Source organism: Petromyzon marinus, chromosome 4 (genome assembly GCF_048934315.1).
Source record: "Petromyzon marinus isolate PM22_M1 ecotype Great Lakes invasive population chromosome 4, UKy_Petmar_22M1.pri1.0, whole genome shotgun sequence".
NCBI lineage: Eukaryota > Metazoa > Chordata > Hyperoartia > Petromyzontiformes > Petromyzontidae > Petromyzon > Petromyzon marinus.
In genome coordinates, this window is record NC_133670.1 from 11,244,569 (window position 1) to 11,375,753 (window position 131,185).

At 45.6% G+C, this 131,185-nt stretch overlaps 5 protein-coding genes and 2 long non-coding RNA genes across 14 annotated transcripts; 3 read left to right on the forward strand and 4 right to left on the reverse strand.

Annotated features, from left to right (window-relative positions):
* Window positions 1-2,283: 2,283 nt before the first annotated feature.
* On the forward strand, window positions 2,284-9,124 carry NAGLU (N-acetyl-alpha-glucosaminidase). The gene is made up of 6 exons (XM_032946266.2): window positions 2,284-3,052; window positions 4,933-5,080; window positions 5,397-5,543; window positions 5,742-5,827; window positions 6,183-6,439; window positions 7,577-9,124. Exons 1-6 carry the CDS (start codon window positions 2,496-2,498, stop codon window positions 8,776-8,778), a joined length of 2,397 nt encoding a protein of 798 aa, XP_032802157.2. The 5' UTR covers window positions 2,284-2,495; the 3' UTR covers window positions 8,779-9,124.
* A 40-nt stretch (window positions 9,125-9,164) lies between these two features.
* Window positions 9,165-11,513, reverse strand: LOC142907114 (uncharacterized). The gene is made up of 3 exons (XR_012930802.1): window positions 11,320-11,513; window positions 9,854-9,985; window positions 9,165-9,300 (listed from the first exon to the last, which is right to left on the reverse strand). It is a non-coding gene; the product is annotated as an uncharacterized LOC142907114 (long non-coding RNA).
* A 6,472-nt stretch (window positions 11,514-17,985) lies between these two features.
* Window positions 17,986-25,303, reverse strand: LOC142907194 (uncharacterized). 2 transcript variants are annotated; one of them, XR_012930869.1, is made up of 2 exons: window positions 25,074-25,303; window positions 17,986-18,775 (listed from the first exon to the last, which is right to left on the reverse strand). It is a non-coding gene; the product is annotated as an uncharacterized LOC142907194 (long non-coding RNA). The 2 variants fall into 2 exon arrangements; XR_012930868.1 differs by lacking the exon at window positions 25,074-25,303 and adding an exon at window positions 22,245-22,517.
* On the forward strand, window positions 24,465-38,156 carry LOC116938729 (mannose-1-phosphate guanylyltransferase catalytic subunit beta-like). Its single transcript, XM_032946264.2, has 9 exons — window positions 24,465-24,717; window positions 27,601-27,806; window positions 28,662-28,754; window positions 30,008-30,090; window positions 32,176-32,294; window positions 32,932-33,029; window positions 35,207-35,275; window positions 36,190-36,248; window positions 37,102-38,156. The coding sequence occupies exons 1-9, from the start codon at window positions 24,480-24,482 to the stop codon at window positions 37,232-37,234; spliced, it is 1,098 nt and encodes a 365-aa protein (XP_032802155.2). The 5' UTR covers window positions 24,465-24,479; the 3' UTR covers window positions 37,235-38,156.
* Window positions 38,157-38,926: 770 nt separating this feature from the next.
* On the reverse strand, window positions 38,927-47,103 carry LOC116938728 (nuclear envelope integral membrane protein 1-like). 4 transcript variants are annotated; one of them, XM_032946260.2, is made up of 9 exons: window positions 46,976-47,103; window positions 43,414-43,514; window positions 42,428-42,638; window positions 41,932-42,004; window positions 41,386-41,479; window positions 40,888-41,002; window positions 40,555-40,780; window positions 40,176-40,355; window positions 38,927-40,024 (listed from the first exon to the last, which is right to left on the reverse strand). In XM_032946260.2, the coding sequence occupies exons 1-9, from the start codon at window positions 47,043-47,045 to the stop codon at window positions 39,838-39,840; spliced, it is 1,257 nt and encodes a 418-aa protein (XP_032802151.1). In that variant the 5' UTR covers window positions 47,046-47,103; the 3' UTR covers window positions 38,927-39,837. The 4 variants fall into 4 exon arrangements, with proteins under 4 accessions (XP_032802151.1, XP_075912516.1, XP_032802154.1 ...); XM_076056401.1 differs by having other exon boundaries at window positions 43,237-43,514; window positions 46,976-46,992; XM_032946263.2 differs by lacking the exon at window positions 40,176-40,355.
* A 9,306-nt stretch (window positions 47,104-56,409) lies between these two features.
* NAB1 (NGFI-A binding protein 1) lies at window positions 56,410-80,478 on the forward strand. Of its 4 annotated transcripts, none has more exons than XM_032946259.2 (11): window positions 56,410-56,599; window positions 69,794-70,085; window positions 70,642-70,776; window positions 72,611-72,901; window positions 73,506-73,904; window positions 74,909-75,042; window positions 75,716-75,848; window positions 75,975-76,094; window positions 77,674-77,848; window positions 78,108-78,314; window positions 78,802-80,478. In XM_032946259.2, exons 2-11 carry the CDS (start codon window positions 69,858-69,860, stop codon window positions 78,930-78,932), a joined length of 1,953 nt encoding a protein of 650 aa, XP_032802150.2. In that variant the 5' UTR covers window positions 56,410-56,599; window positions 69,794-69,857; the 3' UTR covers window positions 78,933-80,478. The 4 variants fall into 4 exon arrangements, with proteins under 4 accessions (XP_032802150.2, XP_075912587.1, XP_032802148.2 ...); XM_076056472.1 differs by lacking the exon at window positions 56,410-56,599 and adding an exon at window positions 56,624-56,950 and having other exon boundaries at window positions 78,808-80,478; XM_032946257.2 differs by lacking the exon at window positions 56,410-56,599 and adding an exon at window positions 56,625-56,950.
* A 2,501-nt stretch (window positions 80,479-82,979) lies between these two features.
* On the reverse strand, window positions 82,980-111,628 carry STAT1 (signal transducer and activator of transcription 1). The gene is made up of 25 exons (XM_032946256.2): window positions 111,452-111,628; window positions 110,885-111,003; window positions 101,645-101,782; window positions 101,383-101,527; window positions 100,048-100,146; window positions 98,662-98,754; window positions 97,710-97,788; window positions 97,469-97,551; window positions 96,867-97,018; window positions 94,689-94,847; window positions 94,113-94,205; window positions 92,447-92,506; window positions 92,309-92,335; window positions 91,706-91,799; window positions 91,544-91,588; window positions 90,742-90,825; window positions 89,689-89,787; window positions 89,204-89,339; window positions 88,844-88,896; window positions 88,534-88,628; window positions 87,868-88,007; window positions 87,415-87,600; window positions 87,087-87,153; window positions 86,694-86,964; window positions 82,980-86,464 (listed from the first exon to the last, which is right to left on the reverse strand). Exons 3-25 carry the CDS (start codon window positions 101,770-101,772, stop codon window positions 86,366-86,368), a joined length of 2,487 nt encoding a protein of 828 aa, XP_032802147.1. The 5' UTR covers window positions 101,773-101,782; window positions 110,885-111,003; window positions 111,452-111,628; the 3' UTR covers window positions 82,980-86,365.
* Between the last annotated feature and the right edge of the window lie 19,557 nt (window positions 111,629-131,185).

Sequence of the window (131,185 nt, forward strand, 5' to 3'; positions counted from 1 at the left end):
ATTTGCTGATTAACTCTATCTTCTGTGGATAATCGGAAGCCATTCCGCAAAGCAGGACTGGAAAAACGAAATGCACTAAACAGAACGCCACGGATAATTGTAGTTTATGTGGACCCAACACATCCCACAGATAATAGGGGCATGGATAATAATAGTTCTATATTGCTTTAATTCATGAAATGTATTGATTTCTTTCCCGACACTTTAATCAAAATATTTTAATTTATGTTTGCAGTAGAGTGGTTTACAGTACCCATTTTCTCTGCTTTTAAAATGAATCCACTTTGGAGGGTGCATTACAATGACGTGATGGAGGTAGCCAATTGGAAATGATATATTTCTTCCAATTAAAAAATACTGTGGACTATCTGTATTATACAATTTGGCTTTTAAAATCTAAAATTTACTGAGATGTATGGTTAGGTGTGTGGTTTTTTAGCACACACCTAACCACGAGGGATTTATAATTAGTCCTGTAATGACAGGTTTATATAGAGTTTTGGTTGAAACACGTTAACACCACACCTTTGGTTGCATAACCTTTAATTTCTCCTAAGTTGCCAGTCTTTTGGTCTTTAAATTAACATTTCCCAGGTGTGTCTTACAAGAGTTGTCCATCGGTGTTCTCCGCCTTGTAAAATATCATTCACAAGAGGAGAAAAAAGGTAAAACGAACACGTTTTTAAAATCATGAAAAGCACTTTACTATTGTCCTCATTAAAATACTGTACCTTATCAAAATGTGCAGGTGGATAACAATGTAGGAAGTACATCTTTAAGGCATGGCAAGTTAATTATAAACTCGTGAGAGGTGGTGTTTCGTACACAGCCGTCAATTTAAAAGGCAAAGTTGGGATTATGTTTGTTCCAAATGTTTAGCATACTTCCCGACATGCAACAAACTTGAAATTTGCCATGTGGGTACTTTCCAGACTGCACACCATGCAAAAATTATTAAAATACACTTTTTTTGGGGGGGGGGGGAGCTCAATAATGCATTTATTTTTTGTACGGCAAGTGAGCTGTGGCGTCAAATCTGTCATGTGACCAGCGCATGTGGAAGCGTAACGCATTGTAGTGTAGTGGTTAGCACGCTGTGTATGTGTCTGTGTTGTTGTGAGCGCTCACAACAACAACGAGCGGAGCGCCGGGTGGCCGAAGCACAGCGGGTTGGCACAGTAGGGGGCACAGGTGGTGCATCAGCCAGTCATCTCAGTTGACCCGTGGCACCTGGGTCTGCCCCGTGACCTGCCAGCGGGCGTTCGACACTTCACGTGGCCTCAGGGTGCACATAGCCTGGCACAAGCGTCGTGGTGACGTCACCGCCACTTAGTGGCGAATGGCGGTTGTTGTGTGTCTGTGTGTGTGTGGAAGCCTAACGCATTGCAGTGTAGTGGTTAGCACGCTGTGTCTGTGTGTGTCTGTGTGTGTGGAAACCTAACGCATTCTAGTGTAGTGGTTAGCACGCTGCGTATGTGTCTGTCTGTGTGTATGTGTCTGTGTGTGTGTCTGTGTCTGGCAAAACAACTCCCTACCTTCTCGCGGTGCCGGACGGGCAACTCTGTCGTGGACAGTCTGGCCTCACTAAAGGCCACCAGGGGGCCTCACTAAAGGCCACCAGGGGCCACACTAAAGGCCACCAGGGGCCTCACTAAAGGCCATCAGGGGGCCTCACTAAAGGCCACCGGGGGCCGCACTAAAGGCCACCGGGGGCCGCACTAAAGGCTACCGGGGGCCTCACTAAAGGCCACCGGGGGCCTCACTAAAAGCCATCGGGGGCCTCACTAAAGGCCACCGGGGGCCTCACTAAAGGCCACCGGGGGCCGCACTAAAGGCCATCAGGGGCCCCACTAAAGGCCACCAGGGGCCGCACTAAAGGCCACCGGGGGCCACAAGTGGCTTGCGGGCCTGGCAATGAAGAACGCTGGGCTGGTTAGTCACAATTTACCACTTTGTCCATGGACCCGTGTGTAACCTAGCCATCACGTGGAGCCTGGCTATGATCTGTTATAATCTGATGACTATTAAATTTAGCCATGCCCCTGGACCCAATTTACATCCCAATCGGACCTTGTTATGCACCAGTGCCCCTGTGTAGCCCGGCCCTACCTTTGGGACATAAATTGATCCCAGCAATGCCCCCAGACCCCCATGTAACACAGCCATGCCCAATAATAAAATCTCTAAATGACGAAACAATCGATCATAAACCAGTACAAGGCCAGGTAAGCATACGTTTCAAATAACACGAAAGTTCACAATGCAGTTATTCGTTAAGTGTTTGGTGGCTTTTTTGCACGACGGTGGCAATAGTGCTCGTTGTACACACGTCTGTGCAATGTTTAAAACCAGCCATGCCCCCAAATGTCAAGTGAGACCACCCCACCCCCAGCCATGCTTTCAGGGCGGTTCTGCGCGCGTGTTTCCTCTCCTCGCTCCGCCCTGAACACGGCGGGTGCGGGGAAGGAGAGGAGAGAGAATCAGAAAGACAACGGATGGGTGATCTTGGCCTCCATCGCCCGTCTCCCTGCGGTTCCCCATGCCTCCCCAGCCCGCGTCCCCGTGCCTCCGCTCGGGGGCCCCCACCGGGCCGAGGCGGGGACCCTGGCACCCGGCCCCGCGTGTCCCTATCGGGGCTCGCTTGGCCTCTCCTCTTCCTCTGCCGGCTCGGGGTCGTGTACGGGGCTCCGGGGGGGCACCCCGGCTCGGGCTCCGGGGTGTCCGGGCTGTCCTCCTCCGCTGAGCCGCGCACTCAGTCCAGGGCGGTGGAGCTGCTGATCGAGCGGCTGCTGCCGGGCCGGTCGGGCGACTTCTCGGTGTCCGTGGACCCGGCCGTGGCCCGCGCGGCGCCCGGCGGGGCCTTCGAGCTGCAGAGCGGCGCCGACGGCCGCCTCGAGGTGCGCGGCAGCAGCGGCGTGGCGGCCGCCTCGGGCCTCTACTTCTTCCTCAAGCGCCACTGCGGCTGTCAGGTGTCGTGGTCCGGGGCGCAGCTTCGCCTGCCGAGGCCCCTGCCCCGGGTGCCGGCCCTTGTGCGTGTGGAGAGCCCCAACAGGCGAGTGGGGGGAGGGGGAGGAGGAGGGAGGACACGGGGACAGCACAGCCACTGACTGACTGGCAGTGACCCTGCCCATCACTCTAACACTGCCCTTCACTCTGACACTGACCCTGCCCTTCACTCTGACCCTGCCCTTCACTCTGACACTGGCCCTGCCCTTCACTCTGACCCTGGCCCTGCCTTTCACTCTGACCCTGCCCTTCACTCTGACCCTGCCCTTCACTCTGACACTGCCCTTCACTCTGACACTGGCCCTGCCCTTCACTCTGACCCTGCCCTTCACTCTGACACTGACCCTGCCCTTCACTCTGACACTGACCCTGCCCTTCACTCTGACACTGCCCTTCACTCTGACACTGCCCTTCACTCTGACACTGACCCTGCCCTTCACTCTGGCCCTGCCCTTCACTCTGACCCTGCCCTTCACTCTGACACTGCCCTTCACTCTGACACTGACCCTGCCCTTCACTCTGGCCCTGCCCTTCATTCTGTCACTGCCCTTCACTCTGACACTGACCCTGCCCTTCACTCTGACACTGACACTGCCCTTCACTCTGGCCCTGCCCTTCACTCTGACACTGCCCTTCACTCTGACACTGGCCCTGCCCTTCACTCTGACACTGACACTGCCCTTCACTCTGACCCTGCCCTTCACTCTGACCCTGACCCTGTCCTTCACTCTGACACTGGTCCTGCCCTTCACTCTGCCACTGTCCCTGCCCTTCACTCTGACCCTGCCCTTCACTATGACACTGACCCTGCCCTTCACTATGACACTGCCCTTCACTCTGACACTGCCCTTCACTCTGACACTGACCCTGCCCTTCACTCTGACCCTGCCCTTCACTATGACACTGACCCTGGCCTTCACTATGACACTGACACTGCCCTTCACTCTGACACTGACCCTGCCCTTCACTCTGACACTGCCCTTCATCGTGACACATCCCAGGGCCCTGACACTGACCTACCCCTTTCGAATCAAAATCTTTATTTATCCTGGAGGAATCCGATGAGCTATGAAGCTATTTTTCACAGATATCTAGTATATTCGGGTCAGCAAGTTACAGCTTCAAACAATACAAACTATCCAAATAGGAGTGCAAAATAGAGAAAAATGTAACCCTGACACACTGATCCTGAAACACCCGCTTAGAGGACAATATAAGACATGGACCTGCATCTAATGATTACACTGACATTCACGTGAAGAAAGTATATATATTCATACATATGTCCGAAAGTATTGATAAAAAAAGGTTTGCTTGTATTGAACCAATGTTTCTTACATTATGCACTCTCAGAAGCCCTTGTGGTTGATGGGAAGTGTTAAAAAAGACTATTTTACGTGGAGGGACAGATATGTGAAGATGTATTTATTTTGTTATATTCTCCACATCTCCGCTAATGATGTGTTCACGGGAAGAGGCGTGTTTGACCAATCCTAAATCTATCCCTATTCAAAGGAACAATGTTAACAGAATATAGCCCTGCCTCTAACCCCAACACTCAAGTGAACATCTAATCCTTTAAACCTAGCCCACCAGCCTACACGGTTATGTGGTGATGGAGAAACAATGCCACATACTACTGACATTAACCCCAATTAAAACACCAAGAGAACATAGTCCTGCATTTAGCCTGACGCTGACATGACCCGGCCGAGTTCGGGGGCAGGTGGATCTGTTTGCCCCAGTCCTCGGATCTAAGGTAGCATCAAAAAGGACATCATGGACCTCAGAATGAGCCACAGGGCACCTCATCTGACATTTTCCCTGGTCCTCCAAATGTCGTTTTTGCAGCCATAGCAACAGGGCATTGGCTGAACCCTGATGTAAATAAACCTGACCCCTAACCCGGGGCTTGTGCACTTTCAGGTTCCGCTATTACCAGAACGTGTGCACCCCAAGCTACTCGGCTGTGTGGTGGAGCTGGAAGCGCTGGCAGCAGGAGATCGACTGGATGGTCCTGAATGGCATCAACCTCCCACTCGCCCTCACCGGACAGGAGGCCATTTGGCAGAAGGTTCTGCTTGCCAGTGTGGAATTCTACTCTGAGAATAAAGACCTTCGAGCTGCACTTTCAGTTGGATTGAGAAATCATTAATTCATGTGACAATGTATCTATTGTATGTACTGTATATACATAACCTTTGTGCAGATTAGTAAATTGTATCTGCGGTTACGTATTTGCACACTCGCTGACCTTCGTCACACCATTTTCAAAGTGCAGAACCTTCCATTGTTCGAGTGCATTTTCACATGCCCTCGTTTTGGTGCCTTGACATTGATGTTCTTCCTCGACGCTCAAACCACCGCTGTTCCCTCGCGTGTGACTCCAGGTCTACCTGGCGCTGGGGCTAACGCAGGCAGAGATCGATGCATTCACGGTGGGCCCTGCCTTTCTGGCCTGGCAGCGCATGGGCAACTTGCACAGCTGGGCAGGACCACTGCCGCAGAGCTGGCACCAAGGACAGCTTGCACTTCAGGTTGTTGCCTCCGGATGTTTCCCCCGTGCATTTTTACGTAACAGAGGCACACAGACGAAGCTGCAATACTTCCTCCCCAGACTCAAACCAACACGCTGTTCGGTTGCCCACGCTTTGAACATTATCGAATCGCGTTAAGCGTGCTCTTGTGATTTTCAGTGAGGCATTGGGGTGCTGTTGCGATGCGGTGTTTTGCAGATGAAGATTGTGAAACGGATGCGCTCATTTGGGATGATGCCCGTCCTCCCCGCGTTTGCTGGCCATGTTCCTGAGGCCATCACTCGGTGAGCGAACGCGCAGGGTCACAAGACTCGAGTTGTGCCTCGTGATGATGTAGAGATGTGTTGTGAAACAAAATGATTTTCTGGATAATGTGGTCCTTTCGACTTTTGTGATGGTTATTTTTTTATTTTAAAATGTCCTTTTTACGCTATCATATGACTGATTTTTGCAATCATGACAACTCGAGGAATAAACTGAAAATTCTGAATGTTTCAACTAGGTCTATGGAGGTTTTATATGTATTGCTATATAACTGCTGTGGAGCAGCAATTTGCATTGTAATGAACAACTTTCAAGGACGATCACTGTGTGGGAGGAGGCCATCATTCATGATGCCATGTCCTATTTTTCTTGTAGGGTGTTTCCAAAGGCCAACGTGACGCGTCTAGGCACGTGGGGCCACTTTGACTGCAACTGCTCCTGCACGTTCCTGCTGAGCCCAGAGGATCCACTTTTCCGCACCATCAGCAGCGCGTTCCTTTCCAGGATCATCGCGACGCTGGGCACAGACCATGTGTACAGTGCCGATACCTTCAACGAAAACACACCCTCCTCCTCGGAGCCCACCTACCTTGGCAGCCTGAGCGCCTCCATTTACAAGTCCATGACAGCCGGTAGGAGTGAGTGGTTCGCACCTGATGCTTTACCCACCATTAATGCCTTATTGTTTCAAACTCGTAAACATGCACTTATTGTAAGCACAAAGTCACAGAGCCTCTCTGCTCAAACGAGCAGTAACCTTGGTGTCATTTAATGTTTTAATTGGTGGCTCTAAATCAGTTGGGCACAGCGGTGGCTAGATGCCATCTTCCTCCCCTGGTATGCAGGAGGCCGTGGGTTCGATCCCGACTCTGACGCCTGTATATTTGGACCTTGCATGGCCTCCACTTGGTCTCGTGGATTTTTCTCAGAGTCCTCCTGGTTTTTCCCTCCACATTCAGAATAAACATGCATTTAGATTATTTGACTGATATAAAGTTCCGCACGATAAGCCACTTCGTTGAGCTATCATTTGTGGCCAGGTCGCCTCTAAAAAAAGAGCTTTACAGCTTAGTGGGCTTTACTGGTAAAATAAAAAAAAACATTTCGTTTTGTTTTAGTTCAGGTTCCTTTCTCTCCAAAAGTGCAACCATCGTTCACTTCCCACAAGGTGGCACTGTACTCGTTTTATAAACCTCAGAGGACTGTGGTAGTGGGTCAAGACGGTCAACACCTGACCGGGATTAACATATTAAATCTTCTGCGAGCCAGTCATGTAGTCTGCCACTACCATTCCACCAGATTATATTACCGCATAAATATTTAAACCCGAATGTCAGTAAATTGTATCAGTTTTCTCATTAAATATTAAGCCCCGAAACAAATTTCATTGCTACAAGTGTACAGCATTTTTATTTATCATTTGAACCTTATGGCAGGACCCCGGGGTCCCGAATAAACAGAAGTCAAAATCGTAATTAATTATTTATTGGCAACTCCGTCCCACCACGCACATAAACACCGCGACCTACCTGGCGTGGATCATTCTGTTGTCATATCGTCCAAGCGCAGTGAGGACGAATGCCCACAAGAAACAAAACTTTGATTAGCGCATCGTGTAGAGCTCGTCGAGAGAAATAGATTGCCGTATTGTTTGCCTTCAACAGACATAAAATGACGTCGCAACGCAGTTTATGCGAGAGCCGGGGGCGTACGTGACCCCGGGGTCCCGCCATAAGGTTAATTTGTATTTCTCTTTTCGCCAAAATCAGTGGACAGCAAAGCAGTGTGGCTGATGCAAGGCTGGCTGTTCTACCACAACCAAGACTTCTGGCAGCCACCCCAAGTTCAGGCTCTGCTTAAGGGCGTCCCTCAAGGCAGTATGTTGGTACTCGACCTTTTCGCGGAAACTTTCCCTGTCTACAAAATGACAAAATCCTTCTATGGCCAGCCGTTCATCTGGTGCATGCTGCACAACTTCGGGGGCAACCACGGTCTATTTGGCAAAGTGGAGAGCGTGAACACGGGACCGGCGGCCGCACGCGCTTTCGAGGGATCCACAATGGTGGGCACCGGACTCGCTCCTGAGGGCATCGAGCAGAACGACGTGGTGTACGAGTTGATGAATGAGAAGGGGTGGAGCGATGAGCCGGTGGACCTCGCGACTTGGGCTGGCGATTACGGCACGCGCAGGTACGGAGTGGCAAACGCGGACGCCGTCGCGGCGTGGAGGCTGCTCTTCCGGAGTGTTTATAACTGCACCACCGATGTTGTGGACCACAACCGGAGCCCGCTCGTGTGGCGACCGTCGCTCAAGCTGAGCACGGCGACGTGGTACAATGCCAGCGACCTCACCCTGGCGTGGGAGCTGCTGCTGAATGCCTCTGAGCAGTTCGACTCGAGTCAGACCTTTCTCTACGACTTGACGGACGTGAGTCGGCAAGCGATGCAGCTGCTGGTGTCTCACTTTTACGAGAGGGTGCGCGCTGCGTTTGCCGCACGTTCTCTCCGCGAGCTGCTTGAGGCGAGTGGCGTCATTGTCGAGGATCTCTTCCCTGACCTGGATGCCCTCCTGGCGAGCGACGGTCACTTCCTGCTGGGTCGCTGGCTGCGCGATGCGGCTGCCATGGCCACGTCGCCCTCAGAGGCCGCCATGTACGACTTCAACGCCCGCAATCAGATCACGCTGTGGGGACCCAAAGGCAACATCCTTGACTATGGCAACAAGCAGTGGGCGGGACTAGTGCAGGACTACTATGCCCCACGCTGGAAGCGCTTTGTCGACATGCTCGTGGAGAGCGTCAGCAGTGGACTGCCCTTCCGCCAGGATGAGTTTAATGCCCAGGCTTTCCTACTGGAGAGCGCCTTTGTGTCCAATGGGAAGAAATACCCCACAGAACCCGTGGGAGACACCTTGAGCATTGCCAGAAAGCTATTTGAGAAGTACAAGAGTTACCTGCATGGCATAGCGTGATGTCTTCTATTTGTATGATAAGTCACTTTGCACTATCTTCATATTGATTGCTTATCATTTCCTGGCATAACCTGTGTGTCATGCACATAATGTGCAGTGGATGTATAGACCCCGAGGGACACTATATGGTTGATGGTTATATTTACACGGTTAATAATGTGGTCTTCAGTGATTTAAACAAAAAAAAACATTCTTACAGATACTGCTTGCACACATGGGTGAACTGCCTTGGGTGTGTACCAGTTGGTACGTGCAAAATTTACCCAATTTCTAAAATAGAGGAAGAAGATGTATAATTGTTTTTTTTATAAATGTTTGAACAGAATATACATATTTTTGAAATAAAGACATGTGTCACTGTTATTTTTCATGGAAAAAACGCGGGCAATGGGAAATGCCTGTTTTATTTCAACAAATTAAACAATAAACATGCACACACACAGATATTCATAAAGATAACATAATGCTTTAAACAAGATCGTTCATCTTGGACATTTGTTTCGGTTTGAAGTAGTTTTTCATCTGAAAAAAAAAACAATTGAAAATGACGTTAAATTAAATGATCACAGGTAGAACAGCAATAGTATGTATGTTGAACTTCTTTCGCACCATACGTCGCCAACCGTGCTAATCGGAGGTGCGGAGACATTGAGGATGCTGGTTTAATAGTTAGCACATCGGGCTTGCAATCCAGAGGTCACGGTTCAATTTCCTTGCACGGCAGTTGAACCAATCTCCACTGCCTCTGTCCATCCATCAGAATAAATGGCTACACAGTTGATCGGCAGGTCGTGTGTCGCGGGATAAAGTGGGTGACTGACCTCTTCCAAGACATCCGGCGAGTGTGGAAGAGTAGGCTAAATACCCCCTGGACAGGTTTTCCATAGCTCCCTCTAGTGGAGCCCTTTCAACGCCAGTGGTGTGAGCAAGTAATTGCAGAACTGCGCCGTTATATATATTGTTGGCCACAGGTGACTCATTCAAAACCAATCATTCTTTGCCGCTTCCCTTTCTCAATGGAAACCTTGGTCCCATCAAATAGACCCAAGGCTTGCCCTGGGTGCCTGGTGCTCACCATATAAGACGACTGCGGGGGGAAGGTGAGGGGTGGGCGTCGAGGCTGCCAGGCAGATGGGAACACCGGTGTGCCACCTGTCTCACCGTCCTTGGCTTGGCCATAAAGAAATGCTTGCATTGTCCGTAGAAACTGCACAGGCATAAAAGACAAAGACAGTTTTAGCCTTATAAAGACCTGAGTTCAAATGCTGTTGGTAACCTACCAAGGCCAGCACTGCACAGGATGAGGTGATATGGTCAGCACTAGCATGGCTGCCTATATCTTCACATTATTGATGCTTTTATATTCCACCATGTATTTATTTAATACTGGAAACCTAGAAGTCCAGGACAGTTTCATGCACAGCTTACCATTTGTTTATTTTCCTTGATTCCAATTTTATCTCAGTCACCAGGATCTTAACTCAGTCTGCTTTAGCAGTATAACATTGCTGCCACAATAGATTTACACACATGAACACACCTATTAGTATGTATCAAAGGAGAAAAATCCTGCTTTTGAGCACGTATTATTGAGAGCATCACAGTCCATGAGGAAATGATGAGACCAGTATAAAACATGAAATCCTGTTGACATCTTAATTTTCCATAAAATATCCGAAGAATGGGTGTTGAGAATAGGTTTTCCCATTTTATCTGGCAACAAAACAGGTGTTAAGTTGTTAAAACACCAAACTGAAACCTTTCACAAGGAATCATGTCTACATTAACCACAATACTTGTGGTCAAAAAGGATACTCTGATAATATATGCATTGTCTTTGAAACTGATTGGTCCAAACCAGAGACAGCTTTCTTTTGAGCCTCGTCTCAAATGGTGTTAGACCAGAGGACGCCAAAAGGCGTAAACGTTAATGGTCCTCCTGAAACAACCGTTACCACACCTCAAAGAAGCATCTGGAATCTGGCAGCATGGATATGGTGCAAGGAGGGTCAGTCGATGCAGATTTTCCACAATGGGTGCTACAAATATAATTCACACTGATTATGTTATCCCTAACTAATATTCACATTTTAGACCGGAGCACTAACCAGCTGAGGGTTCAGCCACACTGACTCCATTCAGCCACCCCGGATTAAGTCAAAATCGCCCTTAAATTTTAGTCGACACATCTCGTGGTTCACCTTTACAGGTTTACCAATCTCAATAGAGTTACATTAAATTACAATAACACACTACATACTTATTTTGATTGTTAAAATGTTGAAATCTGGAATGGAGTTTAAAATATTCCGCCTGTGTCCCACAAAGTCGTAACGATTATGATAACCCCACCAAAGATTATGGGTCAAGTCAGCCACTATCCAAAATTGTGTTCTTCACCGTAAATTATGTGCGTCAAGCGCTCCAAACAATGGCTGTACACCTGACCAGGTAGAAGCTGTGACAAAACACATCAACGCTTGCATGCAACCAATGACTGGTGATACATACTTTAAAATAGTGTTGTTAAGCGATCCATACCATCTCCCTCGCCATGGGGTCCTCCAGGGACTTCCAGTTGACAGACGCTCCGCACGCACACGAGCCGAGCGCCACCAGCAGCAGAAGCACCCGTGTGCTCTTCATCCTGGGGAAGCCTTGCGTGTGGACGAGCAGAGCGGCCACCGACCGAGGGATGGGACGAGGGCTGGGAGGGGGACTTCCCTGCTCGCTGAGCCGACGTTCTTTATATAAGGGAGAATAGGCGCATGCGTGACCAACCCCATTGTGCCCAGCCCGGCTGCAGGTGCCCCTGCACTCAAGAGGCTACGGAGGAAATTTATTTATTATTGATATTTCTGCTACTATTTTATCTGTCCTTTATTGATGTCCCCAGGCTTTTATTGTTACCGTCTTGTGTCTTGTGAGTAGACTCGCAAGCCTGGCTGTTTGTGCTTCTGCCCTCAAGGAGCTCTGGACGGGAATTTATTTTTTTATTGCTGCTTCTACTACTCTTTTATCTGTCCAATATTAATGTCACCAGGCTTTTATTGTCACCCTTTCATGTCCTTGGGTGACTCACAAACTCACATGGTGTTGTATATAGGTTTTAGGTTTTCAGGGTACATTGGATAGAGTTGCCTGGCTAACATTTATGCTCTCAAACCACTAAAAGTTACACTAATTCAGATATATACTCTAACATCCAGCTATGCCGGCAGTACCACATGCCTGTAATCGACCACTGTGGAGGCGGGGGTTGGTGGATCACGCAAACGTTCCCGTGGACGTTGAGGTGTCATACCCTAGCTTGCCAGGAGAAGGCGATACAGCAAAAATGTGGACTCCACCTGTTCAATCTTCATGGGATAGAGTGTTGCCCCCTCACACATATGTATTTTCTCGAGCCAATTCATTTGGCTTGGTACCAGGCAGCAACTCGCCAAGGTTCAGTGTCGGATTACCACCCTGGCAGGCACAGACATTCCACTGTCTGCTGATGTCAATTGCCTGGGAGTTAACTTTGATCCTGCACTGACATTCTCTACACACAACGTCTTGCGAGAAGGTGCTATTACTAAGGACAGCAGCTGCGTACAATGCGCCGTTCATTGACTTGATGCAGCTAAGACACTAGTCCACGCATTCATCACCAGTCATGGGAACGAATTCTGATAGTGTCTTCATCTGCGCCAGTGCCGTCGATCTACGTTCACTCCAGTCTGTCTTGAACTCAGCCGCATGATGACCTGCACTGGCTGCCAATTAAACAAAGGATTGCTTCCAAGATGTGCACATTCGTATACCGCTGTGTACACCAATCCACTCCCCATTGTCTGATGAACATGTGTGTGCCGGTTCACTACATTGTCAATAATCGCCATCTTCGTTCGGCAGCTTATGGTGACCCCGATCATGCAGGACGCCGTGGTGATGAGATGTTAATTACCTCGCCTGGTATACAGGAGGTCGTGGGTTTGATCCCGACCCTGACGATGCCTGAATATTTGGAGTTTGCACTTTCTCCCCGTGGTCACGAGGATTTTTTCTCTGGGTCCTCCGGATTTTCCCTCCACATTTTGAATCAACGTGCATTGTCAAGTATTTGGCTGCTACACATTTCCACGTGATAAGCCACTTCGTTGAGCTATCATTTGCGGCCAGGTCGCTTCTGAAAAGGAGCAATGTGTCTCAGTGGGCCTTACCTGGCAAAATGAAAATAGTTTTAATTCCACGCACTTGTACCTTGCAGCTTCGTGCGCAGCGGTCCATCGGCCTGGAACTCACTGCCACTGCGCGATGTTTGAGACTGTTTACAGACATTTAACCAGTTCAGTAGAAAATGCAAGACAGGGATGTTTAATAGAGCTTACACTCGTGGTAAGCTGGGTTGTAAGCGTTGCGCGTTTATAAATTTATTTAATTACGCCTTCCACATGTCAACACTCAACAATATCAGCGGACCTCTACAATACGTGTATTCAGAAATTAAATACAACTGACTTAAAATAATTATACCTATTAGCCTCTTATCACACGTAGATAAATAATTGTTTGTGGAGATCGCTAGAAACAGAGTAATTAAAAATGTATAAACCATCCACACCGCATGAGCAAGATGCATTAAGGAAATGTTTCTCTAGCAACGAACAAACACCATCAAAGGCATCAATCATATTCTGGGAAAGGCTAATGAATATCAAATGCTGTTATTGCCTAACCTCTGTAAATTATTCTTTACAAAGGCATTTAATCAGTGGAAACTGATTCAGTCATTTCTCATAAATACAGGCCTGAATAAAACTGTTTTTAAACATAAATAAAGGCATACATTTACTTTAAATAGAGAAAATATTATCCATCTCAGATGTGATGATTAGTCGTGATAGCAAACAATGGAATTGAAATACACAACATAAGAAAGAAGGCTGAAAACTGGGGCTGAATATAAATAGGAATAATATCTTATCATTAACACATTTTTTAAACAATCGAAAATATCTGTTCAAGAGAAACACGGAAACATGTAAAATTATGTAACCTTAAGACAGTTATTAATGGAGGTCAGGATTCAAAATCATGGGAAATTGAGGCATACAGGAGCAGATAAGAACGATTTTTTAAAACTTTACTTTTAAACAAAAATTGAACTTTTTTCACACCGTGCATAGCCAACTATGCTATTTGAAGGTGCGGGGGAAGGACAACAAACTAATCGCTTTACATTATATTACCTATGGCACATGTAATAATCAATATGGACATTGGCAAAGAAAATAGAACATAAGTTAGAGACATCATGTTGACTGCTTGGGAAGGACACATCACGAGAAGGGATAGTGGTCGATTTGTTGAGACGAACGTGGAGTGGCAGAAAACACGTCTGCGAGGGCATCCCCCGTTGAGATGAAGTAATTACATCCGCTCATTTCGCAGGTGTTTGACGGATTGATGCATCGCAAGACCATGATAAATAGTGATGATTTGGAGAGGCCTTCATCCAGCAGTGGATTCATGATGACTGATAATCCCGAGCCTCTCCTCGAAGCTGCAATTAATTTGATGTCCTTATTTAACCAAATTGCTTTAGATTGTCAATTGTGCGTTTGAGAATGTGACAATGTTCTTGTGCATACACATTCATATTCAGCCCAAATGTTATTACAATTCCGTCCTCGTCTTATAAATTGCTTGCATATGAGACAAGAGAAGTCCGCAAGGCTAATGAACGCGCAGAGTGCACGTGGGCAGCAGTGAGATGCACCCAGTGTTTCTCACCAGCTCCTGAGTGCGTTTAGGTGTTTTGTAGAACACAACGATTTGTAGTTCTGGGCAGTTGCTGTTGTTTCATATTCGGGACCGTAGGTTCGTGAGTGTGGAGCCGCTTCAAATAAAGTCCTTGAACTTCCTAAAGCAGGACGCACACGCGCGCTGTTTGTGCGGCACTGACGTCAAGAGCTGCAAGTGTGACACAGCTGCTCATTATCCGCAGCCTACGCAGCTTCAAGTCACCTCCGCGTGTCACTCAGTTGTGGTGTTCAATCCAAGCATTCGTGTAAGAGGTATTTGTCATTGGCTTATTTTCCCGGTGACGACTGAAGCAGCAATTAAAACAATCTAAATTAGTTGTTGTTTATACTTCCCAAGCAGGTCCCTCCATTAAAAGTAGTGTTGAGACTCAGTGAGGCTTTCCTGAATAAACATTGTTTTTAAGATTGCGGTCAAGACTCAGGCGACCAAGGGAATGACCAAAGATCAGATGGTCGATTGCTGTTCGGACAGGTCATGGAAATCGCGTGTCTACTGTGCAGCAGCTACGGCATCTGGAAGGGGGACTATAACATCTCACCTGGTATACAGGAGCTTCTTGGATTCCATCCCGACCCTGATGCAGAACTGCATATGTGGAGTTTGCGTGTTCTTGTCGTGGTCGCATGGATATTTCTCCGGGTTTTTCCCTCCACATTTACAAACATGCGTTTTCGAGTGTTTGGCTGCTATACATTTCCACATGATAAGCCACTTCATTGAACTATCATTTGTGACCAGGTCGCTTCTGAAAAAGAGCTATGTAGCTCAGTGGGCCTTACCTGGTTAAAAAAAAAAGTTTAGAATAAAGCGTAAAAGTCAGTCTCCCCACTTAAATAAGTATGGTGGAGCCCGCGGTGAAAATGCCATGTTCCAATGGTGGGAGCCACTCTCTACAATAGTGCAACCGATGCGGCCAACTGTACACAACACGCATTATACATTTGCACAACATTTACATAAGCGACAGACCAAATTGCACAAATGGATGATTCATATTTTGAAGGTGTAACAAGAGCGGTGTAATGAGTGCTATTGTAAGAGACCAAAAAATAACTAGGCACTCGCAAATTGACATTTTGGTAAGTGCGTGGAGCAATTTAATATAATAAAGATATAACGCTATGCTACAATAGTAGTAAATGGCCACAACCTGTTTCGCGCAGTGCTGCAAAGCTCCATAATGCCCTGCCTGCATTAAATGCACCTTCGTCTACGTTGTTAGCGTAACTGCTTACAAGAAAATTTGATGTAATGGTGTGCAATTATTTACAATGAATAGCAATTTAGTCCTTCGCAGGGAGACGGAGGCCTGTAATGAAAGGCAATTATAGAGGTGGGCTGAAGAGGGTCAGAGACATTGCCACAGAGGGACTGGACGACGCAACAAAATGTCAAAAGCAACAATTGAAAGAACATGTGCAACTCAACTTAAACTCTGCCCTTCAGAGTAGCCGACTCTGATAATTTCAAAAAGTTAAAATGTTTCCTTGTCCACATGGGCATTGAGGTGGCATTCATCTCTCGATGTCCCTCCGCCAGTGGTGGAAACCCCACCACTCCGATAGCAGAAGCCAGTCTATTAATCGACTAGCACAGCGGTAATCGTTTAAATAATCCCAGAGGAATGTTGTGCTTGTTTGACCACCAACTGAAATATAAGCTTTAAACCTTGCAATATTGAGTTGAAGGTGCTAACCATAGTGCTCAGCAGCCTGATAAAGTCCTCCACGCTGTGCTGGAATTAGTGCACCGCTAAGTTTGCGATACCTACCATCTTCAGCCCATGTTCATCAGTGCCAAGGTGATATGTATTGATATCCAGGGCTTCCCCTACATTGATTCAACCGAAGATGGGTGGCTGGTGTCAGATGTCAGCATCAGGAAGCACGATGTGGAAAGTAAAAGTACCACCCCGCCAAATTCCGTACTAAACCGAAGACTTCTCACGTCAAACATCCCATGATTTCCATTGACATGTTCTTCTGAAACCTCTCCGTGAAATTAGAGACATGGACGGGGAGCACTTAATTGCGGGCACATGTGTTGTATAAACAATTACTTGCACTAATCACACTTGAGTCACACGAAACCAAAAACTCGGATGTTTTGAAAATCCAAAGCAACTGCTAATAATTTGGAATACGTAAATGTTACGTATAATCTACTGACAACCACAGTATAATAATGTATAGTTTAATGTAGCGTCCATGCACATTGCATCTCAGAATTGCAGAGGAACCACTGACAAAATGGAAGGCAGCCAGGAGGTGAGCTGGCACCAAAAATACCCCAAGCTCTGCAGTCCCCTATTTATTATGGGGTTTCAGACAACGGGCGTTTTATGCATGTCAGTGATTATTTCAGTGATCTGATAAGCGTAGATTAAAAATTCTTCATCACCCAACATACTTTTAAAATTATTCATGTCTGGGTAGGCCTTCTGCATTAGAATCGTCATTCATCAGTCTTCTCGACACAATGCTGTAGGCGCGTTAATAATAATTGGGTTGCTCTTGTGCACAGCTGCAGTGAATCATAATTACACGGGATAATGACAAGGGCTCGTAATCACTCTGCCTCTTTGAGTCACAATCACATTCAGATGTTGGACGTACGGCAGAGTCTTTAAGGATAATTTTTACGGTATTGTGAAATCTTTTGTATTTATCCAAGAAAGCTCACTGAATCTCCTATACAGGGTGCTTAAAAAAAGGTTAACACTTCTGAGAAATTGAAACAATACCACAATAAATGTGCCTCCTGGCTCTGGAGACCACCTGGGGAAGATTCCAGGCATGTGTTGACAATGATGGCGAACAAATGGAGACTCTTTTAAGCTATTAACATACATTTGTTATCATGTTAAAGTGTATCATCCGTTCTTTTTTCCACTAAATACGATAGTCCCATATAAGTGTGAACACGTCTTTTTTTAAGCACCCTGTACTGCACCTTATCCAGCAAGTTCCTGCTGGAGAAATTTAAACAACAATCTTACAGGGGTCCTTCATGTGGACAAAAACTAGAGGACTCTGAGGAAATCAACGCTAAGGAAATGATCACACTCAAACTTTGCACACAGTCTGTACGAAAGCTACTTGCACACACAGGGAGCACGCTGGGCTCCTGCAGGTGAGCATCTTGCACATCAATCTGCATATGCTGCTGAGCTTCAAAAACTGGACATGAGGCACATTGAGCCTGCTGACATCGTCATGGGCAAAGAGTGCATTGATCACCACATAAGCAGTCCAGCAAGTAGGCATCGCCAAAAACATCAATATTGATCAGGGAAGTCGGTCATTACCAACCAATTCATGACAACACGGCACAGTAATGTCTATATTCAGTGGTACATCCAAGATGGAAAACATGTAATACGTAAAAACAACACGCCCAGCGCAACACTTCGTATTTTATTTTAACGGAGATAGGGTAGTTAGATATCTGACAAGAGCACAGGTGGAAGCTGAATTACATTTTCACTTAATATATAAGGTGGGGCGGCGGCGGGGGGGAGGGTTACAACGAGTAAATTACACCCACGGAGGAGTCGTGGTGACGTGCTGTGCAAGACACGGACGCAGCGGACCCAGTCCATTCTCGCGTGTCCTCAATTACCCTCTGTGGCCGTGCCCCTCACGTTTCACCTCGCCGGGTTTGGCTGTGACAGTCCGGGCCCGTCTGCCCAAGACGCCCGACACCGCAGGGCGCGCGTTCGCCTGCGCGGATGACAGCAGATCGGCACCGCGTCCGCGCACCGACGGCGCCTTCGCCTCGCGCGAGCCGTCCACGCGATTGCCGCCGGTGATGAGAACGTTGGAGGGGGGCAAGAACTCCAAGCATCCTTGCATTATTGTTGCTGCTCCATGATCCGTGGGCACGTGCCTTGGGCTGGCACGGGCTGTGAACCGCCTGTGGGTCAGTGCTGCGGCCACCGCGAGCGTCTCTCCGGCACCCCTGAATTTGGACGCACGGGAGTCGGTGCTCTTTTCCTGCCGTTCTCTCTGATCCCGGCTCCTCTCCACATCCACGACCCAGCGACACACGCGGGTGAGGCGTGCGGGAGACAGCGTGCCGTGTACGAGGCCAGATGATGCGCGGGACCTCTGGGGTTGTTTCCTGCCCCCGCCGCCGCTGTTCAAGCTGCTGGTCACCATCTGTCGTCCTGGCTTGTTACCTGAAGCTGCAAGGATTCGACCAAAAGAAAAATCCTCGGATTAATTGTCTCAAGGGTGCAGTGTTCAGGCAGCATGCATACATGGGTGTGCAGTCCAATTCGTTACTCTCGTTGCGGCCAGCAATACGCACACCTTGAATGGCTGTTCACGAATCGAATGTGTGAACTGTGCACCATATAGGCTATGGTAAAACAACCACCTAAAACACGGTCGAGCACAAAAAAAACATCTCGTGATTTTAGAATTACAGTACTAATGTAAGGGCCCACATTACATGATTCCCTATTGAGACCATTAAACAATGATTTCATAAACACCAAGCACTCGGATTGTCTTCTTGCTTATAATATGTCGATGTCTCTGTAGACGTACCGTACACATATACAGATAGCTTTGCAGTTAAGTTCTCACCTCTTTTATCCATTGCTTCACAATCTCCTTTCCAGTGACTTTTTTTAAATTGTGCTACGTTGTTTTCATATGAATCACGTGTAGTTGTTGGATGCCAGTCGGTGGTGACGTCTTGCAGGGTTTTACACAAGCAGATGTCTTAAAAGTGTGAGCTTGTGACCAGGAGAATATGGCACTGGATATAGTTTTGTTGTTGTGCACTTTTTGCCCGTTGCTCTTGGCAAGGGCAGCATTTGCTCAGCCCTCCACTTGACAGATGCAAACAAGCAAGCCCGTTGTGTTAAGCTCCTCGCGAATCAAGCTGCAGTCAGTGGAGCGTACCCAGAGATTTAGAGTATAAACACTTGTTAGGTGCAAAGTGGTACCGTTATCTCCATATATATAAAAGGCAAAGTTGTGAATGTGTGACTGTTCTAAATGTTTAGCGTACTTCCCGACATGCAACAAACTTGAAATTTGCCATGTGGGTACTTTCCAGACTGTACACCATGCAAAAATTAGAAAAATACACTTTGTTTTTTTTTTGGGCGGGGGGAGCTCAATAATGTATATATATTTTTTCTGTCATGTGACCCGCGCATGTGGAAGCGTAACGCATTGTAGTGTAGTGGTTAGCGCGCCGCGCTACGAACCCGGCGACCCGAGTTCGATTCCCGCTCACAGCCACCACCGGTGACGATTATTTGAACCGGTCCTGGGCCTCCCCTAGGTCGACTCAGCCTCAAACGCGTAACCGGTGTGGTGTGTGAACATCGCCATTGGGGAGACAAAGGCGGCCGGGTGTGGTGAATCCAAGTCCCGGGCGAAGCCGGGTAGTTAAGCTTTGTGTAGTATATGACATAGTTAATGTATTCGGAGAAATCGCATATACCAACTAACACATATCAGCTGCCCCTCTTAAATCCATTTATCACTGAAAAATGCTAAGATTTCCCTTGATAATAGACTTTCTATCTCAATGGGCTTTCACCACATTATAAATGATAACCATTATTTTGTGAAGGCTATGGGAATATAAAGATGTTACTTTCACACGTGAACTATGCACTACTGGATGAAGGCCTTGCCAAGCTGTCGTCATTTCTCACAGTGTAGCTCCTGCCCACAAGTTGATTGTATTGCTCCATATTTGTGGGGAACGTCCTCTTCGACGTTTTTTTCTTCCAATTTTACTTCCTTCATTCCTTCCTTCAAGGCACCCTATCAGTGTCATTCTTCATGCTTATTTCCACACTCCATTTTCTTCGTCAATGTCCATGTTGTGATCTATGTGCCACTGCATGTAACATTAACTGATTTAAAAGTACTTAATTAGGCAAATGAGTATATTTCTTTTCTTTGAAAAGAACGCCATCCTTCTCTAGCTTGCCCCTTTATTTTAATAATGTTATATTCTTAGCTCTTTCGGTAAAGTCACGTTGAATGTACCAAGAGGTTTTATATATATTTTATTATTTTATTGTTTCCCTTCAACGTGACTTTACCGAAAGAGCTAAGAATATGAATTACTGCAGTCACGAAAGCTTTAAATCAAAATTTAATAATGTTGTCCTAGTCTGCCTTCAATAACTGCCCTAGGTATAATACTCTGATGTGCATATTAAAAAGGGAGTTAATAGAATGGGCATCAGACAAGGAGACAAATTTTCGACAAAGGTATTCACATCAAAGAGAAAACTTGACTTGTTATTATATATTAATAATATATATAATTTTAAAGAAGGCGGATTTTCTAATCAATGGAAGTGAACTACAGAATATTATTGAATAATTCTAGATTTGAAGTTTTCGTGAGATGCAATGATCCATACTCTTTGGTTCTTTCAGTAAAGTCACGTATAACTAGCTAGTTAACAGGGGTAACTAGCTAGTTACACCTGATGACGGAAGCTTGTGTTGCCTCTGAAACGTTGTGAATTGATTATTTTTTTTTACCTACGTGACTTTACCGAAAGAACCAAAGAGTATTATTGAAAAACTTAATAAATAAGGCTGGATATCTAGGGTCCAGATAAATATGAGAATAACAAAAGTCATCCACAACAAGTTTGCTAAACAATGAAAATACACAACTCCTCTTAACCACGCTGATATGGGGGACCAATGTTATTGGTTCTATTATCCGCTGGGTAATCCGCGATCTTACCCTCTTAGCAGCAGAGTAAAAACTTCACGGATAACCCACAGATAAGAGAATTAATCGCGCAACGCTTCTTATCTGCAATCACGAATATTTGAAAGCATTTTTGCTATGCATGAATGCTTGATGGGCGAAATGATGGTTAATCATGGATAATAGGAAGAAATAGGGCCACGGAAAATAGGAGTTTTCAAGGATCCTACAGCTGCCAGGGAGTCGTGGGTATTAGGGTTGTGGATAAGAAGAGTTCTTAATACGTTGGAGGGACAAACTGAAATTGAGTTGTAATGTACCAAGAGGTGACGTATTTGTGAGTTGATTTAATGTGGTATTACGTTCAGAAAACAAGTCGATTTGAAAAACAAAGTCTCTATTGTTAATAGACATTTAATAGACAATCACGTAAAATAGCAAGGTACAGCCCTGCAATTGCCTCGACTGGAGAGAGCCCTCGAGGAGAACTATATAGGGTGATTTAAAGCTTTCGTGACTGCAGTAATTCATATTCTTAGCTCTTTCGGTAAAGTCACGTTGAAGGGAAACAATAAAATAATAAAATATATATAAAACAATAAAAATTCTCACGACGTTTCGACCATAACACAAACGGTCATCATCAGGTGTGAAAAGCAACGGCAAGAAACATTTGAAAGAAGTGGCTGTTCGCATTTATTTATTTTCAAAACGGTGTTTTTTTTATTTAAAAAACCGTTAGCACCACGGGCAGCGATTTGACAGTTTGTTTAGAAGGACGAATCCCATCTGGCTACCATGAGAGATTCGTTCATGAGGTTATCCACATATACAAGCACAGAGACAATTTCAACCGAGAAGATGGATTCTGGCTTAGCAATCATTGGAAAGATTTGATAAACCATTTCAGGTCTTAATTGATTGTTCACGCTTACAAACAGCATACATACATTTTTCGTCTCCCCCTCCTCTTTTCAGAACATAGATGGACTCGTCCTTCTAAATAAACTGCCAAATCGCTGCCCGTGGTGCTAACGGTTTTTTTTTTAAATAAATACACCGTTTAAAAATAAATAAATAAATGCAAACCGGCACACCTGATGGCGACCGTTTGTGTTATGGTCGAAACGTCGTGAGAATTTTTTTTGTTTTATATATTTTATTATTTTATTTTTTCCCTTCAACGTGGCTTTACCGAAAGAGCTAAGAATATAACTATATAGGGTATTTCTATTTACTCTTGTACACAGGCCAGACTTTTGGAAGAGGTGGGAATACCCATACTTTACCCTACCATGCGCGATCTGCTGATCGGCAAACTGTAGTGAACCCTTTCTACTGATGGATCGAAAGAGGCATAAGGGGGGTGCAGTGTGCTAACCAGTATGACACATGCACATCTCTGTATGCTTGTACAAAAATGCACGTACAAACCAGTTTTCCACTTAGGGACATTGCTCATTAATAATGACGTATACGCATCCAGGATGATAATGACATGAACTCCAAAACTTTCCAGAGGTACTTAGGACATGTTATCAACTAAAACAGCCTGGCTAAATTCCCTGCACAAAGAAGGTAAACGAATTTATTCAGTCAATTGCAGAACAAAACGTTTATCAAGTTTATTACTATTGCCTTTTCAATCCTGATTTCAAATTGCTCTGCTTTGGAGATTAATGTTGTTTGCTTTTAATAACCTGTTTAAAGATGCCTCTGCCTTTAAAACGATGACGAACGTGGTCTTTAAGCCTCACATGTGCCTCATGGTGAATGATGAACATAAACGTAAAAGGGCTCAATACAGAAAATTAGCATTGATTAAAAAAAGATGCAACCTTAACCTACTTATGGCCATTATTTGTTACGTTACTTGAAGTCGCCAATGGTTTGTAGATAACTACTGCAATGTATTTAATATGCTGCCTGCAAATTTACTTCCTGCAAATACAAGTCCCATTCTCCCTGGGACCAATTTGGGCTCAAGTGGAAATTTTTTGCTTCATAAGATTACAAGAAAATGTAACAACATACTGTACTATCCGAAAAGACGTCGCATTTACGTTATTTTTCTTTCATATGGCCAATTGACAGTGAAGTGGCATTCCACATGGCATATGGGAGTAAAAGTCTAACAAAGAGCATCGTTTGTTTTTTGAGAACATAATAGCTAATTTCACCTCCGGCGGAGGACAATTGGGTTAATGGCAAGAAGCAAAGGGCCTGTAACGGGGTCAGTTGCTTGTTTGTAAAAAAAATGTTTTTCCCCATCTTGTTTTCCTTAAGGATATTTGTATGTATATTCTTGGTTCTTTTGGAAAAGTCACGTTGAAGGGAAACAATAAAATATATATAAAACAATAAAATTCTCACAACGTTTCGACTGTAACACAGTCATCATCAGGTGTGAAAACCAACGGCAAGAAACATTTGCACATCAAAGCACTATGTGTTAACTGATATTGTTTTAATTGGTCATTTATTTTTCCAAACATTATATTGTGGAGATTAAAATAATCTCGGCAAAATGTTGTTTGGAACGAAACAACATTTACAGTGGTTACATTTCGTTTGCCATTTTTGTATACGGTTTGAAGGTTATCTCAGAAAAGGGATGCATGTCTTACGTCTCGATAGAATGATTTCGATGAATATTGACGGAGAGTAAACGTTCGTACAAGGGACAGCTGTTGATGTGGTTTTCAAAAACCATTGTGTTTGCGAACTAGTTACGTTTGCAAGAATGTTAGCGACAGAATGCATAGCTGTTGAGTGGCAGAAACTGCCAATACCAGAATAAGGAACGATATTCATACAGCATTTTAGTGATTCACAAAGTCAAGTCTTGTTTTTTTACAAGAAAAAGTAACTAAACGTAGTGTATGCCGGTACAGTATTTGTGTGCATGTTAAACATGCAAATATGTTCGTTCTCTGCGTGCCAATGTCACTTTGGAGAAACGGCCACAACATACAGATAGTTAAAAGGTTATACTAATTTATGTCGCCATCATCAAACTGCAGAATACAGTTCAGACAGTGGGTTCCTATCCTGTTTTCTCTCTCTCTGTGTAACATATCAAAGGAACTGCACGAATTGTGTCGTTTCTTCTCCGATGGTGGTGGTGGGTGGTGGGTCTGTCTCTCTTTCTCGTCATTAAAAAGAGATGCCAATTCATCCCCCAGATGACAACACTGCACTTGCGCCACGTGGCCGGCAGGGGCCACAGCGGAGGTGCCGTGTCCGTCGGAGTCCGACTGGGCCGCGTCTTCTCTTCCAGTTCCGTCTCCGTGCTGTTTGTTTGTGGTGGTGGTTGTTGGCGGTGGTGGTTGGTGGTGGTGGCGGTGGGGACAGAGCAGAAAAACCCGGCGAGGTTCAGCCACCCAAGGGGGTCTTCCGGCGTCACCGCCACGACCACCAACGGTGACTGCGCCGGTCCCCACTTGCCCCGGAGAGCGACTTGGCAATGCACACAGTTCCGGTTCTTGTGTAAACACATTTAATATATACATACACACAGTACAACAACCAGAAGAAGTACCGTCGTCGTTCGACTCGGTGAGATCGCGGCAGGAATTTTTCCTGGCTTTTAAATTCACGCAGTTCACGGATTTGACGGCGATTGCCACGCGCACCGCCCACGTGCTCATCACTGCGGTAGAATCAACAACAACAACGCGTAAACACCGCAAATTGTTCACGTGGGGTGTTTTTTTTTACACAAACTTACGTCCCACTTAGAGGTGTCTACGTTTAATTACAGTACGAGCCCCGATTACCTTTTATCCGGGTTCACGTTTCACGAGACTCGCCACCCGCACGGCCTCGTGCGTCGCGGGGGCGAGATGTTACCACCCTCGCCTGGTACGCAGGAGGTCGTGGGTTTCGATCCTGACCCAGTGATGCCCGATGTATATTCATACCCGTCAACCCATACGGCTTACCGCGTATTCTGTGCGCAGGGAAATTGAGTTTTCAGGTCCATACGGCGGAAAGCCGTTTCAATACGGGGGGGGGGGGGGAATATATATAGTGTTACTCCCTTGTGATGGGACTTTATAGGATGAACGTTGAGATTTATAAGGGAACGGGGTGACCAATAAGGTCTGAATTGGGCCGTAATAAAGTAGCCACTGATAAGGGGTTGACAGGTTTGTATATTTGAAGCTTGCGGTGTCTCATTCCCTTGTGGTCGCGTGGATTTTTCTCCGGGTCCTCCGGTTTTTTTCCTCTACGTTTAGAAATAACAAAATGCGTTTAGAGTATGTTGTTGCTTTAATTTTCCACATGATAAGCCACCTCGTTGAGCTATCATTTGTATCCAGATCGCTTCTGCAAAAGAGCTATGCTGTAAATAGCTCAGTGGGCCTTAGCTGGTAAAATAACAGTAGTATGTGACCCCATGCCCTGGCGCCCGTGCTGACCACCAGCATGACCTTGTGACCCCGTGCCTTGGCGGCACCTGTGAACACCGGCATGGTCTTGTGACCCATGCCCAAGCACCCGTGTTGACCATCACCATGGCCTTGTGACCCTGTGCCCTGGCGTCCGTGCTGACCACCAGCATGGCGGCTGCTGGTGTCCCCTGCCCGTCCTAACATTTTTTATTTTTTTTATTTCGTACGATGGGCAAAGCTTATAATGGGATGTCTTATATGGCGATCCACTCGGTGACTTCCTGAGATGCTAAACTGAGAAATGAAGCACCTCCCACGAAAGGCGGTTTGATGTGATTCGTTCCTCGGTCTGGGACTCATGACCACAGTCGCACTTGGGGTCACATCCCTCCCATATTCCACTTGTAAAGCGATGAGGCTGCATCGCAGCCCGTGGCCTGTTGTGTCGGTGGGGTGCTGCCCACTGTCTTCGAGGGAGGTCGAAGCCAGGGACGTGCTGTTGGGTTCGTGATGCGGTGTGTTGGTTCTTTACGTTTTTAAATTTTTCATTGAAAATGGCGTTTTTGTATGTGCTTAATTGTGAATAGGATTTAGACCAATTTCTGATTCTACAGCACTCCCACTGGCATGCCAGGATAGGGATGTCATCGTCATCACTGTCGTCCGTGATCTATTCACTGCTGGATGAACGTTTATGCATGACAACAGTTATCAAAATAATGACCTTTGTTTACCCAGGACACTCTCACTGAGTCTCTTGAGGATCATTTCAGGTATTGGAGTAGGTGGCGATTGTTGCTTTGTAGATTTCAACTGGGTAATGAGTGAGTGTGATGTAAATGTAGGTAAAAGGTGCAAATATGAGGATATCAGTAAGGCATGGGAGTGAGGAATGACAGAGGTGAGCGTTCAATTGACTGTGACATGGCCAAGTGGTAAATAAGTTTGCCGCTTGCAGTGTGTTTGCGGTTCAAGCTCCCAGCTGTGCTGGACAATGTATTAACACACCGTCTGCTTCACAGTGGACGTCAAAGATCCCTTGAATTTATTCTAAAAAGAATAGGCCATGTGTTTCAGCATGAGGGTCCAAGTTTTAAAAAACTATTCCACAAATTACTGAATTGGGCTAAAACAGAAACATCGCCCTCAACGGCAAAACTGCTGCAGACGATGACTCCTTTATTTTAGCTGTGCACTATAACAATGATGCGAACGCCAAATGTAATGATTTGATTACTCGAATAAAACTTCACAGCCGGTCCATAATTATCAACGGCAGTGTTGATTTCAAATGCAAAACTTATTTTAACTTCATATTTACTGTTTAAAAGGTTGTGTGACCTGACACCATTGTTCCAACATCTATTTTCGAGCATATTCGATTGAAGTGCTATACAATATATTCATGCCTTATCTCTGCGCACCTTACACTTGACCATGGTGGCGTTATTATCTAGTGTCAAATTCACTTTGTAAATGTTCGTTTTTGTGTGTGTTCCATGCGTTGTTCAGTACGATGCCTTGACATTTTTCTCCACGTCCTCGGAGCTTCTTCGGCACGTGGAGGGAAACGGACGTTGGCACGTACCCCGAAAACACATCAAATAGCTATACTGTAGAACGGTGCTGTTTGTTCACTCATTTTGAGAGGGCAGCCACTTTCGCCCCTAAGGACATCAGTGTGAGGGCCACCACGCATTTGAAACCATTGGGTTTGACAGCAGCACGATGGGAGTGTTTTCACATTTGTGTATTGCCAGGGGCCTCACGTCATGAGCCGCACTAAAGGCCACGAGGAGCCGCCAGTGGCCCGTCGGCCTTGCAGTGAAAATCACTGCTGAAGAGCACGATTGCGAAAGCCTACGCAGTAGGTGACCGAGTTCTGACCCCTGGCTAATGGCTTTTGCAGGCATGAGGGCCGTGGTCCTGGCTGCGGGCTACGGCACGAGACTGGAGCGGGACGTCCGCGCAGACGTCACTGGTGTCCACTCCCACTTGCTCGGCTGCCCCAAGCCGCTACTGCCAGTGGGGGCCCTGCCCCTCACCTCCCACTGGATGCGGGCGCTGGGGGAGGCCAACGCACGTGGCCACCATGTCGAGCACGTCTACGTGGTGGTCAGTGCACCCTTCTGTGCCCCCCCCCCCCCCCTGAGCAGGCTGTGGTTTTAATTCTGCCGCTCTTCTGCGTGAATTTCCAGCAGACGTGTAAACAACGTAGCACTGGTGTTCATGCACATTATTAGTGTCGCCATCAACAATTCAACAAATTCGAGCAAAGCAACGACAAAAATTAAAATGCAAGCTGAATAGTTCTTCGTGTGCCGAACATCTGTAATCTTGTATTGCATTGCCTGTGTACATCACACATGCTTAAACTCTTGCATGCTTTCTTTCGCATCAAGTTAATGAACCTACATTATTTCTACTACAGTACTTGATATCTTTGGATGCTTCTGTTGATGTTTGTTGCTTATTGTTTTCCCTAAACGTTAATTGATATTTCAGCTTTTATTTTCTTATCTCGACTTATTGTGTGGCACTTTGTAACTCAAATTCAACTGATTGTACAAATAATACATGATTGTGATTGCGTATTCTCAAGATGCATGCATATCATAGATTGTTGCATAAAGTTGTGATCCTGAATCGTGACAATTCATGGAATCACAATGGGGGAAGAGTGAATCATTGCATGCCTATATATATTTTAAAGCAGTGTTCCTTCTGCAGACCAAAAGGGATAGCCAGAATACTTTTTAAGTTAGTGAGAGCTTTGTGGGTAGCTGACATTTGGAGACAATTGATATATGAACATATTATTAGGTAGACTTTTGAGTATTTTTAGTCGTACATTTACCGTTATCCAGAAAATCATTGTGCACGAACATGGCTTACTATAACCCACATAGTTTCCTGTGGCCTGGAGCTGATGCTGCGATTGTGACGAAAGGCTCTCGTTTGTGTGTGCAGACGAATGAGCTCTTCCATGCTAAGTTTAAGGCATGGGCACAAGATTACGGTCCTTTCGTGACCGTTGTAAATGATGGCACCACTCAAAATGAGGTGAGGATCCCAGTAATTCTGTATTCTTTGGCCCTCATTGAGTCCTTTATGTTCTGCACCTTTAAGTGTAGCAAAATGTTGCAAGTTTATAAGTCACAACTGAAAATCAGTTTCCCTGCAACTCTTTGAAGTGACATCTTTAGCAAGTCCAGTTTTCATTAATCTTATAAAGAGTTCAACCATTTAATAATAATTTTCATTTTTAATGTGAATTTCGTCCTTAGATTAGTCCTTGTTTTGGGATAACTACTCATCTTGCTTATAAGGGGTTTGAAATGGGCGTAGCCCAAATGTCAGCAGCCAATGATAATGTGAGTGGTGGACAGCCCAACCCGACGGTGGTTGGTTTTTCACCAATCAAATGGCTGCCAGGTTAAAATTAGCATGTTAAAGAGAGATTAGCATAAAAAAACCCGCCACTTTTTTCAAATTTTCTTGCTGTGGTTTTCATACCTGATGATGATTGCTTGTCTTGCAGTCGAAACGTCGTGAGAATTTTATTGTTTAATATTTTAATTATTGTATTCTTTCCCTTCTACGTGGCTTTACCAAAAGAACCAAGACTAAGAGATTAGCATGTTAATGGGAGATCACAGAGCCGCAACCGAGGGGTCGGCGCGCGAAGTGACTGTGTTGGTGTGAACCCTGTGGACGCGCAAGTCTGAAATGGGCGTGAAGCACAACTAACATCGGAAGGTGGTTTTAATGGGAACATCACAGCCAATTATAACTTAAACTGGTTGATAACGTCCTTCCAAAAGATTGCTCAGTTTGTACCCATCTTCTCGGTTGAAATTGTGTCTGTGTCTATATATATGGATGGCTTCCTGAACGAATCATTGTTGATAGCCAGTGGGTTTGCAAAGTACCTTCGTCTTAGAGAAATCAATTTCGTGTGAGCCCACCGCATTGAAAAAAATATCAGCCACGGCCGAGGTATTGTTCCTACCGTGTTTCAGATCTGCCTTATGTCCACGAACACGGTCCGAGACATGTCGCTTAGTCTCCCCAATGTAACTACTGCCGCAGACACAGCTTAGTTTGTAGACGCCGGGGTAATGCATGTCAGGGATCACATCCGCATTCTACGATAGCTGGCGCCAAACTGTGCCACACGCCCTCCCTCATGGCCTTATGGGAGCCTCGGTACCGATAAAGTAATTTTATTGGGAAAGGGTTAATATTGTCACTTGCATTGGTATTACAACTTGAACACAATGACAGCTTCATCCTCCTCACTGGTGTGTCCTCAGGAGCGGCTGGGGGCCATCGCTTGCCTCCAGCTGGTTGTTGAGCAGTGTGGCCTGCAAGAAGACCACACCATCGTCATAGGGGGGTGAGCACATGCAGCCGAGCCTCTAAAGCCTGGTGCATTATAGTCGTGTAACGTTCTCTCTGGAAATCATAAGTATCACTCCTGTGTAGCCTTTCGCGGCTGTGCGGTGTAACTCTCCGATGTGTGTGCGTTTTTCGGCATGGCGTCGTACGTTTTGCTCCACCTGCTGGGAGATTCTGCAGGATTTTAATTCCTGAACAGAATCATGGTACAACTCGAAGCCACTTCGAGGAACAATAATAAATATTTTATTCAGAATAACATAACTACGTCCCAGTATCAGGAGAGTCCTATTTTGCTACTTTTTGGTCAGTTTTTTATTGAGTATTCTGGATGTGAGGAAATTTGGTGTACGTAGAAAAAAAAGTATGCACTCAAAAATCCATAGAGCCATCTCGTAGACCTGCAGGTTAAAGTCTACCAGAAAACTACAACAGTATCGTCCATTGCGGCTGCAGATAAATTGATTTGTTCATTTAACAATTACGGTACAGTAACATCACAACTTGAGTACTATGGACAATTACGTGAAAATTGGAATACATTTTATAACTGTACTCAATGTACACGTGACGTTATTGCTCGTTGTGTGCCGGTTGGGTGCATGGGAGCGTGCATCCACGGTTGTGTAGTGGGTTCAACTGAGTCGTAGACGTACTCTTTGGAGGCAACACATTTATTAATACCAACACACGGGGTAACTACCCCTTAACACTCTAACAACCTATCGTGGTAGACCACCAGGCTAACGGCACTAATTACACGGTAACTAGCTACAACGGACCCCAGCTTGGGTCCAGGTCCACGTGTTGGGGACTCTGTAGGACGTAGAACGTAGATTCTTCAGGATGAACAACAGCAGCCGGTCTCTCTCGGGGACCCGGATTATATCCTCTGTGGGGGGGCTGGTCCCGCCCTTAGCCACGACCACGTTCTAGAATCCTCGAGCAGGATCTCGGCCCTGACACGTGACCACCCCACGCCCCCACTTGGGGGCCCTGTGTAGACTTAACCGGTCACGTGTTCTCTGGGGTCAACCAGAGTGCCACGGCCCATAGTAACCCCTTTCCCTGTGGCCGACACTCCCACACCCTCTCCTGTAGTGGTCGGCACTGCATGCCAAGCGTGGTGCCATCCAGCGCTGTCAGTCAGCGTTCACCGAGCCCCTCCAGGGCCGGTACTGCACCCACATATACGTGGTCCCGCGATGTCAATACATCGCACGCCGTGCCTCTCTAGGGCCAGCATTACAGTTACATCCGCAATGTCACTACAGTTGTATTAAAATAGACCCCCAAGTGCCTTGAGTCACATCCCAAAGTGAGTCTGTTCTTGTCCAGCTGAAGCGTGTCTCTTTATGGATGATGTGTGACTACAATACAAATAATGGTGAGACTTCATGACAATTCCAGTACATAACACTGTACTGGTTTTATAATGGATATACTAATTCGGAATTTCCACAGACAGATGAACAATGCCATACTTGATTCGAAGCTTTCGTGACTGCAGGAATTATTAGTCTTTGGTTCTTTCGGTAAAGTCACGGAGAAATAAGTAAAATAATAAAATACGACGTTTCAATTGCAACACAAGTAACCATCCCCAGGAACAAATAAATGAGAAAACAAGCATAGTAAACTTGGAAATATAATGCAATACAACACAGAGAGTCGGCCAACACAAAAGTCAACATCCCACTTGGTTGATTAACGTTCTTCCAAAGATTGCTAAATTTGAGAGAGAGACAAAACATATACACGGAGACACACAGACAAGCAAAGTGTCAGGCGTTAGGCACAGATCACCAAAACTATATGTATGATTGTACTCTAACTGCCTCTATCTTTCACGTAAATATGCCCACTGTTTCTGTACGGTATCTTAATATGCAGTCACGTTCAGATGCTATATAAATCAAAAGGATTGTTTTGGCATGGGGACAGTTCAACTTTACTCTGGTACAATGAAACAGTGTCCCATTTAAATGCTGAGGTGATCAGTGGTGATCAGTGGTGATCAGCGGTGATCAGCGGTGATCAGGCGAGGAATGCAGAGACCATGTGCTGCTTGTCATGTGCGCAGGGACACGCTTTTCTACGAAGACTTCAATCTTTCCGCCGTGATCGACTGCTTCTTTGGTCTGCAGGAGCACAGAGGGCCCGAATGCAGCCTGGTGCTGTCCTACTCCTGTGCGGATCACGGTGTGGCTACTATGCACACAAACACTTATATCGATGGATTGGTATTTTGTTGTGGTATTTTGCATATATATTATATTTTCCTTGATAAATAGGTGAGAAATCATGGAAAATATCCAACTAACAAAGAATATATTTTTCATTTAAGTCAATATCTGTGATTGGATGTGATTTATGGGCTGTCACCTTGTTATCAAATTGTTTATTTATGATGTAATTTGGGAACATTAAGTTGACATTGCAGGATGTTGTTATACATTGAACAAATTCATATCCACTTTACAGTGGAAAATATATTTTAAAAAAATCGTATGTAAGCCAGTTCAGGTGATTTATCATAATTACATTTTAGTAGGAAATCATTGTTAGATTATTGTGTTTGATGAGTGAGATAGGCAAATAGAAATGCTTTGATATATATGTTTTGATATATATACACATCTATATCAAAGCATTACACTTGTCTCTTACCAGCTGCTGTCCTCTAGTGCCTTGTAGTTTTGGATGCGTTGTGTATTGATTTTTATTGCACTTTTGGGAATATGAATGAGCACTGTTGTTGGCACGTCAATGTGTAGAGTGTAGATCTGTGTATACCCAGGGGGTGACGGTGCATGCCTTGTGGCTGCGCTGCGTGCAGAGACCACGAAGTTTGGCATTCTGGAGGTGGACGAGACGCGGAAGGTTACAGCCTTCTTGGAGAAACCCAGCGCTGAGGAAACCAGCTCACGGAGAGCGGTAGGGCGGCAATGTAGACAAAGGCTCCTCTTAGATCATTGGGACCCTTTTTGACGTTATCAATATGATGAAGTCTCCCATAGATATAACTACTGCTCAACCAAAGCTATTAATGCCTTGGATATTTGCATTTCCTTTTTGCTATTCGCCTTAGGCATTATCTGGTCTAAAACTGGTGAGACATGGTCATGAAGGAGGCTGTTTTTGATGTCAGCAAATCAGTTTTAAGAACAATGTGTACATTATCAAAGCATGTTTGTCTGTTTTACCACAAGCATGTGTGGTTAATGCAGACTGGATGCCGTGCAATAGGTGTCTATTTGATGTTTGAACATCTGAACACCTGTGTTATTGCCGAAATGGGTAAAGCCTATTCTTCTTTCATCAAAGGCACCTCTTATTTTCTGGACAAGTTTCTGAAGCAGATGCTGTTAATGCGCATCTGTTAAAGCTAACGTCACACAGAATATGTCTCCCTACTATTTATGTTGGCACAAAGCATGAGGTAATATTTTTTGTTGAGTAAACTAGAGAGAGACCATGACCAGCATTAGATACAAAAATATTTTCTTTGTATTTCAAAGAACCTAAACCAGGTTTACCTTTCGATTTAAAGCTTTCGTGACTGCAATGATTCATCTTCTTTGGTTCTTTCGGTAAAGTCACGTAGAATGAGAATAAAATAATAAATTGATAAAATAAAATAACACAATAATATTCTCACGACGTTTCGGCCACAACACAAGCAGCCTTCATCAGGTGAAGGGGGCGAGACTGTCTGGTAGGACAGCGCAGGTTTACCTTGATCACAGTGCAGTGCGCTAACCACCACGACGCCACTGCTGTCCAGCTGCCTGCTCAGTGCATCATGGGACAAATGGTCACATGTGCATATTCACTCTGAGCACCAGAAAAACATGCCATGGCCCAAGCCAGTGACGCACAATTATGCATGTTCATAAGTTAAATGAAAAAGTTTCCTACTCCTTTTTGGTACAGCACTGGTGGAAATAGGGGGCCATCCATTTAGTAGGTACGCAAAAATCTGTCAAAACTTGACCCCTCCCCCCTTCCTGTACCCACGCGTACTTTTTACACCCCCCCTACCTGCGTACGTACGCTTGACGTACCCCCCCCCCCCCGAATCCTATAGAACGGCCGATATTTTATCCACGCAGAAACGATCGAGGATGAATAATATTAATATACTTTCATAGAAATTTAAATTATTTTAGTCAATGTGGGCTTTGAAAGGAAAAATATCAGGCACTAAACTTCAATGGTGCAGCGTTAAAACTGGTTCACAACCAGCTATCGTTAAGTATGTTGTGACAACACTGCAGGGTTTCTTGCGGAGAACTTTAAACACAAAGTCTGTCAGGTTATTGGCTATGTAGCGACATCAAACAAAGTCATCGCTCACGAGAGTGTTTAAGCAAACAGATAGTCCACCGCCGGACTATCTAACGCATTTGAAGGCCAATGTAGATAAATTATGATCGAGGCTTCAACCCCCCCCCCGTTTACTATGCGTACGTACATTGTCAGTAGACCCCCCCAAATGCAATGCGTATGCATTTGGGTTAACCCCCCCTCCCCCCTCCATGCGTACGTACTAAATGGATGGCCCCGTATTGGACACATCCTCCCACTATCAGCTCTTTAGATTGTTTTCCAGATTTTAGCTGACTACAGCTTGAGTTATATGAATTAACACCCAAACGCCTCGAGGACTGTTCCTGGGTACACTTTTTAATCACCCAGTCGACAAAGGTTTTTAATGCTCGAACATTAAACTGGGCTTGGCTGACACATAACATATCATGGGCAATTGTGTGTCTTGGCAAATGTTTAGTTCATCTCGGAGTAATTTAATCGTTATAAATTGCAATTTAACGATGAATTAATTCTTTGATATTGATTGGTGAGCTCATGATGTGTTCATCAAATCGAGTAAGATGTGATGTTTTTAGATTTGTATGTTGTATGGAGCCTATAGTGGCCGCTAAATTCACCACATTGTAAAATCGAATGAAAACATGAATCGCAACCCTGAATCATGACAATTAATCAAATCGCTAGAGGTGAATTGTTGCACCACCAGGTTACATACAGATATGCATACATTATTTTAATCTTGTGAGCTAACCCAGAGATGCTCGAATTTTGTGTTGCAGTGTCCGTGTTTTTATGTTTATTCTAAACATGCCCTGCCATTGTTGAAAGACTTCCTGCATGAGAGGAAGGTGAGCAGTACAAATTGTATATGATGGATTTGCTCAAAAATATTCACCGTCTCACCTTATTCCACAATCTATTTCTGTCAATAGTTTTTTTTTCTCTCCATCTCCACTGCAAATTTCACTAATCCCCACCGTGAAAAAAAAATCATAACTTTGGTGAAAATTATTGCCGTGGCCAAAACCTGAACACAAAAGTCCAGCCAGCCATGTGCTTCCTCACAAAAAAAACCCCTTGAGGCAGAGAGGCTCATGCAATCCATTGATATCTGAATGCACAGTACTTGTAGGTGCTTGTAAATTGGTTTGTCAAAATAGTGTTGCCAATTATCTATTTTTCTCTTGCACGTATTATGCGCTGTATGAATTTTCATGTGGCTCACGCTATTGCTTATCCATTTCCACACATGTGATAGTAGCCTTGTAGTTAGAAGCCCAAAGATCTGTTCTGTTGCTCTATCGTGGCCCATATTTAAGCAATATGAGCACCGATGGCCTAAAGCAGCGAAGTTATTTATCAAGTGGTCACGCATGCCTGTAATCCATTATTGTGGAGGCAATGTTTGGTGGACCACACTAATCTTGTGAAACTCCCTTCACACAGGCAATGAGTTGCCATACCCTTGCTTTCCAAGAGAAATGGTAGAGCAATTGTGAACTCCACCTTGCTCGATCTGTATAAGATAGTTGCCCCTTCACACAGCTGGATTTTATCTGGGTGCTCTAGTATCCTCCCATATGTAAACGCTAATTAATTTGCCAATAATGCCTAAACATATAGGGGATCGCAGAATTTGGTACCAGCTAACCACCAGGCTGCCTTTCCCATGTGGTTCCTCTTGACGAGTCATTCTCTCTCTGCGAGAGTATACGCATACTGTGCATTACAAGTTAAAATTATCATTACGATTACCTTTTAGGATGCTCCTCTGGAGGCACGTGATGCTCCTGGAAACTTCCTGGCGTGGCTGTATCCAAGGTGTGTGCGTCCTGTCAACTTCCATTCCCTGCTACCTCTCAACCGATGCCATACCTGATATCTCCATAGAAAACACTTTGCTATTTTGGAGACACGTAGGTAAAAAATGTAAAAAAATTAAATCACGTTTCGGGCGCAACAGAAGCATCCTTCTTCATGAAGGACCCTTGTGTTGCACCCGAAACGTCGTGATTTAATTTATTTGTTTTAATGTTTTACCTACGTGACTTTACCGAAAAAACCAAAGAGTATGAATCCTTGCAGTCACGAAAACTTCAAATCTAGAACTATTTTGGAGACTCGAGATTCAGGAATCTGTTGATTGCCGAGTTAAGGATGAACATAGATGAGAAATTTGCAGGTCCATTAAGCATTGTTACGATACAGTTGTGGAAATTATAACTATTTAGCTTTATATTCTTGGTTCTTTTGGTAAAGTCACGTAGAAGAAAATTTGAAAAAAAAATTTTGCTATGGTTTTCACACCTGATGATTGCTTGTGTTGCAGTCGAAACGTCGTGATAATTTTATTGTTTTATATTTTTATTATTTTATTACGTGACCTTACCGAAAGAACCAAGAATATGAATCCCTGCAGTCACGAAAGCTTTAAATCAAAATTTATTTAGCTTTCATTTAGACCCATTTTATGAAAGGCACGCCACGCTACATTAGCATCCTATCAATGGATGATGATGTTCAAAGTTGCCCGATTGCCAACCCAGAAGCATGCTGAACACGCGTTACGTGACAAAATATCCACACGTGACAAATCATCCGTTCAACTACAGCTGCCAAGGATTGATTCTCTTTCCTCCCTCCCTCCCACCCCTCCTCTGGCCTGGGACCCTAGGAAACCGGTGTACGCGTTTGAGGTGTCGGGGAGGTTTGACGTGGGCGGACTGCAGTCCTACCTGGCTTGTCACAAGCACTTTGTAGACAGGGACGTTTCTTTCAGCAGCGCACAGGCAGATGCTGCCACCTAGCCGCGATGGGTCAGAGCACGGCACGCAGCAAGGAGTAGCACTCAACGTGTGGTGGGCTCTCTCCAGTCATTTAAAGGGAAAATACGTAATGAGCGTTATCGAAATGGAAATACTTGAGCGTCTTTAATTTGTACAATAAAACACGAATGCGACAAGCCAACTCCACTTAGTCTTTGAAAAGAAAACAGAGGATGAAAGGCTTGCCCCTCTGCAGTGCATTTAACCTAATAGCTGTTATGGAAGGTATTTTTAAACTCAAACATTTGTCAGTATGCATTAATGTTAAAAAAGCCGTGACGGACACTATTTTCATGCATTACATATTGCTGTTAAAAGTGTAGATGCGTTAACTCCGCACTGTTCGATAACCTGCATTGCCACCAGGTATAAAAGGGGCAGCATTACCTCTGGGTGCATAACGGTTGGGGTCAGACGAGGTGAAGTGGACCGTAGCCACGGTTTGGTAAGAACCAATCAGCCAGTTCCACGTGGGAATGTGTGATTGGTTATACCTGGCCACGAACGAGTATAAAAAGGGTGACCCAACAGAGCTCGGGGAGTTCTCTCCCTACAGGAAGACCAAAGCCCGGGCTGAAGACTAGCTAGGACCCTGGACTAGCCTCCCAGCCCTTCTGAGGGCTAAGGCTCGGCGTTTCCAGCGGTCAGGTCCCACCGGGCCAGCGATGGGTCAGATAGCTTCCCCTAGGTCCCAGCCGGAGGACTCTAGAATAGCGGTAGACGTGTGAGTCCCGCCAAGTCCGGAGGCTGTACCTCCTTAAGCTAGGATAGCGGTAGACGTGCAAGTCCCGCCAAGTCCGGAGACTGTACCTCCTTAGGGTATCGGGTGAGGGAAACCGGATACCCCTGTTTGTCAAGGACTGTATAAGGAAATAATTACAATAAACAGTGTGCCTCCTAAGAAGTTTATTCGTCTTTATAAACACTACAAAAGCATTCCTGTCATCCAAAAAAAGATGCTAATTCGATGTTTCTGCTTGAATAGACAACCTAACGCAGGCTTGTCACATATGCGTGTTTGCAAAAACAATTCAGTGGTTACACTTAATAATACAACCATTACCAATTATAAACTATTTTTGTCGTACCGTAAACAAGTTTATAAACAGCACACGTTTGCATTACACCGAAATCTTCACTGTCACGTGGAGGAATCAAACCACGTAGTTTAGAGGAAGTTTATTTCCGTTAACACCAACGCGCAGTCGTCCCGAGTGAGGCCAGACGTTTTCTGAAGCCCTTATAAAGCTAGTCCCCCCACCCCTCCCAACTTCCATAATCATCTCAGCCACTTCTTGCCCTTCAACAAATCCAACGCGAATTGGTCTTTAACCGACCCTCATCTCTTAAAATTTCCCGGGCCGAGTTTCGAACGGTTCCACTAATTGGCACCTCCCACTCCCAACCCACCAATGTAGTGAGCACTGGTGATACAATCGCACTAGCAGATGGTTATGGATGATATTGGTCGCAAAAGCCTACGTGTTAAAACTCGGAGATGGTTGTTGGATGTGCCGGCCGTTGCATCTTGACAGCTGGCCAATGGGCTGTGACCATACCCGTTGCAACGGCTGTCAGTTTATTATGTAGAGACCCTTACAAAAGATAAGATCAAGATGATAATTTCCTGACAGGGTATATTAACCCGCAGTTAGAAGAAAACATTCCAAAACCTTCCCAATTTAATTAACTTTAATAACGAAGCAAAGCAGTAAAAATTGTATAAAACTAATAAAAATCTCACATTTCACAGGTCGCGATTATACATTTACAACTCGACTCAGTAGGAAAAATAAAACTGCAAGCGGCCAACAAATGTGTTCCCCTATGTACATGCTTGGAGAAGTATTTGTAATGTTGCCTCAAATGAGGTCAGGTGAATTACACTCGTCATCAAGATGACAAAACAGAGCATATTTAAAGGCACGTTTCTAAACTATGCAAGCTTTACAAGGCACCACATTGTTAATGAATACGAGGGAGTACTGCAATTCAAACCTGCCGATAATCTTGTTAGAGCTCACCAAAACCAAGTGCAAGTGTGACCAGCAGTGCAAGTATTTTGGGAAATCCACCACAATACAATATGTACATTTATACCAAGAGCATACAATTGTGCTGCATATTTAACGTTGTACAAGTACATTTAGTTTGCTCTTACAGATTTAGAATTGTAAAGTGTTACCAGCAGAACAGTATTATCTCAATACAGAAAGGTATAATATGTGGACATTCCTTCACCTGGGATAGTGGAAGCTCATCTGTCTCACTATAGAAAAATACTTTTAGCAATACCAAAATGCTTAATCTTGAATTGATGGTTTAACTTAGGTGTGCAGCATGCATTCTCAGAATTTATATGGCTAAATCCATGTCATAATTGGTTTAACAATCACACATCAAGCATCCACACTGAATGGTCGTACGTGAGAAACACGCCACGAATAAAACAGACGACTTGAATATACCAGATTTTTTGGCATCTCATAGATCGAAAATGTTAACACGGCATCTAAAAAAGGCAATATATACATACGCCAAGAAGAACCCATTAAAATCTAACACATAAAACATTTCTGCAAGATTCAATCTTGGTTTGGTTGTCGGGCTGAGTGGTTGAGGTGGTTGGAGATGGCTTCCTCTTCACCCTCATCTTCATTGAATGAGTTGTACCACTCATCTTCTAATTCCCATGGATGGCTGTACTGCTGACTGTGCAGTGACATTTCCTGTGGGCTGAGATGTGGGGAGCCCTCCACGAAATCTGCAAACCTGAAGTACAAAAAGTATAGTTATTTTGCTGAGAGAATCTGCGATATAAAAGATACATGGGTTTATATCAAACACCGATTGGAAAATGGCCAAGCTTTTCCTGCAATGCTGTGCCACTGGTTGTGATTTATGTAGGGGAGTGACTCTTTACCGTCTTGGCGAGTTGAGCTGCGTGACAGCCTTCCAAGCATGGAAGTCAGGGCTGTGGCAAAGCTCGCGGAGATTTTCCAGGGCTCTTCGAGTCTCCACCTCACCCTGCTGTTGATACTCTTCCTCCGTCAGCAGACGCACCTCAGGGGGATGCTTAAAAGGTGTCTTATACCCAACTTTTCTGTAATTTGGCCAAACAGTTGTCCCCATGATAAAACGGAGAAGACAAGCTTAGAAAACCCAAGGCAAATGTGAAGATAAACTAAGAACATTTACAAATTATCTTTTCATCAGTGCGTTATGATTACATAGATGTTATAATTTACCACGTTTCTGTCCACAATGGGAAACCTTTATTGATGCATATTATAATTTCTCACCTGCACACCCATGTCACAGCACTCACTGGGTAGTGAAGCAGGCGCATGGCAATGGCAACCAGCACCATAGCAAAAGAGATTGTGGAGATCTGCGTGCCGTTGTAAATGAACAAAAGGGCCAGCAGCTGCAGTGTCCAAGTCATGATGTGCAGGCTCCGCTCGTTGGTCACAGGTCCCAGCCGGTAGCAGACAGCAAAGCTCACAAAGCCCACTGTAGCCAGGTAGCCTGCATTCACATGTTACAAGCATGGCCCTTATCCAAATGCAAGTTATTCTCACAAGAGTGGGGTTTGATCAAGAAACTTGAGGACTATATTTCATAAGTGTACTTACCAGCAACATACATCTTGTGATCAGCAAGCAACTCTCCCAGGTGGCGGTAAGTCCACTGCATTGCAAAAAGAGCAGCGGACCATCCTCCCACCATTATAGCGTAAACACTCGACCTCTGTAATGGCAACAAGCCAGCAATTCATCTTTATGTTTATATAAGTTACTGCCTTTCAAGCACTAATTCACTTGCATAACAATCAGTGAGAGCATACGTCCGCCTTGGTACTGTCAAAACGATAATTCACCCCAAGCACTGTTACAAAATGTGCGAAGACAATATTTTATGCATCTCGAGACAATGCAAGAACAATTTATATTAACTGTGATGTGGGAGAATTGACGTAAATTTCAAAATGGCATCGTGTATAATCTACACTCCATGCAATTTTAGGACCACAAAGCACTTTTTGTAAATTATGGCATACAAATAATTGAGCTGTGTGCGCTCTATGCACCCAGTGGCTGTCACGTGACGTGTATGTTCTTCCAACAACAAACCTTGGGAAGAAAGCGGCCAACAACAAAGATGATGATGAGCAGTGATGCCACAATCCCCAACAGCACACCCGATGAGTAAAAGAATGTCGCACTCCTGCAAGTACATGACGAACAGCTGTGAGATGACCCAACCGTGGCCACTAAGCTGCTACACTCCTACAGCTGTAAAGCCTCCAATTTGTGTTTTACAGTTCCTAACAAAAAATCTTGACGTCTTAAAATGGACTGTTAAGCTTGACAACCAACTGAAAACTTTGATTTAAAGTTAACATTATTTCAAAATATTTAAAATGTGTGGCAAAAACCTAGCAAAATTTTGTGATCCTTTAGCACCAGTATCAGTACATGACTGGATTCGTTGGTTGTAAATGTTGTGTGCTGTAGCAACAATGGTGTTTTTTTTCTTGCTCTTAAACTACCAGGAATATTTAATTGCAAAAGAAGCACGCTCAAAGTGATATTATCCAATGCTGCATAAGTCAAACATTGGCTATAATATACATTGGTTAACAAGGAACACCAAGCATTGAGCATTAAGATGCATACCTACTAAGATTTTCAGCATAGAAGAAAAGAATCATTCCAAAGAGGAGAATGCCAATTAACCTCCAACTAAATGCTGAAAAAACAAAAACATACACATTGTAAGAGCAATGGAATTTACAATAAAATGTACAACACAATAAAAATCCTAAAACTCATTTTTGACCAGCATGGTGAAATGATATGAAATAACCCCATGACACATGCTATGGAAATATTAACAGTTGGAAGTAATTGTATGTTTCATAATGCAAATTCAAAGCATTTAAATAATGCAGGTCACAAACACACTACAGGCATAATTCACGAGTTTGTAACAAATGCCAATATTTTTTTCTAAATAATTGCCATTTCCCCCCCCCCCCCCCATTATCTGTAAACTGGGTGACTGATCCACCAAAAAGCGTAAGGAAAATGAGTTTGTGCAACACATGAATCAGACCCATATTACTCTAAAGCATATTGTATTAGATACTCTCCCTAAAGAAGTGTCACATACCGGTACGGATGACTTTGACTTCATAGTTGCCGCTCGTCTCCACGCAGAAGCAGGTCTGGTTGGCGAGGTTGAAGTAGTGGTAGACATCTCGGGAACCACTGCTCACCCGTCTCCACATCCAGCTATGCCAGCTGCTCACCTGCTGCTGAATCTCCGTGGCATTGTGCCCCATCAGCAACTTCACGTCACCATTCTTTCCCTTCACCTCCACCTGGGAAGTGGAATGGGCTCACAACTCCACACTACTGCTGTCATGGAACCTATATAGCTGGTTAAAATATTGAACCTCTGAAATATGGGAAAATTAAATTTGAAAATTATGCCTGAAGATTATTTCTCGATTTACTGGGATGTGCCTGGAGGTTTAACTGCAATTGAATAACACTTTAAATGAGTTACACTTGTGCTTTTTGGACATTTTAACCATGCCTTTTCAAGCCAAATGGTTATTCAAGGTACAGTATTATAAATATAAAGCTTATTTTTCACGAAGAGCTCATTGTGACCAAAAGTCTGTATTTAAGGAAGACCTGGTAATCGACTGCAATGTATCTAATGTAACCTGCTGACATTTGATCAGCCCTTTTTCTAAGCATAATACTCTTCCCCATTCACTCTTCCCAACGCTAACACAAAATACGCCAAGCCCTTGCTTAATGCGTGTTCATGCAACGCACTTTCGCTATAACGCGGTTCTTCTATTGGGGGAACACTTTACGCACAACGCAGAACGTGCCCATTACAACACGGGTTCTGAGTGGTTGACGACTGCGTGGCTGAGCGGTATTATACAGTACATTGCGGCGTACCATCATCTCAGTTGTCCTGCCATGGGATGACTGCAGGCAGATTTTCTAGTGCAAATGTGATTCAGTAGAGTAAATCCTCGCTTTATACGTTTTTGCTTAACGCGGCACTTTTGGGAAACATTTTTACGGCATTAAACGAGCAATTACTGTAAGACCAAAAAGTGATGATTGTCTTACATGTATCGTCAACCAAATATCTTTTAGTTGTAACTTAGCCGGTGTGAAGCAAAACGTCTGGGTTTTATTGTGCTCTTCAACGGAGCCAATCTTCAAAATGCCTGCAAGGATACACACAGCACATCATCACCACAGGCACACCAATGTTCAAATATTCAATGTTGGTTCAAGTCATTCCTGGATTTTTGCTTGCCGAAGTGTTTTCATTCCAGGAACATGGCAGCTCAAATATGACTCAACATAAGTCTCCATCCACAGTGCAGAACTTCCCGAGCCAATGCACAATTGCCTGAAGAATGTCTCTGCTCAAATAATGTCAGGAAACAACCTATTTGGATGTATGGGAGAAACTCCAAACCTTCGATGTTCAACTTGGCTGTGGTGGCATAGGCTGTATAGGGTCAAGCATTGTCTTGGAGAAAAACTATTTTTCTGGACAGTAGGCCAAGATGTTTCTTATTTTATTGCGATGCACACATCCTGAAGGTAAAAATAGTAGACAATCCTGATTTGAAGCTTTCGTGACTGCAGGAATCCACTCTTTGGTTCTTTCGGTAAAGTCACGTAGGTAGAAAATAAATCGACGTTTCGGGCGCAACACAAGCGTCCGTCATCAGGTGCTTTCCTACGTGACTTTACCAAAAGAACCAAAGAGTATAGTAGACAATGTTAATAATGGTGCCCTTGGCTGAATAATAAATATTAATATTGTACTGTAATCATCGTGTCAGAATTAATTGGGTGGTAAAGATCCTGTTTCCATTCCATACTGAAATGCTTTAATTTTGGTGTGCGATTATGAATCTAGGTCTCGTCACAGGTGATAATGCGTTCCGGGAATGTTTGGCTCCCTGCGATTTCCATCTTTGAGAATCTGAGCACTTGAGTGGGCAACGATTCCAATCATATCTCAAACTGAAGACGTGTCCTGATAGGTTTTAAGCAAAGAAACACTTCTTTCTATGTTGCTTTGGGCATGCAGGCACTTTTACATGGGTGGAAAATGTGCTGTGGATGGAGAATACGTTGAGAAACAGGTACCATTGCCGTCATGAATTCTGGATAAAAAAATATATTTTCTGTGAGAAAAATTACAAGCATGACTTTAACCACTCTGTATAGAGATTTTATTACGCAAGGTAGGCATACAATCTTACATATGCTATTGTACTCTACAACTCTATGGCTGTATAGTTTTTAGGCTGATCGCTAGCATTAGTTGTGGGTCAAGTGTCTTAGGTCACTCCTGGATAAGGACCAAATGCACATTAGTCAATGGCAGCTTGTTGTCTGCAGCTAAAACACAACATGTCAGTAGTTTCCTCACTCTGTGGTTCTTTCGGTATAAAGTCACGTAGGTAGAAATAAAATAAAACAAATCACGACGTTAGTAGTATCCTCAGTTTACTCTTCAGAGTTAAGCTTGAATTTTGCCTGTGAAAACCTAAGATTGTACAGTATTTAGAATACACTTTTATGGATACATATCGGATAAAATTAGGAACATCAATATAGATTTGAAGTTTTCATGACTGCAGGGATCCATACTCTGGTTCTTTCGGTAAAGTCACGTAGGTACAAAATATTTTACGTACCAGAGATGTATGAATGACAAACTTGTATTGATGTATATACTTAGCTCTTTCGGTAAAGTCACGTTGAAGGGAAACAATAAAATAATATATTTTAATATATAGAGCTAAGAATATGAATTACTGCAGTCACGAAAGCTTTAAATCAAAATTGTATTGATGTACACAAGTCCTTTTTTTTATTTGAAGCTTTCGTGACTGCAGGAATCCATACTCTCTGGTTCTTTCGGTACGTGACTTTACCGAAAGAACCAGAGAGTACAAGTCCTTTTTTGTCAATCCACTGCTGCATCAGAGCTTCCTCTCGCCGTGGGTCATGGGGGGGTTATTTGACGATACTCCCACGCTGGTGCGTGCGGGCTCGTGAAGACGGGGAGCATGGGACAGTGATAATGAATGTTGCCGTACAGGTTCCTCTGCAGATCTGACGATATCCGGCGCATGCTGGTTGATTTGGTGATATGATAAATAAGGTAATCAGTAGGAAATAATTTAAATGCGATGCTCTATAGAAATATAGTTAGCAGAGCTTAGACAATGACTACTGTTGCCATCTCTTGGGTACAAAATATTCATCGAGACATCATTGGAAGTGCAATATATCAAGACCAAAAGAGGGGAGAAGCATGTGTAAATATAGTTCACGTATATCCTCGTCTATTTATATTTTAATACAAGAGCCCCCCCCCCCCTATATCGGTTTGTCTTTAACTTATTGTAATTATACTCTTACACATCTAAAAAAATCGGTCCGAGACAATCTACACGACTGGCAATGTAATGTTTAAGTGATGTTTGCGTTGTATTTGCTTCATTGTTCTACTTAGATTTGTTTAGCTTTTTTTCATTTTGGTGACCATGGTTACTCTTGCAAATAAGATGATCCAGGGATATTTTGAGTTCTACACCCGCTTAATCAAAATACACACGAACATTGTCTGCCGTAGTTGTGCATTATATATGCCACTGACAAAAACCACGACTATCAATATCTTGGGGAAGCCAACGTGCTCAGGGAAAGCGTTAAGAAAGTTCAGGTGAACTGAACAATGTCATCTTTGGCAGGCCATGGCGAGCATCGAGACGCGAGAGGAAGACACAAGCCGACATTCGTCCACCTTCACAATCGATAACAGCATCGATATTTCGAAACAAAACGCTGCACAATTACGTTGAAAGCAAAACGATACGTGGGTGGAGTAACAAGCATACGAGGCCTATAACTGCTTTGCCGACGTCCTGCTTGTGAGTCACTTTTGACTCACAAACTTTACACAACTCGCCCGATCGCGCACCGGCCTTGGGGGGGCACCCGATTCAAGAGCCGAATGGCTCACAGGGCTATACCAAAATAAATGAAAAACAAACGTGAACACTACCCGCACCACCGTGTGCGAACGACACGGGGCACACACACACGTGTGTGTGCGCGCGCAAACATTCGCTAACGCAGCACATGACGGGGCACCTTCTCCTCCACTTGCTTAGCGGCGGAGATGCCCGTGGTTGGTGTACACTCGGGCGGGCGATCGCTGTTGCTCACGCCGTTAAAGGACAACGTAAAGAGGGGGGCAACGTAAAGAGGGGCCAACGTACAGAGGGGACAACGTAAATAGGGGGCAACGTAAATAGGGGGCTACGTAAATAGGGGGCAACGTAAAGAGGGGACAACGTAAAGAGGGGGCAACGTAAAGTGGGGACAACGTAAAGAGGGGACAACGTAAAGAGGGGGCAACGTAAAGAGGGGGCAAGGTAAAGAGGGGGACAACGTAAAGAGGGGACGACGACGACTTCTCCCTCGCAGTTGTAAAAGGCGCGAACGTTTAACGCCAGCATCTCACGGCCATTGATGCCCCCGGCTCTCGGCGCCGACTGTAAAGTTGTAACTCGACGCATGAACAAACACCAGCAACAAGAGTGGAGAGAGCGAGAGAGAGAGCGAGATAAGAGTGACAACGAGAAGCGCGTACGGGGTTCGTCCGGGGCTGCAGAGACGCGGAGGAAGAGGAGGAAGATCAGCAGCAGGGCGCACTGCGCCATGACGACGGCGAGGATCGATCCTCTCGTGCGATACGCGGCGACTCGATTCCGCAATCCATTTTACATTTATAGCAATCGAGAATCGAGTCGCGATTTGCGTTCGCCGAGGTTAATCGAGTCGACTAACATCACGAATTCGATTCGCAAGCACGACTGCAGATGCTTAAGAAGGGCCATTGCCCGAAACGTTGCCTATTGTATGTGTACACACCCCTCCCTTTTTGAGGCAGTGGTACTGACACATTTGTTGAGTTTACTGCGTATTATTTTATGTTTTGAATAAACCTTTCAAAAAATATTACGTTTATAGAGAATGTAATGGGGGTTACAACACATCTGGACCACCATGAAAAGTCACCATTAATAATATTGAGCTGTATATATAATTTTTATTATAACCGAGAGCCCCCCCTGTTATCAATGCCCAATGTTACCATTGTCCCCGTACACAGTATTCCACACATTTAATCTTCAAAGCTGAAACATAATTGAGTAAACAAATCTTCAGGTATTGGTGGCCTGGCTAAGACGAAATAAGTAATATTTTTTAAAAAAAACTTTTTTTAAACACGCTTTTATGAAATGTACTAGTAATGGAAGAACTCCACGACTCCAGGGAGTGGCCCCGAAGCTTGCCACAACGTTAGGGGACCGTGGCCAATTACAGCCAACGTCAGTTGAGGTTGGACAATGAGACCCAAGCCGAAACATAACATATAAAAAAATGTTTAGAAATGTTTTTATTTTTTATGATAGAATATAGTATTGTCATCAGTATGACATAAGTATACCAAGTTTGCAGTCGATACCACATTGGGAAGTGGGCTGAAATTGAGTTACAAGATTTGAGGATACAAAGACGACGACAACAACAACAGAGTGAGTTAAATGAAAGCGTGTAAAAAACCCAAACATTTGTGAACCAGTAGCCGGTTGCCATGATAAGCAGTACCAGTTGATCTTTGGCAACGGCCACTTGTTAATTATTTACAATTAGAAGTGAAAACGTGAAACACCACCTCCTGGCTTGGTCATGAATTGGCAGTATAGCAAGTGGATTATTTTCCATCTGTACGAGGATTGAGAGTTGTTGCTGCCCATTCGCATGCGTGGGGTTTTTACTCAACGCATCCTCCCACATATATAAGAACTAATTCATGGAGTTGGCCAAACATCCAAATATAGGCCCACAGAGCTTGGGTAATTGCTTGGCGCCGGTTCTAGCTGCCTTCCCACTCCCCTGTGGTTTTCCGCGCTTCTGAATCCAATGAATACTGTGCATTAGGGGCCGTCCATAAATGACGTCACGATATTTTGGATGATTTTTGACCCCCCCCCCTTCGTCACACGACGTCACAAAATGTCAGACCCCCCCTCAAATATGACGTCACAAAGCTCTGCCCCCCCCCCCCAAATGCTTCAAATAGCGTATTTAATGTTGCGCTGCACTCTGATGTTGTAGGAGAAAACATTTATTTAAAAAATCTATTTAATTAAGTAGAACGTGTTGTTTATATTTATTTAAAATTGCGCATTTTGATGTGACGTCACATTTCTCAACCCCCCCCCCCCCTTCGTCACACATCGTCACAAATGTCTGACCCCCCCCCCCCCCAGGTGCGTGACGTCATTTATGGACGGCCCCTTACGCATGTGGGTATATTATGATATTTAAAATACCGAACACTGTACTATATAGTCATCTAATGGATAAAAGGCGTCCTCTGGTCTAACACCGTTTTGAGACTCGGCTCAAAAAAAAGCTGTCTCTGGTGTGGACCAATCAGTTTCAAAGACAATGCATATATTATCAGAGTTTGTTTTTTGTTTGCATTCTGACCACAAGTATTGTGGTTAATGCAGACATGATTCCCAGTTTGGTGTTTTAACATCTTAACACAGCTGTTTTGTTGACAGAAAAAAGGGGAAAACCTCTTCTCATATTTGGTACTGACAAAATGAGGTCCCACGATGGTTGCGGTACATACATTTTGATTCATCTTTATTTAATCAGTCAATTCCTGTAGCTCATTAACATTGGTTGTTACAATGGGTAAATGTCATCAGCAAACCTGAGATAGGTTAACGCGTTAACTATTTACGTTCATGCTTTTGTAAAACTGAAATAAAGTCAATACTTTAGTTGTAATAATATATTTTTAAATGTGCAGGTAATACATGAGCGGGACCATAAGGGATGGCGATAATATGGGTGGCTTTTGTTCAGCGGTGGATAGATGTGATATTGTGATGAATGTATGAGCAAACCGAAGCACACGCGCACCAGCACGCCACCCACGCATATGCGTCACAACACGCACACGACTCACACGAACCACGCACCTCTATTCCACACACTCACACATACTTCCCACGCAGTCACACACACACAGTGACACACGTCCTATACAAACCACAAAGACCCGCCGTGTCCCCTTCCCCCGTATAGCCTCTAACAGAGTGTTGAGTAAAGTGCTGTCAGTGAGCGTCTATGAAGGCCAGCACAGGACACGAAGCGGTGGGTGGCCATGATCACGCCCGGTTGACTCTGTCTCCCTCTAGTGGCGATGTTTACACACTGCACAAGGTACGCATTTGGGGCTGAGTTGACCTAGGGGAGGCCCAGGACCTCTTCAGATAAATATAATTGACACTGGCGTTGGCCGTGAGCGGGGATAGAACTCGGGTCTCCGGGCTCATTGGGCAGTGCGCTAACCACCACTCTACCTACGGCACCCTTTTTGCCGGTATCAAAATGATGAACAAAGAATGGGCTTTACTTTTTCACCACTCTACGGCTCCCCAAACAATAACAACAACCGACCTTCACCACTAAGTGGCGGTAACGTCACCCCCGGTGCCTTTGCCAACCGAAGTGCACCACACATCTACACCGTCATACGCACACAGTAACGCGCGCACACTTCAAATCAACACAGTCACGCACACACACACACGCACGTCCGACACACAGTCACAGACACAGTTCCGACAGACCAATACCAACAGTTACACACACGGCCTGAACACGCGCACAGCTTTTTTCAACGCCACTTGAGTGACTGTGACGTCACCCCCTAGCTTGTGCCAGGCAGAGCACATGGCATCCGTGCAGGACCTCTGATTAGAACGGTTGGCTACGTACGGTGCGAAAGAAGTTCCACATACATAGAGGAAAGCCCCTGCCTGAAACCAACTTGGAGTTTCGCGAGTTTCGTCTAGGTGTACAGGACAAGATTCTTTCTCAACTCATTGAGGAAAAAGATGCCCTGGTAGTTGTTACAATCACTGTCATCCTTCCAATCCTACTAAACTCATAATGTTGACCAGGTAGTTGTAATGATGTCATGTAAGACACCGTAAGGTCTGCTGTAGCATACAGACAGCGTGTGCATCATGTGCTGAGGACAGCATGTGGTGCATCTTTGACTTCTGATCAATGAACCATCAGAAACAGGCGCGTGGACTGACAAGTTAAAGGTCTAATGATTGGCTGTCGGAAAGTATTGGAGGTGAAAATACCACGGACGGAGAAGCAGCTTAATGCTGATATCTTCCCTTCCCTATGATTGTCTCGATATGAAATAATAAATGCTCTATATACTCACACACATTTGTTTTACACACACACAACGTCATACAAAGTAACCGGTTAATAAAACGTAATAACGAGACGTTCATGCTATCTCTGAGATCGAGAAAATAAAATTGTAACGTTTTGGCAGACTCTCTTATTTTATTTTCTCAGATATTCCATACACACGCCCAGACTCCTTACCCATATGGGAACACACACCCATGCTACACTGCCAGCATACACACTTCCCACCCACACACCACATCCGTGTCCCGCCTACACACACGCACCTTTACCCCCTTCTTAGCAACAACAACAACCGCCATTCGCCACTAAGTGGCGGTGACGTCACCACGACGCTTGTGCCAGGCCAGGTGCACCTTGAGGCCACGTGAAGTGTCGAACGCCCGCTGGCAAGAGGTCACGGGGCAGACCCAGGTGCCACGGGTCGACTGACTGAGATGACTGGCTGATGCACCACCTGTGCCCCCTACTGTGCCAACTTGCTGTGCTTTAGCCACCCGGCGCTCCGCTCGTTGTTGTGAGCGTCGCTCTTCCGCCCTCCGTTGTTGTTGGAGGGCGACTGCCTCCAACTGCCCAGTAGCGTCCTTCACGAGCCTCCTCCACAGAGGCCGATCTTAACACCGCTGGTACCAGTCATCGGCAAGTCCACTCAGCCCCACGTCCTCCTGCACCACATCACTCCATCTCTTCTCTAGCCCGTGCCGCGCCCGTTTAGCCCCCTCGATCCGGCCGAACAAAAGCTGTTTAGGGATGCGGTGGCTGGGCATGCGGGCTACAGTACATGACTCAGCCAACGCAGCCTTGCCTGCCGGAGGAGTCCATCGATGGGACTTTGTCCACATCTTTCAAGGATTTGTGAGCTCCTCACACAATCCAGCCTGGTTAAACCCAGGATGGATCATAGACAGGCCAACCCCTGACTCACACCACCTCAACACACACACACACCCACAACAGTCTCACCCACACATTCTCCCACCCGACACACACATCTATGTCCGATACACATTATATGCATGTCTTATACATACCACATACCCTAAACACACCAACTCACAAAGACACCCAAAAACTTTCCCTCGACATACAGACCACAAATACATGAGTTAACTATTGATTATTTTACCAGGAAAGGCTAACTGAGATATGTAGCTATTTATCAGAAGCGACCTGGCCGCGAATGATAGCTCAATTAAGTGGCTTATCATTTGGAAATGTATATGTAGAGGGAAAAACCGGAGGACCCCAAGAAAAATCAACACGTTCACGGGGAGAGAGACACGCAAACTACAAATATACAAGCATCAGGGTCGGAATCGAGATCGAACCCATGACTTTCTGTATACCAGGCGAGGTAGTTAACATCTCGCCACCGCGTTACCCCCATACGCGTCCCTCCAACTCTCTCAACGAAAAAAAGACCCCCGTGTAGCCACGTAGGGCTGCAGTGTGGCCCAGTGGTAATACTTGTGTCTCACAGAAATAATTACATAATGGGTTCAATTCCTGGCTCGCGTGCCTTTGTGAGTGACGTTTGTATATTCTCCAGATGTTCTCCATGAATTACCTGTAGCTTCTCCAGTTTTCTCACATAACTAAAAACATGTTTGCACACAACACCGGTTACTCATGTATTATGGCCGTCCACTTATACACACACATACAAGCACCCACTTTTCTCCTATACACAGATACTCATTAGCTCTCCTTTCCCACGTGTTCTATCCTCCACCCTTCCAACCGTATAGACACATATATCTTTCCTCTCAAAGCAAACATTCAGTCACTCAAACCCACGCCTCTTCGCTTCCACAAATACACTTCGACACCACACACACACACACAGTCTCCTCCCCTCCACACACACAACCTGCCCTATCTTTCCCAAGACAAATATCGCTCGTATAATCTTAACAGACTGTTGGGGGCAAGTGCTGTTAGCGAGCACCTATGATGGGGTGGGTGGCCAGCACCACGCCCGGCCGCCTTTGTCTCTCCGGAGGCGATGTTTACACACCAGGTAAGGTACTCATTTGAGGCTGAGTCGACCTAGGGGAGGCCCAGCACCGGTTCAGATATTCGTGACTGGTGTCGGCCGTGAACGAGAATCGACCTGGGGGCCCCCAGGTTCGTAGCGTAGAGCGCTAACCACTGCGCCACCGCTCCCCTGCACGCACACCCTCCCCTGCAAGGACACACGCTGCCCTCCAACTTCCCCACACGGGCACACCCAGCAAACCTTTTAAACTCTCCCCACTCACAACCATTCCCCCTGGACACACTCCCCACACGCACACCCTCCCACTTCTCCCACACAATCACCCTCACCTTCTACACAAACACTCTTCAACCCTCCCCCACAGACACACACACACGCCTACCCTCTCACTTCCCACACAAAGACAAAGATCCCCCGTGTAGCCTTAACTAACTGTTGGGGCAAGTGCTGTTAGCGAGCAACTATGAAGGCCGGCACGGCGCACGAGGGGGTGGGTGTCCAGCACCACGCCAGACCACCTTTGTCTCCCGAGTCGCGATGTTTACACGCAGCACCAGGAACTCATTTCAGGCTGAGTCGACCGAGGGGAGGCCCAGCATCGGTTATAATATTCGCCACTGTTATTGGTCGTGAGTGAGAATCGAACTCGGTCACCGGGTTCATAGCACAACGCGCTAACCGCTGCAATTCCCACACACATAATGTACACTCAAACCATACACACACATTAACTCTAACCATCTATAAAAACACGCATACACTCCAACCCTTCACACACACATACACTCCAACCATCCACACACACATACACTCCAACCCTCCACACACACATATACTCCAAACTTTCACACACACATACACTCCAACCTTTCGCATATACTCCAAGTTTTCACACACATACACTTCAACTTACTTCACACATACACTCCAACCATCCACATACACGTCAACCTTCCACACATAAACACTCCAACACTCCACACACATATACTCTAACCATCCACACACACATACACTCCAACCCTTCGCACACACTCATACACTCCAACAACAACATCCGCCATTCGCCACGAAGTGGCGGTGACGTCACCACGACGCTTGTGCCAGGCTATGTGCACGTTGCGGCCACGTGAAGTGTCGAACGCCCGCTGGCAGGAGGTCACGGGGCAGACCCAGGTGCCACAGGTCGACTCACTGAGATGACTGGCTGATGCACCACCTGTGCCCCTACTTTGCCAACTTGCTGTGCTTTAGCCACCCGGCGCTCTGCTTGTTGTTGTGATCGTCGCTCCTGTGCCCTCCGTTGTTGTTGGAGGGCGACTGCCTCCAGCTGTCCAGTAGTGTCCTTCACGAGCCTTCTCCACAGAGGTCGATCTTGACACCGCTGGTACCAGTCATCGGCAAGTCCACTTAGCTCCACGTCCTCCTGTACATCACTCCATCTCTTCTTCAGCCCGTGCTGTGCCCGTTTTGCCCCCTCTATTTGGCCGAACAAAAGCTGTTTAGGTATGCGGTGGCTGGGCATGAGGGCTACATGACCCAGCCAACGAAGCCTTGCCTGCCGGAGGAGCTCAACGATGGGACTTTGTCCAGATCTTTCAAGAATTTGTGAGCTCCTCCCACAATCCAGCCTGGTTAAACCCAGGATGGATCGTAGGCAGGCCAGCCTAAATGTTTCTAACCGGCGAAGATGTTCCATTAGGGGGGTCCACGTTTTGCAAGCGTAGAGAAGGGAGGGAATGACCGTGGCTGAGCAGACCTGAAGCTTCGTGCGGAGCGGCAGATCAGGTAGCTTCCACACAGCGTTATGCAGCCGATGAAAATACAATGCCGCTCGACTGATTCGGAGACCTCTGCTGTTAAACAGGAGCCGGCCATGAGCACACTGCCCAGGTATGGGAAACTCTCCACTCTCTCCACAACAGCCCGATCACCAATTGGAAGTTGTGGGGGTGTAGTGTCCGATTGTACAAAATACCCAGGCAGGTGCTTAGTTTTGGTGGAGCTGATGATAAGGCCCCACCTCTTCGTGGCAAGCTCCAGGTTCAGCAACGCCTCCAACTTCTCCTCTGAGTGAGCAGCAATTACCAGATCATCGGTATACATAACGTGGTTGACCAATAGGGAGCCATCCTTTGACCGTACCCGGGCATTGATCAGCCTCCCATTGTATCTGTACCAGATGGAAATTCCTCCGGTACAGCCATCGAAGGCTTCACAAACTACGTGGTCTAAAAATATGTTGAATAATGTGGGAGCCAGAGGACATCCCTGTCGCACCCCAAGGTGAACAGGGAATGACTCCGACTCCCGGCCAAGTAGTTTTACCTGGGCCCGCTCATTATCATGAAGGTCCTTAATGATCGTGAGTAGAGGGTCAGGGACTCCGAAAGCACCAAGAATAACCTAGAGCCCAGGCCTACTGATGGAATCATAGGCCTTGACTAGGTCAATAAATCTTGACTTAAAGCTTTTGTGACTGCAGGAATTGATATTCTTTGGGTCTTTCGGTAATCTACGTGACTTTATCGAAAGACCCAAAGAATATCAGGTCAATAAAGCAGAGATGTAGGTTTTGTTGGAATTCCCTACACCTCTGCTGTAGCAGACGGACAGAAAATATGGCATCTGTGCAGGACCGCCCTTTCCTGAAACCACATTGGGGCTCCGCAAGCCTCTCCTCAGCTTGCCTGGCAAGGTGATTGAATAATCCTTTGGTTGAATAATCCTTTCCAGGACTTTTCCCGGTACACTGAGGAGTGAGATGCCCCTGTAGTTGTTACAGTCTGTGCGGTCCCCCTTCCTAGAGAGGGGGACCACCAGGGCATCCTTCCAATCCTGCGTAACCCAGCCAGTGGTCCAAACTGTTGTAATGATGTCATGTAGGGTCAGTCTGTGCACAAACGCCACACTCCCTCACCATGTCGCTTGGAAGATCATCTCTGCCCGGTGCCTTTCCTGGTCTCAGACTCTGGATCGCCAGAGTCTGAGACCAACCCCCCGCCCCCACACACTCACACACACCAACCGTCCACACACCGACATACACACCAACCCTTCACACACCCACATATTCTCCAACTCTCCACACACACACTCCAACCTTCCACACACATACACAAACAATCCAACCTTTCACACACACTCCAACCTTTCACACACACATACACTCCAACTTTTCACACACATTCCCACCTTCCACACACACATACACTCCAACTTTTTACACACACATACACTCCAATCTTTCACATACACTCCAACCTTTCACACACACATACACTCCAACCCTGCACACACACATACACTCCAACCCTCCACACACACTCCAACCCTCCACTCACACATACACTCCAACCCTCCACACAAACACATACACTCCAACCCTCCACACACACTCATTCCAACCCATCACACACACACACTCCAACCCATCACACATACACTCCAACCCTCCACACACACATACACTCCAACCCTCCACACACACACACACTCCAACCCATCACACATACACTCCAACCCTCCACACACACACATTCCAACTCATCACACACACATACACTCCAACCCATCACACATACACTCCAACCCTCCACACACACACATTCCAACTCATCACACACACACACATACACTCCAACCCATCACACATACACTCCAACCCTCCACACACACACATACACTCCAACCCATCCCATCACACATACACTCCAACCCTCCACACACACACATACACTCCAACCCTCCACACACACACATACACTCCAACCCATCACACATACACTCCAACCCATCCCATCACACATACACTCCAACCCTCCACACATACACTCCAACCTTCCACCCACACGCAGAAACCGACGCGCCACACACGCACACCCCCCGCACTGCACCCGCGTGACGACGGAGGAAGGGATGGAGAAGGAGGAGGAGCCGCTCACTCTGGGAGAAGTGAGGAGGAGGCGGGTGGTTGTGTGTGTGGGAGGAGGGTGGTTGTGTGTGTGGGGGGGGTTCCACTTCCCACAGGCAGCCCCAGCATTAGCATCAGCAGCAGCTTCACGCGCAGCGTCTCCTCGCCTCGCCAAGCTCCCCTGCGTTGCACGCGAGGTTGTAGGGCTCAGAGCGCGATTCTTCTTCTTCTTGTTGTTGCTGCAGCTGCGGCGACAAGAGTCCGCTTTATCCACCGTAAAAAAAAAACGCTGCGTTGCACTGCGGCGGTAATAGAGCGACGGGGTGGTTTTTGGTTTGTTAGTCCGAGACAGAAGAGGAGCAGCGACGACATCGGGTCGAGGCGGACACGAGGTACGTGCGAGGATGGGGGGGGATGATGTTGTTGGGACAGCGGTGGTCGGCGGAGAGGAGATCGAGAGACCGGGGGTGACCACAGTGCACGTAAGACGAGGCCGGGGAGACGGGAGAGAGACCTGGGGAAGCCAGGCCCACAGGGCAGACAGAGACGAATAGACGACCCAAGTGGCCAGGAGAGAGAGCGAGAGAAGAGGGGAACAAGAGACCAGGGGGACGGGAGGCAGAAACACAAAAGGGGAGCTGGGATCTAATCGGCTCATGGGCCAGCAATTGTTCAAGTCGTGTATCTTGTCGATGAGTCGTTCCTCCTGTAGCTGCACACGCGCTTGTTTGTAATCTCAGTGCTTGCTGTGGTTGATGGTTGTGGTGATGGTGGTGATGATGTAACCGAGCTTTTGACCCCTTTTGGTTGATGTTGTTTGAGTTAAGCGGTGATACGGTGTAAGTCTGAGTGAGGTAGGGGCCGCGTGGGGTGAGGGTTGAGGCCGTGGGGTGAGGCCCTGTGGGGTGAGGGTTGAGGCCGCGTGGGGTGAGGGTTGATGCTGTGTGGGGTGAGGCCCTGTGGGGTGAGGGTTGAGGCCGTGTGGGGTGAGGGTTGATGCTGTGTGGGGTGAGGCCCTGTGGGGTGAGGGTTGAGGCCGTGTGGGGTGAGGGTTGAGGCCGTGTGGGGTGAGGGTTGAGGCCGCGTGGGGTGAGGGCCCTGTGGGGTGAGGGTTGAGGCCGTGGGGGGTGAGGGTTGAGGCCGTGGGGGGTGAGGGTTGATGCCGTGTGGGGTGAGGGTTGAGGCCGTGTGGGGTGAGGGTTGAGGCCGTGTGGGGTGAGGGTTGAGGCCGTGTGGGGTGTGGGGTGAGGCCGTGTGGGGTGAGGGTTGATGGCGTGTGGGGTGAGGGTTGATGCTGTGTGGGGTGAGGCTGTGTGGGGTGAGGGTTGATGCTGTGTGGGGTGAGGGTTGATGCTGTGTGGGGTGAGGCTGTGTGGGGTGAGGGTTGATGCTGTGTGGGGTGAGGCTGTGTGGGGTGAGGGTTGATGCTGTGTGGGGTGAGGGTTGATGCTGTGTGGGGTGAGGGTTGATGCTGTGTGGGGTGAGGGTTGATGCTGTGTGGGGTGAGGGTTGATGCTGTGTGGGGTGAGGGTTGATGCTGTGTGGGGTGAGGGTTGATGCTGTGTGGGGTGAGGGTTGATGCTGTGTGGGGTGAGGGTTGATGCTGTGTGGGGTGAGGGTTGATGCTGTGTGGGGTGAGTGTTTAACCTGACACCGATGTTCCGTTCCGCATACCCGCGTGGCGCATCTCTGCTGTGCTTCTGGCTACTTATCTCCGCGAAGTTTTCCGTCGTCAATTCGAATTTCCCTCGCTTGTTTTGTGACACTCGGACCGCAGCCTTTAATGTCACTTCGCTCCGGCATCGTGGCGTGACACGACGGCCACAAGGCAACTGGCCATCATCATCATCAGCAGCAGGCCATCATCATGATCAGCAGCAGGCCATCATCATGATCAGCAGCAGGGCACGGGGAGACCGACAGCTTCTCCAGCACAGCATATTGATACACAAGGCAAAACAAAGTTGTTGTTCGCCAGTATAAATGAAAGGAAAGCATGGGGTGGTGGGTGTGTGTGAGAGGGGTTGCCTTTTGTCTCCAAAGTGCGGAGGTGTACACACCGCACAAAGTCCTGTAAAAAAATTGTTTTTTAAAAAAACTTCTTTCACACCGTACGTGCTCAGTCGGAGGTGCGACTTAAGTTCTCGCGTGAGACCCGAGTCGCGATATGGAGGAGGCCCCGGACGGGTTCACAGAACCCCCCACCGCTTGATGTCAGACCGCGGCCGGAAATCGATCCCCGTGACGCACCCCGGTGGGTGCACCGACAACGACGCAAGAGGCACAGAACAGGGGGGGAGGGGGGGCCGCTTTCTATCCGCGCTGTGGCTTCACCCAGGCCGCCTGTGCTGCGTGCGTGGGGAGGCTGCAGTCGCCGGCCCTCCCCGGCGTGTTTCCCCGTGAGCGAGCGAGCCTGCAGCCCCCCCCCCCCACACACACACACAGGACGCACCCCCACGCCTCTGACGTTCACGCGCAGCTGGTGCCGATAATGGCCACGTGGGCGGGCAGCAGCAGCAGCATCAGCAGCACGAGAGGAACAGGGCACCTTAGGTTTGTGCGTGTGCGTGCGGTGCAATGAGGGGCTGCGGCGGACAGCGCTGTCACTGCAGCACATCCACCGGCCCGCACACCGCAACAAGACGACATCGGCAGGAGTTGTCATTTGCCGCCCGACTGGTAGGTAGCCCTCGTCGCCTCGTGGTTCATGAAGACTCGCCGGTTGATGGGGCTTTAGAGACGCATTCACGCCAGCCGCTTGTGCGCGGATGCTCACAGCTGTACAATGGGAAAGGTGGAGAGGGAAAAGACGCCTTTTGTTTGTCTGGCGTGGTGGTGTGCTCAGAGGCACGTTGCAGAGAAGCGGAGGTTACACCTTTGTGTGTGTGTGATAGCCATGCGCATGATATCGTATTTTATTTTGCATAGCGTGCCTTTTAATTTGGTTGACTAAAGCTTTCGGTCACACTCCCACCGTTACTACCTTAACCAAGTTTTGTTACAGTACTGGACAGTATAGTGGCTGTAGCCAAACTAATCGTAAAACCCACGACCTATTGCTGCTGCCGCCTTACTAATTTCTAAGACTTGGAAGGCACCACTCGTGTTAATTGACACAAGCATAGAAGGATATTGTCATTATCTTTTACCTATGCATTAAAGTCACGTGCAACAATCCATCTAGCGCCTGCACACGAGTATATTTCATTGCTCCATCTCTGCAGTTGGGGTCCTCTGTGTGTTCTCTCCTTTGGCTGCCACTCACTCCATCTCGACCACTGGCAATCGTCCCTCGTCTCGATATGATGTCTCTAACTTGCATATGTTCTCCGATCCATGAGTTTCTCTTTTTGTCTCTCAATGTAATTCCAAGCATGCATATCGCCCTGCTTCTTGGCACATTTCTCAGCCTTTGTTACTTTTGATTGCTAATGTCCATGTTTTTAAACCATATGGCATTTTCAGGAAACGGACGCTTAAAAAAAACCCCACTCTTATATTATCAAACTGTTTTTAACACTTCGAGCGCATACTTTGATACACTTCTTGTTACACTGTATGTTTTCAGTTGTACTCAAAAGTTTGGGAAATTTCGAGCAGGACAGCAACTTGAGATGGTATTTTTTTGCCCTGGCTTGTGTTAAATCTGTGTTGACAGGAACAAGTGTGCCTTTATATACGTAACAATTGACTTGCAAATTCTGTGACCACACTACATATACTATACAATACAATTTGGCTTTATTTAGGTTCTGAATGGGACCGCATCTCAAGACACCGTACAAAAGTACGACAGGTGATTTATAAAATTACAATGTCCAAATAATGTTGCACTGCACTTTGAAATAATGTTACGAAAATAACTTTTCTGTAGTTACTATAATATAGTTTTAAAAAATGTGTTGTAAGCTTAAAGTAGCAACTAATATTCATTTGTAGGTTTTACAATACTGTACTGATTACATCGATTACTATAGTGTGGTCTTAATTCTTTTTCAAATTTCTCAAATCTGATGAACAGAGAAGTTGCTTTATTTAGCCCATTATTGGTCAGACGATTCGTTAGTAAAAGATACGTGCGTAGTAGAAGTTTTCAAAATTAGTATATTGTGATGAATGCACATTCGAGTGTGCCACAGATTGGCATGTATTCTGTGTGGGTGGCAGTTGTGCATGCACGCACTCGTGCGTGCGTGGGTGTACAATTGAATGAATGCAGCAAATTAAAATGAGAACTCTTATACTTTTTGTAAAGGACCTGGCTGGCTGCCTTTTGGTCCAGATGGGGACGAGGCAGCAGCAGCAGGGCCAGAGTGGGCGAGTGAAGGAGCTCGTGACACGTGGAAAGAGGCAGGAAGCTGGGTTTAGTTCTCAATCCTCCTGCAGCAAGGCTGTCACTCTTGAGTGTCGTGTGTAGCATGTGTACGTACTCTAGTCGATAGTATGTCAAGAAATATGTGATGTAAATGAGACCATCGTTATTATGATCATCACACTTGTTTACCCAGGAAAGCCTTACTTGAGTCTCAAAGGTCCTGTCAAGTGTTTGCAGTAGGGGGCGATTTGCTATATGTAATCCCAATTGAGTACTTGTAGATACATTTTCATCATTGGGATATTTAGTTATATATGTTGGACTTCTTTCGCACCATCCTTGCTAATCGGAGGTGTGGGAGGACAAACTAAACGCAAAAAAACTGTTCTAAAAAATACCAGTTATAGTGTGTTTTTTTTGCCTCTGGGCGGAATAGAATCCAGGAGCTTCTCGCTGTGAGGCACCACAGGTGTTACCACTGTGCCACAATTATTCGAGTTAATATTCAGTACATTGGGCCAGAACAAGTGGCACGGTGCTGTGAGCTTTGCGTCAATGTGCTGAGAGAGATAGAGAGATGGGGTTGGTGGAGTGTACTGTCAGAGAGAGAGAGAGGGGTTGGTGGTGTGTACTGTGAGAGAGAGGGGTTGGTGGTGTGTACTGTCAGAGAGAGGGGTTGGTGGTGTGTACTGTGAGAGAGAGAGAGGGGTTGGTGGTGTGTACTGTGAGAGAGAGGGGTTGGTGGTGTGTGCTGTGAGAGAGAGGTTGGTGGTGTGTACTGTGAGAGAGAGGTTGGTGGTGTGTACTGTGAGAGAGAGGGGTTGGTGGTGTGTACTGTGAGAGAGAGGGGTTGGTGGTGTTTACTGTGAGAGATAGAGAGGTTGGTGGTGTGTGCTGAGAGAGATAGAGAGAGGGGGTTGGTGGTGTGTACTGTCAGAGAGAGAGAGGGGTTGGTGGTGTGTACTGTGAGAGAGAGGGGTTGGTGGTGTGTACTGTCAGAGAGAGAGAGGGGTTGGTGGTGTGTACTGTCAGAGAGGGGTTGGTGGTGTGTACTGTCAGAGAGAGGTTGGTGGTGTGTGCTGTGAGAGAGAGAGGTTGGTATTGTGTGCTGTGAGAGAGAGAGAGGTTGGTGGTGTGTGCTGTGGGAGAGAGGTTGGTGTTGTGTGCTGAGAGAGAGGTTGGTGGTGTGTGCTGAGAGAGAGAGGGGTTGGTGGTGTGTACTGTGAGAGAGAGAGGTTGGTGGTGTGTACTGTGGGAGAGAGGTTGGTGTTGTGTGCTGAGAGAGAGAGGGGTTGGTGGTGTGTACTGTGAGAGAGAGGTTGGTGGTGTGTGCTGAGAGAGAGAGAGAGGTTGGTGGTGTGTACTGTGAGAGAGAGAGGTTGGTGTTGTGTGCTGTGAGAGAGAGGGGTTGGTGGTGTGTACTGTGAGAGAGAGGTTGGTGGTGTGTACTGTGAGAGAGAGGGGTTGGTGGTGTGTACTGTGAGAGAGAGAGAGGTTGGTGGTGTGTGCTGTGAGAGAGAGAGGTTGGTGGTGTGTGCTGTGAGAGAGGGGTTGGTGGTGTGTGCTGTGAGAGATGGGTTGGTGGTGTGTGCTGTGAGAGAGGGGTTGGTGGTGTGTGCTGTGAGAGAGAGGGGTTGGTGGTGTGTGAGAGAGAGAGAGAGGGGTTGGTGGTGTGTGCTGTGAGAGAGAGGTTGGTGGTGTGTGCTGTGAGAGAGAGGGGTTGGTGGTGTGTGAGAGAGAGAGAGGGGTTGGTGGTGTGTGCTGTGAGAGAGAGAGGGGTTGGTGGTGTGTGCTGTGAGAGAGAGAGGGGTTGGTGGTGTGTGCTGTGAGAGAGAGAGAGGGTGGTGTGTGCTGTGAGAGAGAGAGAGGTTGGTGGTGTGTACAGTGAGAGAGAGGGGTTGGTGGTGTGTACTGTGAGAGAGGGGTTGGTGGTGTGTGCTGTGAGAGAGAGAGGGGTTGGTGGTGTGTGCTGTGAGAGAGAGAGGGGTTGGTGGTGTGTGCTGTGAGAGAGAGAGGGGTTGGTGGTGTGTGCTGTGAGAGAGAGAGGTTGATGGTGTGTGCTGTGAGAGAGAGAGAGGTTGGTGGTGTGTACAGTGAGAGAGAGGGGTTGGTGGTGTGTACAGTGAGAGAGAGGGGTTGGTGGTGTGTACTGTGAGAGAGGGGTTGGTGGTGTGTGCTGTGAGAGAGAGAGGTTGGTGGTGTGTGCTGTGAGAGAGGGGTTGGTGGTGTGTGCTGTGAGAGAGAGGGGTGGGTGGTGTGTACTGTGAGAGAGAGAGGTGGGTGGTGTGTACTGTGAGAGAGAGGTTGGTGGTGTGTGCTGTGAGAGAGAGAGAGAGAGGGGTTGGTGGTGTGTGCTGTGAGAGAGAGAGAGGTGGGTGGTGTGTACTGTGAGAGAGGGGTTGGTGGTGTGTGCTGTGAGAGAGAGGTTGGTGGTGTGTGCTGTGAGAGAGAGGGGTTGGTGGTGTGTGCTGTGAGAGAGAGGGGTTGGTGGTGTGTACTGTGAGAGAGAGAGAGAGAGGTTGGTGGTGTGTGCTGTGAGAGAGAGGGGTTGGTGGTGTGTGCTGAGAGAGAGAGAGGTTGGTGTTGTGTGCTGTGAGAGAGAGGTTGGTGGTGTGTGCTGTGAGAGAGAGGTTGGTGGTGTGTGCTGTGAGAGAGAGAGGTGGGTGGTGTGTGCTGTGAGAGAGAGGTTGGTGGTGTGTACTGTGAGAGAGAGGGGTTGGTGGTAAGTGCTGTGAGAGAGAGGGGTTGGTGGTGTGTGCTGTGAGAGAGAGGTTGGTGGTGTGTACTGTGAGAGAGAGGGGTTGGTGGTAAGTGCTGTGAGAGAGAGGGGTTGGTGGTGTGTGCTGTGAGAGAGAGAGAGGTTGGTGGTGTGTGCTGTGAGAGAGAGGTGGGTGGTGTGTGGTAGTGATGGTGTGTGCTGTGAGAGAGAGGGGTTGGTGGTGTGTGCTGTGAGAGAGAGGGGTTGGTGGTGTGTGCTGTGAGAGAGAGGTTGGTGGTGTGTGCTGTGAGAGAGAGGGGTTGGTGGTGTGTGCTGTGAGAGAGAGAGGTTGGTATTGTGTGCTGTGAGAGAGAGAGAGGTTGGTGGTGTGTGCTGTGAGAGAGAGGGGTTGGTGGTGTGTGCTGTGAGAGAGAGGGGTTGGTGGTGTGTACTGTCAGAGAGGGGTTGGTGGTGTGTACTGTCAGAGAGAGGTTGGTGGTGTGTGCTGTGAGAGAGAGAGGTTGGTATTGTGTGCTGTGAGAGAGAGAGAGGTTGGTGGTGTGTGCTGTGGGAGAGAGGTTGGTGTTGTGTGCTGAGAGAGAGGTTGGTGGTGTGTGCTGAGAGAGAGAGGGGTTGGTGGTGTGTACTGTGAGAGAGAGAGGTTGGTGGTGTGTACTGTGGGAGAGAGGTTGGTGTTGTGTGCTGAGAGAGAGAGGGGTTGGTGGTGTGTACTGTGAGAGAGAGGTTGGTGGTGTGTGCTGAGAGAGAGAGAGAGGTTGGTGGTGTGTACTGTGAGAGAGAGAGGTTGGTGTTGTGTGCTGTGAGAGAGAGGGGTTGGTGGTGTGTACTGTGAGAGAGAGGTTGGTGGTGTGTACTGTGAGAGAGAGGGGTTGGTGGTGTGTACTGTGAGAGAGAGAGAGGTTGGTGGTGTGTGCTGTGAGAGAGAGAGGTTGGTGGTGTGTGCTGTGAGAGAGGGGTTGGTGGTGTGTGCTGTGAGAGATGGGTTGGTGGTGTGTGCTGTGAGAGAGGGGTTGGTGGTGTGTGCTGTGAGAGAGAGGGGTTGGTGGTGTGTGAGAGAGAGAGAGAGGGGTTGGTGGTGTGTGCTGTGAGAGAGAGGTTGGTGGTGTGTGCTGTGAGAGAGAGGGGTTGGTGGTGTGTGAGAGAGAGAGAGGGGTTGGTGGTGTGTGCTGTGAGAGAGAGAGGGGTTGGTGGTGTGTGCTGTGAGAGAGAGAGGGGTTGGTGGTGTGTGCTGTGAGAGAGAGAGAGGGTGGTGTGTGCTGTGAGAGAGAGAGAGGTTGGTGGTGTGTACAGTGAGAGAGAGGGGTTGGTGGTGTGTACTGTGAGAGAGGGGTTGGTGGTGTGTGCTGTGAGAGAGAGAGGGGTTGGTGGTGTGTGCTGTGAGAGAGAGAGGGGTTGGTGGTGTGTGCTGTGAGAGAGAGAGGGGTTGGTGGTGTGTGCTGTGAGAGAGAGAGGTTGATGGTGTGTGCTGTGAGAGAGAGAGAGGTTGGTGGTGTGTACAGTGAGAGAGAGGGGTTGGTGGTGTGTACAGTGAGAGAGAGGGGTTGGTGGTGTGTACTGTGAGAGAGGGGTTGGTGGTGTGTGCTGTGAGAGAGAGAGGTTGGTGGTGTGTGCTGTGAGAGAGGGGTTGGTGGTGTGTGCTGTGAGAGAGAGGGGTGGGTGGTGTGTACTGTGAGAGAGAGAGGTGGGTGGTGTGTACTGTGAGAGAGAGGTTGGTGGTGTGTGCTGTGAGAGAGAGAGAGAGAGGGGTTGGTGGTGTGCTGTGAGAGAGAGAGAGGTGGGTGGTGTGTACTGTGAGAGAGGGGTTGGTGGTGTGTGCTGTGAGAGAGAGGTTGGTGGTGTGTGCTGTGAGAGAGAGGGGTTGGTGGTGTGTGCTGTGAGAGAGAGGGGTTGGTGGTGTGTACTGTGAGAGAGAGAGAGAGAGAGGTTGGTGGTGTGTGCTGTGAGAGAGAGGGGTTGGTGGTGTGTGCTGAGAGAGAGAGAGGTTGGTGTTGTGTGCTGTGAGAGAGAGGTTGGTGGTGTGTGCTGTGAGAGAGAGGTTGGTGGTGTGTGCTGTGAGAGAGAGAGGTGGGTGGTGTGTGCTGTGAGAGAGAGGTTGGTGGTGTGTACTGTGAGAGAGAGGGGTTGGTGGTAAGTGCTGTGAGAGAGAGGGGTTGGTGGTGTGTGCTGTGAGAGAGAGGTTGGTGGTGTGTACTGTGAGAGAGAGGGGTTGGTGGTAAGTGCTGTGAGAGAGAGGGGTTGGTGGTGTGTGCTGTGAGAGAGAGAGAGGTTGGTGGTGTGTGCTGTGAGAGAGAGGTGGGTGGTGTGTGGTAGTGATGGTGTGTGCTGTGAGAGAGAGGGGTTGGTGGTGTGTGCTGTGAGAGAGAGGGGTTGGTGGTGTGTGCTGTGAGAGAGAGGTTGGTGGTGTGTGCTGTGAGAGAGAGGGGTTGGTGGTGTGTGCTGTGAGAGAGAGGGGTTGGTGGTGTGTACTGTGAGAGAGAGAGAGGTTGGTGGTGTGTGCTGTGAGAGAGAGGTTGGTGGTGTGTGCTGTGAGAGAGAGAGAGGTTGGTGGTGTGTGCTGTGAGAGAGAGAGGTGGGTGGTGTGTACTGTGAGAGAGGGGTTGGTGGTGTGTGCTGTGAGAGAGAGAGGTGGGTGGTGTGTGCTGTGAGAGAGAGGTTGGTGGTGTGTACTGTGAGAGAGAGGGGTTGGTGGTAAGTGCTGTGAGAGAGAGGGGTTGGTGGTGTGTGCTGTGAGAGAGGTTGGTGGTGTGTGCTGTGAGAGAGAGGTGGGTGGTGTGTGGTAGTGATGGTGTGTGCTGTGAGAGAGAGGGGTTGGTGGTGTGTGCTGTGAGAGAGGGGTTGGTGGTGTGTGCTGTGAGAGAGACAAGGGTTGGTGGTGTGTGCTGTGAGAGAGAGAGAGGTGGGTGGTGTGTGCTGTGAGAGAGAGGTGGGTGGTGTGTGGTAGTGATGGTGTGTGCTGTGAGAGAGAGGGGTTGGTGGTGTGTGGTGGTGATGGTGTGTGCTGTGAGAGAGAAGGGTTGGTGGTGTGTGGTGGTGATGGTGTGTGCCGTGAAGAGAAGGTTTGGTGGTAGTGCTGTGAGAGAGGGGGAGGGGTTGATGTTGTGTATGGTGGTGGTGGTGGTAGTGGGGAGTGTTATCGGTGACGTGCGCCACGGGACGGGTGAATGGGGTTTGAGAGACGGAACGTTCGCGCGTGGTCAGAGGAAGTGGAGGCGGCTGCGTGGGAGGAGAAGGAGGAGTTGCCGTGCCAGGCGCAGCTGTGTGGGAGGAGAATGCGCGCAATCGGAGAGCGATGAGGGACGGGGGTGGTGTGGAAAGAACACTGACCATGGGAAGAAGAGGGCTTGTGTGGGTGGGCGCGCGGGCGGTCGGATGTCTTTGTGAACATTTGTGCGTAGTGGGTGTGTGCGTGGGCGGGTGGCGTCAGCTAAAACCCCAAAGGGGAATGTGTAGTGTATATATAAAAAAAACCTTTTCAAATTAGCTCTGCCTTTCACGAAGACTATTTTCATACATTGAAAATTAATTTCCACACATTAAAATAAAGCGGACGTGCCATGTTCCCACAAACACTTATACATTTCATACAAATTTTCTTGTATTTTTTTTGCATTTCTGATGGATATATTTTCTAATGGAGCATTGATTCGACATTTGCATCTTAATAACACAATGAAGTCCATACAGCATCACTTAGCTTGCTTAGGGCATGGGGCAGTAACACAGATTGTTACACCTGTGTAGTTGATGAACAGGAATTATCTCCAGATTGTGTTTATTTAAGTGGATTCAAAATCGAGATATTATAATTCGAACGCAGAGGCATGGCATAAAACTAATGCAAAAACAACTTACCCACTTAAAGACTATGGCACATTTATTCTGCATGACAAAGTTTGATTAAAGCAAATCTTTTAAAGGTTTAGATATAATAAATTTGTTTGCTGCTAATTTCAAGAAGTCATATCGCGGCCGGTTTACGTGCTGAACGCGGGCACGTGTCCGAATATTCACAGAAGCCTCCACGCTTCCCCACAGGACAATGGGGCTTAATTTTCTTCACATACCGTAGGATAAAGACAACGAATCCCCCGTGTAGCCTTAACAGACTGTTAGGGCAAGTGCTGTTAGCGCGCACCTATGAAGGCCGGGACGGCACACGAGGGGCTGGATGACCAGCACGAAGGCCGGCCGCCTTTGTATCCCGAGTGGCGATGTTTGCACACCGCACCAGATACTCATTTGAGGCTGAGTCGAACGGTTCAAATAATCGTCACTGGTGTTGGTGGCCATGAGCAGGAATCGAACTCGGATAGCCAGGTTCGTAGCGTAACGTAGCGCTAACTGCTACACTTACGCTCCCCCTATATTTTGCTTCACATATCGCAGGACTCTCTTCTACCAGCCACTGTCTGTACCACTGAATCTTGGTGAGCCTTGTATCTCACATTGCTAGTGATCGTGTTAGGTACATTCACAGCCCTTTCTGTCAGTCCACTGCTGAATGAAGGTCTCCCCACACCTTGCGGGCCATTCGGGATATTTCACCAAACTTCACGCTGATCAGTGGGGAGGGGGGGGAGTGCAGAACTGCTGATGCTGTACTGCCCTCTGCTGCCCACAGTGCCTATGGCATGTCTCTTGCACATTGTGGTGGTCGCCCATCCTTGCGCTATCCAGGCTCATCACTGCTTGCCTTCTGGGATCTGATAGGATGATGGGGGGTTATTCTGAGTGATTTGTCAAAGACGAGTGCTCAATTCGGTTGTATTGCCTCCCTAAACCATGTAGTCTCCGCACTCAAACAGGATTCCAGCATCTACGCTGGATACAAAGATAACATCATCACAGGGTGGGGAGCTCTATTTTGTAAATTAAATCAAAAACACGTGGCAAGAAATAAAGTTTCGCTCACTGACTGATATAGGGTAGCCCCATGTGGCGATGTCCAAATTTTGCAACCTGTATTTAATGATGATGAGCATTATTATTTACCCTGGAGATCAGGGGCGGAGCCAGGATTTCAGGCCGGGGTGACATTCAACAAATGTTAATTTCAAGAATGATTTAGAGAGTCAGGCTGTTGAACTAGGCGCCATCGGTTGGCGACACACTCTGACAATGCAGTTGCACGGAGTCCACCAGACCGAGTGTCGTACACTTATACGCAGAATGTGACCCCTGTCACCCCCCCCTGGCTCCGCCCCTGCTGGAGATCCTCACTGAGTCAAGACACTGCTTCAGGAAGGTCCTGCAATTAGACGTTTGACTAACTGCATGAATAAGCATTCGATATGCAGGATGAATCACTTTCATACGAGGGAATAGCACTCAAAGCTCTGCACAGAGTCCAATGCTGTACCATCTCTTGGCCGCCTCTCGGTGCACCTGCAATATGCCGGCAGTCTCCTATCAGAATCCTAACCAGGCGGCTCGACGCTGCTTAGTTTAATGGGATCTGATGAGACCGGCCAGAGTTTCAGGGGGGAGCCTTGCTTATAGCCTGCCACACGGGAAACATGGATCCCCGTTGCTCTTACAAGGGCTTGTCAGTTAGCCATGCATTAGACCAGTGTTATTTTAGTCAACATTCTTTAGTTTAGCAATAGTCGTAGTCTAGCCGACAACAATCTTTGCAATGTTAGTTCAGTCTCAGTCTGTGGGTTAATTTTTTTTCATTTGTGCATTGGGATCTACGATTAAATGTGCCTTACAAATGTAATTCATGATCATTCTCTTAGTCTCGTTGATACAAGCAGTCAAAACATTGTCCACTCTTATTTATACATTTGGTTTAATGTGCGGGGCACACAATCCCATCCTCCTCTCCCCCCCCCCCTCCCCCCATAATATTTGGACATTCAATCAGTGAAGTCGGTCATCCTATTTTATCTACATATACCCATTTACCGTTTGTTTGTGTTCCGCAGTACACTGCAGTCTCTAATAATGTTACTAAAGTATGTCGGTCTGCGTCTTCATCAGACTCATTCGCTTCATCGCATCAAATCAGCGATGCCAAGGTGGGCTACCTTAGCCATCGTCAAACTTGACGACTTTCATCCACTCATCGTAACCTTTGGCTGAATAGAAAAACTACCACTGCGTACCGACATTTCCATCTCCTAACTTGATGAAGGAAATGAATACCGCACGCATGACATGAGTGCCGTTGTCTGTCACCACCCCCCCCCCCCCCTGCAGGCTGTCGCACGGCGGCGGTGCGGTGACGACGGACGGCCTGGTTGTGGGGACGGCTCGGGGCACCATGGCGGTGGTGATGAAGCCCAGCACGTTGGGCGAGCTGCAGCTGTTCCGCGTGCTGCAGCGTGCCAACCTTCTGTCGTACTACGAGCCCTTCGTGGCGCAGGGGGGCGACGACGTGGCGCAGCTGTGCGAGGCGAGCGAGGAGGAGTTCCTGGAGATCATGGCACTCGTGGGCATGGCCAGCAAGCCCCTGCACGTGCGCCGCCTGCAGAAGGCGCTGCAGGAGTGGGTCAGTTCCACCGGTAGTTGCGATACCCTCACTCCCGCCAGCGGCACTTGCCACCAGTGTTGCCAACCTGGCGAGTTTGTTTGGTAGATTTAGAGATGTTCTCTGGGGTTTCCAAGGTGATAAAATGTTGTCAAAGTGACGAGTGACAAATACCGTGACTTTCTCAGACTTAAGCAGATTTAGGAGAGATTCCAGCTCTGTATTAATGACCATGTATGAGTTTACTTTGTTTAAAAGTTAGTAAAGCTGTCTTGATGGTTTTGACAACTTTTAGAGGTCTACCTTGCGACACTTAGCGACCCGAGTATTTATTTTGTGACTTTCCACTTCAACGAGCTACCTACACTGCTCAACCACACTCCCCGCCAGGTTTATGTACATTACGCTCACCACCGTTCGACCATTCCACCCGGCCTGTGCGTAACAGTGGCCGTGCGTAACCGTGGCCGTGCGTAACAGTGGCTGTGCGTAACAGTGGCTGTGCGTAACAGTGGCTGTGCGTAACAGTGGCTGTGCGTAACTAACAGTGGCTGTGCGCGTGATTTTGGTGACGCAGGTGAGCAACCCCGGGGGGTTCAGCCAACCGGTCACCAAGCTCCCGGCGGCGAGCATCCCGCTCACGCGTGTTCCGGAGCTGTCGGCTTCTGCTGTGGCGCGCCCCAACCCGGCGAGCAACGCCCTCGAGGCGCAGGTGAGCAGACGGTGACCGCGTCGTGCCACTCCAGCACGGCGAAGTTCTGCCGTCGTTAACTGCTGTCGGGCAATTGCAAAACGTTTGCCGTGTTTTGGGTGAATCGATGAAGGGATGTGGCCTCGCAAACGCGGGAAGCTAACCGCGGTGCATGTCCGGCGTGACGAGGTGAAAACAAGTAATGAGGATATGGATTTGCGTTTGGGGGACGTTAAATATTTCGGCAACTTCCAGTGCCTTGCAGCTCATCTCAACCATTGCAATGCCCTGCGACGGTCTAGCCAAGGGGTACCGGCGCCCCATTTGCAGGTGTTCCTGTGCGGCACGAGGTGTACGCAGCATTGGCCTACATGGTTTTAGTTTTCCCACAAATAATTTCTGTGTGCACGCAATTTATGTGAATGCAATGCAAATGATGTGCTGTGTTTTTGTTATGCTAATGAATAAAATCAATAATAGATGGATGAACCTCTTATTCCAATGGGTGATAGTTGAAGCTTGGGTTGGTGAAGGTGGGGGGTTTGCATAAAATGCCCTCTGCCCACGACGCATCTTGCAACGCCTGTCTTGTGTACACAGTGGTCACGCATCCAGGCTGCTCTATCCAGCTGAACCCTGCTTGGTTTCAGAGGTCTGTCAATACATTTCATAAATGGGTAAATTATTGATTCTCGCACACATTCAGTTGATTGCACATTTTGTGGTGAGTGTGAGAATCGATTTTAATTGATGGCTCTGTTGTTACGTGTCTATTGTGTATGGAGGGCAGCGATGCCGGTTGTGTCAGTGGATCACACGAGTAAAAACAGGACATGTCTACTATGAATGTAGTAGACAGTAGAGCCAATACTTTGGTTCTCAAGCTGCATCGACAGGGCTGGTAGAAAACGTATACAGGGATAAGAGACAAGTTGAAGTGAAAAATACATTAACTCGGGTAACTGTCAAAAAGCCCCCATAATATTGAGCCATTATCATACAAAGACGTATATTTGAAAAAGGACGTGCATATCATTGATCCAAAAGGGTTATATCTTTCCATTCATTTTGCTTCATTTATAAATTCCATTTCCATATGAACGTATAAAATACGTTTTAGCAAGCATCGTAAACATGCGTAGGATGACTTGTCATTGCTTCTCCCTCCAGAGATGATGAGCGTGAATGTAGAAGACGTATTACGCTTTGCAGGGTATAATTTTAGCCATTTTCGGAAAGAGCCACTTCGCGAACATTCATTTCCTGCTTTTGTTGCCCATTAGGCCATGCGATTGTGGCTGGGTGTGATTGGCAGTGTTGGCTGAGTGTGTGCTGTGCTGCACTATTTATAAGCTTTGGTTATTGTGTGCTGCCTTACTCATCCGTTAAAGCTGGAGTGCTGGGAGCTTAATTGCAATGTCATCGCAAAGGCTTCACTGCCGACGAGGGTTGACGATGTGATGAGACATCCTCAGCACGTCAGCCTGGTGGAGGAGTCTATTAATTTCAGTAACTGCACTTTATTTCTCTCAATTATCCTAATTTAATTTCAACATTTGAAGCAGAGTAACCAGAACATTCAAAGTAATTGCGTAGATTGTGCCAACCCAAAAACTTTATCCAGACATTTATCCAGATGAGTAAGGAAACTTAAATACTGTACATCATGCATCTGTGTAGAGTAGCTGTTGGCTGGTGCAGTCTCATTTAGTCTAGTTGTGAGGCGCAAGGGTTACAAATGCGCCACCCCTGCCGCCCCCAAAAAACTGACTTAGAAACGGGGAGAGCTGATGCGTGTCCACATTGAGCTCTCCTGACCCGTGCTGCATCTGTGGTCCCCGCCCTTCCTCCCCAGGTGCGCTTGGCCCAGAGTCTCGTGTGCTGCTCCTCCAAGATCGGCCGCCCTGGCGGCATGGACGCCGCGACCGCGACCGCCGGCTCCCACGCCGCGCCGCACGGCCCCTCCCTGGCTCACACGTCGGCACAGGCTCGCATCCACCCGGCGCCCGTCCACCCGGCGCCCGTCCACCCGGCGCCCGTCCACCCGGCGCCCACGCACGGCCAGCACCAGGTGGCCAGGGCCGTGATGCTGCCAAGCGCCCCGGCCGTCGAAAGGCCCTCGCCTCCCCTGGTGACCGCGCGCGAGGTTCGTGAGGGACCGCCCGGTGGTGAGGGGCTTCTGTGTAGAGTCGGGAGGAGGGGGCGGAAGGGACCTGTCTCCGTGCAGTGACACACTCGGCTTGGTCACTGAGTAGAAGTAATGGCATTAGTGCTGTGGTATTCGGGGCAGCCTCATTGGGTATCGATACTCTTCCTCAGGAGGTGCCCTTAAGTAATTTCACTGTGCGAGAGAAAACAAGTTCTCATCGGGAACTCTCGCGGTTAAGAGAGAATCATGCAAAATTTTGAGTCGAAGAACGATTTTCCCCACTGCCACAATCTCACCTCGATAGATTGAAGTTTCTTACTCATAAATTCTGCAACATCTACCAATCCTTCATCCAAAGCAATAAATTAAGAGGCACACACCACCACGCTTGGCTGATTACCATCTTCGCCAGATAACAAATTCAGCTTTTTTTCAGATTTTAGTTCACGTGTCAATCAGACTGACTTTTAGTGCCTGTCACCTCCGCATAAGCATTCTTCTTGCATGTTTCACACCCGGGGGGGGCGGTCTGCGCTGCCTTGAGTAAACCTACCGTGTGCCAGTCTCCGCCCTCACGCGCGCTGCTCTCGCGTGTCCCCAGCGGGAAGCGCAGCCCCCGGCGCCGCTGGCCGTGCAGCAGAGGCTCTCCCCGGCCGACTCGGGTTGCCGCTCGGCTGACGAAGGCCCCGGCTCGCCGCCATCGTCGCCGCCACGGGACCTGGAGCCCGGCGCGTGCCTCGACGACGCCTCCGTTCAGAGCATCGGGGAGTCGGCGCGGAGGCTGCTGAGCTCCGCGTCGACGCCCGCACCGCCGCGGCCGAGCCCCGAGGAGCTCAGGGAGCTGCTGCGCGGCAACCGCAAGCAGGGTCGCTCGCTGGCGCACATCCTCGACCTGCACGAGAGCGACCGCCGCCGCATGGACGAGATCCGGAGGTACAGCGCCATCTACGGCCGCTACGACTCCAAGCGGAAGGATGGCCGGCAGCTCACCTTGCACGAGGTGGGTGCTCGCTTGTTGCTGTTGTCCGGTTCCTCTTCCCGCTCCACCTCCATTTTTTTATTAAAAATAATCTTTACGTGTTTGTCAACCCGTTTATACAATTCTGTAGGATCCAACAAAGGAACCGCTTGATTTACCACACGCTTAAACATGGACTGCGCTTAATCATGTCAGAACTGCACATGGGAGGTGCTACCTCCTCTCATGAGTGAGGAATTGAGTATTTGCCTAATTGTGCCTGCAGTGAAGTGCAATCCATCACTCAAAGTATCGATCATTACCAAATAATTTAATTTAAAGGAGGCACATGTGCAAAAATATCTGGTGACCATAGATGTCATCGAATGGCTTTCCAAATTCAACACAGTCATAAATAAATGCGTGCATTGCTTTTAAAACACCATATGAATGAAATAATGAAAGAAAAGTATCTTTATGTATGTCCTACCCAGCACCCTGCATACAATTAAACATTGTGTAAGTGTACATTACAATACAGGAGAGGCTGCAGAAGGGAAGGGGACGACCATCCATACACAATGCAGTTACAATCGTAATAATAATAATCGGTGGTTTCCTTCATGATTATGCTTTGGATATGGAAGGCAACAAGAGTACCAAGAGAAAATCATGCATACGGGTGACTAATCTAAAAAATATATATATCCATGCAGATAATTCAACAACCTACCAGTTGTACAGTAGTGTGACATCCACTGGCCACCTTATAACCTACCGGATTGGAAGCATCACAGGACATAATGATCTTTGTACGATCCAACAACCCCCACATATAAAGCTTTGGATTACACTTGGGGTACAGGGCGCTCGGCATCTCCTGCACCATGTGATCCCGGTGACACTTGAGCGGGCGTGGAAGATGCGCCGGCGTCGGCGTTGTTCGCCATACCGTCCAGCTTGGTGGGGGGGGGGGGTGGGTGGGCAGCCAAGCAGGGGGGATCGAGTTCCATGCCATGGGGTCGGTATTCGTGCGCTGCTCGCAGATGACGGTGAACGAGGCGGCGGCCCAGCTGTGCGCGCGCGACCTGACCCTGCTGATTCGGCGCGACGAGCTCTTCCCGCTCGCGCGCCAGGTGGTGCGCGAGTCCGGCTACCACTACAGCCGCAAGTACTCAAAGTACGTTCGACGCACGCGACCCACGCCCCCTCGCCGCCTTCCTCTGAATGTTCCTGAATCGATGGACTGGACGCCACGCGCCTTGTTTTTCTTGACTCGTTTGTGATACTCATCGGAGTTCCTTGTACGCCCCATCCTGTGTTACATCTGTCAGGTACCACTTTGGAGTTGGTCTGGCAACACACGTAGTGGTCTTTAGGGGTAGCGATATCTCTGCAGAAAAAAAATGTTGTATGATCTTAGCAACGTCAGTGATTTTGGTTGCTCGGTTATATATTAGGTCGCTTAAATCTCCTGCCTCTTTTCCCTTGAAGGACTTTTGGATGAGCAAAGACCATCAGGCAATAATGTCAATTGAGAATATAATTGTTCGCTCTGTAAAAAGGAAATGAGGTTTAAAATGATAATAATGCACGTGAGACACTGTATGTAGAAACTGGTTTAGCGACTGAAATTATGCACCCCCAGAAGGCATTGTTGCTGATGGGTATTTTAAGAAAATGCTTTTATTTTTTTGGAGAGATGTAATGCGGAGAGACGTAATGTATCCTTATTCACGTTGTAATTTACAGTCGTCACAATGATACTACATTTTTTTAAGAACAATGCGAGAAGGGGAGTTTGCTTTTTCGTTTGGAACTGAGACACCATTCGCTCGCTTGTACGTTCACAGATCTAAGTACATGGAGAGTGCGTTTTCGCTTGTGGCAAAGAGACCCCGACTGGAGGGGGGAGGACTCTTCAGCCGTGACGACACCCCGAACCCCCGCACGGTGCAGGCTGAGCTCGCCAAGCTCAAGAGACAGGTGCGTGCACAGTGTGGGGACACAGGCACGCGCGCCGAGCGACACGGGTGCAGTGGAGTGAGACCGAGCGAGCGAGTGGCACTTTCGGGGTCATGGTGTAACTTGCCGTGCGTGTGCGTGCCCCAGGATCGCCTGTTTGAGATTGAGGACCGACTGCGCACGTTACGACAGGGCCAGGACACCCTGCAGGATCAGCTGGTGGAGGCCAAGAGCACGGGGGCTACTGCGTCCATGACTCAGCTGCAGGTTTGCTCGCACACCCAACAACGCCGATTTCATTCCGATGCTGCTGACGTTAATGTTCCTCGGACCTTTGCCCCTGCATGGCCTCGTGCATCAGATCTGGATTGTTCTAGGCGTCTGACATTCCGACCCACATGCTGGGAGCTTCTTAGTGACTGCAGACGCTTACATTTTTGAACGAGCTGGCACGACCATTGTAAGATAAAGGGCATTTTTACTTTTGACACTGTTCTCTCTCATAGTGGTTGTATTGGTTCTCGCTGCTCTTTGAAATATGCACTCAACAAGGATGGCGGCGTAATTTTTCCACGATGTTTCAGGGATGTTCAGTAGGCGTGGAACAATCCTTAAATCCGTCGCTTAATATTTATTACGAAATTCACGATAAAAACATCGAACCACCTGTCTGAAAATTTATATCTCAGGACTTGTGTTGTATTAATGGGTTCACATCACCCCTGCAGCCACTAGAGGTGCTGTCTGACACTGCAACGTTAAAATAAGCATTTATTCATGAATCGAATTGCCACAATCGTGAATGGGTGCAATTTGCCGAATCACTTCGGAGGTGAATATTTACACTCCAAATTGTCCAATTAGTCCAATTATCATGGCCAGATCGACCGGAGTCTGAAGTCAAGATGAGTGAAGCAGGGACAATGGAGCCTGGAGTGAAGCCTGCCTGTTTCAGAGCCCCCCGATTAGATCTTGTTACAGATCTCTTTTATATTGGGTTTGAAGTCCAGGCATATTACCTGCCATGAGTTTGTTGTCCTTACCCCGCACCTATGATGGTTGGCTACGTAGAGTACGAAATACATTTTAAAAATACTCACAAACATACTGTGCCAAGACACAAGCGTGGCCTGTTCGACAAGCTTGTGATGGCGGTTGCCACCTCTTGCGGACCCAAAAATCGGATCTATCATGGGTTAAAGAATATCTGACCATACCGGAAGTGGGGGGAGAACTACATGCACATTAGGGCTGAACGATTTGGGAAAAAGATCTAATTGCGATTTTTCTGACAGATATTGCGATATGATTTGCGATTACATTTTTTTAAGTCAAGCTTCAGTTCAATATTCACTGTGTAATAGATTTAAAACAAGCATTACCACATGAAACCACCAAAATATGAACTGCTCAATATATTCTAATGCAAGGATGAGAACTTAAAAGATATGCATTGCTTCCAACATGTATTTGTTAAAATGTTTTAATTGAAATAGAACAATCAAACATAGAACAATTGTTAAGTTATATAAATAAAGTTATAATATAAAAAATAAAACAATTTCAATAAGTAAGTAGTAGGACTTTTCAAATCGTAAACAATCGCAGCCTTTGCGATTTGCTAATTGCGTTGTTTCAAATTGCGATTTCGATTTGAAATCGATTAATCGTTCAGCCCTAATGTATATGCATTGTATCCAGTTTCGTATTATGCAACTTACAAAAACTTGGGCTTTTAATGTCCCGGGAAGGCTTGGAGATTTTCCAGGATGGCTACCTCAAGAAGAGGGCGATCTGGGAAAATCAGGGACAGGTAGCAACCACAGCTATGACGTGTCCCCACTAGGTGCGGCTGGAACTGATACAGGCCGAGCAGCACGCGCTGAGTCAGGAGCAGGCCGAGCTGCTGCGGCGACAGAGGCGCTCGGATCGCTATTTCTACAGCAAGCAGCAGCGCGGGGAGCAGGGCACCCCGGAGGATGGTGCCGACGACTCTGACTCGAGTGGCGACGATGCCGCAGGTACGACCCATGCCCCCCCCTCCCGCCCCCTCGTCAAGGGAAAGAGTGTTTTGTGTCATTATTATTTCATCATTATGATCGTTTACCCAGGAAAGCCTCACAGAATCTCACAACTCTGTCAGAATAGTCTTGCCAAGTTTTCGCAATAGCGCAGCGGTGGTGGAGGGCGGGGGGCAGAGAGATGACCGCTTTGTGTAATCTCAATCGAGTGATTCGATGACACCTGCAGAGAATTGTAACCGAGGCTGTGCGTGCCCAGATGCATGGGAGGATGGCGCCTCGGACTCGAGTATGGCCGGCGCGCCTGGGTCCGGGGAGCTTCCCGGGAACTACCGCCCGAGTCCGCTGGTGCGGCAGCAGCTGGTGCAGCGCATGCTGATGGACGAGGGGCTGCGCTTGGCCCGGCAGCACGCCATACTCGCACCCGCGGACGTGCCGCACGTCAAGGCCGAGCCGGCCTGGTCTGGTGAGCCCTGCTGCTGCTCGAGTGCAGCCAGATGTCACCGTGCACTGTGCGTTTTGTTGTACTGCGATAGTCGTTGCAACGAGTTGACTTTGCCTCCGATTTCTATAATGCGGTCTACACGTTTTGCCGACTCCTCTCATTTGTGCTACATGCCCTTGCTTTACTGTGGATTGGAATACTTTCCTTTCATGCACAAACTCGGCCTTGTGAATGCTTGTCTTTTGTGTATCATTTCATCCTCATATAATCTTGATTTAAGAAGCTTGTTATTGCTCCCCTGTGTTTTCAGTGCATTTCTCTGTTCCTGTCTGCCTTGCTGTAGACTGCTGTTCAACTAAAAGTAAACGCATTTATTTTTAAATGATCATCAATTATGTTCAGTCTTTTTCATGAACAAGCTACCACACCATACAATGGTGTATATGACTGAAGGTTTTGCTTTTTCAGGGTGATTGTCCATTGACTCGTTGGCTTTGTGCTTGTGCAGATGCAGAGGATGGAGCAAACGAAGACAAAACAAGTGCAACTGAATCCGTGAACCAGGAAGAGAGGGTCGATGACAGTAGCCCCTCCAATGACAGGGGAAATGGGCAGGTTGAACCTAAACTGGAGTCCTAAAGGGCATTATTTGGGTATAACAAATCTGCAGCTGTTGCGTTGAAATCAGATAATATTTTGTGGTCTTTTTATTTTATTTATGAAACTAGAAAACTATTTTTTAACCCCGACATTGGTGGTGTTACACCAGATGTGCTTGCTACAACGTGGGCGTATGGACCTCACTCTTCAGCACGGCACATCTCCCTATTTATTTGTGCGGCTCTCCTGCAAATCGGTTGCGATTGTTGTGTATCACTTTCTTTTGGCAGTTAAACATTAAATGTGGTTTCTTAATGCAATTAATAAAAAAAGCCTACGATAACCCATGCAACCAGGTAATTGCATCAGCGAATGTTTCCATCGCGTAACAGGCATGCAATCCTGTATCTTCGCTGCTTTTAGTCCTGTACACTGTGTGGTAAGGCACTGGGGCCAGAGGTGGCATGAGGACCTGTGTATGGGGGGAAACATATTAGGTCTCTGCATAATACCACACTATATTTTACAATATATACTAAGACAGACACCCCCAATTTTAGCATTTTCAGGCTTTTGGGGCAAATTCTGTTTGCGAGCGCCAATGAAGGTTGTAATGGTGCATAAACCATCCCTGGCCGCCTTGGTCTCCCCAGTGCTGATGTTCATACACTGCACCAGATGTTCATGTTTAGGAGCTGAGTCTACTTAAGGGAGGCCCTGCTCCAGTTCAGATATATGCCACTTGATGTTGACTGGAAGTGGGAATCTAACTCGGGCGGCCAGGTTCAAAGTGAAGTGCGCTGACCACTACGTCACTGAATCCCCACAGTGCGTGTGTAAATATACACCCTACTTATGCTCAAATGCCTTCTTGCTTTCCATATTTGTGGATTTGTATGTAAAGGAATCTCAACATGCCAAAACAAAGGTACAGCGATTCTACTTTTAAATGTTTTATTTATTGTTGTCTGTGTTGATGTGGATCGTGCAGAGTGAATGTATTGTGCAACATAGTGAAACGTACTCGGATTGTAAATGTTGTGGATTTGCTCTCCAACACACCGGTGTGCTGTACTAGTAACGAATTGGCATGTTCTGTTCATGTGACAAACCTTATTAATTGGCTGTGTCGGATGGTGGCGGGTTTAATGACACGTTTATATTTACGCGATCTAACCCAAAAAAACCTGTATTATGGATGCCCATACTATATTAAAGTCTTATATATGCACACAGTAGACAGTTGTGTAGTTATTTGTGTAAACCAATAACTCTTACGTTATCTCAAATACAATGTAACATTTTTAATTTTACTATTGTTCCAGGAGTGTTTTTTGTTGCTGTGTAATGTTTATACATTGTAGCTATTTGGGCTTGCGACGGCTTGGGAAGGCCTCATCCAGCAGTGGATTGAATATGGCTGCTAATGATAGTGTGTGCTTAGAAATACTTGTGATGGTATTGAAATTCATGTGCTTGTGGTTTGTAAAAGCACATGTGCATTGAGAGTTGTGTTTATTATTACGTAATTGTTTTTTTTAATGTGTATATTCAGCAATAAAGAAAAGTTAATTGATTTTTTTAATTGCTTAATGATTGTGAATTATTCAGTCGCCTGCCCCCGCATTGCTAACATTGACAATAAATCACACTACGGTACATTCTCTACAATTTTACAGCGAGAGGGCCCAATTGACAACTTGAGGAATAGGAATACTTTGCCCAATTATGTGAAAATGGAGGCTCCCCTGGGCAATCAAGTGAATCAATTTTCACACAAACTGTGAGAGAAGCCTTTATCCAGATGACACGGAATGAGGTGCGGTGTTTTAAGGGTCACAATTCAAAAGCTGAACTAGGTTTATTTAAAGCAATATGTTTTACACTTTCAATGTATTACATAAAATCACAACTAGCATTGACAGCAGTCGCTCCACAGAAATTACAGACACCACACCGATGCTCTGTGCTAACTTTTATTCTCGGCGTAAACCCCGCACTACCTTGGGTGGGATATTTTGCTAGAAGAGCCTAACCTACTGCTGCCTCAGTCCCCAGATTCTCAAACGCCTTACCACGTGCCTCGGAGCAGCACTGGCTGGCATCACACGGACGCTGCGAGCGGCCTCAAGAAGGCAAGACGGCACGGTCTTGGCGGCGCCTATTTGTGATTTACAGGCCCGTTCATTTATTACACGCTCACCCTTGTTCATCCGGATTGACGCCCGACTGGCGAATACACACCCTGCGTGTATTCGGTATGGGGGTCCCGAGGGTGGTCGTGGCGCTGCGATCCCCCCGATCTCTCATGGTCTGCCCTTGTCGCTTAAGATTCCAAACCCAGCCCCGTCCCGATGTCGTGAATGACTCATTGCGGCTGGCCCGGTGAACCTTTTTTTGCGCCCATACAATATGAAGCCAACCTCAGGGGGGGGGGGGGGGCACCGTAATGTAACCTTGCCCCCCCTGCGAGGATCGGCCAAATCTTCCTGGCACCGGGAAACCGTGGGACTTTTCCTCCCAGGGATCCTTCGGATTAAAACGCGTTTGTGCCAGGAAATACCCCCGCTAGGACCCTACCACGTGTGTGCATTTCGTGTGTGTGAGTACCTGGTGCGGTGTGTAAACATTGCCACTAGGGAGACAAAGGCGGTCGGGCGTGGTGCTGGCCACCCACTCCCTGGTGTACCGTTACCGGCCTTCATAGGTGCTCGCTAACAGCACTTTCCCCTACAGTCTGTTAAGGCTATATGGGGGATCTTTATCTTTGTGGGGGCCAGGGGGGGTGGAGTTGCAGAGTTGCTTCGAGGCCGTGGCACCAAAATAGCAGTTATACAAATTACTTGCGAATTCCTTTCCCAGATAGATTTTCAGTGATACATGCAGATTGGAAGTAGGTGTTTGGGAAATATGGCACTGTGTATAATCTCCACACGCCCAGTATGGAGTTTTTTGGCACAAATTCAACATACTCTATATTCAAAACTTAGCAATAAACTGGTCACATGTGGTTAATGTTGTAGGTGTTCCGGTAGTTTATTGACATCATTGTTTGGTTTCCCATTACATATGTACCAGATGATATTGCCAGATTTGTACCGTAATTGTTTATGCCAACACCTTTAATTTGTTGGCAACCAGACGTTTAGAGAAAGGAAACCTTGCCAGTTGGATTTGTCAGGTGTTTACATAGTTGCACGGGAACTGCAGATTTATGTCACAAAAATGTAAACGTTTGTCGCTCATTATATTGAAGATATGTTTAAACATAAGCCATCTCTCGTACCAGGCCTATTGTTATACAGTATGGTATTACCAAACAGTACTTTGGGTGTGGTGTACATTGCCCAAATAGCTTTAATTGTGCACGTGGTCTTCACAATGTCATTTCCCGTGAGCGTTAAGCCCAAAGTCTTGAGCAGATACCGTGGGCAAGATGTTAGTTAAGAATAAAATACTTTAACAAAGGTCCTCGAAGTAGTCTTACTCATTTTAATTTAAAGCACTTTTTATGTTCATTTGTTGAACATTTCAGCATCTTCCATTCCAGGAAAACAATGGGCACTGTATGACCACTGCATATTTTAAGAAAATAAAATATTGTGCACTCTTGCCAGGGTTAATGTCTGACGAGAGCAGCACTCAACCTACGACCAATGCGTGCACCGGTGCAGTCGAGCGATAGCCATATCAGATTCCTCGGTTTTTGCATTTAACGTATTGTCCACTGTCAACCAATGATAGCAACACCAAATTCCAGAACGTCCTTCGAAACTGTTTAACTCCCTTAAACGAGGTTAACTTGTGACAACATTTATTGTATGACGATATCCATGTTGAACTATGGACAAACTATGTACAGATGATCAAACCTTTTGGAAAGTGCATTACACATGAGCGCGTGCTCATTTCATTCGTTAACTTGTCAGCCAGCTGGCCAGGATTGGGCAAAGATGTTCACTTTTCATACAGGAAACCGGAGAGCACAGGCTTAGGTATTTGTTGAAAATGACGTATACATTAAATACCTCATACTCTCAGAGATCAATCTAATTTGTAGAATATATTACACCAGTACTACAAGAGTTAATTTCATTTTTTTAATTAAATGAAATAAAAGCACAAAAGCTGAGTTGCTTACAGCAACAAAACAAATCAAGCCACATAAAAGCAGTGCAAAGGGTGGTTTACTTGAAAGGCCGTGTCTGTTTTGGTTGTCTTGTGAATGCGCGTCAGAAATTCTCCAACCACTTCTCATTTTAACCCGAATCCAATCATCTGTGAACATGCATCCTTGAAATACAACCCAGGGCAATCATAACCACCATGCATGGTTATAGTTGTGGCCACTTATCTGCCATCCGCAAGCATGGGAATTATGTTGAATGAGAACTAGAAAAACAGAATTGTAAATGTGCTACTCAGTGCAGTAACATGAAGAGTACACACGTGGCAGTTCAATGCTCATGTACACACTTTAGTACAATTAATATTTAAAAGAGACCTTAGATTTATACAATTCTACAGTGAATAACCGTGTTGCTGTTGCGATTGACGGGAAGCCCACCTGGAAGTAATCGTATTTTAAAAAAAAGTTGAGAAAAAATGGCAACTTAAAAAAAATCAAATTGGCCCAAAATGACACCAAATCTGTTATTTACCAGCTTAATGGCAATTTATATATAATTACAAATAACTCTGATTAGACAACTCATGCTTAAAGTAAAAGGCAGCAATGGATAAAAAATTGGATAACGCCGCAACTGAAGCCCAAAGGCCTTAACATTTAACTCACGAAAATACAATACATGTAAATACCAATGGGCACTGTAGTTTATCCGCAATGAGATGTAGATTATCGATAGCGTATGACATTCATTTTATAACCACAGCCCTTTTGTCCGTGCTCTGTTGGTTACATGCTTTCACCACACCGTGTCTTTCATGGGTTCCTTATTTTTACTATACTTCACTGCAATGGTCAGTGAGGGTAGTCGAAGAGAGGGACCGAGGACCAGTTCAGATATCGTTGTTAGGTTTGCCGGTCTACCCCCATTACATGACATGACACCTGTGTGTGTGTGTGTGGGAATACTGAAATATCTATTTTTTTTGGAGGTAACAGACAATTTTGGATACAGATGTTTTGTTTATATATAGTATGAAATAAACAGCATGCAGGACGGCAGGACGGAGTTGCACAAGCCCTAATAAAGACAATATACGTTACATCAAAGCAAATATATTACTGTCACATCCAGTGATACCTATAGCAAACCACTATAGTTATTGCCGTGGATGGCATTATCATAACCCGGTTACATTGAGGAATATGTAGTCAATACACGTGTTTAAGCTGTAAGTACATTGTCTGAACAATCCTGTTACTGCCGTACTGCGTCCATATAGCACACTGGGTGTTCCAATCCTTGCTTACATTCTAATCTTTAAAGCATTTAAGATGCACTCCAAGCAAGTTTTTTTCTTTACTGCTGGTAAATACATTCAAAATATAGTTGCAATATATATGGTAATCTGAACAATACATGCTTTGTCTAATCTACATGGACATGACAAAAAGACACGTCAAAAACGTTAAAAGTTTAAGAAAAACAAGATTTGTGAATCCACAAATAATCTTATACAGAGTAGAATCGATTACATTGCGATACAAAGACACGTCTTACAATATCTATGGCTTTTATCTACACATTTTTTTTATATCACCTTTAATGACTTCTTCTGAGACCGTTTTGTCCTGCCAGGCAGAACTAATGTTACACAGCTTGTGGATAGGCACCTATACAATCCCATCTTGAGCTTCATTTCACCGCACAGCTGGTTACGGGATTTCTCCCCCCCCCCCCCCCACCAAAGGAACGGGAAGTTTAGGGATTGCTCCACTTATCATTATTCCTAAATAAAAACCAGGGAACTGCTTATACTTGCAGGACACACAAACATTTCTTAGTTTATACAATAGGCTACTCAAACCATTGCTCGTTTGCTTACACTGCATAAAGGCGTTACTCCTTCACCGATTGTGAAGTTAAAAGCAGTGAATGTTTTTTTATTAACTCTAGTCATTACAGAAAATCGCAAAGTACCTTTACTGTAAAATTAACTCAACATTTCTTAGGAAATCTCAATTTCTTACGATGTGGCAAACCCCTCTCCCCCCCCCCCCCCCATTGCAAACAGCATCATAGGCACGTAGAAGCCATGCAGGGTTGTCACACCAGCCACCTTTGTCCCCATCCTGAAGCAGACATTAACAGGTTCAATACAGGTCAAGGGAGTAAAAGTAAAACAATCTTTTTTTTTAAAAAGCTAATATAAAACCACGTACTGTACAATATGGGGGCAAATGAAAATAATCTTTGAGGCACATTCAAATAATACTTTTAGGAACTCACAGCTTGGAAAATAAAAGGTGGAAGGAAGAAAGTAAGCGATTGTTTTACCCAAGTATTTCCAAAATATTCCTTGATCCAGAAAACCTTATTATCAAAGCATGATGGTTCTGCTTGCAGTGTTTGGATAATTCCAAAATAGAGTGTTTCCATGCCTGGAAGAAAACAATAACCTGGAAAACCCCACCAAAGTTACAATTAGAGCTTACATTAAAAAACCCCATCCAAAGCACTTGCTGCAATACCTTATTACCCTGCAGGTTTGGTATCTATCTCATGAACATGATGATCCATGTGGCATACACCCACCCCACCTACATTATCGTGGTTTTGGACAAACTTACATGACCGAATTTCTATATTGACAAATTCTAGCGAGTAAAAAAAAAAATCAAACAAAAAATCCTAAAGTGTACTTAAAAAATATATTTTTTAAAAAGCAAAAAAAGTGTAACTTCCAGTCACCTCTGTCAGCGTTTACATTCTAACCTTGGACAGTAATCTATGCTCATACTGGAATCAATTGCAAATTATTAAAAGAGCAACACCTTCCTAGCTTAATAGGTTTCCTACTTCAATTGAAAACTCAGGTTAATTAGCAAGAATGCCATAAGGATTACCCATGTACAGGTCAAAAATTGAATCAGCACTCTGACCCAGCAGTGTGGAGGGCTCCACATATCCTGAAGGAGACACCTGCTTCTTACTGCCACAAGCCTCGCATCATGTGAGGCTTCTGGGTTTGACTGAACATGGGCTCGCTCCAGTCTAGCTGCTGTCACATGGTCACTAACTCCGTCCATTGCCACCTCGGAGACAAAATGTGGATCTGAAACTGAAGGGAATTAATTATCTGTCTGTGGTAGTGCAATGATGTGAGGGTGAGTGTTGAAAGAGGGTAGTCGTTAAGCAATGAGTAGGTTATTGGGCATGCATAAATCATAAATGAATAGAATATGCCTAATAGCCAGATCTGTCCTCACACTTCATCATTCTCTGCTCAAACTTCTCCTCCCCATCCAGGTCTTCCTTTCTTCCAGAGGCAACTTGTGTTGTGGCTCAGTTGTTCTGGTACATGTGCGATGCCGGGAACGTTGAGCACGCCTGTCCGTAGAACTGGCTGTACAACGATTGGCCCTGCATGCTGCTCGAGTAACCCTGCAGCCGACAGTCATGAGAGTGCACACATGGCTTAGCTCACACCGAGGGCATAACTGTAGTAAAAATGGACAAAAGTGTACACGCACATTTCAGTTTACACGTAAAACATACAAAAATATATTCAAAAATATTTGTAGCTGCATTATTTGTAACCTCACGCAATGAGCTGTTTTGCTTGCAAGGCATGCGTGTTTAGCCAATATGGTGGAGACTCCGTGGTACTCACAATGCCACTGTTAGGCAATTCGGCATGCCCACTGTTGATCTCATACTCGGGCGAAGACATGGTGAAGACTTCATGCGGATGCGCCAGCTGCCCTGAGTGTGGCGACATCACTTGACCTGGATGCTGGGGGGTCATGTGAACTGAGTGAGGGGAAGGTATGTGTGCAGAGTGAGGCGAACCTATACAGCTCGAGTGTGGAGAAGTCGCGTGATTTTGTGGCTGAGAGATCATGTTGCTTGAGGACGGAGGGGAGCTGTTTGGCTGCGTTGACCTGGCGGATGGAGACGAAACAAACGTCAAACGTCTCGATTCAACAAGAAATGCAAACCGTGAATTTCAATAAGCTTAATGTTTATCTGCAGCAGGTGTACAGCTGGTGCTGGCAACACTTACACAGATATGAACTGGGTTTTGATGTAACCAGGTTCCTTTGGGCCGATTTCCATTGGCTCAGGAGGAACTGCTCTCACAGATCAGGGAATCCAAATCATGAATGAATGCACCGACTTCACCTCTGTTCACCGCAACTCAGCATTACAACAGCAGAAGCTGATGCAGCTTCACTCAGTGACATCACCAAAAGGGACCGACACGAATATAGAGAAGCATACGTAAGCATATACGGTGCACAGAAGCAGTTAGTTGGCAAGATGGCTGCTGCGCATGCAGCCGTTCATGAAGGTAAGCATCTTTCACAGGCGCATGTGCCCGTGCCTCTTACCTGTTGGTGGAGCGTAGTACTTCCCAAATGCTTGGTCCTTGGGCACGTCCGGGTACAGGTACTGGAGTGGGTTTGTGGGAATATTTTGCTCAGCCATCACCTTGTACGTGCGAATGATGTCAGGAAACGACACCGCAGACAGCTGCTGCTTGGTGTAGGGCTCTACCGAGTTGATGGGCTTTTCGCCTGCACGCAAACGCATTCCCGTCCAGCAAATGAAAGGGAACTTGTATCACTCGCATTGTTAAGCCATTACAGTTTCATCAATTCTGTATTCTTCACGTTACTGTGCACAAAAACGGCACTGGGTGTGGGTGCTTAAATCTTCTGAGTGGATATGCAACGGTTTTTCTGTCATGCCATCTTGCGGGACCGTTCCCTGATACGTGATATTACGTCGAGTGTTATGACAGTTCCAGGTGTAAATGTTCTTGTCACATGGCAGGAAGCTACCGTCTCTGCTCTGCTCCACCCAGGTGAAGGTGATGCCACCGTCTTTGCTGCTCTCGCTGAAACGTAGCAGGAAGGTGCCCGGGGACTTCTGCTTCAGCAGCTGGCGCTCCCTATCCTTGCTGATGAAGCCCATGATGCAGCTGTGACAGCAGGTGCCAGGAAAAGGTCACGCGTCCAACAGACAAAGAGGAAAATCACAACCAAGCACTTACAAATTATATGAAGGAGCCTTTGTTAACATTCTGATATCCAATAAGGAATGCCTGATATGTGGTGGAATAAAGGACAAATAGCTGATATATTATATTCTTGGTTCTTTTGGAACCAAGAATATGAATCCCTGCAGTCACGAAAGCTTTAAATCAAAGCCGATATATTCGTTGACTCTGGCTACTTCCTTATCTGAAATACTGAAAAAATGAGTTTATTTACAAATTAAGTGTCGGGTGTGTAGATGTGCCATTCTGTAGTGACAATGCAACTTTACTCTAAATTATAACCCATTTTTTTTTTAAGAATCTGTACATGTCGGTCACTCTTTCCATTTGTCAGAAACAGCGAATAACACTGCCAGTGACACTTCCCAAATAAAGACATTCTTAATAGAATACAGGAATTAATAGCCTAGGTATGTCAGGTGGGATGGTGGGATGAGGCCGAACCCACCCGTCATTCCACAGCGTAATGAGATGCTTTTTCACGAGCTCCAGGATGCCATCCAACCACAGCCAGAACGAGAAAGGCTTGTCTGGCAGATTCTCCTGCAGACATGCGAGAAAATATGTAGTCACATGTGTGCATTACCCAATGTTAAAAATAAACTGCAAGAGAATTGCTTGACTGAAGGGTAGGAAATGTTTATTTCAACTGGAAAAGAAAATGGACGACGCAGCCAATGCACAGCATAATTGTGAATACGCTCAGATGGTGACTTAACACGGTGCCAGAGACACCCAGGAGCAGGTGGTGAACATACCTTGCAGAACTTGGCCCAAGGAATGTGGCACTCGCAGTAGTTGACACGTGGGCCTGCCAACAAGCAAAGGGGCACATTAGCTATCCCCCAAAGGTAACCAAACGCATTATCGACTAAGGACTTTCATATAGTGCAGTTGTGTGTGAACGGTGTGATGGTGGCGAGAGGCACAACCATACATAGCTGTGTTTTACGCATCAATGTGAGTTTGTGCGTATTATGTGTAATGAACATTTGTGAAATATGCAGATCACACGTGAGAGTGAGCCTCCCCAGAACACTGCACTGCATTCGAGCTGCGAGGTTGCTCTGAATGTTGCACGCGATGTGCGCGTTGACTCTCTGTGTGCGTCTTCTGACCGAGCAGTTTCTCTGCCAGAGTTGTCAGCTGCTCTGCGTTGAGCCCTCGTTTCGTACAGGATGAGAACTGCCAACTCAGCACCTCGGAGAGTTGGCTCCACATCGCAGGTGGGGGGCTCGTGAAGAAGCTCACGTTCTGCAGAAGCACGCACACATTTACGTGAATACGCATACATCCAAATATACACGTGCACACAGGTGCCTATGTTTGTGTGCTTCTCCGAGTAATAAGTTGTTCATACATAGAGTATGGAGGCATATCGTTACAAACAATAGCAGGATATAAGATTAAGTAAACGATTTAGGTATTTTAAAAGTTGATGATTAAATAGCCGAAACACATTAATCATGAAATACAATTTTAAAACACGTGAGTGCATTTGTCGAGTACATTCAAAACATATGTGATGCAAACTTGTTGACCTGCAATTATTCCCAAAATTCACCACAGCAGTACTTCGGCATACTTTTGCACTTGCTCTCACCTTGGGGTCATTGGTGAGCATGTTGTACCAGAGGACGGACGCCCATCCCGAAGGCAGCTGGCTCACATTAGAGATGACCACCACTGGCAGTGAGCATGTCTACGAAGACAAAGATCCCCCCGCATAGCCTGAACAGACTGCAGGGACAAGTGCTGCTCATGAGCACTTATGAAGGTCGGTAAGGCACACAAAGGGGGTGGGTGGCCAGCACCACAACGGTTGCTTGTCTCCCTCGTGGCGAAGTATTTACGCATCGCACTGGGTACTCATTTGTATGTATGGTGAACTTCTTTCACACCGTAAGTAGCCAACTGTGCTAATCAGAGGCTGAATCGACCTCGAGAATCCCCAAGACCAGTTCAGTTAATCGTCACTGGTGTTGGCCGTGAGCGAGAATCGAACTCGGGTCACTGGGTTCGAAGCGCGGCACACTAACCACTACACTACCAAGTCTACAGCCACTACACACACACTTTTTGCGTGGGACACCAATCCTCACTTTTGCTCTGCTGACAGCCAACAAAAAGTCTGAGCTCACAGATCCTAACACACTGAAATATGCTTTACAAGTTGAAGTTTCCAGACATTTCACCGCTGGCTTTTTTCCACTTGGTTTACCTTAAAATGAAATGTTGCCTCATTATAAACGGGTGTTTTTCAAAATGTGGTGTCTTCCACACATGACCTCGTTTCATAACTCGAGGCCAGGCTTGCTTCTGCCCCCATTGCAACAGTTCACACATGGAAAAAGTATGAATGGATTTTTATTAAAGTTGGGAAAAGAGCGGTCGTGAAGGATGAATTTATACTCTTTGGTTCTATTCAGTAAAGTCACGTAGGTAAAAAATAAAACAACAAAAATCACGACGTTTCGGCCACCGAATAGAACCAAAGAGTATGGATCCTTGCAGTCACGAAAGCTTCAAATCTAGAAAGGATGAATTTCTCCACGAGTACTGCAGCTCAGATTTGGTTCAACAATGTTGTTTAAAGTCTTTTGACACCACACTCGTGCCCTATTAGTGTGCAAAGGCAAAACCAAGGGGTAGCTACCTCCAGCTCGATCTTAAGACCCTGGTGGAACGTCTGTGTCTCAAAGGTGAATGTGTGCAGCTCTTCAGTAACGATCAGAGGAGCCTGTGAGATGGACAGACCGACAGATATACAAACCAACAGACAAGTAGGGATTATTAAGATCCACAAGCTATCAAAGGGTTAGTGCATCATTAATCATTCTCGTCATAGTCGTATCTAATATCGTTGTTTTAAATGTCCGGCTGATATTCCATTTAAATCATTTATAGGAACAAAAATTGGCTTTATATAACGTATAAATGCTAATGTATGTTAAGATTCTGTACAACATTGCAGGCATGCAGATTATGGGGCACAAAAGATGCTTTTAGTCTAGAACTGATGGTAGTAATCTCCATTGGGGTGACAGGCCAGGGGATGTCATGAAGAAATGGTGAGGAGGTAGCAGGACAGGAAGCCAGAGAAGCAGAGCCAGACACGAGAACTCATTTCCTGATTGTTTCAACCTTTTCTGAAAAAGAGGAGTTGTTCCCATTTGAAAATGGATGGATTAGTAGAGGAAACCGGGTTCTGGGGATGCAGGAGGAAATTAATCGTGATGAAATGCATTTAGGGTTTCCGGAATTTTGTAAGGCATTGTAAGAAATTATACATCCCTCGCTCAGTGCGCACGCTGCGAAAAGGGAACCAAAAAAAAATCAATAATATTAATGTGCCCCGCACACAAGGCTTCATCTTCCCCATAAACGAGGCGTACAATCGCCATCATCTGTGTTAACCTGAGCGCAATGAAGCGACTACCACCTACACTAAATTTCACCTCATTGGTGCGACCACCAGCCGAAGACTTCTGTTCCTTCAGCTGCTGCGGATCACAAGCGAAATAATTTAATTAGAACAGTTTGCAACCTTTACAGTCTCATTGGGGCAAGTGCCCGCCTGTGTGTATATTAAGTGCCTCCCACTCAGCCCCCCCCCATACCAGGTGTCGGAATTCCACAGACAGGCTGCCATTGTTGGACTCCTCCATATTCATCACTTTGGTGTTTGTGCCGAGGATGTTAAACTTCCGGCAGCTGTGAAAGAGGTTCAGGGTGGTGACCAGAGGAAGTTAGAACGAAACAAAAAGTGAAAATGTATTCCCAAAAAAGAGGGTGCCTTCATGAATTTTAGGCGTATTTCAAGTGAATGTCCCAAGCAAATTTACTTAAAATGTTTGACAGTTTTACTCTTAATGTACAAGGATATTTACAGTCATCAATAATGTCAAATTGTATAGCCTTTGCTTCAACACTGCTGTCCACTTATGTTGCAAAAATCACCAAGACGATGTTCAAGTCAGCCCAACAAATGTTATTTTATTCATGCTTGTTCATACAGGAAATCTGTACTGAGTCTCAAAACTCTTTTTCGGGATGGTCCTGCCAATATGAAGACTGGTAACAAATAAATGAAGACCGCATGAATAGTTTCCATGAATCTTGTGCGGCAAGCGTCATAAATTGAGCATGCACTTCCAGTCACACAAGTTGACAGTTCGGCAATAGCAAGCGCACCCAGAAACACTCATCCTCACTGCTCTTACCCTTTAATCGGAGGCCTGTCCACGTCCCTGCAATAGCAAAACAAAACCCGTTACACTCTTATTTTCACGTTAAAAGACAAGATTATGCAAGGTAGCGTAGACAGCCGGCAGTACGAGAAGACTGCCCGCGAGCGGTACCTGTCGATGACGGCCTTCACCTTGAGCTGGTAGTTGAGCTCCACAAGCTTGACCAGCAACCTGCAACACAGCCGCTGCTCAAAACTCTCCCTAAAATATAACCTTCTCCAAGAACGGAGGAGCATGTTTGTAATTCAATGCCCAGCAGGTGTGGTAGGCCGACCATGTAGATTTCTGTATCTGCTGTGATACACCCAACCTGCTGGGTTGCAATGTGGCCAAAGCGTGGCAGTATAGCAAGTGGGGGTGTGAAACATCCATGGAGATTTTAGTGTTATCCCTTTTGTATGTATGCTGAACTTCTTTCGCACTGTACGTAGCCCAACCATGCTAATCGGAGGTGCGGTGGAAGGAAAAAAAAACTAAACAAAAAGACATTCTAAAGAAATTAGTTTTCAATCTAGATTTAAAAGTGAATAGCTCCGGTGGCTTCATAATATCAGATGGAAGAGCATTCCAGAAGGCCGCAGAAGCACATTTGAAAGCACTCGGTGCAGTGACCGTCTTTGTTCGATGGCTCGTCAAAAGTCACTGTGAGAATGACCGTAGTTCGTGCGATGGTCTATGCTCCTTGACAAGACCAGCAAGGTATTGTGGTTCAACTGTGGCAAGCACATAGGTTATCTCTAGGTGCTCTGGTTTATTTGTACATGGGGAAGACACGAACGAAGAAACGGAATAATATGGTTTCCCCCTTTTTTTCTGGCAACAAAATTGAAACCTTTTTACAAGGATTCATGTCTGCATTAACAACAATACCTGCAGTCAAAATGCAAACAAAAAACATACTATGATAAAATAATAAATTGATAAAATAACACAATAATATTCTCACGATGTTTCGGCCACAACACAAGCGGCCTTCATCAGGTGAAGGGACGAGACTGTCTGGAGGACAGCGCTGGAGTGCTGTCCTTCAGACAGTCAATTTATTATTTTATTCTCATTCTACGTGACTTTACCGAAAGAACCAAAGAAGATGAATCCTTGCAGTCACGAAAGCTTTAAATCGAAATTTATACTATGATAATATATGCATTGTCCTTGAAACTGATTGGTCCACATCAAGGGACAGCTTTCTTTTGAGCCTCGACCCAATTGGTGCTCGACCAGATGACGAGCATCAATTGACGTCATCTGGTCGAGCACCAATTGGGTCGAGGCTCAAAAGAAAGTCGTCCCTTGGTGTGGACCAATCAGTCTCAAGGACAATGCATATATTATCATAGTATGTTTTTTGTTTGCATTTTGACTGCAGGTATTGTGGTTAATGCAGACGTGAATCCTTGTAAAAAGGTTTCAGTTTTGTTGCCAGAAAAAAGGGGAAACACCCTATTATTACATTTTTGTACTGGCAAAGGAGGTCTAATGATGAAGAAACGGAACTTTCCATAAAAAGGCCAAACACTCAATGAGGCTTTCCTACATAACAAACCATTATCGCTTCTAAGCAATTTTAAATCATGCACACAGTAAGTAGCACAGCTCTCTCTTACAGAATAAGATAAAATGCGTTACTCTCCTATCGTAATTTGTATGAACTCATTGAAATGTTAATTAACATTGGGTTTTCTTTTTACACTGTTGCTCAAATGGGTGCGAGTTACCACAGTGATGAGGAGTGGGGCGAGTCCCAACACTACGGATATAGTGTGCAGGGGCTCACCGCAGCTTCACGGTGAACTGCACTCCTGTCTTGAGCACAAGTGGCCGCTGTGGGTGAGTCGGCATGCACGGCTGGCGCTCCACCACAAAAGAGCTGCACACATTCCATTGACAAGGCGGAGTGCACCTTCAACATGAACAGTCGACACCAACGTGGTCACCAATAAAGCCTGACAGCATGCCCTCGTGCCTTGCCCGCAAATTCTCTCCCTGGTGACAGACTATGGCAAACGCTTTTATCTGACAGAGGTGCAGTCTCGGTGCTTGAGCCAGGTGCCACAGATGGAAAGATGCCCTTGACTGGTAGGGCCCGTATTAAGGCATTACCGAGTCTTCCTAACGTTAAAGTAACAGTTGCAGTGTACCCGGTGCTTGTTTTTGGGGCGGCCCCTATGAAGAATGGCATCATACTTTCTATCCCCATCGCCTATTCAGCCCACTCTGAGACTCGAAACCGTACTGTGTACCAGGGCCCCTTGATGCCTCAATCCAACCATGAGGTCTGTCAATCGTCTCATCTACTGCGCTGTGCCTTCATTCCAATCTGCCTGCCCAGGCTTCCGTCCCGAGTACGCACCTCTTGACGAGCGTGATGAAGAGTTCGTTGGTCTTCTCTTCCAGCACGGGCCGCATGGCGGGGATGGGGTCTCCGCTGTAAGACACCTTCTGCTGCAGCTCGTCCAGCTTTTTGAGGTGCTGCCGCACCTGCAGCAGGCCCTCTGACAGGGAGGTACACCTGGTGGGTGGGCAGAAGAGGATCGGGAGCATGGTATCTTGACAGCTGCAGCGCAAACCCATTTACATATATCAGAAATCAGTATACCGAATTTCATACCCTTTGACTTAGACAAGTGGAAGTGGCAAAGGTGTAAAATTACATACCCGATATCTGCAGGTAAGGCTGTATTAAAATATTTATGGAAGATAATTATATTCATATCAATATCAGAGAGCACAACTGCCCAGTTAATTTGAAAGAGCTAAGTATAAAGAACACATTTTCACCTACCACCTTTACTGAAACAAAAAGAAGAGTAACTCAAAGAGGTTGACATTTTTCCAATGTATTAGTTTGGAATGTAGTACTTAAAAAATATTGAAAGAAATACATTTTTAAGATGTGTTTTTACATGTTATATGTCTTTGGTATTCTAATTCAGGTATTAAACAATTCATCAATATACACATTATTTTGCATATCTGTTTTGCATAAACAAAATATTTATGCTATGTAACCACATTGTTCAACTGGAGAAAAGCTACCTCGTTGGGCATTTCCCTCATTAAAACGAAGGTTAAAGTTTCTTATCCCAAGCTGCAATGAGAAAATAAATGTATATGCTTTTTTCAGACATTGGCCGTGGCTATTTCACCAGTCTGCGGTAAAAGATGGCTATCATGACGGGGCGCGATCTCCCCACGCCAGCCGCTTAGTCACGTGGAAATGTTTGTGCGCCACGGAACATTTGGGGTGGCCGCCGTTCGGGGCTGGCCCCAGCGCAGCAGCGTCATGGCACGTATTACGTGGCAAGCGACCGCCCACACACAGCACGCAGCAGGGCACTATCGCTGCTCGCCCCTGCAAACGCGGTCGTGCCTCCTGAGCCAAAACAGCATATCCCCCTACCTTGGTGGCGAGCCGTTACAAACCACTACGTTTCTAAACAACAGCCTCCGCCGCCGGAAGCACAGACTTCGAACCCACTCGCTTACACGTTTGTCAATGTCATGGAAATTGTGATAAATAACAATGTGACATTTCATACAGTGCTCAAAAGAAAAATACCAAGGTTACTGGGTTGTTTATTTGATCGTAATTATCACGCTTGTTTGCCCACGAAAGCCTCAGGAAGTCAAAAGTCTTGTTAGGAGGAACCTGCCAAGTTTTTGCACAAATTAAGTAATTTGCAGATAACTTTTCAGCACTGGGATATTTGGGCCATACCGGTTTTTTAAATTAAATGTTTTGACAAAACAATGTTTTTACCCAAGCCCTAATCAACAAAATGCCATTTACACAGTACTAGTTACAAGTTAAGCAGCTTAGATAAAACCAAACACAAACTGACAAGGATTGTAATTACATGCATATGGAAAATGTATGAATATGAACTGCTGCATCTTGTAGTTAAATCATAATTTATTTATGGTAGGATACCAAATATAAAACCATGAAGACCTCTACACAATTAAAATATTCATCATAACATGTAACATCATTCATTGTAGGTCTCCACCAAAGTGATGCAGTAAATTAATTAAAACCCATCCATGAGAGCAGTGTCAATGGAAGCATCTCTCTTCATAAGAAGGATAAATATAACTGGATTGAAAAACACATGTGTGTCTATATATATGAACACATGTGTGTCTATATATGAACACATGTGTGTCTATATATTTATGAACACGTGTGTATATAAATGTGGGGAGAGGCAGTGTAGCAGTTAGCATGCTGCCCGATGAACTTGGCGACCCGAGTTCGATTCCCGCTCACGACCAATACCAGTGACGGTTATCTGAACTGGTCTTGGGCCTCCCCTAGGTCGCCTCAGCCTCAAGTGAGTACCTGGTGCAGTTTGTAACCTTGCCACTGCGGAGACAAAGGCAGCACGGCATGGTGCTGGCCACCCATCCCCTCGTGTGCGTTCAATAGGTGTTCGCTAATAGCACTTGCACCAAAAGTCTGAAGGCTTTATGGGGGTTCTTTGTTGTGTTCAAACACAGTTCCGAGGGAGTGGGTATAGATGCTAACCAGCTCTGCAATTGATCCAGGCAGGTGTTGGGAGGACCGCCAATGCAGGCGATCTGCTGGCGTTGTTTCCACTCCTTCAGTTCATCGTTGAGCACGGCAATGTGCAGCGACTCCATGAGGCCCAGCAGCTCGCCCGTGCTCTTCAGGAAACGCTGTGTGTAGCCACAAAAAGGGCAAGCGTTGTGAACAGCCGCCCGTAAACTCGCGCAGCAAAGCTGTTTACCAACGTTATCAACACTCTGCTGTCACAGAACCCCCATGCTTCCTCAGTAAACTCCAGGAAGCCTTTGATAAACAGCCAAATGGGTTTTTGTGGGCGTAAGGGGTAGTGCGCCACTAACATCGTTAAAACGCAACACTTTCACCCAACTGTTGTTAAAATAAACACCCAATGGACACACGATAAGTAGCTGGAGCAAAGGTGTTTACTTGTGGACTCACAGGCCTGTAAGCTCTCTGGGGAAGAATCAAATCACACTGCCTAAATTTTCTGGTTTGATTCGGAGCTGGTAGTACGGTACACAGCTGTGACATGCTTTCCGACGGGTGGCTGTACCACCATGTGTGAGCAGTACAAGACGGTGCCCATGCCGAGTTCGCACCTGTCTGCGCTGGTCCAGATCCACCAAGATCTGCTGCAGCTGCTTCATTTCCTGATTGCGGTGTCCGTTGACGTCCATGGTCTCTGCGCGTACACAACATAGCCACCACTGTCAGCACACACGTGTGTGGGCATCGCACTAAGTGCATGGATGTCCTAAGTATCTGAATCAGTGCAAGCCATTTGTGCAGGAGGGTAAGGGCAATGTTTGTACATGAGATACGGCATGATAAGAGGCCCACCTCCATTTTGCATGGTCTTAAACTTGAAATCAAAGTCATCCTGAAAGTCCTCAAGATTCTTGATCTCCTGCTCCATAGTCTATCAAACACAAATATGCACACCGAGACCGGCAGTGGTGAGCATGCATGTCCGGTTAAAATTATCAGGGGACCATTCAGAAAACATGGATAACACTTTGTGGTGGTCAACAGTCATTGTATGGAGACACTAGTTACTGCGATAAGAATGTGGAATTTTAATCTATGACTTAGGGCCATCAACGAAGATGACCACTCATTTGAGTATAAGGATATTGCTTTTTTCGTATGAAAAAATAAGAACAGGTTTTACCCTTTCTGGCAATAAAACAGGTTTATATTTGGTGTTCAAACAACAAATATAAACCTTTTGCAAGGAATATTGTCTGCATTAACCACACGTACTTGTGGTGAACATGCAAACAAACATGCTCTAATATATGCATTTTCCTTGAAACTGATTGGCCTACACCAGAGACAGCCTTCTTTAGGGCCTAGTCAGACCTGAGAATGCCAAAAGTGAACAGAACAAAGATAATGCCACTATCAGAGCATTTATGGCTCGGGGTTAGCAGCTACAAAATGGGACCTTTTTGCCAGTATCACAGTATACAAAAATAAGAATAGGTTTTACCCTTTCTGGGTAAAACTGGTGTTTGAACCTCTTAACACCAATTTTATTGCCATTAAGGGTAAAACCTATTCTTATTTTTTTATCCTTTGATACTGGCAAAAAGGTCCCACTAAAAAAAAATTGGTTTGTTTAAGTAAATAGATTTAACTAAACACGTAATATAGACAAATGGGTTATTGTAATTGGCACACGTGTGTACAATGTCATTTTAAGTTTCAGATGCATCATTGTTTTATTTGACTAGCACACTCCACGGCGTTCGGGGGCGCACATAAGCAAAGTGCCAAATGCCTGGCTTACCTGCACACGCTTGCGCATCTCGTTCATGTTGCTCTCGAGGTGCTTCACCTTGCTGGGAATTTCCATATGTTCATGTCTCACCATGCCACCCATCTGACATGTCATATGGACAAGAGATCAGGGGGTTATGCTCTTTGGTTCTTTTGGTAAAGTCACGTAGGCATAAACAATAAAATAAGTTAGTGATTAAATGCAAATTACATTTATTTTATTATTTCTACCTACGTGACTTTACCGAAAGAAGCAAAGAGTATGGATCCCTGCAGTCACGAAAACTTCAAATCAGGGGTTATGTTTCAAGCGTGATCGATAAAGAACGAATGATACAACTTGCACTCTAACAAAGTCCACGGTGTTGTTAATGTACCAATTTTATTAAATGCTTTAATTATAAAAAGGGCGTTTAGCTTTTAGGGCACAGTGGAACATTGTAATAGCTACGTAGTCTTCACAAATAAATAACAAATGAGGTATGTCAATACAACTAAATATATATAGCAGGCTGTGAGTACTGCATGACCAAATAGGCCTGCAAAAGACCAATGTATGGATCTCCAAATGTCGATGCACAAATTGTCACCCAGTTACCAGATAAAGTTCAAGGGACAGAGCATTATTTGGCATAACCTGAAGTGGTAAAACTTTAGTGCCATCGATGATGTCATCACACACGCATTCAAAAAAATATCTAATTATTTTATTGTTTCCCTTCAACGTGACTTTACCGAAAGAACCAAGAATATGAATCACTGCAGTCACGAAAGCTTTAAATCAAAATTTATTTGCCTTCGTTATGAATGTAAAGAAATTGGTACCACTATCATTTTCCTACCTCTGGTTAGTACTGAAAAGTGAGATATTTGGTCTAGGCCAAATTTACTAATTTGTGCTTGAAGTAGCTACAAATTCAACCTGTTGTTGTGTAACCCCTAACTCTTTCTGTTGCTACTAAAAATACAAATCCAAAACCTGTACTAAACAAACAGATTTAATCACATTCTTGGTTCTTTCGGTAAAGTTATGTAGAAGGGAAACAATAAAAAAATAAAACAATAAAATTCTCACAACGTTTCGACTGCAACACAAGCAATCATCATCAGGTGTGAAGACCACATCAATAAAATTTGAAAAAAGTGGCGTTTTTTTTTCAAATTTTCTTGCTGTGGTTTTCACACCTGATGATGATTGCTTGTGTTGCAGTCGAAACGTCGTGAGAATTTTATTGTTTTATATTTTTATTTTTTTATTGTTTCCCTTCTACGTGGTGACTTTACCAAAAGAACCAGGAATATGAATTCCTGCAGTCACGAAAGCTTTAAATCAAAATTTAATCACGGCTGGTACAAATGAGGTATGCGTCCTGCACGTCAGTGTTTCTGGCCATACTTGCTCAATGTTGCGGGCACTGCTCAAGATCTTCAACTCCTCTGCCAGGCAATTGGAGATGATAAGAGCCATCTGGAGTGGGTCTTCCAAATAGTGCGCCTATGGGGTTATAAAGAGGGAGAATGAGATAGCTTTAGTCTGCAGAAGCATATTATTTATGAACATTAAAATGCCTGTCCTACCTGGTTGTAGGTATGCATTTTCATCGGTTTTAGACGATGAACGCATAAACATAAAATAAGAAAAAATATTGAAGGATCTCAGATTTGCTGTTGATTTAGTCATTATAACAACCAATGGACATTAACTTATTTCAGAAATGAATAAAGAAAGCTATAAACTGGGCTCAATATAAATATGAGCAAAACAAAAGTCATATACAACAAGTTTGATGAACAATTGAAGCAATCTGTTGGGAGGAACACCTGATAAAACATCAGTGTATATCTTATTAACAGTAGATCAGGGTCAAATTGATAAAATAAAGAGGCGGATGAGACCAGGTTGGGCTGCCGTTGGAAAACTGAACTTAATAATGCAAATAAACCTAATGTGCCTAGAAAAATAAGTTATTAATCAGTGCGAATCAGCTGCTATGGCATGTGCATCAGAAACATGGACATTTACAAAGAAAATGGAACAAAAGCTAACAATTGTGCAAAGAATCGTAAAAAGGTGCATGCTTTGAATTACAATGAGAGACGAAAAAAATAACACGGGAATCAGATAACATATGCAAGTTATCACATTGACTTAAAAAAAGTCATCGAGGCCGAGCAGGACACATTGTTAGAAGGGATGAAGGCTGACCGTCAAGACTAATGATGGAGTGACAGCCAAAAGAGGGAACGCACCCATTGAGGATGTCCACCATGGCGTTGGAACGAGACATCTCGAGTACAGGACCCTGGACACATTTTTGCATCTCACAAGTGTGAGAGATGGTGAAGTTTGGTGAGGCCTTCATCCACTGTTGGTAATTGTGGTAAGAATGGTTTTGGTAAATACATTATTCAAATAAATGCTTTGCCGAGGAGCACAATTATGCATTATAGGTAAGTTGACGCACCCTGACATTTCCACTGAGCCTTGCCATTCAATATTGCACAGTAAAAAACACAAACTACTCTCAGTAAATGTAACAGGGCTATGGGTGGACAAGCCCTTTTATGCATGTCTCCCCCCTGACTTCACCCCGCTGCAATCCTCGTGGTCTTAATATTCTAGTCAATGCTTAACACCAAATCCATAGAAGGTTCAAAAGCCCTACCTTAATTCCCTCCATGCCCCGAATAAGTGTACATACATCATTGTCCAGAATTGTACTCCACCTACCTGCAGATTCTGCTTAATTTTGCGCAAATTGTGCTGCAATAGGAAGTTGTTCTCCTGCGTGAAGCGGCTGTACTGGTCGTCCAGTTGAGTGAGCAGGTTGTGGAACAGCAGTGTGGCCTGGGAAACATTGTTGGATGCATGGTTCCTGCGCACAGCATAAAAGGAATTAGGAGTCACTTTTACAGAATCAATATTCCACACCCAGGCACCAAGTTAATCATGCATGTACATTTACATGTCACTGGTGTGAGTGTTCACCCACCAGTCGTGGCTCTCAATCCAGTGAGCGAGGAACTGGCGGACTTCCATGGGGAAGCTGTCATTGTATAGCTCATCCACTTGCTCCAGAAACTTGGTGTCCAGCTGCTGCAGCTGTGCCCACTGCGCCATCCTTGCTCCACTAGGCATGCATCCACGCAAACAGACAACCTATTTTAATCTCACAAGCAGGGCTAATGTGCCACTATTCTAGCTGGCATAGCACATGTGGAGGAGTGGTGGTGAGCACATCATAGACCAGGAGACACACAATGAGGGCACGTCCACATTAGAACTAACAGAAAAAAATGTGGAATTAAACCTAAATCACTGGATCTCGAGTGCAGTTGTACATCAGTCATATACGTTCTCATATCCAAAGATAGAGCCATAAATGGGCTTGATGGTAATGAAACAATAAAATATCCCAAAGGTGCAGCTTCAATTGAGTTTCTGGAGTCTGAACCAAAGTAAATATCATGCATCTCTGAAGTTACTAAGATGTTAATTCAACCTCATAATTTAGGTAAAAGCAAACAATGCCCTTGTTCCATTTATTTACCTTGATTGTATGACCATTGTGAGATTGGTACTTATATGTATGCACTTTAGTTTGTAGTTCTTTGATAATTAGTTCAAGCACAATACACACTTGTAACAATGTTTACAGTATGCGTGCCTATGATACAATAAGTAGATGGACATCTGTGATGAAGCCATAGGAGTTCAGTCAGGGCTTCAGTCAGCCACAAATATACCCTTTTTAGTTCCTGGCATGTGTAACACATTTAAGCTAAAACGATAAACATTACAAAAACACATGACATGTGAGATGTTTCTTCCTAGTAGTCGATAGGATGGTGACCACATACAATGTTTTGAACATTATGATGAGTTTTACAAGGGACCATTTGCTATACACTAAGCCAGGGTTTCCCAAACTCGAGTCCTCAAGATCCACCAAGCTACATCTTTCCACATTTAGAAATGTACTCCCCATTCAAATACAAATTTATATGTTCCACGCTGCATAAGCCCGATGACTGTTAAACACGTCCCACGTGATGCGCTAAGTAATTAATGACGTCTGCGTTAATACAGCCGATTCACATTAATATTGAGATCTCAGTGTGTGTGCACCAAATTCCATATGATGCAGACAGCGTTAATTGCTTATCGCGTCACGTGGGATGTGTTTAATAATTATTAGGCGCGTGCAGTGTGGAACAACTTAAGATGTCTTTTAATGGGAAGTAAATTGGTAAATATGGAAAGACATAGTGTGGTGGGTTGCGAGGACTGGAGTTTGGGAAATCCTGCACGAGGTCAACTCGATATCTGGGCCGCACAGCCTTTGAAAATGTATTTTTATCTTTAAATCAGTCTACTATTCAGTGCATGCTTTTGAAAATATAAATTCATCCAAGGCTGGCTTATTTAATAAAATGCTACAGCTAAACATTCATCTGTAAAATCCCATCAGCTAATATATTACAATTATTTCTTCTGAGAAATAAAAAAAATCCCTTGTGTGCATTTTTATGAGTGATTTGAAGGCTCATACTCATGAAATTCATCATGTCTAATGATACTGTATATTATATATATTAAATTTTTAGTCGGGGTGTTAAAAACGAAAAAATGAAATCCAAAATTATGTTTTTGTCTCTAAATTTTCCAAAATGAAACCATAAAAATATTAACCAAAATCAAGACCCAAAAGCCACCGATATATTTTACTTTTTTGTGATCACCCAGAGGTAATCAGCATCCCATGGACATTAACAATCACTATTTTTTTTATATCGTGCTCTTCATACTGTGGTATCTCAAGGGCACTTTACACGTGATAAGCAACTTGCAATCACATCTTAAACGTTCGAAGGGCACCCTGCTTGGCAGCTCTCCCTGTGAGGCACAAGGGGACGAGGCACCTGAAATGTAAGTAGACATTAGTCTTTGAGTAGCCGGGGGGCAATTACTATGTGCAATCCCAATTGAGTCATATTTAAGTAATTTTTCCAATTTGGCAAATTTGGACAATGACGCCAGCAGACAATGGCTTACTCATTTCGAATGTCAGGAGATAAGTGACATTCACTGTGAAGGAGAAGACACATTTTACAGTTATGCACCCACAGTAATAACCAAGGTGGCCTGCCATATTCAAACCACCAACCTCTGCAACAAGCGGCAAATACGCTACCGCTGGACCAAGTAATTCCCAATTATTGTGCGGTTATCAACCAAGCTGCGATTTCCAGCTGTACTATATGCAAGATTATTGCAGAATATTAGGAATATAAATCAGTTACATGTGTGCACATGACTGACACTTATGAGTGTTTCTTTACACTTGCCCATGTGTTTATTGCTCAAGTTGAAAAACGTTCATTCCTATAATTTATATACGTCTCAGCCAACGTTCACTTTTTGACAATAATTTATACAAAGTTGGATTTAACCATGAGTGGGGTCTCGTACTCCAAGACAACTGTCAGTTTTAGTGATGCAATGATCCCATCTACAAGAATTCGAGTATCACATACATTCCATGTACAATGAAGTTTGTCTTGCCTGAAAAAAAATGGTTTAACTCTATAGAGGCATGGAATTTTAATAAATTTCCCGTCTCCCGAATATCCTTTTCCTCTTGCGACACACATAGGATATGGCTGGAAAAAAGAGGGATCCAATATATACGAAATTATATTCTCGGAAGCGAGTGCTCATCTTTTGTAAGCGAGGCTGCCAGAAACTACCTTGTTTACTTTCAAACTTGTGTAAGACATACAATTTCAAAGTGTTCATACAAAATGCATAGAAAAGACACAGTAAGCACATGGTCAACTGTGTAGAATTTGACTGGTCCCATTCAGCATCGTAACATGCTGAAAATTATTTGTTAGGATGATAATCTTGTGATATGCATGGTGTTGAGTGAAAGATTTGAATACTAAAAACACTTAAAAGTCACTTGGACATGTGAAAGGTATGTAAGCACATGGGTGATTTTGCACTGATCTTCATGGCAATGCTGGCACATTGTGACCAAAGCACTGTATTGTGTAAATAGCAGGCTAACCAAGACCATCTCTGAAAAGGCAGGGCTTTTTGGAATGTTAAAACTTGGGATGCCATCAAGGTTCTCGAAAATGTGTAGCAATGTAAGTAATGTACAGTGGTTTGTAGACCATCCAATGCATAACCTGTGGGCAAAACACAACTTAAACAATATGGAGTGACAAAATGGCAAAGGCAAAATATGAGCAGCAACACCACGAATGTAGCAATTTTTCAAGACACATTATGAACAAGGGCGAAATGGAGGCGCGCTGGTTCGATGCACCGTGACTAAAACGAGTGGTATCTGAACTGGCTCCACCAACCCACAGTGACGAGAATGGTGAAGTATGGTGTAAAAAAACCCACGAGGGACACGGCATGAGGAAGCCTTTATCAGCAGTGGATTTGCAAAAGGTTGTCGATTATCATTATTCATTGTTAACACGACAGCACAATTCTTGAGCCAAACTTATAAATAACAGTTTTTTAAATCTCAAAACATAAAAATTTGGTCCTTGACTGTTTCTTTGGGCAAAATGTTAAAATGCAAATGAGCTTCGCACAAGTATCCCATAGAAGTGGGTAACGTTAAAATGTAAATTGAAGCAACAAGCAATCCCCAGTTGTCCAGAATATAGTTAGTCCACTCAGAGAGCTGCTAATGCCACTTGCTACACCATTTAAGGGAGATCAACTCGTACCAGCCATATGCATTTGCAAATTTACTTTAAATACTTTGCACCTTCGCACTCATTATACACAAAATGCTTAACACAAATGAACCTCAATATCTTGCTGATCTCGTCAAGGAGCATAGACCATCACACAAACTCTGGTCACCCTCGCAGTGGCTTTTGGCTAACCATTGAACAAAGATGGTCACTGTATCGCGTGCTTTCAGATGCGCTTCTGTGGCCGTCTGGAACGCTCTTTCTGCAGATATTATAAGGAAGCCACTTGAGCTATGCACTTTTAAATCAAGAATTAATTTCTTATAAAACTGATTTGTATTTAGTTTGTTATCCTTTCCCTGCACCTCTGATTAGCAAGGTTGGCTACATGCAGTGCGAAAGAAGTTCAACATACAAACACTGACCTTTCAGATGGATAAACACTCGTTCACTCCCACACAAACTCTATTCTCACACACCAGGGCAGCCAAACTCATGCTTTCTTACACAACATTCATAATTGCCCTTCAGATCTGAAGCTGATATCAATCTCCACCCCACACACACACACATATACACACCTACATTTGCCAAACCCACTCTACACATAATGACAACCTTATGCTGCTAATAAATTAATGTATGTACTCTGCATGCACAATCAGTTTGGATGTTTCGATCCTGCAGACTCAACGTTTAAAAAACAGCTGTCAAATGTCTGATTGCTGGGCTACGTTAATTTTTCTATTTTATCTACTAGGTAAAGCCCAAATGAGCTATACGTTTTTTTCAGAGGTGATCTGGCCACACAAGATTTCACGTTAAAGTGGCTTATCATCGAAGGTTGGAATATGTAGAAGCAGCCAAATAATCTAAACGCACATTCATAATTGTGGAGGGCAAAACCGGAGGACCAGGGGAAAATGTTCACGTGACCATGGGTAGAACCTACAAACTCCAAATACAGTATACTTGTGTCTCGGTCGGGATCGAAACACAAGTATACTGTATATCTCCAAACTCTGGAGACCATAAAAAGAATTGCTGAAGTGAAACCATTTTACAGTGTATGTATTTACTGTTATTGTATACCCGAAGGTCGATACAATAAAGGCACTAATGACGAAGAGCACTGAGTGATCCTCCAGCCTTAAATGGTCCCCCACGAAACACGTGAATCTTTCAAATGTTCAAACCACACAAAACCCAAAAATTCCTCTAACATTGACATACGAGCTAATTGACACTAAAACCGGCACGCCATTGTCACCTTACGTTGATCAAATGTAGCACTTATTTCAGTACAGTTTTCTTGACTGACACTGTGACTATGAGACAAAAGCATTAATCAATTGTATCTCCAACTTAGGGAAAAAATTCAATATAAGTGGCACTCTCCAACTGATTTACTGTAGCTCCAGTACGGGTCTGTTTCCCATTAAAATTTTTGATCGTAAACAAAACCTCCCCTAGAACATAGTACAATACCGAGCACGTAACAACAATAGCAGTGTGAAATACATATCCATAACCAAGTAAACATTAAATTGCACTAAAGCATGTGTCACGATGACTGGAACAGCTTGTCTCGTCTTGCAACAATACAAACATTTCCTCCGTTGGCTGCCATGCTAAAAAAAAGGCCTCGGCTAATGTGTGTCAGAGTTCATAAGGTTAAGATTCTTGGAGCCAACTTCTCTTGCATAATCGATTAATAATTAAATAAATATGGCATGCAATGCCATTCACGCGAAACATAAACAAGGCCATAATTTGCACGTTTACCCTTATCAAACACGAGATTTGTGGGAGGGATTATATTTCCAATATATGTAATACATTCAAACTCGCATATCTGTAATTTTTAACCGAAAACACACATTGCAATGATGTACCATCTGTTGGCCTTTCACCAAACCATCCAGAATACATCCAACCTCATCTCAGAGGCTAAGCAGGCGGAGCCTGTACAGTGTTTGGATGGGTGACCACCATCAACCAAAACAGGTGTCACAGGCAACTACGGGGCAACAGTGTCAGCAAATGGCAGGTCAGGAAAATCTATCGTTATCCTATACGATGCTCAAATGTCTTTGCTCCCAACGTTCACCAACCCGTATTGGCAAGCATGGCAAGGTATGGTCAAATAAGCCTCACGCTGTGAAGAGGCCCTCATCCAGCATTTGGATTACCCAAACATGTACATATGGACAGCCCACTCACAGAGCGGCTAATGCAGATGTGTACACATATCATCTCTACATACTAATATGAACTGAGCACATTAACTGTGTAATATAAATTGCCTGATTTACTAAAACGGCTTAGATCGACAATACACGAATTCATAGTTAAATAATTTTGGAAATTCAATAGCTCACAATGTAAACTTTGCATGTTTAACCCATGACAATCAACACTTTACAACAACACATGCTGTCCAGCTGACCGGCCACACGGCACCACTATTCCTAGATTTAACCAATAACCCAAGGGTTATGTTTGAGGCAAACATGTTCTACAACTTCCTGTAAAGTCATTTAGTAGAGTATACAGGAATAGTTTTGCGACTTATTATAAGCTGCCGTGGTGTCATTATTAGCACTCTAAATTTGCGATCTGGTGACCAACCCATTCAACAACACTTTGGCCTCCATTCACCCAGAAGCATAAATTAACACACCAAAAGTTAGTCGATCGGCAGGACACGTGTGGTGGGGTAAAGTGTGGGTAACCGCACCTCTTTCAAGACGTTCAGAAAGCATGGACTATTCAGACAAACTAGCCACTAAAGGGCCATTATTTAAGTGGAGACCCTTCGGCCAGCAGAGGTGAAACAAAGAATTTGCAGGGCTGCAACTTTATTTCACTACTGTATACAGCATCCTCTCTTAAGTATCTTGTATAAGCACAAGAGCAACTGAGGACATCTGGAATACCTATGACGATCAATTTTCTCCCAAAAATAATAACCTCCCTGAAAGAACGGACATCAACAATGGGACATTACAGTACTGTATGTAAATAACTATTGTGAATTGGATTCTGATGTATAAGACTCAATGCATTTTGATCACATTTGCAGGGAAGTTAGGAATAATTAAAACATTTAGAGAACTTTAAGAAGTGATGTGCATTAAGGGGTTGAGAAAGTGCTCAACAATAACCGACCACTTCGTGAATTCAAGACCATAACAAATGCATTTTACACCTAGACCAGCGAATGATTATGCGGCGGTCTAAGGTAGAGGCGGGGTCTGTGGTCTCAGAATTATTTGAAGACTTCTCCTTGATGCACTCATTTCAGCGCACGATCAAAATCTTTAGTAATGCTGTAACAGGAACTGCGGGTAATGATGAATGATCTTGGCGGTTGCTGGTCAGAATGTTTACCACGATGGCATACAGAAGCAAAATTGGGCAAACTGTACATTGTGGTTATTCGTTCATAATTTAAGTATTATCCTGCACAACATTCAGCATTGAACGTAACTTTTTGAATAATGCACGAGATAAGTCCAGCTCAACTTATCTTGTACACTAATTGGGAAGCGATTCAATCATATCCAAAGATATGGATACGTTATTGGTCAGATAGAAGTACAATTGTATTACGACCTGGCCTAAAACAGTAAGGGAAACTGAAATGTGCTAATTATAGAACTATGATATATTTTTTTAGGCTGGAGGCCATGACTCATTGGCTACAACAATGTTTTGCATTAACAGCATGTGGAATAATGTAGATAATTCCCCGAATAAGGGAGACGTGAAAACTGTCACCATGATCAGCATAAGCCATGCTCTACCTTACAGGTGGACAAAGGCCAACGTCGTTGCCAACACTCGTGGTCCAATGATGCCAAACTGCATCTCGCTCTTACGGATCTCATCGCTCCAACTTCACAGTGGACATCCTCGAGGGCAGTAGCTCTAAACCTGGGATGCACGCACCCCGGGGTGCGTGATGCCATTTCTGGGGATGCGAGACTTGGCCAGGTGTTTTTATAAGGAAAAATCATCGAAACACAAATTAAGCACGGACATGCAAGTACAACTACTTTTGATTTAAAGCTTTCGTGACTGCAGTAATTCATATTCTTAGCTCTTTCGGTAAAGTCACGTTGAAGGGAAACAATAAAATGTATATAAAACAATAAAAATTATCACGAAATTAATGCAAACCGACACACCTGATGACGACCGTTTGTGTTATGGTCGAAACGTCGTGAGAATTTTTATTGTATTATATATTGTATTATTTTATTGTTTCCCTTCAACGTGACTTTACCGAAAGAGCTAAGAATACAACTACTTTGTTTCAAAACCCATGTACTTATTTTCATGATATATATTTTAAGCATTGAGAACCAAAGCGGTGCAAGGCTGTAGTAAAGGTTAAGAACCATTGCTCTCGAGCGTGTTCCTACTTCTGACAGCCATACATGAACTTGTATTGTTCTTCAACGTGCATGGTATCATGGACAGTAAGTACACATTTCGATTTAAAGCTTTCGTGACTGCAAGGATTCATCTTCTTTGGTTCTTTCGGTAAAGTCACGTAGAATGAGAATAAAATAATAAATTAATAAAATAACGCAATAAAATTCTCACGACGTTTCGGCCACAACACAAGTGGCCTTCATCAGGTGAAGGGACGAGACTGTCTCAAGGACAGCGCTGGAGCTTGGCTGTGTTCGCTCCAGCGCTTTCCTCGAGACAGTCTGGTCCCTTCACCTGATGAAGGCCACTTGTGTTGTGGCCGAAACGTCGTGAGAATTGTATTGTTATTTTATTAATTTATTATTTTATTCTCATTCTACGTGACTTTACCGAAAGAACCAAAGAAGTACACAGTTGTGTAAAGCAACTTATGTAATGTACTTGATTACAAAACAGTACTTTGGTTGTACATTCTTATATCGTCAGTTTAATAAAATTGAACTGTCTCCACGCAAACAACTCGGCCTGCTCGCCAGCCACTATAGCAGAGGAGTTAAACAGTTATATTCGTTCTCCAAGGTCAACCGTGCACTTGTCTACGGCTTCAAACTCTTTGAAGGCTCTCAGAAAGCACAATGGGTTGTCTACAGGCTGAACAGTCTTAGATCCTACAAGTGTTCATGGACACATCCACAGTTCACATCCTGCCCAGAGGTCAAACTTAGTCCCACCTCTCCCAATCATCACGGCTATTATCTTCACGCCAGCATCATAAACGTCACTAGTTTCACCACCACCATCTCAATCATCACTATCATCTTCACCAAGAACAGAATCATCATCCTCATATTAATCACCTTAATTTTTACGGTCGTCACCATTTTAATAGTCACTATTCTCTAATTATCCTGGAAAAATCCGATGAGCTACAAAACTCTTTTTCATGCCCCCCCCACCCCAAACCCATAGTCTGCATTATCGTCGTCATTTACTGTCAACATCATAGTCACCATCGTCCATCCATGGTCAGCAAAATCAACATTATGTTTGAGACTACGCTTCACCTGGTGTAATAATCAGCAGGGCCCTCAGCAGGCACCACCAGCTGCGACCCGCGTCTTGAGGCGTGCTGCGATGCTCCCCGCGGGAACGTGGAGGCTTCACCCGCAAGCACAAACGGGAGCTGCGCACCTCAAACAGAAAAGTGGGACTTCAACTTTTTTTTGTACGCGGTCAAGCGACGGTGGTGGTGGTGGAAGGCGGTGGGGTTGAGAAAGGTCAACTCCTGGCGTGAACACGGAGCCGTGCCTCAGGCCAGCAGGCAGGCAAGCAAGCAGCCCGTCTCCCCCCTCCTGTGTCAGCGCACGTCTCTCGCTCTCCACAAGTCACTTCCCAACCCGCATCAATAAAATAAAGAAGTCGCACAGGGCCTCGGCTTAAGCAAGCGCCGTGCGCAGAGAGGGCAGGGGGAGGGCCTCCGAGCGTTTGTTTACCGCGTAGAGGCGTCTGGCTACGGGGGGGGGGAAGGGGGGAAGGGGGGTGGCGGACACGCGACCCAAGCCCATGTCACCTACATCGACCCTTGTACCCTCGAGTATCTATCCGCGGCCGCAAACCGTCGCCGAACATACCGTTGTTGCGTCTCCTACTGCAGGCGAGAGCGAGTGTGAGTGAGAGGGGGGCTCCCCCCACACTTGACTCCGGACGATTCCGGCACTCGGCCGCGGTCGAGCGTGACGCCGCCTTCACCAGCGCCCCCCTCCTACCACCGCTGTCACGAACACGTGTGTGTGTGTGTGCGCATGCGCAGTGGCGCGCTAGTGTTTGTACGCGAGCCCCCATCCCACCACCCCCGCGAGCCCCCCACCCCCCACCACCACCGAGAGCCCCTCCCACGACCACAATCACGACGCCGTCGACCAATCAGCGCGCCGCTCTCGTAGCTTGACGGCGAATGGCACGAGGGAGTTGGGGCGGTTGTGGGGGGGTGGTGAGGGGTGAAATGGGGTTCTCGTATAATCCAATGGGAACAGCGAACTCGCTGCCTGTAAAGCTTCGCGAACCAATAGGAGAGCCTTGCTGTTTGTGTGGAAGGAGGAGGGGGGGGGGACCCACGTGACTTCCCAGAAAGGACGAGGATGTCCAGCGCGGGGATTTCCCGGCAACGGAAGCGCGATCCGCGGGGGACCTCGCCCTCCCCCTCCCCTGTTCCCTCCCCCCTCCCCTGTTCCCTCCCCCCCTCCCCTGTTCCCTCCCCCCCTCCCCTGTTCCCTCCCGCTCTCCCCTGTTCCCTCCCCTGTTCCCTCCCCCCTCCCCTGTTCCCTCCCGCTCTCCCCTGTTCCCTCCCCTGTTCCCTCCCCTGTTCCCTCCCCTGTTCCCTCCCCCCTCCCCTGTTCCCTCCTCCCCTGTTCCCTCCTCCCCTGTTCCCTCCCCCCCTCCCCTGTTCCCTCCCCCCCTCCCCTGTTCCCTCCCCCCCTCCCCTGTTCCCTCCCCCTCCCCTGTTCCCTTCACCCCCTCCCCTGTTCCCTCCCCTGTTCCCTCCCCCCTCCCCTGTTCCCTTCACCCCCTCCCCTGTTCCCTTCACCCCCTCCCCTGTTCCCTCCCCTGTTCCCTCCCCCCTCCCCTGTTCCCTCCCCCTCCGCCCACCCCTCCCCCGCTCCTCCCCGCGCGTGAGAGGTTTTTGTGTGGCGGTGACGTCATGGCCGTAGTGGTCAGTGCCAGCCGTCTCACTGATTACAGTGAGGGAAAAAAAAGTAATTGATCCCCTGCTGATTTTGTACGTTTGCCCACTGACAAAGAAATGATCAGTCTATAATTGTAATCGTAGGTTTATTTTAACAGTGAGAGACAGAATAACAACAAAAAAATCCAGAAAAACGCATGTCAAAAATGTTATAAACTGATTTGCATTTTAATGAGGGAAATAAGTATTTGACCCCCTCTCAATCAGAAAGATTTCTGGCTCCCAGGTGTCTTTTATACAGGTAACGAGCTGAGATTAGGAGCACACTCTTAAAGGGAGTGCTCCTAATCTCAGCTTGTTACCTGTATAAAAGACACCTGTCCACAGAAGCAATCAATCAATCAATCAGATTCGAAACTCTCCACCATGGCCAAGACCAAAGAGCTCTCCAAGGATGTCAGGGACAAGATTGTAGACCTACACAAGGCTGGAATGGGCTACAAGACCATTGCCAAGCAGCTTGGTGAGAAGGTGACAACAGTTGGTGCGATTATCCGCAAATGGAAGAAACACAAATGAACTGTCAATCTCCTTCGGCCTGGGGCTCCATGCAAGATCTCACCTCGTGGAGTTGCAATGATCATGAGAACAGTGAGGAATCAGCCCAGAACTACACGGGAGGATCTTGTCAATGATCTCAAGGCAGCTGGGACCATAGTCACCAAGAAAACAAGAAAGCACATATACATGCCCGTCTGAAGTTTGCCAATGAACATCTGAATGATTCAGAGGACAACTGGGTGAAAGTGTTGTGGTCAGATGAGACCAAAATGGAGCTCTTTGGAATCAGCTCAACTCGCCGTGTTTGGAGGAGAAATGCTGCCTATGACCCCAAGAACACCATCCCCACCGTCAAACATGGAGGTTGAAACATTATGCTTTGGGGGTGTTTTTCTGTTAAGGGGACAGGACAACTTTACCGCATCAAAGGGACGATGGACAGGGCCATGTACCGTCAAATCTTGGGTAAGAGCCTCCTTCTCTCAGCCAGGGCATTGAAAATGGGTTGTGGATGGGTATTCCAGCATGACAATGACCCAAAACACACGGCCAAGGCAACAAAAGAGCACATTAAGGTCCTGGAGTGGCCTCGTCAGTCTCCAGACCTTAATCCCATCGAAAATCTGTGGAGCTGAAGGTTCGAGTTGCCAAACGTCAGCCTCGAAACCTTAATGACTTGGAGAAGATCTGCAAAGAGGAGTGGGACAAAATCCCTCCTGAGATGTGTGCAAACCTGGTGGCCAACTACAAGAAACGTCTGACCTCTGTGATTGCCAACAAGGGTTTTTCCACCAAGTACTAAGTCATGTTTTGCAGAGGGGTCAAATACTTATTTCCCTCATTAAAATGCAAATCAATTTATAACATTTTGACATGCGTTTTTCTGGATTTTTTGTTGTTATTCTGTCTCTCACTGTTCAAATAAACCTACCACTAAAATTATAGACTGATCATTTTTTTTGTCAGTGGGCAAACGTACAAAATTAGCAGGGGATCAAATACTTTTTTCCCTCACTGTAGGTCCAAAGTAAGTTTAGGTGCTTGGGGGTTATTCATCCAGCAGTGGAAAGGTCAAGGTTGTACGTTTAAATTCCTTCGCACCCTACAAAGCCAACCGCGCTAATCTGAGGTTGATGATGATGGTTAAGAGGTCTGAGATTGCGACTGTCATCATTGGCCTTGTACACATTTCATAAACTGTCGTGGAGAATTTGTTTTTATTTGCAACTCTATTATACGCAACTGTGATTATCCATGAGAGCAATAGGGTCTGTGGAAACTCCAGTTACCGTCGGCCCTATTTTATCATCTGCCGTCATCAATGAATTTCCAAAAGTTCATTGCAGAACGGCCATTCAATTTTCGCGGATAAGTGGAGCTACACACTAAATAGTTCCTACTACTCGTGGCTTATCTGCACTTTTTATGTAAAAAAATAGATAGTCCCACACGGAGACGTGAAGACACCCACGGAGACACGCACACAAGAGACGCGGGGGCATCCACAGGGACACGGAGAGATACAGATCCAGAGCTCGCAGACAGACACGGAAACACACAAAGACATGGAGACACACTTATACACAGTCCATACAAAGACACCGACACATACAGACGGAGACATAGATAGGGAATTACGGATTATGGTTAAGCACAATAATGGATTGGCAACCAAGCAATTGAACGCATCCGAGAGGAGATTGAAAGATGAAATCAGCTCATACTGGATTAATTATTGCATCACAAGATCATGAGAGGTAGCTGCAGCTTGGGAAGGCCTTCGTCCAGCAGTGGATTGATCATGGTGGTTAACGCAATGTGTTACATCCCCGTCGACCAGCGTTCCATTCCCGGTTGTAGATAATACTATATCAGTGGTTATTATCTGAAACAGTCCTGAGCCTGCCCGAGGTCGACTAAAATGACGCAGTAAAGATGGATCAACAACATTGGGTCAACGTTAGTACATCGGTTGCAGCCACATGCCAACGTTGGCCCAACGTTGCATGTTTACTGGGGCAGTACCTGGTGCGTTTTCTTTCTTAAACATAATCACTGGGGAGACAAGGACGCCGGACGTGGTGCTAGTCACATCGACATCTAATGCATCACGCTCGCCTTATTACAACGGAATACATTCGTCAATGACACTGCATTTAAATGAAACAAAATATATCATATGCGAAGTTTCCTGCAATGACCATTCTTCGTCGCAAATGGACTACGACGGGAACAGGAGGAGGAAGATACATTTTGTGATTGTGCCAGCACAAACACGCGACGCTTCATATACAGTGAGGGGAAAAGTAAGTTTAGCACCTAAACTTACTTTGGACCTACAGTGAGGGAAAAAAAGGTATTTGATCCCCTGCTGATTTTGTACGTTTGCCCACTGACAAAGAAATGATCAGTCTATAATTGTAATCGTAGGTTTATTTTAACAGTGAGAGACAGAATAACAACAAAAAAATCCAGAAAAACGCATGTCAAAAATGTTATAAACTGATTTGCATTTTAATGAGGGAAATAAGTATTTGACCCCCTCTCAATCAGAAAGATTTCTGGCTCCCAGGTGTCTTTTATACAGGTAACGAGCTGAGATTAGGAGCACACTCTTAAAGGGAGTGCTCCTAATCTCAGCTTGTTACCTGTATAAAAGACACCTGTCCACAGAAGCAATCAATCAATCAATCAGATTCGAAACTCTCCACCATGGCCAAGACCAAAGAGCTCTCCAAGGATGTCAGGGACAAGATTGTAGACCTACACAAGGCTGGAATGGGCTACAAGACCATTGCCAAGCAGCTTGGTGAGAAGGTGACAACAGTTGGTGCGATTATCCGCAAATGGAAGAAACACAAATGAACTGTCAATCTCCTTCGGCCTGGGGCTCCATGCAAGATCTCACCTCGTGGAGTTGCAATGATCATGAGAACAGTGAGGAATCAGCCCAGAACTACACGGGAGGATCTTGTCAATGATCTCAAGGCAGCTGGGACCATAGTCACCAAGAAAACAAGAAAGCACATATACATGCCCGTCTGAAGTTTGCCAATGAACATCTGAATGATTCAGAGGACAACTGGGTGAAAGTGTTGTGGTCAGATGAGACCAAAATGGAGCTCTTTGGAATCAGCTCAACTCGCCGTGTTTGGAGGAGAAATGCTGCCTATGACCCCAAGAACACCATCCCCACCGTCAAACATGGAGGTTGAAACATTATGCTTTGGGGGTGTTTTTCTGTTAAGGGGACAGGACAACTTTACCGCATCAAAGGGACGATGGACAGGGCCATGTACCGTCAAATCTTGGGTAAGAGCCTCCTTCTCTCAGCCAGGGCATTGAAAATGGGTTGTGGATGGGTATTCCAGCATGACAATGACCCAAAACACACGGCCAAGGCAACAAAAGAGCACATTAAGGTCCTGGAGTGGCCTCGTCAGTCTCCAGACCTTAATCCCATCGAAAATCTGTGGAGCTGAAGGTTCGAGTTGCCAAACGTCAGCCTCGAAACCTTAATGACTTGGAGAAGATCTGCAAAGAGGAGTGGGACAAAATCCCTCCTGAGATGTGTGCAAACCTGGTGGCCAACTACAAGAAACGTCTGACCTCTGTGATTGCCAACAAGGGTTTTTCCACCAAGTACTAAGTCATGTTTTGCAGAGGGGTCAAATACTTATTTCCCTCATTAAAATGCAAATCAATTTATAACATTTTGACATGCGTTTTTCTGGATTTTTTGTTGTTATTCTGTCTCTCACTGTTCAAATAAACCTACCACTAAAATTATAGACTGATCATTTTTTTTGTCAGTGGGCAAACGTACAAAATTAGCAGGGGATCAAATACTTTTTTCCCTCACTGTAGGTCCAAAGTAAGTTTAGGTGCTTGGGGGTTATTCATCCAGCAGTGGAAAGGTCAAGGTTGTACGTTTAAATTCCTTCGCACCCTACAAAGCCAACCGCGCTAATCTGAGGTTGATGATGATGGTTAAGAGGTCTGAGATTGCGACTGTCATCATTGGCCTTGTACACATTTCATAAACTGTCGTGGAGAATTTGTTTTTATTTGCAACTCTATTATACGCAACTGTGATTATCCATGAGAGCAATAGGGTCTGTGGAAACTCCAGTTACCGTCGGCCCTATTTTATCATCTGCCGTCATCAATGAATTTCCAAAAGTTCATTGCAGAACGGCCATTCAATTTTCGCGGATAAGTGGAGCTACACACTAAATAGTTCCTACTACTCGTGGCTTATCTGCACTTTTTATGTAAAAAAATAGATAGTCCCACACGGAGACGTGAAGACACCCACGGAGACACGCACACAAGAGACGCGGGGGCATCCACAGGGACACGGAGAGATACAGATCCAGAGCTCGCAGACAGACACGGAAACACACAAAGACATGGAGACACACTTATACACAGTCCATACAAAGACACCGACACATACAGACGGAGACATAGATAGGGAATTACGGATTATGGTTAAGCACAATAATGGATTGGCAACCAAGCAATTGAACGCATCCGAGAGGAGATTGAAAGATGAAATCAGCTCATACTGGATTAATTATTGCATCACAAGATCATGAGAGGTAGCTGCAGCTTGGGAAGGCCTTCGTCCAGCAGTGGATTGATCATGGTGGTTAACGCAATGTGTTACATCCCCGTCGACCAGCGTTCCATTCCCGGTTGTAGATAATACTATATCAGTGGTTATTATCTGAAACAGTCCTGAGCCTGCCCGAGGTCGACTAAAATGACGCAGTAAAGATGGATCAACAACATTGGGTCAACGTTAGTACATCGGTTGCAGCCACATGCCAACGTTGGCCCAACGTTGCATGTTTACTGGGGCAGTACCTGGTGCGTTTTCTTTCTTAAACATAATCACTGGGGAGACAAGGACGCCGGACGTGGTGCTAGTCACATCGACATCTAATGCATCACGCTCGCCTTATTACAACGGAATACATTCGTCAATGACACTGCATTTAAATGAAACAAAATATATCATATGCGAAGTTTCCTGCAATGACCATTCTTCGTCGCAAATGGACTACGACGGGAACAGGAGGAGGAAGATACATTTTGTGATTGTGCCAGCACAAACACGCGACGCTTCATATACAGTGAGGGGAAAAGTAAGTTTAGCACCTAAACTTACTTTGGACCTACAGTGAGGGAAAAAAAGGTATTTGATCCCCTGTTGATTTTGTACGTTTGCCCACTGACAAAGAAATGATCAGTCTATAATTGTAATGGTAGGTTTATTTTAACAGTGAGAGACAGAATGACAACAAAAAAATCCAGAAAAACGCATGTCAAAATTTTTATTAATTGATTTGCATTTGAATGAGGGAAATAAGTATTTGACCCCTCTGCAAAATATGACTTAGTACTTGGTAGCAAAACCCTTGTTGGCAATCACAGAGGTCAGACGTTTCTTGTAGTTGGCCACCAGGTTTGCACACATCTCAGGAGGGATTTTGTCCCACTCCTCTTTGCAGATCTTCTCCAAGTTATTAAGGTTTCGAGGCTGACGTTTGGCAACTCGAACCTTCAGCTCCCTCCACAGATTTTCTAGGGGATTAAGGTCTGGAGACTGGCTAGGCCACTCCAGGACCTTAATGTGCTTCTTCTTGAGCCACCCCTTTGTTGCCTTGGCCGTGTGTTTTGGATCATTGTCATGCTGGAATACCCATCCACGACCCATTTTCAATGCCCTGGCTGAGGGAAGGAGGTTCTCACCCAAGATTTGACGGTACATGGCCCCGTCCATCGTCCCTTTGATGCGGTGAAGTTGTCCTGTCCACTTAGCAGAAAAACACCCCCAAAGCATAATGTTTCCACCTCCATGTTTGACGGTGGGGATGGTGTTCTTGGGGTCATAGGCAGCATTCCTCCTCCTCCAAACACGGCGAGTTGAGTTGATGCCAAAGAGCTCAATTTTGGTCTCATCTGACTACAACACTTTCACCGAGTTGTCCTCTGAATCATTCAGATGTTCATTGGCAAACTTCAGACGGGCATGTCTATGTGCTTTCTTGAGCAGGGGGACCTTGCGGGCGCTGCAGGATTTTAGTCCTTCACAGCGTAGTGTGTTACCAATTGTTTTCTTGGTGACTATGGTCCCAGCTGCCTTGAGATTATTGACAAGATCCTCCCGTGTAGTTCTGGGCTGATTCTTCACCGTTCTCATGATCATTGCAACTCCACGAGGTGATATCTTGCATGGAGCCCCAGGCCGAGGGAGATTGACAGTTCTTTTGTATTTCTTCTATTTGCGAATAATCGCATCAACTGTTGTCACCTTCTCACCAAGCTGCTTGGCAATGGTCTCGTAGCCCATTTCAGCCTTTTGTAGGTCTACAATCTTGTCCCTGACATCCTTGGAGAGCTCTTTGGTCTTGGCGATGGTGGAGAGTTGTGAATCTGATTGATTGATTGCTTCTGTGGACAGGTGTCTCTTATACAGGTAACAAGCTGAGATTAGGAGCACTCCCTTTAAGAGTGTGCTCCTAATCTCAGCTCGTTACCTGTATAAAAGATACCTGGGAGCCAGACATCTTTCTGATTGAGAGGGGGTCAAATACTTATTTCCCTCATTAAAATGCAAATCAATTTATAACATTTTGGACATGCGTTTTTCTGGATTTTGTTGTTGTTATTCTGTCTCTCACTGTTCAAATAAACCTACCATTAAAATTATAGACTGATCATTTCTTTGTCAGTGGGCAAACGTAAAAAATCAGCAGGGGATCAAATACGTTTTTCCCTCACTGTACCGCACATTCCACGGGTTCCAGTAGACTTCGAAACATCCACAAACAAAATCTTATATTGGTGGAGTGTAACATCGTCCCAATAACCCGCAGGATATCTGCGGGTTTTGACCTCCCCTTATCCCGAAATTCACTGCGGACAAAATAATATCAACTCTTAATTATCTGCACTTCTGGAGGCCTCCCCCATGCTGCTCCGACATCCCCCCTTGCAAACTGCGTCTGGACTTGCAGGGATTCCGTTAACAGTAGGGGGCCATGCGGGGGTGCTGCTGCCTGCGTTAGAAGTTACGTGCCGGCAGGGAAGGGAGCTGCGCATGGGATGTCTTGAATGTTCCATTTTATTTCACACACAACGCATGTTAGCGTAATGAACAATGTCCGATTTCTGTTTAATAAATTGCTGTACTTTGGTGACTCATGTCACTGCACTCTTGCAAACGAGGCTACCCTGGTCTCTTCAGTTGTCACCTGGTTAAACACAATAAACTCGAACCTTGGAACACAAGACATCATTCTTGTACAATGAACATGACTCGACAAGGATTCGCTCTTTGGTGTCAATTTCTTGAGGTCAAATTGCATGCAGAGTATTGTGCTGTATTTTGTACTATATTATAAGACATATTTTTTTCTGGCTGGGTGGGGGGCCCGAGGAGGTGGGCAATTTGGGGAAACACGCGGGGGCGGCCTGGGGGTTTTCACGCAGGAGAGGTGGGGAGGGGGGCACCCAGGAGTGCGGAGGTGGGGACGTTTGTGAGAGTGGCAGAACGGTCGTTCAATGACGGGTACCTTTATATTATACTGAATGTAAATATACTACAGCAAATTATATTTTTAAAGAAAAGTTTTGCTGGCTGGCTGTTGGGAGGGACGGATGGATGGAAGGTCACTCACGTCCAAAGGACGAGCGGGTTGCTTGTAAAATGTAAAATGTGATGTGAGAGGTACGAAATCCAGCAAGGGAAATCCATGACAATCTATCGAGACTTGGCGTCGCTGCTGTATATATAGCAAGCACAAATATTGATTTATTTTACCCCATCAAGTATTCGATAACGGTGTGTGATTACCATGATACCTGGAATCTAGAATAACAGTGCATTCGACTAAAATGTGTGTTCTGCAAATGTAAATTAGAGTATATGACTAACAAAGTGGTGGGTACATATATAGCTCACTTGGTAAGCTGTTGCATCTGCTGTGTGTTGGTGAGCTATGCTGCTCCTTGTGTGTAAATACTCTCCGACCTGAGGATATCACGAGCATGCAATAACACCATTGAGTGAGAAGTGACTGCAGGACTTGGCAACTTACGTCAGTATATATAGGAATACGAACCAAGTAACCAACATGTTAGAGTACTAAATAGAGTACAGCACTGTCATGTATTCACATACTGCACAGTATGTGTACAGTTTAGGTTTGTTTACTCACTTTAACATGCACCATTAACATGTTTAGGTTTTTAAAATTGTGAATAAAATTGTGTTTTGGGGATTTTGTAAGGACGAAAACCTTGTTTACAAACCATGCAGCCTACCACAGAACGATGTGTTTTTTTTACAATATAGTAGTTAATTTATTATTGTTATTCACGCCTACACTGTGGTTGTACTAATACCACAAATGGCAAGCGTGGACGGTGTTATACTTTAAATCAGGCTAACTGTGTGTGATGTGTGCACAGTGGGAGAGATTAGCTGCCCACACAGTATTTGCCCCACACATAGGGCATCTTGCCATCAAGCACGTGTAACGCCACACTTGATGACGTCATGAATCCCACACGGACATCCACGTCATCGACCCCACACCCCCCCTCGGGCTTCAATTTGGAGGGCAGGCAGGCGGGCGCGTGCTCTAAAGTTCATGAAATATGGAGGGATCAATTATAGAGCCATACTAAAAGATTGAGGATCACTGAACTACATGACATAATTGAAGCACTTTACAAAGAAGAGTGCAAAGTGGGACAAAGATCAGTGCCGGATTAAGCTAGTGCGGGACCTGCAGCATATTTTATAAAGAGGCCTTAAAAAAACACACACACTTAAATATTAAAACACAATTTTTATACGAGCAGAGTAAAGTAATTGTATTTTTTTCATTTGCGATACAGCAAGATAATACGACAAATCGCTAACCTTAAACCCCCATTCGTTCATAAGCATTGAAGGCAGTATAGTACTATAGTAATAGAGCACTTGCAAAATCACTGAACCGGAATTGATAGCTTGAAAACATTTAGTGCGGGGTCCTTTAAAAGTGCGGGGCCCGTGCATATGCTACTTTTTCGACTAGGATAATCCGGCACTGACAAAGATACATATTGGCAAAACAAAAAGTTATGTTCAGGTTTGCTGAAGAAAAGGAAATTATAGTTTGGGGACAATTATTATTCTTGGGATACATCCCAGCAGACGTGGCAAGATCTGAAATTGCCACCATCCTTTAAAATGCTAAGAAACCCATTAGTAACATCAGCAAAGACGAGCGCTCTGAACTCGCCAAATTGAAAAGAGAGAGGACATAGTCATCCTCTCAGCCGACAAGGGCAATGCTACTGTCATCATGGATAAAACCACATACAATAACAAAATCCAAGACCTTCTTAATGATGGCAGTTACACCAAAATTATCAAAGATCCTACCAACCGCCTGGCTACAAAAACCAACAATATCATTAACAATTCGACTTCTCTAATCGAACCGTTCAAGCGGCTCTCCTTAAAACCTTCTGCTGCTAGACCACCCAGATTCTATGGTCTTCCAAAAATCCATAAAGAAGGTACTCCACTTCGGCCCATCGTTTCCACTATCAACTCACCTACCTATAAACTGGGCCGATTTCGAATTGAGACCTTGCTTCCATTCACGGGCAAGACTACCTCAGCAGTACATAACTCAGCTGACTTGGTCTCTCTAATCAAGGGTATCTCACTGTCTCCAGATGATTTGCTTGTCAGCTTTGATGTAGTCTCTCTGTTCACCAAGGTTCCTGTACCTGACACCTTAGCAATAATTGAATAATTGGTCCAACATGGACGGAATCCTGATGTACCAACTTTGGTTAGGCACTGCCTTACCAACACTTACTTCACCTGGAATGGTACTTTCTACAAACAAAATGAAGGTACCCTCATGGGTTCCCCCTTATCACCAGTGATAGCGAATGTTTTCATGGAGAAATTTGAAACAGATGCCATCCAAACATCCACCCTATGTCCTTCCTTGTGGAAGAGATATGTAGATGACATTTTCGCCATTTGGCCACATGGCCTGCCAGCATTGAACCAATTTCTCAACCACATCAATTCCATACACCCATCCATCAAATTCACCATGGAAGTGGAGAAGGATGGTAAGCTACCATTCCTGGATGTTCTGTTTGAGAAGAGGCTTGACGGCTCGTTGGGACACTCTGTCCACAGGAAAGCCACCCACACAGATTCCTATCTAAAACCTGATTCCCACTACCATCCGGCCCAGAAGAATTCCCTCATCAAAACACTATACCATAGGGCCCACTGCATCTTCAACCAACACAACCTAGCCAGTGAACTGGAACACGTACACCAAGCCCTCAAGATGAATGGGTACTCGGACCGCATTATTCGCAAAGCTGTTTCTCCAACCATGGAGAAACAATCTCCTGAGAAACCAATCAAAACCATCACGCTACCATACATAGCAGGTGTTGCCAAAAAGATTTACAAAATCTTAAACAAACACAAGATCCAGGTCCGATCCAATACAGTACACAAAATCCGTGATCTAATCCCATCTGTGAAGGAGGTCATTCCTGACATGCAATACCCTGGAGTCTACAAACTGAGTTGTACCTGAGGTAGCAGTTACATCGGGGAAACGAAACGACATGTCTCGGACCGTGTTTGCAAACACAAGGCAGATCTGAAACACGGCAGAACCAATACCTCTGCCGTGGCTGACCATTGTTATAACGCTGTGGGCTCGCATGATATTGTTTTTTCCGAGACCAAGGTACTCTGCAAACCTTCGGGCAACTATCAAAGGTTTGTTAATGAAGCCATCCAGATATATAAACATAGACATAACTTCAACCGAGAAGATGGATACAAATTGAAAAATCATCGGAAGGATGTTATTTACCAGGTAATTACTTAACTGGTTGTGGTTGTTTGCATCATACCTGCCGGTTTACTAGTACATTTTTATCTGTTTCCCCCAAGGGTCCACACTCAGCTTCCCACTTCTAGCCCCGCCCACTTCCCCCCGAGCCTCACGTCCTCTTCCCCTAGCGCTCATGCGGCCCTCCCCCTACCCCCCCCTCTCTCTCCCCCCTTGCCCCTCCCCCCTTTCTCACCTATATAACCTCTTGCCACGGCAGCTCTCTCGCCTACTTCAGCATTTTCTTGTTGCGGTTGTTCCACCTGATGAGGATTGCTTGTATTGCGATCAAAACGTCATGATTTGTTTTATTTATTTTTATCTACATGACTTTACCGAAAGAACCAAAGAGTATGGATGCCTGCAGTCACGAAAGCTTCAAATCAAATTTGTTCAGCAACTTGTTGATTTTATAATTTTTAAGTGACGAATCAACTTATAACAGCATAAAAATAATGAGTGTAGGTTTAAAAGCATTTACGACACACAAAAACGTGCGTGCATCACCAATATAGATTGTTGTTTACCCCTACATTCAGAAACACTCGTATAGAGTGGCTGCTAGAAATTTCCACGTGATAATCCATTTCGTTGAGCTATCACTTGTGGCCAGGTCGTTTATGAAAAAGAGCTATATAGCTCGGTGGCCTTTACCTGGTAAAATAAACAAAGTTTAGTTTAAATTTTATTTTGAATAACTGAAGTACTGTGCTCATCTTGTCCCGATCAACATTACTACATTTAGAAATGTAATCAACTGACAGGCAGAAGCGAGACAAAGATACAACCGTAAACCGATGTCATTATTGTTACGGCTTATCGGTACAGTCGAGCAATCTTTACTGCTGCCATCTCCCTCTCAGAGCCTCATATATGGAGAGGACTGACCCCTGGGCTATGAGCAACCATTAGCTTTGCCTAAATTCAATAATTCAAATCTGTAAATGACAGGAAACCCCATCACAATAGACAAATTAATGCAGGCCACTCACAGCCAACATCAGTAAGGGTTATATGAACTGGCCCTGTGCCTCCCGTAGGTTGACTCAACCTCAAATGAGTACTGTACCTGGTGCGGTGTGTTAACATCAGCACTGGAGAGACAAAGATAGCCGAGCGTGGTGCTGGACACCCTTCATGCACCATGCTAGCTTCATAGGTTCTGCTCACTAACAGCACTTACCCCAACAGTTTGTTAAAGCTATGCAGGTGTAGTGTAGCACAAGTCAGAGACGAGGTATTTGCAAGGAGGCACCTTTTATTGTAACACCTTTCGACCGTTCACACACAGGATCGCCTTCCTCTCGCTCCCGTTGCCGTACAGCCCAGCCTGGACACAACCCGAACCTGCGTTGCACCGATGGCGTCGACCGAGACAGCCAACAGCTGTTCGGCCGCGCAATTATTGAGTGAAATCGGCAGCGACGAAGGTGGCAAAGACGATAGCGATGGCGAGACGAGTCCAGAACCGGCAGCCCGGAGCTCCTCGCTCTCCGCTGCTTTTATCCTACTCGGCGTGGCCTGGCTCCGCCCTGGCCACGCCTCCCTTCTCGAACCCACTAGCGGGTTCCAGGGGCTTCCCGATGAGGTCTTCCGTGACCCTTGCCCCAGTTCCTCCACCCTGCTGGCACACACGTGTATATGCTCAATGGCGTGTGCACTAACTATCCACCGCAGTTGCTGCTGCTGGACAGCAGTCGGTGCTATGTCACTACACAGGTATAGTGAGCACTCTCCTCACCAACACGCCGAGACAAGTAAGGGTTCCAGTAAAAATACTAAAATATTTTGTTTATCAGATCAAGCACACTTAGCTATTAGCTCTTTTTCAGAAGCGACCTGGCCACAAATTATATATTATCATGTGGAAATGTATAGCAGCCAAATAATTTAAATGCACGTTTCTAAATGTGGAGGAAAAAAACGGAGGATCCGGATAAAAATTAATGTGATCACGGGGAGAGAGACATGCAAACTCTAAATAGACAGGCGTCAGGGTCGTGATCGAACCCACGACCTCCTGTATACCAGGCAAGGGAGATAACATCTCACCACCGTTTATTGCACCTCCATCACACACAGTTCCCTCTTTCATACACCTATCTCTCTTGCCACCGATCACATATCGTTATACCGGGTGGTTACTCCTGGTCAACCTGACGCAGGGATTGACTTCGGCATGGAGGGGTAGGCAATGCTAATGTTGTGGGAACCATTATGGAGGAACGTTACACGGGCAGATGTTTTCGATGTCTCGTGATTAAAGCGAGAGCTGCCTCTACACTTGCTTTAATCAAGATACTTTTTTAAAGACAAAATAAATCGAGATGAGTAATTTGACACGCGCCTCTGATTGTGGGAAAAAATGGTGGATAATCACAGATAATAGGAAGAAATTGGGCCGCAGACAATAGGAGTTTTCATGGACCCTACAGCTGCCACATATACTAGGAGCTGCAGTTAATAGGGCCGCATATAAGAGGAATGTTCTTGTACATCATGATGTATGGCCCAGCTCTCAAAGGGGCTCACAAGAGACCTACTCATGTCTTCTCTACTCTCACTGTGATGAAACCGCATTTGCATAAAAAAAACCTTGTCAGATGCGGATACCTATTGCAGAAATGGAAAATTAAAAACTCTCCAGTGTGCGACTGTGGTCATGCAGAACAGACCATACAACAGTTAACGACGCAATGCCCGATCCACAAACATGAAGGAGGCATCACGGCAGTACACTTCGCTACTCCTGACACGATTGTCCAGCTTGACCACCTGAACGTGAAATTGTAGTTGTTGCTCTGCATCTACATCAGCCATACGAAAAAAGAAGACCATGATGATGGTGAACCAAGCATTTGAGATCCCAGTGAACTCCGCCACGTATTCATCTCGTGTCGTACCACCACAGTCATATGTTTATCCAGCAATGGGCTCATGATATGGCCCGGTCTGTAGCCCTGGTGAGGTCCTTCACGGACAGACCAGTAGATGTACCATGGTCTCTGTTTCACCGCAGTCACACATGTCAGTGCCGTTTAAGAAACCCCACTTCCGCATGTTGACTTTTACCTGCCAACTCCCTTTAGACGACGATTCAAACATATCCAGGTTGATCGGTGTCTGTAGCAGCTGCGAGGTGTCCGGCAACGTCGAGGAGTTCCACTGTGCCTATGAAGCTTTTCCGTGACTTCCAGCGGCTTACAGCTACGGTGTGACATTGTCTTCAACATGTAATGATCTTTCCATTTTGCTTGCGACCGTTTGTTTTTATGTCTGGCATGAACTTACAGGCAGTTAATATTTGTTGGTTTTAGACGTCCGGTCATATATTGGCAGCTATTATTAAGCACAGGATCCAGATTCTTTGCGTGCACCCTTCTTTCCCACACCGGACATGCATTTTTGACTCCATCACTAGGGACTCCTTTTCCAGAAACCAGTGTAAGCCTCTTCCAGTGAGTCCATGAGACTCTACAAATGAGTAAGTGATGCAGAACCAAAGCCATACAGTATGGGGCCCAACTATGCTCCTGGTCTACCACTAATAATAACATGTAGTGAATTGCACAATTCGTGTTTTATCACCTAAAAAATAGCAAATGTAAAAAGATCAATTGCATCTATCCACCTAGATACCCTTTGTATTGCATGGTTAACTGCCGTTGTTGAGACATCTTTTAGGAATGCTGCATCAAATGTGTTTTACTTGTTACCAAGTTTTAACTTTAGTAGACATGGTAATGCTCCAAATTACCAATTGCAATTATTTATTTACGATTATTGGTTATTTAACAGTTCAAAAGAAGAAATTCCTGCACTGTAATTATTTTAAATATTACTCTACAAGAATCTTATTCAACGGAGCACTGCCTTGCCAGGGCGAACACAATTGAGTACCTTGGAGACCTGAGTAGTTATAATACTGGTTAAGGCCACCAACACTAGAGAGTAAATTTGTTTTTCATGGAATCAAACTTACTCTTAGATGAAGAGGAGCTACCACTTGAAGAAGTCAACTCTGCCCTTTGCAGTGTGAGAAAAGGGGAAAGCTACTAGACCAGACGGTGTAACTGTGAATTTTATTGAATAAGCGGGAACACGTTTTTGAAACTAAATTAGTGGAATTGATTTACACAGAAATTAAATACAGAAACCATGGAATGATGTCTCAATCGTTCCTTTATTCCAAACGGGAGATGAAATCGACTTGGAGATCTACAGACGCATTTGCCTCTTATCGCAGGTTTATAAATAGTTGATGATGACCGCCGGGAACAGAATGATGAACAAATTAGAGGCAGACGACCAAGGGAACAATCAATGCTTTGGAAAGATTTCTCTACCATTGACCACATAAATCAGATTCTGGAAAAGACAAATTAATTGCATTTCTTTAGAATTGCTTATTGTGTTTAGTTTGTTGTCCTTCCCCGCACTTCCGATTTGCACGGTTAGCTATGTACGGTGTGAAAGAATTCAACAACCATACGAGTTTGGCTTTTGTAGACTATGCAAAAGCATTTGACCCAGTAGAAATGATGCACTCATACAAGCTTTCACAAGCCAAGGGTTACATATCTTTTAAAATAATAACATTTATTTACGAAAATGGAACAGCCACACTAAGATTGCATGAATAAAGTAACAACACACGCTAAAAGGGGAGTCAGACAGGGTACCATGCTTTCACCAGGTTATTCACAGTGACAAAATATATTTTCCATATACGGTACCGTATTGGTGAAACAAAGGCACACATATTAGTGAAGAAAACATTAACCGTCTAATATTTGTTGACGACACTCAAAATAACGTCCAATGGGAATTCACTGCAGGGAATGATAGAATAACTTAACAGAGAAGGCTGCAAGGTTGGAATCTGGATAAATATGAGAAAACCAACGGTCATGTACAATCACAGCACAGTCTGTGTACTTGGGACAGCTAATGAAGGTGGACCGGAATAAGAAAAAGATGATAAAGAAGCAGACGAAAGCAGGTTGGTGTGCTTTTGGAGAGTTGCAGTTCATAATGAAAAGTAACATACCAATGTGCCTAAAAAATTCCGTTTCATAATCAGTGTGCATATTATCATTAACAAAAAATACAGAGAAAACTGAAAAGTTGTGCGAAGAAACATGGAGAGATACAAAGCTTGGAATTACACGGAGAGCCAGACAGAGGAAGACATGGATTAGGAAACCTATGTTGGCCAATGGGATTATCTATGAATAAAAGTTAGTGGGCTTGTGCAGGACATGTCACGGCTATAAGGAATGATGATGGTCAAGCATAATAACCCAGTGATAACCAAGGAATGGAACACGTCCAAAAAGAGGGCAACCGAGTAGATGGAGCGATGAAATCAGTTCATTTACAGGTGCTGGATGTATTGTTGCATTGCGAGACTGTGAGAAGCGGTAGCGGATTGGGGAGGCTTTCATCCAGCAGTGGATTGATCATAGCAGAGGATGATGATGACAACACCAGTATCAATACAGTATCGCCACCAAGGATACAACTCCAGCTTCCACAAGGGGGCGACTCAGTTGCACCGTTTCCTTCAAGAGAGCAACACATTTTCTTGGCATTTACACATTCTGTCAGAGCTGACACAGCGAAAATGAAAACAGTCTGTCGACTGGCTGGATTTTCATAGCGTTAAATTGCCTGAATGGATGGACCTCGGTGGTACCCTGGCAGACATTGTAAATTGACAATAGAGGCACCAAACAAAAATGTAGTTTTGTAACATGATAAACTGTATTGTTAACTTGTGTTGATAATTATTCACTGCTCTGTAATATACGTTGACAACAAGGATCATCTATTCATACTGCCAGGTGCATTTTAATGGAATGCAATATGACAGTGGTGGTGGTGGTGGTTAAGGCAGTCACGCAATCGGTATTTTATTAAAAGCAGCTGCAACAAAAGGGGAAGATCACCACAGCATGGCATTGTTTTAGATGCGATTTTAGGACATCTGTCTGGTCAAGGACTCAGGCTAACGACGCCTGCATATGTCAGCTGGTAATGCTATGCCACACCTCATCAACATTATTATAGATACATCTACACATTTTCTCCCCTTATATTGCCCTATCTTAAACCTTGCAGTGGCGTTCCAAGTGATATATATTGCTGTTTATATACACCGCACACACTATAGATTTGAGTCTTTGTATAGGGTTTGCTACATACACTAATGCTTAAATCGTGTATTAATGCCTACCACAAAAATGCTTCTCAACCAAAAGTAAATGTTACCAAATATCACGTGAATATCCATTTCCATTTCTCGCGTTCCCAAGAATTGCCTTACTTTTAGCCATTTCTGGCCTCTACCTGGCCAGTCGCTGAAAAAATTACACGCCTGCTTTTCAACGTATACCTACCTCCTTCCAGATGTCTTTACGAACGCAAGCATAACTGACACTGGGATCAAGTGAAATTTGCACAGTCTCCACGGATAGTAAGATGAAGTGTTCCCCATCGCAGTATTTACTTAACCTTCATACATAACAATGTTGATCGTGCACGCTTGCGTGCGTGAGTGTATTTTCCCGTCACACACACACACATGTGTTGGAACATTACTGCAAATCTCACATGTGGGTTCCAGTGGATGCATTAGGGGCGTGCATGCTGACGGAGATCAAAGGGGTGTTGGGAGGCAGTCCTTGCTCATGGTGAGGCTGCGTGAGCGGTTTTTGTTGCAAGATGAAAGGCACACGAGCCACAGGTGTGGCAGATTAACGTATGTAATGCCCAGGCGTAGCCTCCTTTTGGGCCTCATTTCTCCTTTTTATTGTGTTTAAAAACCACTGTAATTATTACATGTTGTACTCCACATGAAATATAAACAGCACCTTGTTCAATTGAATGTAACTAAATGCAGTGATATGTTATCGCAGTGTATGCTTTATAACACGTGCTAATAGTTTGATATTTTAGTTATTTGAAATTGTCATTTTCAGGGCTGCCCTGCACCTCAGAAATACTCTCGGTGGGCCACTGCCAGCATCGTTTGTATTGCTCTGTTACGTGTCTGGAGCAGTTTTGACTGAACGAATGACCGTTCTCATTGGTGGTCAGTGCCGGATTATTCTAGTGGCAAAAGTAGCATATCCTACGGGCCCCGCACTTTCAAGGACCCCGCGCAAAATGCT

Excerpts from the sequence above, each read along its gene's own strand:
- LOC116938729 (XM_032946264.2), top strand. The coding sequence starts at position 24,480 with ATGACAACACTGCACTTGCGCCACGTGGCCGGCAGGGGCCACAGCGGA. Across the intron at positions 35,276-36,189 it reads ACTTCCTGCATGAGAGGAAG|GATGCTCCTCTGGAGGCACG; the intron begins GTGAGCAGTACA and ends ATTACCTTTTAG. Across the intron at positions 36,249-37,101 it reads CTGGCGTGGCTGTATCCAAG|GAAACCGGTGTACGCGTTTG; the intron begins GTGTGTGCGTCC and ends CTGGGACCCTAG.
- STAT1 (XM_032946256.2), bottom strand. The coding sequence starts at position 101,772 with ATGGCGCAGTGGGCACAGCTGCAGCAGCTGGACACCAAGTTTCTGGAG. Across the intron at positions 97,552-97,709 it reads TAAGACCATGCAAAATGGAG|AGACCATGGACGTCAACGGA; the intron begins GTGGGCCTCTTA and ends GTGTACGCGCAG. Across the intron at positions 86,965-87,086 it reads AAAACCCAGTTCATATCTGT|GTCAACGCAGCCAAACAGCT; the intron begins GTAAGTGTTGCC and ends TCCATCCGCCAG.
- LOC116938728 (XM_032946260.2), bottom strand. The coding sequence starts at position 47,045 with ATGGCGCAGTGCGCCCTGCTGCTGATCTTCCTCCTCTTCCTCCGCGTC. Across the intron at positions 43,515-46,975 it reads TGCAGCCCCGGACGAACCCC|GCATTTTGAAGATTGGCTCC; the intron begins GTACGCGCTTCT and ends GTATCCTTGCAG. Across the intron at positions 40,781-40,887 it reads TCACAAGATGTATGTTGCTG|GCTACCTGGCTACAGTGGGC; the intron begins GTAAGTACACTT and ends ATGTGAATGCAG.
- NAB1 (XM_032946259.2), top strand. The coding sequence starts at position 69,858 with ATGGCGGTGGTGATGAAGCCCAGCACGTTGGGCGAGCTGCAGCTGTTC. Across the intron at positions 73,905-74,908 it reads GGCAGCTCACCTTGCACGAG|ATGACGGTGAACGAGGCGGC; the intron begins GTGGGTGCTCGC and ends CGCTGCTCGCAG. Across the intron at positions 78,315-78,801 it reads GGCCGAGCCGGCCTGGTCTG|ATGCAGAGGATGGAGCAAAC; the intron begins GTGAGCCCTGCT and ends GTGCTTGTGCAG.
- NAGLU (XM_032946266.2), top strand. The coding sequence starts at position 2,496 with ATGGGTGATCTTGGCCTCCATCGCCCGTCTCCCTGCGGTTCCCCATGC. Across the intron at positions 5,544-5,741 it reads AAGGACAGCTTGCACTTCAG|ATGAAGATTGTGAAACGGAT; the intron begins GTTGTTGCCTCC and ends GGTGTTTTGCAG. Across the intron at positions 6,440-7,576 it reads TTACAAGTCCATGACAGCCG|TGGACAGCAAAGCAGTGTGG; the intron begins GTAGGAGTGAGT and ends CGCCAAAATCAG.